The 144,179-nt window shown below is 42.6% G+C and overlaps 5 protein-coding genes across 5 annotated transcripts in view; 3 read left to right on the top strand and 2 right to left on the bottom strand.

Moving 5' to 3' along the window:
• LOC139156333 (vomeronasal type-2 receptor 26-like) overlaps window positions 1-8,871 on the bottom strand; it is a 9,646-nt gene extending 775 nt beyond the window's left edge. Inside the window, exons 1-4 of the mRNA XM_070731858.1 lie at window positions 8,629-8,871; window positions 7,930-8,040; window positions 2,223-2,352; window positions 1-130 (exon numbers count right to left, since the gene is read on the bottom strand). The exon at window positions 1-130 is cut by the window's left edge and continues 775 nt beyond it. Coding sequence (XP_070587959.1) covers window positions 1-130; window positions 2,223-2,352; window positions 7,930-8,040; window positions 8,629-8,871 — 614 coding nt within the window. The remainder of the gene's footprint in view (window positions 131-2,222; window positions 2,353-7,929; window positions 8,041-8,628) is intronic.
• A 10,858-nt stretch (window positions 8,872-19,729) lies between these two features.
• LOC139156271 (vomeronasal type-2 receptor 26-like) lies at window positions 19,730-34,440 on the bottom strand. Its single transcript, XM_070731731.1, has 4 exons — window positions 34,198-34,440; window positions 33,649-33,759; window positions 26,717-26,846; window positions 19,730-20,634 (listed from the first exon to the last, which is right to left on the bottom strand). Exons 1-4 carry the CDS (start codon window positions 34,438-34,440, stop codon window positions 19,730-19,732), a joined length of 1,389 nt encoding a protein of 462 aa, XP_070587832.1.
• A 16,862-nt stretch (window positions 34,441-51,302) lies between these two features.
• Window positions 51,303-58,575, top strand: LOC139155718 (vomeronasal type-2 receptor 116-like). Its single transcript, XM_070731358.1, has 4 exons — window positions 51,303-51,335; window positions 51,627-51,845; window positions 52,774-52,816; window positions 57,671-58,575. The coding sequence occupies exons 1-4, from the start codon at window positions 51,303-51,305 to the stop codon at window positions 58,573-58,575; spliced, it is 1,200 nt and encodes a 399-aa protein (XP_070587459.1).
• Window positions 58,576-59,041: 466 nt separating this feature from the next.
• LOC139154873 (vomeronasal type-2 receptor 116-like) lies at window positions 59,042-80,258 on the top strand. Its single transcript, XM_070730244.1, has 5 exons — window positions 59,042-59,067; window positions 67,607-67,898; window positions 70,105-70,323; window positions 72,077-72,203; window positions 79,354-80,258. The coding sequence occupies exons 1-5, from the start codon at window positions 59,042-59,044 to the stop codon at window positions 80,256-80,258; spliced, it is 1,569 nt and encodes a 522-aa protein (XP_070586345.1).
• A 13,475-nt stretch (window positions 80,259-93,733) lies between these two features.
• Window positions 93,734-117,713, top strand: LOC139154216 (vomeronasal type-2 receptor 26-like). Its single transcript, XM_070729064.1, has 12 exons — window positions 93,734-93,853; window positions 96,540-96,675; window positions 101,255-101,361; window positions 101,840-102,085; window positions 102,429-102,647; window positions 103,340-103,356; window positions 108,168-108,459; window positions 109,022-109,130; window positions 109,509-109,726; window positions 112,859-113,077; window positions 113,672-113,801; window positions 116,809-117,713. Exons 1-12 carry the CDS (start codon window positions 93,734-93,736, stop codon window positions 117,711-117,713), a joined length of 2,718 nt encoding a protein of 905 aa, XP_070585165.1.
• The last annotated feature ends 26,466 nt before the right edge of the window (window positions 117,714-144,179 follow it).

Here is a 144,179-nt window from a genome sequence, read left to right as displayed (position 1 = left end):
AGAGCTAAAGAGGATAAAGCATATCCCAGAGGTTCTTGATAGGGAAGGAAGTGGATCTTTTTGGCAATGCAGTGGACCTTAGCCTTGTTGGGGTATTGGTCTTGCAGGCAAGAATCACATTCAGCTGCATCTGAAATCAACAGTTTCAATGTAAGAAATTAAGAGTCCTCTGACATGAGCATCATGTCACCCTTAGGGTCCCCTTCATGCTATGGCCAGCCCTCAATGTAAATAAGCCCTACATGCATGGACGAGATTACTTGTGGGACTGCCTCTTGCCACATGAGTCCAAGAGACCAGTTAGGTCCCACAGAGTCTCCCTTTCCAGGTCCTGTCAACTAGACAATGTTGCTGGCGGGGCCTAGGGGAAGAGCCTTTTGTGTGGGGGCTCCAGTCCTCTGGAATCAGATTCCCCCAGAAATTTGTTCTGCCCCCACCATCCTTGCCTTCCATAAGAACCTAAAAACTCATCTATGCCCCATGCTTGGGGTCACTAGACTCTAGTTTCTGTCCGATGAGTGTGATGCATGCTTGTTTGAATGTGAATGAATGAGTTTTAATGTCCAAAGGTTTTTAAAATACTTAATTATATTAATTGGATCTTAGATATTTATATTGTATACTGTTTTTTGATAAGTTATGAGCAGCCCCGAGGCTTCAAAGAGGGGTTGCATACAAATGCAATAAATAAATAAATAAATAAATAAATAAATAAATAAGTAAGTAAGTAAGTAAGTAAGTAATAATAATAATAATAATAATAATAATAATAATAATAATAATAATAATAATAATTTATTATATTTGTATGCCGCCCCTCTACGCAGACTCAGGGTGGCTCACAACAACAATAATAACAATGTGCAATGTAACAAATCTAATATATAAAAGAAAGTATCTAAATATCCGACATTTAAAAACCATACAGCAGAAGAATACCATACATAAAACTATATAAGTCTGGGGGAGATGTCTCAATTCCCCCATGCCTGGCAATATAGGTGGATCTTAAGCAATTTACGAAAGAAAATGAGGGTGGGGGCAGTTCTGATCTTTGGGGGGAGTTCATTCCAGAGGGCCGGGGCCGCCACAGAGAAGGCTCTTCCCCTGGGGCCCGCCAGATGACATTGTTTACTCGACGGAACCTGGAGAAGACCAACTCTGTGGTACTTTATCGGCCTCTGGGATTCGTGTGGCAGAAATCAGTCCCAGAGGTATTCTGGTCCGATGCCATGTAGTAAGTAAGTAAGTAAGTTAGTGATGGAATGACCCATTGTGCATTTCATGGTAGATCAAAAAAGGGGCCAATCCTCCATCTTTGTTAATGATCCTAGGTTAGTTTAGTCAGAGACATGGATCTATTCATCTCTAGCTGGTCTGGACAGTTTTCTGTGGAATAAAGGCCCTGACTATTCACTGGATCCCTTCATGACTATTGTAAGCCATTTCATACTGGAATTAGAACAAGACTGATATATCTATCAGACAGAAATCTTGCTCTTTTGTGTGTTTTTTGTCATGTGTGCTGAGACTGTCCACAATGCAACAGAGGAAGACATTAAAATATCTGCGGAGAGGGGCGGCATACAAATCTAAATAATAAATAAATAAAATAATAAATCATAGGAGGGAATTGTCTGTTATCCATCCGAAGTGATTTATAAAGAATAAGTTACAAGGAGAAGGATACAGAATTGTGCACCAGGTATTCTGGAAAGGGAAAGGATTGATTTACAAGGGAAATCCCTGTACCCCAAAACTTTGAAGCCTATCGATACTATGAACTCTGATAAAAATAAATCAATATTGGGATTCGTGGAATGGTTCTCTTATTCTGAAAGGTCTATATCTGTGATGGTTAACCTATGGCACACATGCAACCTGTGACACACAGCGCCCTCTCTGTTGGCACCCAAATCTTCACCTTAGTTCAGCTCCAGCACGTGCACCCCACACTGGCCAGCTGGTTTTCAGGCCTCTGCCATGCATGGGTGGCGGGGCATAACTGCAAGGAGCAGGATGCATGCTGGGGGTATGCACACATACTGGGGCTGCATGCAGGTGAGCACATGTGTGCATAGGGGACGTGTGTATGTGGGTGATGCATGCGGGGGCCCATACACATGGGCTGTGCACATGTTGCATTTTGGGGGTTCAGACACACACAAGCTTTGGGCACTCATTCCAGGAAAGGCGAGCCATCACTGGTCTATATGCTCTACCTGTCTGATCAGAAATGCTCCCATCTGAACAAGAGGTACATAGGTAGCAGCAAACTTGTTCACCCTCTGGGACACTTTTCCTTTCTCCTGCCTGGCACCTTTTCATGCCACACCTGGCAAATGGCACCTTCTAAAAGAGAAAAGGGAAATGCCTGAGATGACCAAACCCATAGGTAAGCTTCATGTATCCACTTCCACATTCTCTGCCCATCTTCAGATATGGTTCACCAGGATTGATCAGAAGTCTGGAACAGCTCCTGGGGGATTCAATTCAGTGACTCTACAGATCCATCTGTTAATGCTGGAGATTGGAACTGAGATGCGGGACTTACTTTCATATATGGTCTACTTGCTCCCAAATCAAAATTTTGGAATAAAATACAATATTGGTTAAAGGAATTGACAAAACTGGAAATTAATTAAAAAAAAACCCAGAAGCATTTTTGTTAGGCATCATTGACCAAAAGATGGGGGGGGGGGAACCCAGTATTATTTAACATTGCACATATTAATGGCAGCCAGAATTACAATTGCACAATATTGGAAACAAAGAGAATTACCAGATGATTATATATTAATAAATAAAATTATGGACTGTGCAGAAGCAGATATGTTAACATTTAAAATAAACAATAAAGAAGACTCAGAGTATTATAAAATTTGGAACACTTTTTATGAGTGGTTAAAAACAAGAAAAGAACAAAACTGATATGTAGATATGAATTAAATACAAAACAAAAAGGATGAATTTATTTAACTTATAACATTTTAAAGATAAATTATGAATAATTTGATTTGTATTAAATGAGATATTGTAATATTGATGGATCTAAGGTGGTTGAAAGGAAAACAAGTATACATATAAATTAGATAACCGGAATTCTTTCTTTAAATATCATCGTCAGTAATAGCCATAAAAATAACCAAATAGATGTTGTGTTTAATGGATATGTACAACTTAATTGAATTTATTCTTTTTCTTTTTTTTCTTTATGTGTGTATGCACAATTGTTTGTCCTAATTGTTTATATGTTTGTTTTTAATGTATATATTTCAATTAAAAAATGTTTAGTGGACCCGAGATTTTGGCCTCTAACTGAACAGTATGAAGAAAAGAAATTATTTGAGGAATCGGTATTTGCTAGTAAAACAGAAAGAAAGGAAATTTGTGGAAATTGAGGCAACAAGAACAAAAAATTATAAATTCTATGACATGGTTTAAATTAAATCATTGGTTAGAATACCGCTAAAATTAAAATAAGGAGGCTGTCAAGTGAACCAGCCTCAGGAGGGGTGAGGAGACATACTACATTCGCGTCTTTTAATTTTTTGTCTGTATTGTACTCAATGTACTGTAAGTTGTTATTGTTTATATGTTTAATTGTTTATATGTAAATAAAATCATTTTTGGGAGGCAACCCTGAGGAACCTGATACAATATCAATGTATCTGTTTCCATGTAACTGGTTTTTTAAATTGATACAATTTTTTTTTTTTGAGGTTAGTAACAGTAAAGGGGTTTGGGATTAATTTGAGCTTTACCAATTTTGAATATCTATGAATTACATCTTCTATTGCCTGTCCACAGCTAGGAATGTATCATTTACTCCATCTGTCTTTGAATGTTTATATATGAGTGCACCGTATTGCTTTCTGAAAGAAATTCCTCCAGTCCATATTATTAAATAATTTTAAAAAAATCATTGCAATGAGCCCCGATCATTGGTTTGGGGCCTGTGATGGATACTACAATGGATCCAACTCTAAAGACCAACTGGGTTACAAGAGGTTCTTCCTAATTGTGAGACAAATCAGATCTCAAATGTCCATGCAAAACACTTTTTTCACCCAATGTCATGCTGTCATGTTTCCTGATTCAATAGTTCTGTTTTCCGGTTGGGATGTTCTGCATACCCAGAAGAGAGTGAATCTTTCAGCTCACCTTTCTAGGCCAGATAATTGCATCAGAATGAATGGTGACATCCTGGCCTGGAGGAGCCCCTGGATTTATTTGCCCAACTTTCTGAAGGACAATTGATCGATTACTGAAGCGAACCCAGTTGAGAAGATCATAACGAGCAGATCCCAGACCTTTTTCTGAGAAAGAGACTTCTTCTCCAGCACTGTTATTGAACTGGACATTCCTCAAATAAGGAAGAAGCTGAAACAAAATAGATCTTCAGACATTGGAGTAATTGATTGAAAACCACAGATTAGGCTTTGATCATAGCTTCTATTGCTTTATGGCTTCTTGGACACAAAACTGATTATGTAGAAACCATGCACAGTGTCAGTTAAAAAGAGCTGAAATGCCTATACACCAATATATAGTGTATTACGAATAAAAATTGTGAGTTAGAATTCCAAGTACATGAGGGCAGATATGAGATTGTTGCCGTTACAGAAACTTAATGGAATGAAATCCTTGAATGAAATATTTCATTGAGAGGGATTTAAATTGCTTTAAACAAACAGACCTAATAACTGAGCAAGTGGAGGTGTGTTATATAGAAGAAACAACTACATCTCTACAGAAATAGAGCAGAACAATAATGAAAACAATTGTCAATACATTTGTGTCATTATAAAAGGGGGGAGGGGAGAACAACATTGCATCGATGTATACTGCAGGCCATCCAACTAGATGAACATTTTACTAGTCAAATGTAAGAAATACTGTAAAGTGCAGATTAGGAATGTATTAGAAAATGGTATTAATAAGACAATACAATATATGTAATAGTTATTGATTATTATTAATAAAGCAATATACTATAGTCAACTACTCCTAAGTAGATATTTGCATATAAGACATTCTTCTTTTCTAAATTAATTACATAGAATAATTAATAATCTTGTAAATTTTATTAAGTAACTATAAAGTATTTTTATTTATTTATTTTTTATTTATTAGATTTGTATGCCACCCCTCTCCGAAGACTTGGGGCATTGTTAAATGTAATAGATATTTCAGTAGACATTTGAAATATAGATTGCGTATAATTTAAAGATATTTGTAAGTATTTTCTGAGGATATAAAGTTCAAGAGTTGCATGATTCTTTGGAAAAATATAAGAAGCTCATTCAATATGATGAGCAAGATGACAAACAGTAAGCATTGACCCTGTCATTACCAACCCAGGACTCTCCAACACAACAAAGAATTATAGAAGCCATGCTAGTAAAAGAGAAATCAAGATCACGGCCAAGTCTTCAAACAATTCAAGAGACCCTGATGATGATGCAAGAATCTATGCTAAGAATGCAGACATCAATAGACAACAATAGAGAAAAAACTAAACAACAGCTTGAAGAAATAAAGGCAGAAATGGAAGAAGTAAAGGAAAAGATGAAAGTAATTCATACGAAAATTGTAAGTATACAACAAACGCTACAAGAAAGGGAGCAGAGAATTAAAACAATCAAAGAAAAAGTAGAAAAAGTGGACAAAAGATGGAAGGTATGGAGGAACGAAATGATATGACCATCAGAAATTTGGAAGAGGCTATGGCTCATCTGGAAATGGAGTGTGCTTCTTATAGTTTAAGATTCCAAAATAGAAGAAAAGAATGAAAATTTTGGCCTGAAAATGACGGAGATTTTAACAGAAATCCTCCAGATGGACCCCACAGAAGATGGTAAGGGAAATTGATGAAATGTACAGAGTCCAAACTAACTTTGTACGTAGACATAATTTGCTGAGGGAGCAGGTAAAAATTTGGGTAGCCCTTCATTGTGAGGGCAGTACATATAAAGTTCGCTACAAGAGTCATAACAGAGGATATCTATAAGCAGTGATGGGCTACCAAAATTTTTACTACCACACTGTGGGCGTGGCTTATGCATTTTGTTTCAACATCTTTCAGTGCAAATTGGGTGTTCTGCAGTGGAATTCCATTTTCACTACCGCACTGCATTCCCCTCCATCTGGGCACTAGCCCACCCCTGATTATCTACTATATAAAGTCTATGTACACACAAATACACGCATGCATACATAGGCCTTCTAAAATTATACACATACAACCTCATTTACTGTGATAGGAAAAACCTACCCAGAGCCCAAAAGGGAACAAAAAAAAATCAAATTTTTGCTACCAGTACTGTGTACCTGACTGCACCCATAAGAACCCACCACTGTCTAGAAGTGGGTCAAGGAATCAAACTCTAGCTTAAAAAGGTAAAGAAATAAAAATATTGAAGCAGGTTCCAAAAAGAGTACAAGAAAAGAGAAAGGAATATCGTTTTTTGACAAGAAGATTGATAAAAGAAAGATGTTCCGCTGGTTTGTACTGGAATGTTTAATAGTGATGTGGCAAAAGAAGAAAATAAAAATGGACACTATAGACCAAGCAAGGAATTTTTACAAAGAAAGTGGATTAAAACTGAGCTATTCCCCCAACACTACAAAGTTCTCCTTTATGATTAGGCATTTGTCAGCTGCAATATATGGCTTTGCCTGACTCCTGCAAGTCCCTTGGACTGTAAGGCAATCAAACTGGTCAGTCCTAGAGGAGATCTACCCTGACTGCTCTTTAGAAGGCCAGATCACAAGATGAAACTGAAATACTTTGTCCACCTAAAAAGAAGGAAGGACTCACTGCAGAAGAGCCTAATGCTGGGAAAGATTGAGGGCAAAAGAAGATTCCAAATGCCTCCTTGAAGCGAATTGCACCAATTCACCCAGATTGTCTTCTGGTTCTAGAATGATAATAATTCCTCCATGAACCTTAGGCAAACTTTCAGGATGTTATATGAAGATATTTCCTCTGTGGATCTTAGAGAAAACTGATTTACAATTCTTCTCTCCCCCCACTACCTATTTTTCACCAATTATACCAAATTCAGATTTTCTTTCATTTATTGTTGTAATTTGTTGTGAAGTACACTGTTGCTGTTGGTAGTTGTGAAGTAATGTCTGACCCACCACAATCCCATGAACAACATTCCTCCAGGTCTTCCTGTCCTCTACCATCATCTGTAGTCCATTAATCCATCATACTGATATAGTAGCATACATATATTTCATGAATATTTCAGATAATACAAATGAGAAGTTTCCACTCTAAGATCTACGGACTGAATAAAGAGGGACAGAGATTACCTGCCAGGATTGAACATTTGAGATCCTCTCTCCAAGTCTCATCAGTGATGGCTGTGATCCAGATCCATAGATTGCATGCAATGTGTGTGCCAGAGCATAAACAGCATTGTAAATATTGTAACTTTCACCTGTCATCTTTGTTTGAAACATGTAGCTTGGCAGATTCCGTAACTTCTCTTTTCCTGTACAGTATTTTTTCCATTTTATAAAAGAGTGACCTGGTTTGTGGAACTCGCAGTCAAAGACCTTTTCCCACCATAATGGGAGGATCATATCTCCTTGAGGGTTCAAAGGGTCTAATGAGAGGAGAAAACTGCTGAATTTTGAGATACTTCTGCTGTGGTCCCTAAAATGCAGAGACCCATGCAAGTACTTTAAAGCTCCCCATCCATCATGAAGATGGCTTGCATATGGCTTCCTATATGAAGTAAGGATCCAAACTTTTGGATGTGGTCTTTGACCAAATGACCTATACTTCAGAGTCAAAAGAAACATTTCAAAAGTGTCCGGTTCTGCAAAGGAAAGAATAACTTCAACATTAGCCCACATTTTCGAATGTGAAGTGAATTTCATTGCTTCTCGAAGTGAAAAATCATGTTTCACCATTTGAATGAAGGCTGGGCAGATCTCCTTCTCCATGAGCATGGGCCTCAGAGTTGAGAGGAAACGTTCTCCATTGTCATTTTCACAGACAATAAGCCCAATCCAGTTCCACTGGAAATAGAGGAGCATCCGGACTAAACCCACAAATTGAGGAAATTCCTTGGGGTTAATCCGGAATGAGGAAGGATAAACTCTTTGGTCTCCCTGAATGTACTCAAAGCCAATACTGAGCTGGAAAAAGTGAGAATCTTTTTTAAAATATAATAGTAAAGATTCCTGTGGTTTTAGAAATCTCCATAGTGTATTTTATCAACCTCAAGATGAGTTATTTTGAGAGATAAGAGGTTTTTTTCCCTTTCTTAGAAAAAGCCACCAAGTAATATGTTTTCCCTAAAATTGTGACATGTCAGAATCCAAGGAAATAAACCGTAAATCTGGTACAGGGAATAAACAGCAGTGAAAGAGCAGCTACATTTCTATTGATAATATCAGGAAGGAATTCATCTTGAAATATTACATTGTGTATCTCTTAGGGGCTTTATAGAATATCTTGACACTTAAAATATAAAATGTATGCAACTGTAGCACCAATCCTGTAATATGGTATTCATATCCCCATTCCTTTTGGTGTCCTCTTGGACTTCTGTATTTGCTTCTGTAGTTTGTCTCCTCCATAACTGTATCTAAAGGATCCCTTACCTGTGGGATCTTGAGGATGTTGAAGATGGAGGCCATCGGCATTGAGAATTTGGGGTTGTCACCTCCAATGACAGAGAAGAGAGTGTCTCCTTGGTCACATTTATAACCTGGAACCATTTGGTCACGTATGGAGAGCAAAAAGAAGCTGATAAAAACAACTCTCTTGTTCCAATCGGCATTGTCATACATGTTGAAGCCAAGTGTGATGTTGGAGAGGAGAACCAGATCCTTGTTGATCTCCATCACTGCAAACACCAAGGCCATGAATAGATGGTAGTTTTTGGGTGTGGGTCTATAGTGAGACAAATGTTGTGAAACATTATCTCAATATATGTGTGTCCTGATGAAGTTTGTCAATAGAATAGGATAGAATAGAATAGAATAGAATAATTCTTTATTGGCCAAATGTGATTGGACACACAAGGAATTTGTCTTTGGTGCATATACTAGTGTACATAAAATAAAAGATACATTTGTCAAGAATCTTGGGTACAACATAAATAGTTGCGGGAAATGACTGGTAAAACAATTGAATACACACTGGAATTTTTTTTGCTAGGAATTGTCGAGAAACAATACCCCCAAAATATTAAGTATGTATGTATGTATGTATGTATGTATGTATGTATGTATGTATGTATTTAATTGGATTTAATTGGATTTAATTGGATTTATATGACGCCCCTCTCTGAAGACTCGGGTGGCTTACAATACATAAAAAAGAAGAGCAATATAATATAATAGTCTAAATCCAATTAATTTAAAAACTAAATGTACTAGTCTATAACACCCAGTATTATTTTAAAAATCCCTTAACATTACATATAGGGACAGCGTTGTTTTGAGGGTAGGAGTCAAAACAATTTATGTGCAGGATGCACGGGGTCAGTAAATATTTTCATGGCCCTATTTTTGACTTGTGCAGTATACAAATCCTAAATTGAAAGTAATTGAGCAGTAATTGTTTTTTCTGCAGTTCTGATTATTCTCTGAAGTTGGTGTCGGTCTTGTTGGGTTGGAGAACCAAACCAGACAGCTATAGAGGTGCAGATGAGGAACTCAATAATTCCTCTGTAGACACAACCTAAGTATAGCCCATAAAATCATCTGTTATAATGTACATCCTGTCAACAACTACTTTAGCTTCTACCACAACAACACAAGAAGACAAAACAGATGCAAACTTAATGTAAACCACTCCAAACCCGACTGAAGGAAATATGACTTTAATAAACGAATAGTTAATGTATGGAATTCATTACCTGACTGTAGTATCATCATCTAACCCCCAAAACCTTACCCTTAGACTATCCACTGTTGACCTCTCCTGATTCCTAAGAGGTCAGTAAGGGGCATGCATAAGTGCACCAGCCTTCCGTCCCCTGTCCTAATGCTTCTCTCTTATAAGTATCATGTATATAAACATTGTTATATCTTTATATACTACCAATGTGTACTTGACTAAATGTATGTATGTATGTATGTATGTATGTATGTATGTATGTATGCATGCATGCATGTATGTATGTACAAGCAACTCCTTGAGCTTCCTGAGTTGGCATAGAAAAAAATTTTTTGTTGTGCTTTTTTGATGACATTTTTGATGTTAAGTGACCATTTTAGGTCTAGAGATATGATAGAACCTACTATTGATATTGTGTCTTGTCTTCTTTGTGGAATTTTCTTTGGAGCAGGAAGTCCCAAATATCAATTTTTTTATTACTTTATCCAAGTATATTTTTTTTAAATGTGAAAAATTAAGAAAAGGGGACAGGAAAAAAAGAGATATAGGCAGTGAAAGGCTACCAAAACTTTTACTACCACACTGTGGGTGTGGCTTATGCCCTGCATTTTCCTTCAAAATCTTTGAGTGCCCATTGGCTGCTCTGGGGGGGGGAGCTCCATTTTCGCTGTCCCACTGCGTTCCCACCCGTCTGGGCAACAGCCCACCCCTGGATATAGGGTAAAGGCAGACTTTCAATTATGTTTACCACAACATTGCAATGACAACAATGAATGCCATTATTTATAAGCACTGTTGATTCCAAAACTCTTTTTTTTGGCAGTATCCCACACTGGGAAAGTGTTGTTCTTTTCCTTAAGTCTTCCATCACTACTTTCTGTCCCAAGTAACATTATAAGTCAACTTCTTCACTAGGCTAATAAAATTTCTAAGGAGTTCTCTCTCCTCATTCATCATTGTCTTGATAAAGAGTTTTGGAAAGAAAAATTAGCTTACTTAATCAGTCTTCAATCAGTTTTATTGAGAAAAGCACAAATATTTAAACTCCACCAGGACATTGAAATATCATAAGAAGAAATATTTCTGAGTAAACAGAACAAATAATCACTCAGATATTTGTCTTCCAGGTAAAACTTACAAATATGGTTGAGAAAACAGATGTGGTGGGTCTTTGTTAAAGTGTAAGTAACTTTCCCAATAGAGTCCCAAGTGCAAATTCCCACCAATAACAAAGTCACCAAGCCTGTAGTAGTGTTCCTCAATCTTGTAAGGATTTGGCAACACACAAAGGGTTTGCATCTCCTTAGCAATCATTGGAGGCAGGATCCAGAATAGCAACACTGGAAGGAGAGGCAGCCCAGTCATTCTGCTCACCTTCCCTCCTAGATCAGAAATCAAGATTGTACAGAAGTTGAATTGCAAGCATCACTTTAAATTTCACCAGAGCATTAACAGGAAAAACGCAGGATATGCCTCCTGCATGGCTTCAGGGCAAATATATCAAAGATGTTTCCTCTTACCAGTGTTTGGGCTATGACCAAAGAGTTAACTCTTTGCAAGGCAAGCTGGTTTGCCCACAGCTGAGGAATTCCGAGAATATTTTTTAAAGCAGATTTTCTCTTGGAAGATGTTTGTATCTTAAAGTCCACTGGGGATACATCAACAACTACTATCCTTATGATAATTGCAAGGAAAAGCCATAGTCACACCCACTTATCACTCCATTTTGTTTCTGCACCAGAAAGGGAAAAACACTTTTGCGTCTCTTGTTGTTAATCCACAGAGCAGGCGGACTTGAGAGTCAAATGAAATTTGGCCTTTGACCTCCCTGAAAATAAACACCTGCACACAAGGTGGAGTTTGGCCTGTTCCATAGTGTATTCAGATAGGATGAGTGCTAATGGGTCCTGGTGCCACAGGAATACAGTCAGGTGTACTCTTGCAAGTGTGAGTAATCAAACCAATAGTTGGGTGGAAAAGCTGTCTTATTTATCCCTACATGGCAGGAGATAAATCTTAGATTCCGACTTCTCACATAGTTCTTGGCAAGAGACAGTAGGATTTTTCTAAATGTCAGGCTCCCTTAAACTCTACAGCAATGTTGCCTAAACCTGGTTACAGCCAGAAAAGTTTGTCTGCTGTGTTTTTCTTGTGAAGTGGGCTTTCTTCATTGTTGACTATTGTGGGAAGGTTACCATCACTCATCATAAACCTCTGGACTAGATGGGGTAACAAGAATGTATGCATGCTGTGGAATCAAACAGAAGGCCCAAAACAAATAATAACCAGTATGTGCTGGCAGGACTCCCTTCAAATAGGGAGAGAGATCCCACCCAACTAAAGGTTACACTCATACATCTAAGAACCTCAGGGAAAACTAATACATAAGCAACAGAGGATGTAAGGATACATATTCATAGACAGGGATTTCAAATCACTATAAGTAATGGAGCTCAACTTATTTCCTGCACCAGTTTTCCTTCAGAAACCCAGTGTGTGGAATAAAGAATAAAGCAATAAAATAATAGGGCAGGGGAAAATCATCTTCATAAAACAATAAGGGTAAGCTGAATGCCTGACATCATTTTTTTTTAATGCATTGCAAACCTATAGAGTTGTTGTGCTAAGATAATCATCTGGGAAATTAAGTCTATATAATTTAATTAAGTATTCCAAATGTGGTCTCACCAGCACTGTATACAGCGGGATCACAATCTCTCTCGTCCTGCTTGTTATACCTCTAGCTATGCAGCCAAGCATTCTCCTTGCTTTCCCTACCACCTGACCGCACTATTCACCCATTCAGACTGTCAGAAATCACTACCCCTAAGTCTTTCTACTCTGAAGTTTTTGCTAACACAGAACTGCCAATACAATACTCAGATTGAGGATTCATTTTCCGCAAGTGCATTTGGAAACATTAAACTGCAGTTTCCATTGCTTTGACCACTTAGCTAGTAAAGCTGAATCATTTGCCATATTACAGATGCCTCCAGGAATATCAACCCTATTGCACACTTTAGAGTCATAGGCAAATAGGCAAACCTTCCCTACCAAACCTTCCCTTATGCCACTCACAAACATATTAAAAAGAATAGGACCCAGAACAGACCCTTGTGGCACACCACTTGTAACCAGGCTCTGCTCAGAATACTCGCCATTAACAACAACACTCTGATATCTACGTTTCAGCCAGCTGCAAATCCACTGAACTATCCAGGGATTAAGTCCAATCTTCACTAATTTATCTATCAGCTCTTTATGTGGAACCGTGTCAAAGGATTTGCTAAAGTCCAGATAGACAATATCCACAGCACCACCTTCATCCAACACCTTTGTGACATAGCCAAAGAAATCAGTGAGAATAGCCTGACATGATTTGCCCTCAGTAAAGCCATGTTGGCTTGGTTTCAATAGGTTATTGTTTTTTAGGTGCTGATTTATCCCCTTTTTGAGTAGAGTCTCCATCATTTTAACTATAACTGATGTCAAACTAACTAGCCTGTAGAGACTTTGGAAAGGACCAACATACAAGTATAAAAATGTAAGAACATAAGAAGAGCTATGCTGAATCAGGCCAAAGCCCATCAAGTCCAGCATTCTGTGACACAAATTGTCCCACCAATTGTACATTGGGATCTTGAGCAGAAAGAGAAGGCAAAATCTCCCTTTCCCTTAACCCCCAACCATTCACTTCCAGAAGAAGTCATGACAGCTATCAGCCTGGATAACTTTGAGGCAGGATTAGTCATATTCATGAATGCCAAGTGTATCGGTGGTTATTGAAATTGATATCCAAGTGCCACCTCTATGTTGGTTGAGGCAGGTAGGATTCCCTTGAGTACCATTTATTAGGGGTCAAGGGAAAGGGAGGGTTTTGCCTTCTCTTTTTGCTCAAGATCCCCATGTACAATTGGTGGGCCACTGTGTTACACAGAATGCTGGACTTGATGGGCTTGGGCCTGAATCAGCATGGCTCTTCTTATGTTCAGAGTGGGGTGATGACATGACCCCCATTTGCCGGACAGAGAACAGAGAGAGGAGGCCTGGGAATGTCGGCTGGTGGCAACGGCCAACAACAAGGAACTGGAAGAAGGGTAGTTGGCATCAAGAGGAGACTTTTTCTGCCAAGCCAAATCCCCTGGGATTTTTTGAACACCCTAATTAATTTTAAATAATCCAGAACTTAATAATCTAAGATCTCAACATTGTTGTGCCATTGACCAATTTCCTATATTCCATTCTATATTTATATATATTATCTTAAATTATTGGATTTTATACTCCCCAATTTGTGTTTTAATAATTAACTTATTTTTTAACTAAATTATTGGGGAGTTTCTTAATTAATTAGTATTTTAATTACTGTGAATTAATTCATTTTTTAATTAATTGGTGTGTTTTTTTTAAACTAATGGATAACTGGGGTGAGTGCAATAATATATATGGGATAAATGATTGGTATGAGTGGGATGGATGGGATGAGTGGAGTTATGGCATGGATGAGATGATTGGAAATAGTATGAATGATATATTTGGCCCACCTGACGCTGGAAAGGCAGGAGGAGAGGGGGCATCGATCTCTGGGGTGGCGGAGGGTCGGAATATCTCGGTGTTGCTGGGGAGAGGCAGATATGGCGGGAGCCGCGGAGTTAGCCGTTCAAGGAGAACAAGAGATCGCTGTTTAATAACGATTCCTTGTTCTGGCTCCATGAGCTCAACCCTGGACACTGGTGATGAGTGTAACTCTGGTCCTGGGCTCAGGTTGCTGCTGCTCAATGCCAGGTCAGTGGTAAATAAAGCTCTCCTCATCCGGGATTTAATCCCGGATGAGGAGGCCGACCTGGCATGTGTAACTGAAACCTGGCTGGGCCCGGAGGGAGGAGTCCCTCTCTCTGAAATCTGCCCAGCCGGGTTTCAGATATGGCATCAACCCCGACCCCAGGGAAGGGGGGGAGGAGTGGCTATTATAGCCAGGGAGAGCCTTTGCCTGCGCAGACCCGTTGCTCCGGAGATTGTGGGTTGTGAGTCCCTCCTGGTGAAGTTGGACTTAGGGGTTCAGGTGGGCTTGCTTCTCACGTACCTGCCTCCCAGCTGCGTGGCACAAGCCCTGCCTGTGCTACTCGAGGAGGTGGCCGGGCTGGCGATGGGGTTCCCTAGACTTATTGTCTTGGGGGACCTTAACCTGCCATCACTCGGTGGGTCCTCTGGACTGGCACAGGAGTTCATGGCCACCATGGCAGCCATGGAGTTGACCCAAGTAGTACAGGGTCCGACTCATGAGGGGGGGCACGCACCCGACATGGTATTCCTCTCTGAGCAACTGAGTAATGGTCTGAGATTAAGGGGCTTAGAAGTGTTACCTTTGTCATGGTCAGACCATTTTCTGCTGTGGCTTGACTTCCTGGCTCCAATCCTCCCTCACAGGGAGGCGGAACCGATTAAGTTGTTCCGCCCCAGGCGCCTGATGGATCCAGAAGGCTTTCAGAAGGCACTTGGGGCTCTTCCAGATGCACTCGTCCACAGTTCGGCAGAGTCTCTGGCTGAGGCCTGGAACAAGGCTGCAGCAGAGGCCCTTGACCGAATTGCGCCGCTGCAACCTCTCCGCGGCACTAGACCCCGCAGAGCTCCATGGTTCAACGAGGAGCTCCGGGAGTTGAAACGCCAGAAGAGACGTCTAGAGAAGCGATGGAGGAAGAGTAAGTCCGAATCCGATCGAACACTTGTAAGAGCTCATATTATGACTTACAAAGTGGCGCTCAAGGCGGCAAGATGCGCGTATCATGCCACCTTGATTGCATCAGCGGAATCCCACCCGGCTGCTCTGTTTAGGGTAACCCGCTCCCTTCTTAACCAGGGGGTAGTTGGGGAGCCCTTGCAGAGTAGTGCTGAGGATTTTAACACGTTTTTCGCTGATAAAATTGCTCAGATTCGAGCGGACCTCGACTCCAATTGTAAAACAGAGTCGACTGACAATGAGTCAGTCGAGGTGACTGGGGCTAAACATCTTTGTCCATCTGTCTGGGAGGAGTTTGACTTGGTGACACCTAAGGAAGTGGACAGGGCCATTGGAACTGTGTGTTCTGCCACCTGTCTACTGGATCCATGTCCCTCTTGGTTGGTTTCGGCCAGTCGAGGGGTGACGCGGAGCTGGGTCCAGGAGATTGTCAACGCTTCCTTGGGGAGTGGGTCCTTTCCGGCCCCTTATAAGGAGGCACTTGTGCGCCCCTCCTCAAGAAGCCTTCCCTGGACCCAGCTGTACTCAATAACTACTGTCCAGTCTCCAACCTTCCCTTTATGTGGAAGGTTGTCGAGAAGGTGGTGGCATTTCAGCTCCAGCGGTCCTTGGAAGAAGCTGATTATCTAGGTCCTCAACAGTCTGGATTCAGGCCCGGCTACAGCATGGAAACTGCTTTGGTCGCGTTGATGGATGATCTCTGGCGGGCCCAAGACAGGGGCTTGTCCTCTGTCCTGGTGCTTCTTGACCTCTCAGCGGCTTTCGATACCATCGACCATGATATCCTTCTGCACCGGCTGGAGGGGTTGGGAGTGGGAGGCACTGTTCTTCAGTGGTTCTCCTCATACCTTTCCGGTCGGTCGCAGTCGGTGTTAGTGGGGGGTCAGAGGTCGACCTCTAGGTCTCTCCCTTGTGGGGTGCCTCAGGGGTCAGTCCTCTCCCCCCTATTATTTAATATCTACATGAAACCACTGGGTGAGATCATCCAAGGGCATGGGGTGAGGTATCATCAATACGCCGATGATACCAGTGTTCCCTCTAATTTTTTTGGGGGGTGGGTGGAAAAGTATAGTGTCTGAGCGGCAGTCCCTTCAGGACTGGGTGGCACAGAAATAATAAATAAATAAATAAACAAGCAAACAAACAAACAAATAAAAAACCCACCCTGTTTTGCCTCAGAGAATTTCAAAATAAAATACTGTACTGTGTGTCTATAACAGTGAGCTCATAATAGGGCAGCTCTATCAATATCAAAATGCCACTTAAATAGTTGAGCTAGTTTCAAATTAGATTTTGATTTTTTTCTCTCTTCCTTACTCCCATTCTTTTTCTTTCTCTTTTCCTTCCTCTCTTTTTTCTATCTGTTTCTCTCTCTTCCTCTCTCTCTCCTTCCCTCTCACTCTTTCCCTCTCGGCTTCTGGGCAGGTTTGGAAAACTCTGAGTTGATGATGATTTTTAAGTGAGCGATTGCTCACTGCTCAGCTTAGAGGGAATTATGGATGATACCCAGTTATACATCTCCACCCCATGTCCAGCCAACGAAGCAGTGGAAGTGATGTGCCGGTGCCTGGAGGATGTTTGGGCCTGGATGAGTGTCAACAAACTTAAGCTCAACCCAGACAAGATGGAGTGGCTGTGGGTCTTACCTCCCAAGGACAATTCCATCTGTCTGTCCATTACCCTAGGGGGAGAATCACTGGCCCCCTCAGAGAAGGTTCGCAACTTGGGTGTCCTCCTCGACCCACAGCTCACATTAGAGAAACATCTTTCAGCTGTGGCGAGGGGGGTGTTTGCCCAGGTTCGCCTTGTGCACCAGTTACGACCCTACTTGGACCCGGAGTCACTGCTCACAGTCACTCATGCCCTCATCACCTCGAAACTCGACTACTGTAATGCTCTCTACATGGGGCTACCTTTGAAAAATGTTCGGAAACTTCAGATCGTGCAGAATGCAGCTGCGAGAGCAATCATGGTCTTTCCCAAATATGCCCATGTTACACCAACACTCAGCAGTCTGCATTGGTTGCCGATCAGTTTCCAATCACAATTCAAAGTGTTGGTTATGACCTATAAAGCCCTTCATGGCACCGGACCAGATTATCTCAGGGACCGCCTTCTGCTACACGAATCCCAGCGACCAGTTAGGTCCTACAGAGTGGATCTTCTCCGGGTCCCGTCAACTAAAGAATGTAGCTTGGCGGGACCCAGGGGAAGAGCCTTCTCTGTGGCGGCCCCGACCCTCTGGAACCAACTCCCCCCCGGAGATTAGAATTGCCCCCACCCTCCTTGCCTTTCGTAAGCTGCTTAAAACCCACCTCTGCCGTCAGGCATGGGGGAATTGAGACCCTCTTCCCCCTAGGCCTTTACAATTCTATGCATGGTATGTATGTATGTATGTTTGGTTTTTTATATTAATGGGTTTTTAATTGTTTCTAACATCAGACTACTATTGTACACTGCTTTATTGTTACTGTTAGCCACCCTGAGTCTCCAGAGAGAGGCGGCATACAAATCCAATAAATAAATAAATAAATAAATAAATTTGGGCCGCACTTTCTCTGTCCAGATACTCCTGGCCTCCTATGGCTCCAAAGAGAGACAGATCCTGTGAGGGAGTAATCTCCTAAGCAAGGCGGTTTGCCTACTGCCCATACTTTCAAGCCTTGCTGATCCCTCCAGTATGGGGGTTGAGAATTCCAAGACATTCCACAGTAGGATTTTCAGTTAACCCCTTCTTTTCCATTTCTCTTGAGTTTTCTCTCAGTGAATGGCTGGAAGCGGAGCATGGGATGTCATGTACTGTATGTTTTCCTGATAGGGAAAAAAATTAAGGAGTATTGGGACAATGTCATTGCTACAAATAACATCTGAGATGATGGTGATGTCTTCGGCCTGATACCAGTAGCAAAACGCTGGTGACATCATGGAGCTGGCTTTGTCAGTACCAATCTGTGGACACAGCTATCTTTTTTTTAAAAAAATGGTGGCGGAGGATTTGAAAATTTTGCTCATTTTTTTTCTTGTGCACATGCACAGAAGTCAAGTTTCCAGCACTGTGCATGTGCCACCATCTTTCTTTTGGCTTTTTGTGGAGAATTATGTTTGAATTTCTGGCACTGCGCATGTGTGCACATTTAAAGTGCCTGAGCACCCATGAGGTATGGCCATGGGTAAACCAGCGGAGAGGTAAGTTGGAACCCACCCCTGCTTCAGTTCTTGAAACAGAAAGTCTTGTTATGTAATTTAAGAAATGAATAAATACACCTTATTTTTGTTTTTAAGACAGGATACGTTTATTTTCTATTTCCAAATTTTACAATGTGGAACATTGTCTTTGATCCATACTTCAGAGCAGTTTGCCATGTAACAAGTTTGCATTTTGGTGATAGGTTCATTTTGGTACAGATGACATTTCTTTAGTTTTACTTGTCTTCAACTAGGACATCTTGGAAAACCCCTTTTCTTCTTTTTAGAAAATCATCTGATTGTGCAGTAGAAATTTATTTATTTTATTTATTTATTTATTTATTTATTTTGTCCAATACACAATGAAGGTTTTAGTGGGTATATATCTATATACACATAGTAAAATACACGATGAAGGTTATAGAGGAGATACTCATAGTAAAATATATCTAAGAAATAATAGAAAAGAAGGTATAGTAAAAGTACATATCAATGAACGAATAGAAGAAGATATATAGGAATAGAAGAAAGGTATAAGAGATATAGGAGAGCAATAGGACAGGGGACGAAATGCTTCATCAGTTTTCCTATACTGTTTACTTGTCAAGGAATTGGGTTGCAACTGTCCAAATGAAGTTGGAGACACTATCACAAGTTTGTAGTTTTCTATAAATGAATATATTTAACAGCTACATTCGCAGCAGACAAGATAGTCAGGAACAAAGGAAAACCATAAGGTAAATCAAGAACCACAGTGACGTTAGTGTAACATCGACATGTCAATTTCAATGCATTGCCATCCAACTTTCCAATATTATGCAACAATAGTTCCAATTATTTAATGGACAATATTTTCTTGCATTTCACGATTTATTTTGGAAAACAGATCAAATATAAAAATATCCCCAAATCACCGTGCCCAATGTCCACATAAATCAGCAATTCCTCTGCCTCATTATATTCTCTTTACAATTCAGATTGGGCCTCAGAAGGATAATGAAGCATTTAGGAAAAAAGATGCAAGCCAAGAGACTAGTCCCAGAGGCCAAGATGGAGAAGATCTCCACGGCCACCATGGACTTCCCTTTGGTGCTCAGGTAGGTGGGAAGGAAGGTGATCCAAACACTGCAGAAGACCAGCATGCTAAAAGTAATGAACTTGGCTTCATTAAAGCTGTCAGGCAATTTCCTGGCCATAAAGGCCACTGTGAAACTCATAAGAGCCAGGAAACCAAGGTAGGCAAGGATAGCATAAAACATTAAAATTGACCCTTCCTTACATTCTATGATGGTCTGTCTGACCAAGGAGTGGAAATCCATGTTGAGAAATGGGGGAGAGGTTCCCAGCCAGGTGACACAAAGAACTGCTTGGACTAGTGGACAGCCTAAGACAATGGAAATGGTCAGTGGTTTTCCTAAGAGTTTTCTTGTCCTGTTCCCTGGCTTGGTAGCCATGAAGGCCAGAACCACCATAACAGTTTTTGCCAAGACAGAGGAAACTGCAAGGGAAAAGAGAATGGCAAAGGCAGATTGTTGGAAGAGACAGGTGATCTTCCGAGGTCGACCAATGAAGAGGAAGGAGCAGAGGAAGCAGAGTAGGAGGGAGACCAGGAGGATGTAGCTGAGATTTCTGTTGTTGGCTTTGACAATTGGTGTGTCATGATGTTTACAGAAAATCACCAGAACAGCAATTGTGATCAGAGAAAAGAAAAGAACTAAAGAGGATAAAGCATATCCCAGAGGTTCTTGATAGGCAAGGAAGTGGATCTTTTTGGCAATGCAGTGGACCTTATCCTTGTTGGGGTATTGGTCTTGTGGGCAAGAATCACATTCAGCTGCATCTGAAATCAAGAGTTTTAATGTAAGAAATTAAAAGTCCTCTGACATGAGCATCATGTCACCCCTAATGGTCCTCTTCATGCTATGGTCAGCCCTCAATGTAACTAAGCCATACATGGCATGGACGAGATTACTTGTGGGACTGCCTCCTGCCACATGAGTCCAAGCGACTGGTTAGGTCCCACAGAGTCGGCCTTTTCCAGGTCCTTTCAACTACACAATGTTGCTTGGTGGGCCTAGGGAAAGAGCCTCCTCTCTGGGCGGCCCAGCCCTTTGGAATCAGATTCCCCCCAGAGATTTGTACTGCCCCCACCCTCTTCACCTTCTGTAAGAACCTGAAAAGAACCTGAAAACTCATCTATGTCACCACGCTTGTGGTCACTAGACTCTAGCTTCTGGATGACGAGTGTGATATATGCTTGTTTGAATATGAATGAATGAGTTTTAATGTCCCAGGGTTTTTAGAATAGTTAATTATATTAATTGGATCTTAGATATTTATATTGTATACTGTTTTTTGATATGTTATGAGCGGCCCCGAGGCGTCGGAGAGGGGTGGCATACAAATGCAATGAATGAATGAAGGAAGGAAGGAAGGAAGGAAGGAAGGAACAAACGAACAAACGAACGAATGAACGAACGAACGAACGAGCAAGCAAGCAAGCAAGCAAGCAAAAAAACAAACAAATAAATGGTTTAATGACCAACTGTGCATTTCATGGTAGATCAAAAAAAGGCCAATCTTCCATCTTTATTAATGATCCTAGGTTAGTTTAGTCAGAGACATGGATCTATTCATCTCTAGCTGGCCTGGACAGTTTTCTGTGGAATAAAGGCCCTGACTATTCACTGGATGCCTACATGACTATTGTAAGCCATTTCATACTGGAATTCCGGTTCCGGTGGGAGGAGGAGGGTGGAATATAGCTCCACCGGACTATGGCTAAATATCAAAGAAAAATATAGGACCCCCCCCCCCCCCCGGTTGAGTCAGCAACTGCTGAAGTTCTGGGGAGGCGAAGTGTCCCCGTTTCCAGAAATCCTAGATTCAGCGGTGTTCGTGGCGGTGGCGAGCTGTTTGGCCACGAACACGCCTGGAGTCGGGTTGGCGGAGACACGGAGGAATGGCGGCTGCTATTTACAGCTGAGCCGCGCTGCCGAGAGTGAGTCGGGTGAGTCGGAGAAGGGAAGAGTGGAGGACTGTGACGGCCAGGGAGAGGGAGAGGGAGCAAACCAAGAAACAACTGGCTTGGACGACCCAGACTCCGGGGGAAGCCTTTTTTGGAGGAGGTCTCCTGAAGCTGATGGTCCCCTGGAGGGGTCTCGAGTGTGCAAGGAAGGACAGCTGACGGGAGGAGAGAGCGTGCACCGAGAGGAAAGGAGAGAGGGGAGAAAGAGGGGCGACGTCTGAAATTGCCCTCCCCCCACTGCATAGACCCGAGACGCCGAGGGACTATGGAGGAATGAACTAGTGGGAGGAAGGAGAGGAAAGAAAGAGGAAAGAAAGAGGAAGGAGGAAAGAGGAACTGAGACTGAGGCAGTGCCTGAAGCTCGCCCCACTGAGCCCACATGGAGTTTCTATTAAGACCTCATAAGACTGCAGAGGGTCTGGAGACCTGGAAGCATTGTAAGAGCAGAGGAGAGGAAGTGACTGAGAACCCAGAGAAAGACCTGAGAGTGCCAGCCAGTGGCAGTGGCTGGCACCAAAAACTTAACAACAATATGCCAAGATTTCTCCCTCAACAACATTTTTCCCCTGATCAATTCTTTTTTCCCCCAGAACTCACCTTTAAGAACTGGTGTCAGTATTGCTGGCTTGATGGATAGTTGATTTTTAATTATTTCCTATATTTTTAGCACTTTAGAACTTTGCACTTTACCAACTTTAATTAATAGCTAAGCTCTGATTTTATATTATTAACTATTAATCTATGAACTTTTTATTCCTATTTTATATTGCGATATATATTATTAGTATTTTAATTATTATTAATTTAATTCATTCTAATATCACTAGGGGGTTTTGTAATTAATGGATGATTGGGGTAAATATGGGACGAATGATTGGTATGAATGCAATGGTTGTGGCGGGTGGGATTATGGTATGAATGTGATAAATGGAAGCAGTATGAATGATAGACTTTGCCCACCTGACGCCGGAGAGGCGGGAGGGGAGGGGGCACTAATCTCTGGGGTGACAGAGGGTCAGAATATTCCTGTGTTGCTGGGGAGAGGCAGATATGGCGGGGGCCGCGGAGTTAGCCGTTCCAGGGGAACGAGGGACCGTTGCTTAATAACGGTCCCTTGTTCTGGCTCCGTGAGCCCAATCTTGGGTACTGGTGATGAGTGTAACTCTGGCCCTGGGCTCAGGTTGCTGCTACTCAATGCCAGGTCGGTGGTAAATAAAGCTCTCCTCATCCGGGATTTGATCCTGGATGAGGAGGCCGACCTGGCATGTGTTACTGAAACCTGGCTGGGCCCAGAGGGAGGTGTTCCTCTCTCTGAAATCTGCCCAGCTGGGTTTCAGATATGGCATCAACCTCGACCCCAGGGAAGGGGGGGAGGAGTGGCTATTGTAGCCAGGGAGAGCCTTTGCCTACGTGGACTCATTGCTCCGGAAATTGCGGGTTGCGAGTCACTCTTGATGAAGTTGGACTTAGGGGTTCAGGTGGGCTTATTTCTCACGTACCTGCCTCCCAGCTGCGTGTCAAAAGCCCTGCCTGTGCTACTCGAGGAGGTAGCCGGGTTGGCGGTGGAGTTCCCCAGACTTATTGTCTTGGGGGACTTCAACCTGCCGTCACTCGGCGAAACCTCTGGGTTGGCACAGGAGTTCATGGCCACCATGACAGCCATGGACCTGACTCAAGTAGTACAGGGTCCGACTCATGAGGGGGGGCACGCACCCGACATGGTATTCCTTTCCGAGCAATTGAGTAATGGTCTGAGACTAAGGGGCTTAGAAGCAGTGCCTTTGTCATGGTCAGACCATTTTCTACTACGGCTTGACTTCCTGGCTCCAATCCTTCCCCGCAGGGAGGCGGAACCAATTAAGATGTTCCGCCCCAGACGCCTGATGGACCCAGAGGGCTTTCAGACGGCGCTTGGGGTTATTCCAGAGGCACTTGTCCACAGTTCGGCAGAGTCTCTTGCGAAAGCCTGGAACGAGGCTGCAGCAGAGGCTCTTGACCGGATTGCGCCTTTGCGACCTCTCCGTGGCGCTAGACCCCGTAGAGCTGCATGGTTCAACGAGGAGCTCCGGGAGTTGAAACGCCAGAAGAGACGTCTAGAGAAGCGATGGAGGAAGAGTAAGTCTGAATCTGATCGAACACTTGTAAGAGCTTTTATTAAGACTTACAAAGTGGCGCTCAAGGCGGCAAGATGCGCGTACCATGCCGCCTTGATTGCATCAGCGGAATCCCGCCCGGCCGCTCTGTTTAGGGTGACCCGCTCCCTTCTTAATCAGGGGGGAGTTGGGGAGCCCTTGCAGAGTAGTGCCGAGGACTTTAACACGTTTTTCGCTGATAAAGTTGCTCGGATTCGGGCCGACCTCGACTCCAATTGTAAAACAGAGTCGACTGACAACGAGTCAGTCGAGGTGACTGGGGCACGTACTTGTCCACCTGTCTGGGAAGAGTTTGATCTGGTGACACCTGATGAAGTGGACAAGGCCATTGGAGCTGTGAGTTCCGCCACCTGTTTACTGGATCCGTGTCCCTCCTGGTTGGTTTCGGCCAGCAGGGAGGTGACACGGAGCTGGGCCCAGGAGATTACCAACGCTTCCTTGGGGAGGGGAGTTTTTCCATCACTCTATAAAGAAGCGCTTGTGCGCCCCCTCCTCAAGAATCCCTCCCTGGACCCAGCTGTGCTTAATAACTACCATCCAGTCTCCAACCTTCCCTTTATGGGGAAGGTTGTTGAGAAGGTGGTGGCACTCCAGCTCCAGCGGTCCTTGGAAGAAGCCGATTATCTAGGTCCCCAGCAGTCGGGTTTCAGGCCCGGTTACAGCACGGAAACCGCTTTGGTCGCGTTGATGGATGATCTCTGGCGGGCCCGGGACAGGGGTTTATCCTCTGTCCTGGTGCTCCTCGACCTCTCAGCGGCTTTCGATACCATCGACCATGGTATCCTTCTGCACCGGCTGGAGGGGTTGGGAGTGGGAGGCACTGTTCTCCAGTGGTTCTCCTCCTACCTCTCTGGCCGGTCGCAGTCGGTGTTAGTGGGGGGACAGAGGTCGACTCCTAGGTCTCTCCCTTGTGGGGTGCCTCAGGGGTTGGTGCTCTCCCCCCTGCTATTTAACATCTACATGAAACCGCTGGGCGAGATCATCCAAGGACATGGGGTGAGGTATCATCAATATGCGGATGATACCCAGGTTTACATCTCCACCCCATGCCCAGTCAACGAAGCGGTGGAAGTGATGTTGACTCAAACTCAACCCGGATAAGACGGAGTGGCTGTGGGTTTTGCCTCCCAAGGACAACTCCATCTGTCCGTCCATTACCCTGGGGGGGGAATTATTGACCCCCTCAGAGAGGGTCCGCAACTTGGGCGTCCTCCTCGATCCACAGCTCACATTAGAGAAACATCTCTCAGCTGTGGCGAGGGGGGCGTTTGCCCAGGTTCGCCTGGTGCACCAGTTGCGGCCCTATCTGGACCGGGACTCATTGCTCACAGTCACTCATGCCCTCATCACCTCGAGGTTCGACTACTGTAATGCTCTCTACATGGGGCTACCTTTGAAAAGTGTTCGGAAACTTCAGATCGTGCAGAATGCAGCTGCGAGAGCAGTCATGGGCTTACCCAGGTATGCCATGTTTCTCCATCACTCCGCAGTCTGCATTGGCTGCCGATCAGTTTCCGGTCACAATTCAAAGTGTTGGTTATGACCTTTAAAGCCCTTCATGGCACTGGACCAGAATATCTCCGAGACCGCCTCCTGCCGGACGAATCCCAGCGACCAATTAGGTCCCACAGAGTGGGCCTTCTCCGGGTCCCGTCAACTAAGCAATGTCGGTTGGCGGGCCCCAGGGGAAGAGCCTTCTCTGTGGCGGCACCGGCCCTCTGGAACCAACTCCCCCCGGAGATTAGAACTGCCCCTACTCTTCCTGCCTTCCGTAAACTTCTTAAAACCCACCTTTGCCGTCAGGCATGGGGGAATTGAAACATCTCCCCCTGGGCACGTTTAATTCATATATGGTATGCTTGTGTGTGTGTCTGTTAGTATATGGGGTTTTTAAATCTTTAAAATTTTAAATTGTTTGATTACTTATGATTTGTTTCTACATGTTGTGAGCCGCCCCGAGTCTTCGGAGAGGGGCGGCATACAAATCCAAGTAATAAATAAATAAATAAATAAATAAAATTACAAGAAGACTGATATATCTATCAGACAGAAATCTTGCTCTTTTGTGTGTTTTTTGTCATGTGTGCTGAGACTGTCCACAATGCAACAGAGGAAGACATAAAAAGGTGCACTGAATATCATGGATGGGAATTGTCTCTTATTCATCCGAAGTGATTTATAAAGAAATTAATTACAAAGAGAAGGATATAGAATTGTGCACCAAGTATTCTAGAAAGGGAAAGGATTGATTTACAGGGGAAATCCCTGTACCCTGAAACTTTGAAGCCTATCAATACTATGAACTATGATAACAATAAATCAATATTGGGATTCGTGGAATGGTTCTCTGATTCTGAAAGGTCTATATCTGTGATGGTTAACCTATGGCACGCATGCAACCTGTGGCAAACAGCGCCCTCTCTGTTGGCACCCAAACCTTCACCTTAGTTCAGCTCCAGCACGTGCACCCCACACTGGCCAGCTGGTTGTCAGGCCTCTGCCATGCATGGGTGGCGGGGCATAACTGCAAGGAGCAGGATGCATGCTGGGGGTAGGCACACATACTGGGGCTGCATGCAGGTGAGCACATGTGTGCATAGGGGACATGTGTATGTGGGTGATGCATGCGGGGGCCCATACACATGGGCTGTGCACATGTTGCATTTTGGGGGTTCAGACACACACAAGCTTTGGGCACTCATTCCAGGAAAGGCGAGCCATCACTGGTCTATATGCTCTACCTGTCTGATCAGATATGCTCCCATCTGAACAAGAGGTACATAGGTAGCAGCAAACTTGTTCACCCTCTGGGACACTTTTCCTTTCTCCTGCCTGGCACCTTTTCATGCCACACCTGGCAAATGGCACCTTCTAAAAGAGAAAAGGGAAATGCCTGAGATGACCAAACCCATAGGTAAGCTTCATGTATCCACTTCCACATTCTCTGCCCATCTTCAGATATGGTTCACCAGGATTGATCAGAAGTCTGGAACAGCTCCTGGGGGATTCAATTCAGTGACTCTACAGATCCACCTGTTAATGCTGGAGATTGGAACTGAGATGCGGGACTTACTTTCATATATGGTCTACTTGCTCACACATCAAAATTTTGGAATAAAATACAATATTGGTTAAAGGAATTGACAAAACTGGAAATTAATTAAAAAAAAAAACAGAAGCATTTTTGTTAGGCATCATTGACCAAAAGATGGGGAAAAAACCAGTATTATTTAACATTGCACATATTAATGGCAGCCAGAATCACAATTGCACAATATTGGAAACAAAGAGAATTACCAGATGATTATATATTAATAAATAAAATTATGGACTGTGCAGAAGCAGATATGTTAACATTTAAAATAAACAATAAAGAAGACTGAGTATTATAAAATTTGGAACACTTTTTATGAGTGGTTAAAAACAAGAAAAGAACAAAACTGATATGTAGATATGAATTAAATACAAAACAAAAAGGATGAATTTATTTAACTTATAACATTTTAAAGATAAATTATGAATAATTTGATTTGTATTAAATGAGATATTGTAATATTGATGGATCTAAGGTGGTTGAAAGGAAAACAAGTATACATATAAATTAGATAACCAGAATTCTTTCTTTAAATATCATCGTCAGTAATAGCCATAAAAATAACCAAATAGACGTTGTGTTTAATGGATATGTACAACTTAATTGAATTGATTATTTTTCTTTTTTTTTCTTTATGTGTGTATGCACAATTGTTTGTCCTAATTGTTTATATGTTTTGTTTTTAATGTATATATTTCAATTTAAAAATGTTTAGTGGACCCGAGATTTTGGTCTCTAACTGAACAGTATGAAGAAAAGAAATTATTTGAGGAATCGGTATTTGCTAGTAAAACAGAAAGAAAGGAAATTTGTGGAAATTGAGGCAATAAGAACAAAAAATTAGAAATTATATGACATGGATTAAATTAAATCATTGGTTAGAATACCGCTAAAATTAAAATAAGGAGGCTGTCAAGTGAACCAGCCTCAGGAGGAGTGAGGAGACATACTACATTTGCGTCTTTTAATTTTTTGTCTGTATTGTACTCAATGAACTGTAAGTTGTTATTGTTTATATGTTTAATTGTTTATATGTAAATAAAAATCATTTTTGGGAGGCAACCCTGAGGAACTTGATACAGTATCAATGTATCTGTTTCCACGTAACTGATTTTTTAAATTAATACAATATATATTTTTGAGGTTAGTAACAGTAAAGGGGTTTGGAATTAATTTGAGCTTTACCGATTTTGAATATCTATGAATTATTATTTTTTTTTAATTTCTTTTGTCCAATACAAATTATATGATAAAAAGGATAAGGAAAGACAATTGGACAGGGGACAATAGGCACATCAGTGCACTTATGTACGCCCCTTACTGGCCTCTTAGGAATCCGGAGAGGTCAATCGTGGACAGTCTAAGGGAGAAATGTAGGGGATTGGGGGTTGACACTATTGAGTCCGGTAATGAGTTCCACGCTTCAACAACTTGATTGTTAAAGTCATATTTTTTACAGTCAAGTTTGGAGCGATTAATATTAAGTTTGAATCTGTTGCGTGCCCTTGTGTTGTTGCTGTTGAAGCTGAAGTAGTCATTGACCGGAAGGACGTTGCAGCGTATGATCTTGTGGGCAATACTTAAATCGTGTTTTAGGCGCATCAATTACATCTTCTATTGCCTATCCACAGCTAGGAATGTATCATTTACTCAATCTGTCTTGGAATGTTTATATATGAGTGCACATTATTGCTTTCTGAAGGAAATTCCTCCAGTGCATATTATTAAATATTTTTTTAAAAAATCATTTCAATAAGCCCCGATCATTGGTTTGGGGCCTCTGTTCGATCCTACAATGGATCCAACTCTAAAGGCCAACTGGGTTGCAAGAGGTTCTTCCTAATTGTAACACAAATCATACCTCAAATGTCCATGCAAAACACTTTTTTCACCCAATGTCATGCTATCATGTTTCCTGATTCAATAGTTCTGTTTTCCAGTTGGGACGTTCTGCATACCCAGAAGAGAGTGAATCTTCCAGCTCACCTTTCTGGGCCAGATAATTGCATCAGAATGAATGGTGACATCCTGGCCTGCAGGAGCCCCTGGATTTATTTGCCCAACTTTCCGAAGGACAATTGATCGATTGTGGAAGCGAACCCAGTTGAGAAGATCATAACGAGCAGATCCCAGACCTTTTTCTGAGAAGGAGACTTCTTCTCCTGCACTGTTATTGAACTGGACATTCCTCAAATAAGGAAGAAGCTGAAACAAAATAGATATTCAGGCATTGGAGTAATTGATTGAAAACCACAGATTAGGCTTTGATCATAGCTTGTATCACTTTATGGCTTCTCGGACACAAAACTGATTATGTAAAAACCATGCACAGTGTCAATTAAAAAGCTGATATATATATATAGTGTATGAGGAGTAAAAATGGTGAGTTAGAATTCCAAGTACATGAGGGCAGATATGAGAAAAAACTAAACATCAGCATGAAGAAATAAGGGCAGAAATGGGAGAAGTAATGGAAAAGATGAAAGGAATTGATACAAAAATTGTAGGTATACAACAAATGCTACAAAAAAGCGAGCAGATAATTAAAACAATCAAAGAAAAAGTAGAAAAAGTGGGCAAAAAATGGAAGGTATGGAGGAACCAAATGATATGACCATCAGAAATTTGGAAGAGGCTATGGCTCATCTGGAAATGAAGTTTAAGATTCCAAAATATCATAGAGGATAAGGATGAAAATTTTGGCCTGAAAGTGACGGAGATTTGAACAGAAATCCTCCAGATGGACCCACAGAAGATGGTAAGGGAAATTGAAGAAATGTACAGAGTCCAAACTAACTTTGTACGTAGACATAATTTGCTGAGGGAGCAGATAAAAATTTTGGTAGCCATTCATTGTGAGGGCAGTACATATAAAGTTCACTAGAAGAGTCATAAGGGATGATATCTATAAGCAGTGATGGGCTACCAAAATTTTTACTACCACACTGTGGGCGTGGCTTATGCATTTTGTTTCAACATCTTCCAGTGCAAATTGGGTGTTCTGCAGTGGAATTCCATTTTCACTACCGCACTGCATTCCCCTCCATCTGGGCACTAGCCCACCCCTGATTATCTACTATATAAAATCTATGTACACACACATACATGCATGCATACATAGGCCTTCTAAAATTATACACATACAACCTCATTTACTGTGATAGGAAAAACCTACCCAGAGCCCAAAATGGAACAAAAAAAATAAGAAGAAAATAAAAATGGACACTATAGACCAAGCAAGGAATTTTTATAAAGAAAGTGGATTAAATCTGAGCTATTTCCCCAACAATAGAAAGTTCTCCTTATGATTAGGCATTTGTCTCATGGCTTTGAAAGTTGGACCATAAGAAAGGCTAAATGCTGAACAATTGAGGCTTTTGTACTATGGTGCTGGAGAAGACTCCTGCAAGTCCCTTGGACTGCAAGGCAATCAAACTGGTCAGTCCTAGAGGAGATCAACCTTGACTGCTCTTTAGAAGGCCAGATCTCAAGATAAAACTGAAATACTTCGACCACCTAAATAGAAGGAAGGACTTACTGCAGAAGAGCCTAATGCTTGGAAAGATTGAGGGCAAAAGAAGATTCCAATTGCCTCTTTGAAGCAAATTGCACCAATTCGCCCAAATTGTCATCTGGTTCTAGAATGATAATAATTCCTCCATGAACCTTAGGCAAACTTTCAGGATGTTATATGAAGATATTTCCTCTGTGAATCTTAGAGAAAACTGGTTTACAATTCTTCTCTCCCCCCACTACCTATTCTCCATCAATTATACTAAATTCAGATTTTCTTTCATTTACTGTTGTAATTGGTTGTGAAGTACACTGTTGCTGTTGGTAAATGTGAAGTAATGTCTGACCTCCCACAATCCCATGAACAACATTTCTCCAGGCCTTCCTGTCCTCTACCATCCTCTGCAGTCCATTAATCCATCAAAATGATATAGTAGCATACATATATTTCATGAAACATAGAAACATAGAAGACTGACGGCAGAAAAAGACCTCATGGTCCATCTAGTCTTCCCTTATACTATTTCCTGTGTTTTATCTTAGGATGGATATATGTTCATCCCAGGCATGTTTAAATTAAATTACTGTGGATTTACCAACCACGTCTGCTGGAAATTTGTTCCAAGGATCTACTACTCTTTCAGTGAAATAATATTTCCTCACGTTGCTTTTGATCTTTCCCCCAACTAACTTCACATTGTGTCCTCTTGTTCTTGTGTTCACTTTCCTATTAATAACACTTCCCTCCTGAACCTTATTTAACCCTTTAACATATTTAAATGTTTCAATCATGTCCCCCCTTTTCCTGCTGTCCTCCAGACTATACAGATTGAGTTCATTAAGTCTTTCCTGATAAGTTTTATGCTTAAGACCTTACACCATTCTTGTAGCCCGTCTTTGGACCCGTTCAATTTTGTCAATATCTTTTTGTAGGTGAGGTCTCCAGAACTGAACACAGTATTCCAAATGTGGTCTCACCAGCGCTCTATATAAGGGGATCACAATCTCCCTCTTCCTGCTTGTTATACCTCTAGCTATGCAGCCAAGCATCCTACTTGCTTTTCCTACTGCCCGACCACACTGCTCACCCATTTTGAGACTGTCAGAAATCATTACCCCTAAATCCTTCTCTTCTGAAGTTTTTGCTAACACAGAACTGCCAATGCAATACTCAGATTGAAGATTCCTTTTCCCCAAGTGCATTATGCAGTTTCCATTGCTTTGACCACTTAGCTAGTAAAGCTAAATCATTTACCATATTACAGACCCCTCCAGGAATATCAACCCTATTGCACACTTTAGAGTCATCCGCAAATAGGCAAACCTTCCCTACCAAACCTTCCCCTATGTCACTCAGAAACATAAAAAGAATAGGACCCAGAACAGACCCTTGTGGCACACCGCTTGTATCCTGTCTCTGCTCAGAATACTCGCCATTAACAATAACTCTCTGATGTCTACGCTTCAGCCAGCTTGAAATCCACTGAACTATCCAGGTATTAAGTCCAATCTTCACTAATTTATCTATCAGCTCTTTATGTGGAACCGTATCAAAGGCTTTGCTGAAGTCCAGATAGGCAATATCCATGGCACCACTTTGATCCAACACCTTTGTGACATAGTCAAAGAAATCAATGAGATTACTCTGACATGATTTGCCTTCAGTAAAGCCATGCTGATTTGGGTCCAATGTTATTGTTTTTTTAGGTACTGATTTATCCTCTTTTTGAGTAGAGTCTCCATCATTTGAACTATAACTGATGTCAAGCTAACTGGCCTGTAATTACCAGCTTCTTCTCTACTGCCCTTCTTGTGGATAGGCACAACACTGGCCATTCTCCAATCCTCAGGAACATCTCCTGTTAACAGGGATTGGTTAAACAAATCAGTCAGGGGGGGGTTAGCAATGATAGATCTTGAGTTCTTTAAGAACTCTGGGGTGGATGCCATCTGGACCCATTGCCTTATTTATCTTTAATCGTTCAAGTTCTTCTAAGACATCAGCTTCTAAGATCACTGGAGCTGAATCCGTACAGCTGGAAGCAATGCTATATCCCTCTATAGTATTATTTTGTAAGGTGTCTTTTGAGAAAACTGAACAGAAGTAGCTATTGAAATGGTCAGTGATCTCCTTATTCCCATCAATGCATGTATTATTCCTGGTACTAAGCTTCGTGATGCTGCAGTTTTTCTTCTTCCTATCACTAATATATCTGAAGAAGGTTTTATCCCCCTTTTTACAGATTTTGCAATTTCTTCCTCTTTTGAGGCTTTAGCAGCATGTATTATCTGTTTCGCCTCCTTCTGTCTCATTTTATACACCTCTCTATCAGCTATACTTCCAGACTCTTTATACCTCCTATAGGCAGCCTTTTTTTGACTATAGCCCTTACATCATTCCCATACAAATGGGAAGTTTCCACTCTGAGATCTACGGACTGAATAAAGAGGGACAGAGATTACCTGCCAGGATTGACCATTTGAGATCCTCTTTCCAAGTTTCATCAGTGTTTTCTGTGACCCAGATCCATAGATTGCATGCAATGTGTGTGCCAGAGCATAAACAGCATTGTAAACATTGTAACTTTCGCCTGTCATCTTTGTTTGAAACATGTAGCTTGGCAGATTCCGTACCTTCTCTTTTCCTGTACAGTATTTTATCCTTTTTATAAAAGAGTGACCTGGTTTGTGGAACTTGCAGTCAAAGACCTTTTCCCACCATAATGGGAGGATCATATCTCCTTGAAGGTTCAAAGGGTCTAACGAGAGGAGAAAATTGCTGAATTTTGAGATATTTCTGCTGTGGTCCCTGAAATGCAGAGACCCATGCAAGTACTTTAAAGCTCGCCATCTATCATGAAGATGGCTTGCATATGGCTTCCAATATGAAGTAAGGATCCAAACTTTTGGACGTGGTCTTTGACCAAATGACCTATACTTCAGAGTCAAAAGAAACATTTCAAAAGTGTCCGGTTCTGCAAAGGAAAAAATAACTTCAACATTAGCCCACATTTTCGAATGTGAAGTGAATTCCTTTGCTTCTTCAAGAGAAAAATCATGTTTCACCATTTGAATGAAGGCTGGGCAGATCTCCTTCTCCATGAGCATGGGCCTCAGAGTTGAGAGGAAACGTTCTCCATTGTCATTTTCACAGACAATAAGCCCAATCCAGTTCCACTGGAAATAGAGGAGCATCCGGACTAAACCCACAAATTGAGGAAATTCCTTGGGGTTAATCCGGAAAGAGGAAGGATAAACTCTTCGGTCTCCCTGAATGTACTCAAAGCCAATACTGAGCTGGAAAAAGTGAGAATCTTCTTTAAAATATAAAAGTAAAGATTGCTGTGATTTTAGAAGTCTCCATAGTGTATTTTATCAACCTCAAGACGAGTTATTTTGAGAGATAAGGTTTTTTTTTACTTTCTTAGAAAATATCTTGACACTTAAAACATAAAATGCATGCAACTGTAGCACCAATTCTGTAAGTCATATGTTATTCATATCCCCATTCCTTTTGGTGTCCTCTTGGACTTCTCTATTTGATTATGTAGTTTGTCTCCTCCATAACTATATCTAAAGAATACAGTTTATAACTGTATCTAAAGGATACCTTACCTGTGGGATCTTGAGGATGTTGAAGATGGAGGCCATCGGCATTGAGAATTTGGGGTTGTCACCTCCAATGACAGAGAAGAGATTGTCTTGCTGGTCACATTTATAACCTGGAACCATTTGGTCACGTATGGAGAGCAAAAAGAAGCTGATAAAAACAACTCTCTTGTTCCAATCGGCATTGTCATACATGTTGAAGCCAAGTGTGATGTTGGAGAGGAGAACCAGATCCTTGTTGATCTCCATCACTGCAAACACCAAGGCCATGAATAGATGGTAGTTGTTGGGTGTGGGTCTATAGTGAGACAAATGTTGTGAAACATTACCTCAATGCATGTGTTTCTTAATGAAGTTTATCTAGAATAGGATAGAATAGGATAGGATAGGATAGGATAGGGTAGGGTAGGAAAGGACAGGACAGGACAAGACAGAACAGAACAGAACAGAGCAGAATAGAATAGAATAATTTTTATTGGGCAAGTGTGATTGGACACACAAGGAATTTGTCTTTGGTGCATATACTAGTGTACATAAAAGAAAAGATACATTTGTCAAGAATCATGGGGTACAACATAAATAGTTGCAGGAAATGACTGGTAAAACAACTGAATACACACCGGAATTTTTTTTTGCTAGGAATTGTCAAGAAACAATACTCCAAAATATTAAGTATTTACTTACTTACTTACTTACTTACTTACTTACTTACTTACTTACTTACTTACTTATTTACTCACGCATTCACTCACCCATTAATTAATTAATTTATTGATTGATTGATTGATTGATTAATTAATTAATTAATTAATTAATTCACGTATTTACTTATTTAATTGGATTTATATGCCATCTCCCTCTGAAGATTCGGGGCGGTTTACAACACATTTTTAAAAAGAACAATCCAATCCAATTAATTTAAAACCTAAATGCATTGGTCTGTAAAACCCAGTATTATTTAAAAAAAACTCTTATATAGGGACAGCGGCAAGAATCACCTATGCACAATGATGGAAAGATTCTCAGATACCCTTGGAGATGGAATTCATTTAAAAAAAATCTGATTGTGCAGAAATGGATAGATTAACAATGGAGTTAAATGGACCAAAACACTTAGAATATCACAATATATGGACTAAATGGTACAAATGGACAAAAAAAAAGAGAGAGAAAATCAATAGGAGATGGATGTGGAAGAAAAGATAACAAAGGAAAATAATGTACAAGTGTAAAACCTACATAATGTATTACCACTAATGTCTATACAGAGATGTTGATCTGCTAGAAAATGTTAAGATGCAAAAATAAAAAAAAATCAATAAAAGTTATTGCAAAAAGGGAGAATATAATATAATAAGTTTTTATTGGCCAAGTATGATTGTACACACAAGGAATTTGTCTTTGCTGCATATACTCCCAGTGTACATAAAAGGAAAGATACATTTGTCAAGAAATTTGCGGTACATCCCTTAATGATTGTCATAGGGCATAAATAAGAAATAAGGGAAACAATCAATAATAATATAAATAGTAACGATACAAGCAACAAGTTATAGTCATACAGTCATAAATGGGAGCATATGGGTGATAGGAATGATGAGAACATTAATAGTAAATAGTTTGTGAATAGTTTCATAGTGGTGAGGGAATTATTTGTTTAGCATAGTCATGGCATATGGGGAAAACTGTTCTTGTGTCTAGTTGTCTTGGTGTGCAATGCTCCCTAGCATCATTTTTAGGGTAAGAGTCAAAACAATTTATGTCCAGGATGCAAAGGGTCAGTAAATATTTTCATGGCCCTCTTTTTGACCTGTGCAGTATACAGATCCTCAATGGAAAACATTGTTTTTTCTGCAGTTCTGATTATTCTGTGAAGTCTGTGTCTGTCTTATTGGGTTAAAGAACTGAAACAGACCGTTATAGAGGTGCAGATGAGAAACTCAATAATTCCTCTGTAGAACTGTACAAGCAGCTCCTTGGGCAGTTTGAGCTTCCCGAGTTGGTGCAGAAAGAACATTCTTTGTTGTGCTTTTTTGATGACATTTTTGACGTTAGGTGACCATTTTAGGTCTTGAGATATGATAGAACCTAGAAATTTGAAGATCTCTACTGTTGATACTGTGTCTTGTCTTCTTTGTGGAATTTGCTTTGGAGCAGGAAGTCCCTAATATCAATGGGCTTTGTTTTTTGAAGATGTTTATTGATTAAATTTGATAGCCTTGTAGGAAAGGAGAAAAGCCTGTCTATTCATATCATGGACTGTTTTATATCCCTCTATCATCACCTACTTCTTCACTTTGCTTCAGTGGTTGCAATCCTGCCCTGTTCTAGTTCTAGTAAGCTAATCAATTTTGTTTCCTATGCAGCAGTTTGTTCAGGCCTGGCAACCACCTCTGATCACAAGACTCAGCGGGAAACAGCAAATATTGACTAAAGTCCATTACTCCAATTTAATTTTTTTATTAGTTCATCCAAGTATAATTTTATTTAATGTGAAAAACTAAGAAAAGGGGAAAGGAAAAAAAGAGATATAGGGTAAAGGAAGACTTTCAATTATGTTTAGCACAATGGAAAGGAACTATATCAGAATCACAACTTTTTGTTTTTACACAAAAGTGATGGTTATTATTTATAAGCGCTGCTGATTCCCAAATTTGTGGTTTTGGTAGTACCTCACACTGGGAAATTGTTGTTCTTTCCCTTAAGTCTCCCATCATCACTTTCTCTCCCAAGTGACATTGTAAGTCAACTTCTTCACTAGGATAATAAAATTTCTAAGGTGTTGTCCCTCCTCACTCATCATTGTCTGGATAAAGAGTTTTGGAAAGAAAAATTAGCCTACTTAAATGAGCCTTCAATCAATTTTATTGAGAAAAGCAAAATATTTGAACTCCACCAGAACATGGAATGATTGGGTTTTTTATGGGGTTGGGGGGGGGGGGTGTTCTAGATTTTTTATTAGTTAACTGGATTACATTATGTATTGCATATTTTATATGTTGTGAGCCGCCCCGAGTCCTTGGAGACGGGTGGCATAGAAATCCAATAAATAAATAAACATGGAAATATTATAAGAAACAATTCTGAGCAAATAATCACCCAGATATTTGCCCTCCAGATAAAACTTACAAATATGAGAGAGAAAGTAGATGTGGTGGGTCTTTGTTAAAGTGTAAGTAATGTTCCCAATAGAGTCCCAAGTGCAAATTCCCACCAATGATGAGGTCACCAGGCCGGTAATAGTGTTCCTCAATTTTGTAAGGATGTGGCAGCACACAAAGGGTTTGCATCCCCTTAGCAATCATTGGAGGCAGGAGCCAGAAGAACAGCACTGGCAAGAGAGGCAGCCCAGTCATTCTTCTCACCTTCCCTCCTAGATCAGAAATCAAGATTGTAAGAACTGAATTGCAGGCATCACTTTAAATTCCACCAGAGCATTAACAGGGTAAACACAGGGCATGCCTCCTGTATGGCTTCAGGGCAAATATATCAAAGATGTTTCCTCTTACCAATGTTTGGGCTATGGCCAAAGAGTTAACTCTTTGCAAGGCAAGATGAAGTGGCCTGGTTTGTCCACAGCTGAGGAATTCTGAGAATATTTTTTAAAGCAGATTTTCTCTTGGAAGATGTTTGTATCTTAAAGTCCACTGGGGATACAACAACAACTACTATCCTTATGATAATTGCAAGGAAAAGCCATAATCCCTTCCACTTATCACTCCATTTTGTTTCTGCACCAGGAAGGGAAAAACACTTTTGTGTCTCTTGTTGCTAATCCACAGAGCAGGTGGACTTGAGAGTCAAAGTGAACTTTGGCCTTTGACCTCCCTGGAAATGAACACCTGCACACAAGGTGGCGTTTGGCCTGTTCCATAGTGTATTCAGATAGGATGAGTGCTAATGGGTCCTGATGCCACAAGAGTACAGTCAGGTGTACTCTTGCAAGTGTGAATAATCAAACCAATAGTTGGATGGAAAAGCTAGTTTGCTTACCTCCACATGGCATGGGATAAAAACGTAGGTTCCAACTTCTCACATAGTTCTTGACAAGAGGCAGGAGAATTTCTCAAGATGTCAGGTTCCCTTAAACTCTACAGCAATGTTGCCTAAACCTAGAGTGATCAGATTTTAACATTTATAAAGAGGTACACCACTGGGGGTGGGGGTGGGGGGGTGCTAATAAATTTAGCAAAACAAATTAGCAACATCTTTTGTCTCTTTCTTTCTTTCTGCCTCTCTCTCTCTCTTCCTTCCTCCCTTTCTTTCTTCTCTCTCCTTCCCTCCCACCCCCTCTCACTCTCTTTCTCTCTTTTCCTCCCTTTCTCTCTTTCTCTTTCTCTTTCTCTCTCTCTCCCCTACTTTCTTTTTCTCTCTTTCTCTTTCTCTCTCTGCCTTTCTTCCTTTCTCATTTTTCTCTCTTCCTCCCTTTCTCTCTTTCTCTTTCTCTCTCTCTCCTACTTTCTTTTTCTCTCTTTCTCTTTCTCTCTATGGCTTTCTTCCTTTCTCTTTTTTCTCTCTCTTTCTTCCTCCCTTTCTCTTGTTCTCTTTCTCTCTCTTTCTCCTACTTTCTTTTTCTCTCTTTCTCTTTCTCTCCCTCCCTTTCTCTCTTTCTCTTTCTCTCCCTGCCTCTTTCTCTCTCTTTCTTACTCTCTATTCCTTCCTTTCTATCTTTTCTCTCTCTCACTTCCTTCCTCCCTCTTTCTTTTTCTGTTTCTCACTTCCTTCCTCTCTTTTCTCTCTTTTTCTCTCACCTTCTATTTTTCTTTTTCTCTCTCCCTCCTTCCATCCTGCTTGCTCTCTTTCTCTCTCTCTTCCACTCTCTCTGTCTCTCATTCTCTCTCTCTTTCACGATGCTCGGACCTGGTAGGTGCACTCCTCCATGCAGCCGGCAGAGGGGAACATCAACAAAGCGCCTGGCATGCCACCTATCAACCCCTGAGCAGCAGGAGGACTAGACAAAGAAGAAGGCTGGGATGGCGAATCTGCTACTTCGGCTTCTATGGGAAGCCGCACAGGACTCAGCAGCCGCCCCACCCATCCTGCCTCTCTCTCTCTCTCCTTGCGAAGGGCGTGGCATCGGCTGCTCAGGCAGGCTGAGGAGTAGTGGCGTCGGCACCTCTTTAGCAGCGTCGACGTCCCCTGCGCCCATCCCAGCCACCCAGGGTGGAAGCTGAGCTGCTTGCCAGCCAATCCCTTCAAGCCACCCGATCGCACGGCAAGCAGTCCAATGCAATCTCCAGATGGCGTTCAAACCACTGGCTGGTATGTCAAAAAAGCGGGACTTTTAAAAAACCCATCGGGACACGGGACAAATGGGCAAAAAGAGGGACTGTCCCATGGAAATCGGGACGTCTGGTCACCTTACCTAAACCTGATTAGAGCCAGAAACGTTTGTCTGCTGTGTTTTTCTTGTGAAGTTGGCTTTCTTCATTGTTACCTGTTGTGGGAAAGAGACCATCACTCATCATAAACCTCTGGACCAGATGGAGTAACAAGACTATATGCATGCTGTGGAATGAAACAAAGGCCACAAAGCAAATATTCTAGGCTTTTGAATAACCAACATGTGCTGGCAGGACTCCCTCTAAATATGGAGAGAGATCTTGCCCAACTATACAGCTTGAATACAGCTCATCTGTCTGGAACCCATACCACATCTTGGACATCAACACCCTTGACAATGTCCAAAGATATTTCACCAGAAGAGCCCTTCACTCCTCCATTTGAAACAGAATACCCTACGAAAATAGACTAACAATCCTGGGTCTAGAAAGCTTAGAACTACGGCGCCTAAAACACGATTTAAGTATTGCCCACAAGATCATATGCTGCAATGTCCTACCAGTCAATGACTACTTCAGCTTCAACCGCAACAACATAAGAGCACACAACAGATTCAAACTTCATATTAACCGCTCCAAACTTGACTATAAAAAATATGACTTTAACAATTGAGTTGTCGAAGCGCGGAACTCATTACCGGACTCAATAGTGTCAACCCCTAACCCCCAACATTTCTCCCTTAGACTATCCACAATTGACCTCTCCATGTTCCTAAGAGGTCAGTAAGGGGCGTACATAAGTGCACTAGTGTGCCTTTCGTCCCCTGTCCAATTGTATTTCCTTTATCTCATAAATCATATATATCTTCTTCCTTTCATATATCTTCTCCTCTATTTTTACATATTATCTTTATATATATTACTTCATGTCTATTCTCTTCCAAATGTATTGTGTATTGGACAAATGAATAAATAAATAATAACTAAAAAATACACTCATACATCTAAGAACCACTGGGGAGGCTAACACATATGCAACAGAGGATGTAAGGATACATATTCATAGACAGGGATTTTAAGTGACTATAAGTAATGGAGCTTAACTTATTTCCTGCACAAGTTTTCCTTCAGAAACCCACAATGTGGAATAAAGAATAAAGCAATAAAACAATAGGGCAGGGAAGAAATCATCTCCATAAAACAATAGGAGGAAGCTGAATGCCAGGCACCATTTTTTAAATGGTGCTACCAGTTCGCTTTCTCCTGTACTGCGTGAAAAAAAAGCCGAAAAATAGATGGCAGCTGCATGCATAGTTTTTTTATGTATTTATTTGTCAAACAAGTATAGTATTATAGTATATATTAACATAACATAAGTAGAATGTAGTAATAGAAAGAATAATAAGACCATAGGACAGGGACATTAGGCACAAAGGTGCACTTATGCAGGCCCCTTACAGACCTCTTAGAAAAGGGAAGAGGTCAATTGTAGATAATGTAAGGTTGAAGATTTTGGGGTTGGGGGAAGCAACAACAGAGTCAGGTAATGAGTTCCAGGCGGTGACTACTCTATTGCTGAAATCATATTTTCTGCAGTCAAGTTTGGAGCGATTTACATTCAGTTTGTATCTATTACGTGCTCTTGTGTTGTTGTTGTTGTTAAAGGTGAAGTAGTCACTGACAGGGAGTACATTATGATGTATGATTTTGTGAACAACAGTTAAATCAGTTCAGAGACGACGTAGTTGTAAATTTTCTAGATTTAGTATTTGAAGTCTGGAGGAGTAGGGTAATTTGTTATGTGAGGAGGAGTGAAGGACTCTTTTTGCGAAGTATTTCTGGACTCCTTCGATTATATTCATATCTGATATGCAGTGTGGATTCCACACAGGTGAGCTATATTCTAGAATAGGTCTTACAAATGTTTTTTATGCTTTGGTTAATAGTGCCAGAATTCAGCTTAAAAAAAATGGCAGCGCCCATTGACCGGCACCAACTGAACTGGGCCTTTGACATCATCACAACATCACCAGTGGGTCACTACCAGTTCTATAGAACCAGTCCAAACCAGGATGAATCCACCCCTGCCTGAGCTGATATTACAGTTTGAAGAGGGACCCAGTCTTTCACCCAGTTCAAATAACAAGCATCATGTCAGCACCCCAAACAGCCTCTGAGAAATAAATCAGATTCCATTCCAAATCTCTCATCCAAGGTTCGATTTATTAATAGAACCATGTTTGTCATGCCATTGCCAATCCTGATACTAACTTCTTTCCAGTCCCCTACCCAGGTTAAGGTTCATCCCCCATCTCCACACCCACAAGTTCATCACGAGGACCCATCCGGTTGCAGGAATTCCATCAACCTCCTCCTTACATCTGCTGGTGCAGAAAAAAGGATGGCCTTGGACTTCATGAAAGGAATTTGTTGTGGCTAGTAACTTTCCTTCTCATGCAACTACCCTTCCCAATGACCATGATACTATTCTACTGCGGCAGGCCAAAGTCCATAACTCCAAATGATGGCCCAACACATCAAAATATGATTTTAAACCTTGCTAATCAAACCATCCTGTATCTTTAGCATCTTGCAAACAGAGGTGGGTTCTAATTTTTTTTTTACTCCTGGTCCTGTGGGCATGGTTTATTTTGTGGGAGTGGCTTGATAATCAGGTGACAGTGAGTGTAGCTTCATGAGCATGTGACCGGGTGGGCATGGCTTTGTGGTCATGGGATTGGGTGGGCATAGCTGGGCAGTCATGTGACTGGGAGGTCATGGCCAACCTGACATCACTCATGTCAAGGGCATAGTTCCCGCTAAGCTGAGCAGTGAGCAATCGCTCACTTAAAAATCATCATCAACTCAGAGTTTTCCAAACCTGCCCAGAAGCTGAGAGGGAAAGAGTGAGAGGGAAGGAGAGAGAGAGGAAGAGAGGAAGAGAGAGAAACAGATAGAAAAAAGAGAGGAAGGAAAAGAGAAAGAAAAAGAATGGGAGTAAGGAAGAGAGAAAGAAAATCAAAATCTAGTTTGATTTGTTTGTTTATCTATCTATCTATCTATCTATCTATCTATCTATCTATCTATTATTTCTGTGCCACCCAGTCCCGAAGGGACTGCCGCTCAGACACTATACTTTTCCGCCCACCCCCCCAAAAAATTAGAGGGAACACTGGTCAAGGGTTAGGATTAGGATTAGGGTGCCTGGCCTCTCCTGACCTCGAAAGCCTCAATGAGATACAATTTCCCTGTCTATTTATTATGTACTACTGAACATCCAAAATATACTATTTAATCCTATGTTCTTTCTTTCTCTCTTTTCTTTCCTCATTTTTCTTTTTTCTTTCTTTTTCTCTCTCTCTCCTTTCTTATTTCTTCCTTTCTCTTTCTTTCTCCCTTTCTATGTCTCTTTATCTTTCTTTCTTTCTTTCTCTCTTCCTTTCTTTTTTCTTTCTTTCTTACTACTCTCTCTTTTCAATACCTTATATGAGCCCTATGCTCCACCCATCAGAAATGGATGGCTTCAGATTTTAAAACAGTTTAAAAAAAAATACATTAACCTGGTCAGTATCTTCATTTTGACAAATTTTTCCTTACCAGGGAAATCTAAGCATTAATCAGTTTCAAATTAATCCTATTTTAAAAAATAGGAGATGAAATGATAACACTGATAGAATAAATTTCTGCAGGTGAAAAATTGTCAGTTTCAAATTGTAATAATGGATGGAGTTTACAAAGTGTGGTGCTACATATCCCTATGTAAATTTCACTCACATTTATTGAAAGGGACACTCTTTTTCTCATTTAAGTTTATGGAAAGTAACTGAAGGGCTCGACAGAAGGCACAGCCTAGCAACAGCACTTAGACTTATATACTGCTTTAAGTTTGTTTGTTTATTTATTTATTTATTCATTCCAATACAAAATGAAGGTTGAAGAGAATAAACATGTAGTAATATATATCAAGGAAAGGATAGAAGAAGAAATATGAGAATAAAATACGTAGATGAAGAAAAGAGGGAGAGATAAATGAATGGAAGAAAAGTTATTTAAGATATATGAGAGACAATTGGACAGGGGACGGAAGGCACATTAGTGCACTTATGCACGTCCCTTACCGACTTCTTAGGAACATGGAGAGGTCAATCATGGATAATCTAAGGGTTTTTTAGATATATATTTTTTAAATATTAGATTTGTTTATTATATACTGTTTTATTGTTGTGAGCCGCCCCGAGGCTGCGGAGAGGGGCAGCATACAAATCGAATCGAATCGAATCAAATCAAATCAAATAAAAACACAAACAAATAAATATGTTGGGGGTTGACACCACAGAGTCTGGTAATGAGTTCCACACTTCGTATTTTTTACAGTCAAGTTTGGGCAATACTTAGGTCATGTTTAAGGCGTCGTAGTTCTAAGCTTTCTAGACCCAGGATTTCAAGTCTAGTTTTGTAGGGTATTCTGTTCCGAGTGGAGGAGATTCAGTTCCATGTAGGTCAAATATCCAACTTCCCATTGATTCTCAAATATATCTGCACTAGGGATTCACAACAAGGGAGACAAACTTGTTTTTCTCATTCTGGTGTGTAAATAAAATATATTGCTGAGTGGATAGGAGGATTCTTTCCCTTTACAATTATCATAAGAGTAATTCATAATGTATCCCTCTGGATTTCTGCCCCACAAATTATTTCAGGATAAAACCTGCCTGGAAAACATAACATTGACTTCTGTTGAAAATAGTGTTTCCTGGATTTGTTGAGACTCAGCTGTCCTTACTTTTTGCTTTCTTCATGCATGTAATTCAGCTTCTGCATGAATCTTGGTTTATAATTTAGAAGGTATAAGAATGACTGGGCTGCCTCTCCTGCTGCTGCTCTTCTGCCTCTTTCCTCCAACAACTGCTAAGAGGAGGCAAACCGTTTGTGTGTTGAGGAATTTGTTCAAGCCTAAAGGAAGACAGCACTATTACAGACCTGGGGATCTCATTATTGGTGGGAATTTAGCTCTGAGGACTTCAGGGTCACTAATTTTCAGGAGGAACCATTCAGGCTTCCTTATAATACTTTGTAAGTTTCACCTGGCAGGAAAAAAATGCATTAATCATTTGCTGTGTCAAGGATTTATTTATTCATTTATTTTATTAGATTTTTAGGCCACCCTTCTTGCAGACTCAGAATTCAGGGCCTTCTTTCAAAAATCCTTGGTCCATTAATGTCCTAATGTAGTTCTTGCCTTTGATCATAAAGAAGGCTCAAATGCTAAATCATTCTAGAATTCTATACCAGGAAGATGACAGACTCCATAAAAAGTGAGTAACAACAAAATTGAAGTTGTGCTGGCTTTAAAAAAAGTTGACAATATTCATTTGGATAGAAAGTCATAGTAGAAAAATCATAGAAAAGCTTAATCATTTTTCATTGTCAGGCATTCTAATACGATCAGTTTTGTATTGTGATGACCAGTTCTGATCATTACAGTAGAAAAAAAATGATACACTATAAATTATGCATATAAGAGCAAAAAAGAAGATTAGGTGGCTGGAGGCCAAAACTTACAAAGAATGTTTAACAGGAATTGGGTTATGTCTAGTCTAAGGAATAGAAACATAGAAGGAGTGGGGTTATGATTTGGGGCTTCTACAAAGACAAAGGGATCGAACTATTTTCCAAAGGACCTAGATAAGAAACAAACTTTGAAGCCAATAAACAGAGAAGCAATTTAAAACTAAGGAAAACAAAGTAATTAACCAATCGTATAGCTTGCCTTTCTCCTGTGTCACTAAGCCATGCAATTTTAATTAAAGAGCATCAATGAAAAAAAAAAAACCTCAATAAAATATGGGATTATGGCTAGGACACACACTTTTTTCTCAGTAATGTTCCCAATGGTTTCTTTACTACAGACCCACACTCAAGAAGTATCAGCAGTTCCTGGCTTTAGTGTTTGCTGTCACAGAGATCAACAAAGATTTGATTCTCCTCCCCAACATCACACTGGGCTTTCAGATTTGTGAGAATGATCAGATAGAAAGGAGGATATCTTTAATCAGCCTCTCCTTGCTCTCCACATGGGACCAGATGGTTCCAGGTTATAAATGTGACAGGCAGGACCTTCTGCTCTCTGTCATTGGAGGTGACCACCCCACATCCTCAAGGCAGATGGCCTCCACCTTCAGCATCTACAAGATCCCACAGATAAGGGGGATCCATTGGATGTAATATGGTGTGGACAAAGAACAGAAAAACAAGGTTGAAAATGATGTTATTGAAGGGGATAACCTATAGCTGAATTCATTTTTACAATTTATGTTTCAATATCTATAATCTCAACAAACTAATAATGAAATAATTCTGAAATGCTGTACTTGCCAAGAAGAATTAATATATTATTGGATTATTAGCTGCACCTTTTTCTTCCCTAAAAGAGGCTGATAATTTGGGTGCATCTTATATTTGAATGTAGCTTCCCCCCCCCCCAGACCTAACTAGCTGCTAACGATTGTCCCAGCTCTTACCTTGCAGGCTCTTTCACTGTTTCTCTGTCTGAATAATGTTTTCCAAGCCCTAAGTCTTTGCAGGGTTTTTTTCATTGCTCTAACTTGCTCTGGATAGGTTTCTTTCAAGCCCTTACCAGAACGTTTCCAGCTCTTACAGGCTTGCAAACTCTTTCATTGTTACTCTCTGCTAAGAATGTTTTCCTAGTCCTATGTCTTTGCAGGGTTCCCCCCCCCCAATTGGTCTAGCCTGCTCCAAATGTTTCTTTCCAGCCCTAACCAGGTGCTAACAATGTTTCCAGCTCTTAATTGCTTGCAAGCTCCTTCATTGTTACTCTCTGCAAAGAATGTTTTCCAAGCTCTAAGTTTTTGCATATTTTTTTCATTGCTCTACTTGCTCTGAATGTTACTCTCTCCGATTAGGTTTTTTTAAATAAACAAACAAACAAACAAACAAACAAACAAACAAACAAACAAACAAACAAATAAATAAATAGCATCTTATACCCAGTGTGTCTCATACTCTGAAAAATATGGAAATTTCAGACATTCATAAAAGTTTAGCCAGAATTTAATTGCAATTGATTACATCTATCAGGTTAATAATTTATTTTCTTCTGACATGGCACAATCAGACAGAATATGTCACTAGCAGCTCTTCCTAGGAAGAGAAGAAGCTTAAGCTTGTTAATTGAAAGAACGCTGCCTGACTAGTAAATTTTTAAAAAAGCATGTGAAGTCAGAAAAATACTTTACTTTGTCTTTGAAAGTGGAATCTCTTTTTTTCCAGCTCGGTGTGGGCTTTGAGTTCCCTCAGGAATACAGACCACTTTATCCCTCCTTCTTCCGGATTAATCCCAGTGACTTTCCACAGTGTGTGGGTTTAGTTCAGCTGCTCCTATATTTCCAGTGGAACTGGGTTGGGCTTGGGACCTCTGAAGATGACAGTGGAGAACATTTCCTCTCAACTCTGATGCCAATGTTGAAGGAGAAGGAGATCTGCCTGGCCTTTATAGAAAGTTTGAATGCTATAAAAGGAATAATTGGATTTACGAAATTCCGTTTGGAAATTGTAATGAAAGCTAAAGTCATTATTGTGTTTGGAGAATCCACTGATACTGTAAGGTTTTTATCATATATGAAAATTTCTGTAATATATTTGAAGTTACCACTTCAAAATGTTTGGATCCTAACTTCTCACTGGAAATTTACTATGCAGGGAAACATTGCTGAAAGTGCAAAGTCTTTGCATGGGGTTTTGCAGTTTAAGGAAAACACTGGGGATGTTTCAGAATTCAGCCACTTCCTCCTGTCTTTATATCATTTGATCAAAGAAGAGGACACCATTCTCCTGTATTGGTGGGAAACAGTCTTTAGCTGCCGTATCCCCAAACCAGGCAAGGTCCTTCCAAAAGGAAAAAAAAAATGTTCAGGAAAAGAGAATTTACGGGAAGTTCCAGATTTTCTTTTTGAAATGAGCATGACAGGTGAAAGTTACAGTATCGATAATGCCATTTATGCAGTGGCACATGCATTACATTCAATTTACAACTCAGGAGCACAACCAGCTATGCTGAAGCTTGGAAAAAAGATCTCAAATGTGGAGCCATGGCAGGTAATCTCTGCGATATTTTATCCCGTCCACAGATCAATAGAGAATAAGTTTCTCATATGCATTTCTTGAAATCAGATCAAGGGATATCATATCATGGCATCTCTGAACAGATTAAACCAGCAATTACTTAAAAAACAATAATATTCATTAAATGTTTTGTTGAAAGAGGGGGCAAAAGAAAAATAACCTATATGGTACATGGTCCTGAAACTTCAACATTTCCCTGGGTATCATGAGGTGAGCAAGGAGGGGGTGTAATTTCAGATCAATATGATAATCTGGTTGCATTTTATTGTTGTAAGACACCCAGAGTCGTTCGGGTGTGGGCAACATTCAAATGCAAACAAACAAACGAACAAAAATTGACAGGCAGACAGACAGGCAGAACGACAGACAGACAGACAGACAAACAAGAAGGATGGTTCAACAGGACAGTTGAAATCCTAAAGCGTATATAATAATAATAATAATAATAATAATAATAATAATAATAATAATAATAATAATAATTTATTAGATTTGTATGCCGCCCCTCTCCGAAGGTTCAGCAGAACCTTCTCCGATTACCTCCTCATGTAACCTGAACAAATAAAAAGATGTTCAGCTCCATTCCTTTCAATCCTCTTTTATGTTTCTATGAACTAGCATCCTGTGTGACTCCAACTTATATGTTTACTTCTGTATTTCTTCTAACATGCTTAACACAATAGAAAAGAATAGGAAATAGAATAGAATAGAATTGATTAGAATAGGGTAGGATAGAATAGAACAGAATAGAATAGAATACTTTATTGGTCTCTGATTGGACACAAAAGAAATTTGTCTTTGGTGCATATGCTCTCAGTATAGGAGAGGGTGCGCAACTTGGGCGTCCTCCTCGACCCACAGCTGACATTGGAACATCATCTTTCAGCTGTGGCGAGGAGGGCGTTTGCCCAGGTTTGCCTGGTGCACCAGTTGCGGCCCTATTTGGACAGGGAGTCATTGCTCACAGTCACTCATGCCCTTATCACCTCGAGGTTCGATTACTGCAACGCTCTCTACATGGGGCTACCTCTGAAAAGTGTTCGGAAACTTCAGATCGTGCAGAACGCAGCCGCGAGAGCCATCGTGGGGCTTCCCAGATTCGCCCACGTTTCTACAACACTCGGTGGCCTGCATTGGCTGCCGATCAGTTTCCGGTCACAATTCAAAGTGTTGGTCATGACCTTTAAAGCCCTACATGGCATTGGACCAGAATACCTCCGGAACCGCCTACTACCGCACGAATCCCAGCGGCCGATAAGGTCCCACAGAGTTGGCCTTCTCCGGGTCCCGTCGACTAAACAATGTCGTCTGGCGGGCCCCAGGGGAAGAGCCTTCTCTGTGGCGGCCCCGGCCCTCTGGAATCAACTCCCCCCGGAGATTAGAACTGCTCCCACCCTCCTTGCCTTCCGTAAACTACTTAAGACCCATCTATACCGCCAGGCATGGGGGATTTGAGACACCTTTCCCCCAGGCTTATTATAATTTATGTTTGGTATGTATGTGCTGTTTGGTTTTTTAAATTGATAGGGTTTTTAGGTTTTTTTTCTTAATATTAGATTTGTGCCTGTACAATATTGTTTTATCGCTTGTTGTGAGCCGCCCCGAGTCTTCGGAGAGGGGCGGCATACAAATCTAATAAATTATTATTATTATTATTATACATAAAAGAAAAGATACCTTTGTCAAGAATCATGAGGTACAACGGTTAAAGATTGTCGTAGGGGTCAAAAAAGCAATCAGGAAACAATATTAATAAAAATATTAAGAATAAAAGCAACAAGTTTTGGTCATACAGTCATAAGTAGGAGGAGATGGGTGATAGGAATGATGAGAAAAAAAACTAGTAGTAATAGAAAGGCAGACTTAGTAAATAGTTTGACAGTGTTGTGGGAATTATTTATTTAGCAGAGTGATGGCGTTTGGGAAAAAACTGTTCTTGTGTCTAGTTCTCTTGGTGTGTGGTGCTTTGTAGTGATGTTTTGAGAGTAGGAGTTGAAACAGTTCATGTCCAGGGCACAAGGGGTCAGTAAATATTTTAACAGCCCTCATTTTGACTCATGCAATATACAGGTCCTCAATGAAAGACAGATTGGCAGCATTTTTTTTTCTGCAATTCTGATTATCCTCTGAAGTCTGTGTTGGTCTTGTTGGGTTGCAGAACCGAACCAGACAGTTATAGAGGTGCAGATGACAGACTCAATGATTCCTCTGTAGAACTGGATCAGCAGCTCCTTGAGCTTCCTGGGTTGGTGCAGAAAAGAACATTCTTTGTTGTACTTTTTGATGATGTTTTTGATGTTAAATGACATTTTTATGTATTAAGATATGATAGAACCTAGAAATTGGAAGGTCTCTACTGTTGGTACTGTGTTGTCTAGTATTGTAACAGGTGGTAGGATGGGAGAGTTTCTCCTAATGTCTACCACCATTTCTATGGTTTTCAGGTGTTCAATTCCAGATTGTTCTGGTCTCACCACAAGGTGCAACTGGTCTGTAGCCATTCAGTTCTTTGATGGAATCTTCTTTAGCAATGGGTTGGTAGTAAAACATTTGAAATAAGAAGGAACATAGCACATCTCTAGTGAATAAGGGAATTGAACAGGACCTTGGAAGTCTTCTAGTCCAAACCACTATTCAAGCAGAAAAGTTTATACCATTTCAGACAAAAGTTTTCCAACTTCTACTTTAAAATCTCCAGTGATAACGTCTGGGGGCAAGTCATTCTTTTAAAACCGCCATTTGTTTAAAACTGGCGATGGGGAAGCCAAAATACATATACCCAGTGGTAAACGGAATATTTTGCATTGTTGACAATTGAGTCAATATTTCTTCAAGTTCCTTGTATTTCAACCAACTGTAGCTTTTCAGTGTAGATGTACACTTGAGACAAAAATTATAAAAGTCATGATGTCTTACCACTGTAAACTATTCACAGCTGCATTACTATTACTATTAGTCTTCTCATCATTCCTAGCATCCATCTCATTCCACTCATGACTGTGTGTCCGTAACTTGCTGCTTGCATCCCTTTGATTTATATTAATATTGATTACTTCTGGATTGCTTATTTGTATTAAATGACAATTATTAAGTGTTGTACCTCATACTTCTTGACATATTTTCTTTTATGTACATTGCGAGCATATAAGCCGATGTGACACAGCAGGTAGAGTGCTGTACTGCAGGCCATTAAACTGACTGTAGATCCGCAGGTCTGCAGTTCAAATCTCATTACTGACTCAAGGTTGACTCAGTCTTCCATCCTTCTGATGTTGGTAAAATGAGGACCCGGATTGTGAGGGCAATAAGCTGGCTCTGTTAAAAAGTGGTATTGCTAACATGTTGTAAGCCGCCCTGAATCTAAGGAGAATGTCCCAAAAAATTGAATGAATGAATGAATGAATGAATGAATGATGAATAAATGAATAAATGAATAAATAAATGAATAAATGAATAAATGAATAAATGAATAAATGAATAAATGAATAAATGAATAAATGAATAAATGAATAAATGAATAAATGAATGAATGAATGAATGAATGAATAAATAAATAAATAAATAGATAAATAGGTAAACAAACAAACAAACAAATAAATAAATATCCACCCAAGATGAATATCTTGTGTGTCCAATTGGGGGATGGGACCATCCCAAAATGGGGGGAACTCCACTCATGTAGCGGAAATGGAGCTGAGGGCACAGCTCCATTACTGCCGGGTGGGATTCCGATAAAAAAATTTACCTGTAAAAAAACCGGAAGCAAAAAACATTGGAAATCTCTCCCACACAAATCGTTGTGCAAGATTCAGCTTCTGCACTTGCACCAAAGCCAAATCCAGTGCTGGGAACATGCACGCTCCCCCCGTTTGGGTAGCATTGGGAAGGTAGCCTGCCACTGGTCCAATCACACTTGGCCAATAAAGAATTCTATTCTATTCTGTTCTGTTCTATTCTAATTTCTGCCATCCAGCTAATTACTCCAATTTATGAAGATCTCTTTTCTTTCAGATTCTTGCCAATTTGAGAAATGTCCACTTCAACAACACTGCTGGAGATGAAATTTCCTTCTCACAAATTGGACTGAGAACTGCTTGTTATGATATCGTCAACTGGGTTGTCCATCCCAATAAATCTTTAGTCCCTGTGAAAGTTGGGCAAAAGGATCCCAGGGCTGCCCCAGGCCAGGATTTCACCATTAACTCTGATGCAATCATCTGGGCCTCAAAGGTGAGCCAGAAAGAAATGTTTTAAATTCTGGAAAACAGTCACTCTCTCCTAGAGATGCTGAGCATCCTTCTAAGGCAAAGGTCCTCAAACATGGCAACTTTAAGACCTGTGGACATCAAAAACCCAGAATTCTCCAGCCAGCATAGCTAGAACACCTGTTCTAAGGTGAAAACGGGTATATAGATGCAGAAACTTGGAATTTGAAATTGGGTGATTTACTTACATTTGAGGTAATAATAATAATAATAATAATAATAATAATAATAATAATAATAAAAAATAATAATTTGTGAAACCTTTAACAATGAGTGGGAATGAAAAGAGCTTCTGCTCGAAACCAGGATGCTATTAGATCAGGCAGAGATTTCCATGGACCATACCTGTTGGATGGTCAGTTGGATCTTATATGTTTTTTAAATTTATTAGATTTGTCATGAATTGTTTAATTGTATGCTGTGAGCCGCCCCGATTCTACGGAGAGGGGCGGCATACAAAATAAATAAATAGATAGATAGATAGATAGATAGATAGATAGATAGATAGATAGATAGATAGACAGACAGACAGACAGACAGACAGACAGACAGACAACCCAACCTTCATCATTCTTTGTTTTAGCAAAGTTGTAACTCAATCTAGCAAAACTTCCTTTGTGCTTGAAGTTTCAATATTCCTCAATTGGTGAGTCACTAGTGCCAGGAGCTTTTCATGATTTCTGTTAGACCTTTGTGAACTATTTGTAATGATAACATTCTCAACAAGAAAAGAGCAATACAGAAATGAATAAATGTAGGATCTTCATTGCACAGGCCACCTCTAACACTTCTCTTTTCTCCTTTAGAAGGTGCCCTTTGCCAGGTGTGGCAAGAAGAGGTGCCATGCAGGAGAGAGGAGACAGGTTCCAGAGGGCCAGCCCATTTGGTGCTAGGAATGTGCCCCTTGTCCAGAAGGAACCATCTCAAATCAGACAGGTAGAGCACTTTTCATATGCAGATCTTCCAGGATCTAGGACGGGGGTTGGCAACCTTAAAATATCAAAGAGCCATTTGACCCCATTTTCCAGAGAAAACAAAACACTCAGAGTCACAATACCTGGGTGGGCATAGCCAACTTCACATCACTCCAAACAAGATACATCCCCCCAGCTATACCCACCTAGGTTTTGTGGGTCTGATCTCAATTTGAAAAAGTTGTCTCTTTCTCTTTCTCTCTCTCCATCTCTTCTTCTCCCTCTCAGCTTTCTTTCTCTCTTTCCCTCTCTTCTCTCTCTCCCTTTCTCTCCACACACCACTCTCTCCCTCCTTCATGTCTTTCTTTCTCCCATCTCTCTCTTTCATCCCATCTTCCTCTTATCTTTGTGCATGCTGAGTAAACATAACCAGCCCTGGTTTCTCTTCGGGTGACTCTCCATCCCCTCTCCCTGGCTAGCTGTGGCATGTCCAGGGGGACCCTCGTCAAGGTGCAAAGGCAAACACAGAGGGTGAGCGACTGCTCATATAAGAAGAGGTTTTAGACATGGCTTCTCTCCTGCCCTAAGGATCCAGCCATTGCCTTGCCATGTCCCATTCCATCCTGTCCCCTTCCACCTCTTCTGCTTAGCAGGGAGGGTGTGACCACTAGGAAGCAAATATTGCCTTACGCACAAAGTGACATGAAGGCAGCTACATTGCCTTGCTACGAGAGGAGAAGTAGTGGGAGGTGGGTTACCAGAGCAAAGGCACCGTTAGCTGCCTTGAGTCCTTCGGGATTGGGTGGCATAGAAGTTGAATAAATAAATAAAACTTTGCTTCCTCCCACTTTGGGCTGGAGCTTATGCCCACCCTGCTTGGGCTGAAGAGCTGTGGGTTGGGGGGACAGGATGGGACATGTCAAGGTAATGGCCAGATCTTTAGAGCAGGAGAGAAGTTGCATCCTTAAGCAAGCAGCAGCCCACTGCCTGCCCTCCACAGGCAATTTTGAGGCACTTGGTAGTCACTTTAGGGTCTCCCCATGGATATGCAGACTCCTGGCCCCACCATAACTACCCATGGAGTCACAAAAGGGACAGGAGAGTCACCCAAAGGGAAGCCTTTCTCGGGGATGACAATGTTCCTCAACCAGTGTCAGAGAATCAACCATGACCACATCTCCATTCACACCATTGCCCTTAATTTATGAGGACCCAGATTGTGGGGGCAATAGCCTTGCTCTGTTAAAAAAGTGCTATTGCTAACATGTTGTAAGCCGCCCTGAGTCTAAGGAGAAGGGCGGCATAAAAATCGAATGAATAAATAAATAAATAAAGGTGAGGGAGAAGAGGGTGAGGCCAGCCAATGATGGGACAGGGAGCAACAGCAGGGGGGCCAAAGATCAGCATGTCACTCTGAAGCTACGGGTTGGTGACTCCTGGGGTAGGAAATCATTGAGTAAATAATTGATTTTGTCATTTTTGTTGGGAATGCACAATATCAGCTTATTTATACTTTATGGATCTGCATTGTCCTGCTCCAACAAACCATTTCTCTGCTCCTCAATAATTTAAGTCATCTTCAGGCTGTTGATTTGGTCCTTGTGCAAAGGTAAACACAATGAGACCTGAGCTGCCTTCCCTCTATAAATACTGGTGGGTGAGCGTGGAGTGCTGGCTCAGCAGTTGCAGGCTGTGTTGAAACTTCCTGGTGAGTCAGTGGGGTAATGCTTGGGGTCATTGATATAATTGTTGTATGCTGATTAGCATATATATATATATATATATGTTTTCGTAGATTTTCACGGGTACAGGTATGACGGTCTTGGTATATTCGGGTTTCTGGTGACATTTCGACGAGGTCCCACTCGTCATCTTCAGGCTGGTGTTTCTGTCCTTGTTGTCAGGCGAACACTGTGAGAACTGAGCTGCCTTCCTTCTATAAATACTGGTGGCTGGGTGTGATTTGATGGCTCAGCAATTGCCTGCTGTGTAGAAGCTTCCTGGTGAGTCAGTGGGGTAACAATTGGGGTCGTTGATGTAGCTGAGGTATGCTGATTAGTTAATGGTTGTAGATTAGGCGTGATATCCTGAGTAGTTGGAACTTGCAGGCTACTTGATTGCTTTACAATGTGTGTTCTGAGTCTGGTTTCTATGGTTGGGATATGTTTGAGGGCTGGTTTCCAGATGTCTGGTAAGCGAGAGGTATCATCCCGCTTGTTCATATTTTGGGGATGTTTTTCTATCTCGATGGCTTCCATGATTATTCTTTTGCTGTAGTGTTCTGTTTGGAAATTAATTTGGTACTGTCAAAATCAATTTCATGTCCTGTAGTTTTGAAGAGTTGGAAAAGGGAGGTTTTTTCTTTTTTCTTTAATGCATTCTTATGTTCTGCAACACGTGCATTTACTCTCCTGTTCGTTTGTCCAATATATGTGGCTGGGTAGATTTTACACGGTATTTGATAAACTCCCTGGTTTTCTAGTTGGATATTGTCTTTTGGGTTTCTTACGATGTTGGCTATTTTTTTATCTGTACCTAAGGCTGTCTTGATGTTGTGTTTGTGGAGAATTTTACTGATTTTATCTGTGGTGCCTTTGATGTAAGGGAGGAGGGCGATGCCATTGTCCTGTTCTGTGTCTTGGTTCTTGGGGGTGTCTCTTTTTGGATTAAGTTGTTGATTGCCTCTCTTTGGAATCCATTGGAAATTAATACCACCAAATCCAAAATAAAAGCTTCTCCCATCAGTGAAGAAATCCAGCAAAGAATCATCCCCAGAGAAAAATCATCAAGATGCCCCAAGCTCTATGGCCTCCCCAAGATACACAAAGAAGGAACACCACTCAGACCCATAGTCAGCTCCATAGGCTCACCCCTACAGAATCTTGCCAAATTTCTCGCCAAACAACTCCAGCCCTATGCAGAATCCATCATGTCTTATGTACAAAACTCATTCCACTTCATAGAAATCATAAAGGAACAAAACCTACAACCCAGTGACCTTCTCGTAAGCTTCGATGTCATATCTTTCTTCACCCAAGTGCCTATCAAAGAAGCCCTGACAGCCATCCAAAACAAATACAACCCCCCGAAGCACATCTTAGATCTGACCAACCACTGCCTGATGAATACATACTTCATCCACAATGGACAAAGATACAAACAGATAGAAGGAGCCCCCATGGGATCACCCCTGTCACCCATCATCGCAAACTTATACATGGAATATTTTGAAACCAATGCCTTGGACAAATCTGAATACAAACCCAAACTCTGGCTTAGATATGTAGATGACACCTTCGTAATTTGGCCACATGGGAAAGAAAAACTGGACAGCTTTCTCACACATCTCAACAGCCTACACCCCAAAATACAATTCACCATTGAAATAGAAACCAACAACAAACTTCCCTTCCTGGATGTCCTAATCTACAAAAAACCCGATGGCTCCCTAGGACACACCATCTACCAGAAGAAGACACACACCAACCGCTACTTGAACGCAAAATCCCACCACCACCCCGCACAGATCAATTCCGTAGCCAAGACCCTCATTTCCAGAACCAAATGCCTAGCCGACAAAGACCACCTGGAACCTGAATTACACAGTCTCACAAATGTATTAATTTCCAATGGATTCCAAAGAGAGGCAATCAACAACTTAATCCAAAAAGAGACACCCCCCAAGAACCAAGACACAGAACAGGAGAATGGCATCGCCCTCCTCCCTTACATCAAAGGCACCACAGATAAAATCAGTAAAATTCTCCGCAAACACAACATCAAGACAGCCTTTGGTACAGATAAAAAAATAGCCAACATCCTAAGAAACCCGAAAGACAATATCCAACTAGAAAACCAGGGAGTTTATCAAATACCGTGTAAAATCTGCCCAGCCACATATATTGGACAAACGAACAGGAGAGTAAATGCACATGTTGCAGAACATAAGAATGCATGAAAGAAAAAAGAAAATACCTCCTCCCTTTTCCAACACTTCAAAACTACAGGACATGAAATTGATTTTGACAGTACCAAATTAATTTCCAAAACAGAACACTACAGCAAAAGAATAATCATGGAAGCCATCGAGATAGAAAAACATCCCCAAAATATGAACAAGCGGGATGATACCTCTCGCTTACCAGACATCTGGAAACCAGCCCTCAAACGTATCCCAGCCATAGAAACCAGACTCAGAACACACATTGTAAAGCAATCAAGTAGCCTGCAAGTTCCAACTACTCAGGATATCACGCCTAATCTACAACCATTAACTAATCAGCATACCTCAGCTACATCAACGACCCCAATTGTTACCCCACTGACTCACCAGGAAGCTTCTACACAGCAGGCAATTGCTGAGCCATCAAACCACACCCAGCCACCAGTATTTATAGAAGGAAGGCAGCTCAGGTCTCGCAGTGTTCGCCTGAGAACAAGGACAGAAACACCAGCCTGAAGATGATGAGTGAGACCTCATCAAAACGTCGCCAGAAATTTCAAAATCCTACACGGGAAGAAACCCGAATATACCAAGACCGTCGTATGTATGTATGTATGTATGTATGTATGTATGTATCTGTCCTATCAGCATTTTCCATCTTCATAACCCTAACCCTATCAAGCATGAAGAAATCAGGAAATTCAGGCAGTTCAAATGAATATAAAGGACTATTTTAATATTAAGATCCATTCAATAATCTGAAATACTAATGATTGAAGTGAATTGGCAGTGGATAAAAGTCAATGGAATTTGTATGTATTTAGTTGGTGGGTTGGCCAGAGCAAAAAGGGGACAGTCGTGTCAATCCTTGGAAAGGGATAATGATCAGAATAGATGACACTGAAATCCTTACACAAAAATTCTTAATTTCAGATGCAGCCCAGTGTGACCCCTGCCCAGAAGACAAGTATCCCAACAAGGAGAAGGACCAATGCATTGCCAAGAAGATCCACTTACTCAGCTGTCACGAGACCCTCGGATACACTTTGGCTTCTCTAGCTCTTTTCCTTTCTCTAATCACATCTGCAGTACTGGTGGTTTTCCGTAAACATCATGAAACACCAATAGTCAAGGCCAACAACCGAGATCTCACCTATATCCTCCTGGTCTCCCTCCTGCTCTGCTTCCTCTGCTCCTTCCTCTTCATTGTTCAACCCAGGAAGCTCACTTGTCTATTCCGACAAACTGCCTTTGCCATTTTCTTTTCTCTAGCGGTTTCCTGTCTGCTGGCAAAAACAGTCATGGTGGTTCTGGCCTTCATGGCTACCAAACCAGGAAACAGGGCAAGGAAATTCTTAGGAAAACCACTAACCAATTCCGTTATCTTAGCCTGTCCCCTGGTCCAAGCAGTTCTTTGTGCCATCTGGCTGATAACCTCTCCCCCATTTCTCAACATGGACTTCCACTCCTTGGAAGGAGAGACCATCTTGGAATGTCAAGAAGGCTCAGTTTCAATGTTTTATACAGTCCTAGCCTACCTGGGTTTTCTGGCCTTTGGGACTTTTATTTTAGCCTTTCTAGCTAGGAAATTGCCTGATAGCTTTAATGAAGCCAAGTTCATTACTTTTAGCATGTTGGTCTTTTGCAGTGTTTGGATGACTTTCCTCCCCACCTACCTGAGCACCAAAGGGAAGTCCATGGTGGCCGTGGAGATCTTCTCCATCTTGGCCTCTGGGGCCGGTCTCTTGGTTTGCATATTTTTCCCCAAATGCTACATTATCCTACTGAGGCCCCAATTGAATTGCCGAGATAATATAATGGGGCACAAAAACCTCTGATTAATGTCTTGGGTTTCTGTGGGGACAGGGAAATTTATTTTCACTTTGGAATATTTTTATATTCGGTATTATTTCTAATGATAATGTATCTGTTAATCAGCAATGATCACACTCCCTTTCATTTTACTCAAATACCAATTGTCACAAAGAGGTCCAGTGATCAGCTTATATATATTAAAGAAATGCATATTAGTTTTCAGCTTCATTTACTTTAGACATGAGAGTTTTTCAAATGTTTCTAACATGATTGTTTGCCTATATCCCTCCTGATTTTCTGAGTTTCCTACTCAGTTTTTCATTTAATTGTTCATTAGAGCATTCTAAATTTAAATGAGCTACATTTTTTACTCTCTATTAACAAACTACAGAAATGTAATTTATGTATAAAGTAGATGATGTGAAATTGATATCAACTGATATTTTCTTAGCTTTGGAATGTTTAATCTTTTTATCCATTGCAACTATCATGAAGAAGAAAGATTGGGTGGGAAAGTGAGGAAGAAGGTATAAGAATAAATAGAGTAAATCATGACTTGTTCATTATTAAATAGGGGGGAAGACACAATTATAGGTTGCTGTATTGTTTTTTTTTAAAGATGTAATAGGCAAAATTACAGAAAATGCTTAGACATTTGTAATTTATAAAGGCCTATGTCTGTATATAAAGGTAATGTTTTCTAAGGACTCAAGTTATTTCCACCAATGTTCAATATATTTCATAAATACATATTTGTGTTATGTATTTATAATACATAATTTAATATATGTAATAATATATGTAATATATAATATAGTATTCTGAGCAGAGACAGGTTACAAGTGGTGTGCCACAAGGGTCTGTTCTGGGTCCTATTCTTTTTAATATGTTTGTGAGTGACATAGGGGAAGGTTTGGTAGGGAAGGTTTGCCTATTTGCCGATGACTCTAAAGTGTGCAATAGAGTTGATATTCCTGGAGGCGTCTGTAATATGGTAAATGATTTAGCTTTACTAGATAAATGGACAAAGCAATGGAAACTGCAGTTTAATATTTCCAAATGTAAAATAATGCACTTGGGAAAAAGGAATCCTCAATCTGAGTATTGTATTGGCAGTTCTATGTTAGCAAAATCTTCAGAAGAAAAGGATTTAGGGGTAGTGATTTCTGACAGTCTCAAAATGGGTGAACAGTGCAGTCAGGCAGTAGGGAAAGCAAGTAGGATGCTTGGCTACAGGAATGGTGGAAGGTCTTAAGCATAAAACCTATCAGGAAAGACTTAATAAACTCAATCTGTATAGTCTGGAGGACAGAAGGAAAAGGGGGGACATGATCAAAACATTTAAATATGTTAAAGGGTTAAATAAGGTTCAGGAGGGAAGTGTTTTTAATAGGAAAGTGAACACTAGAACAACGGGACACAATCTGAAGTTAGTTGGGGGAAAGATCAAAAGCAACATGAGAAAATATTATTTTACTGAAAGAGTAATAATTCCTTGGAACAAACTTCCAGCAGACATTGTAGAAAAATCCACAGTAACTGAATTTAAACATGCCTGGGATAAAAATATATCCATCCTAAGATAAAATACAGAAAATAGTATAAGGGCAGACTAGATGGACCATGAGGTCTTTTTCTGCCATCAGACTTCTATGTTTCTATATATGCAATATACTATATATAATATATGTGTGTCTCTATCTGTATTTAAATATATATGCACATACATACATACATACATACATACATACATACATACATACATAATAAATATATACCAAACATTAAGATAATCATATCTGGCAGAGAAATGGAGTGCCCAATAAAAGGGAATATTTGTAGCTCTGGGTTGAAATTAGGGGTCCTTGGAGCTCTCAGAGTTTGGATGATTTAATGGAGGCAATTCTTTACCCAAAATAGATATCTCCATTAATGCTAGAGTTGATGAGCTAGCACTGATGATGTTATCTGATTCAGGCAATGAAATGCCTCCAAGAAAATAACCAAACTCAGATAGTACCAAGGACCCCTTCAATGGAATGAGCCATTAAAAAGACTCCTTTGTCAGAGAGAGCTGCAGAAGAGCTATACCCAAAGTCTGCCTATAAAAGTTCAGTCTAAGAGTAGGTGTATGAATTTGTGTATCATGATAGTGGCAAGCCGAAGATTGGGGTTCCTGTTTTAAAACGTCGCCGCCGGCATGGGCGGCTTGCCAGCACCCCCCAGACCCCCAACCCGGGTTTGGGGGGCTGCTAGGAAGCCGCCCATGCCGGCGGCGACGTTTTAAAACAGCCGCGCGGCTTTCCAATGAGTCCCGAAGACAAACGTCAAACTTCCGCGTTTGTCTTCAGGACTCATTGGAAAGCCGCGCGGCTGTTTTAAAACGTCGCCGGCGGCATGGGCGGCTTGCCAGCACCCCCCCGAACCCGGGTGGCCGGGCGAGCAGCGAGCGAACGGCGGGTGGCCGGGCGACGGGTGGGCAAGCGGCGAAGGGCGGGCGAGCGGGTGCTGGGGAGGGCTTCTCGCCCTCCCGCCAGCAAGAGGGGGAGCGAACGGCGTGGGCAGGCTGCGGACAAGCCGTTTGCTCGGGCCGCTTCCCAGCTGAGTACTCAGCTGGGAAGCGGCCCGAGCGAACGGCGTGGGGGGGAGAAGGGCGCGCGAGCCACGGGCGTGCGGGCAGGCAGGCTGCGGACAAGCCGTTTGCTCGGGCCGCTTCCCAGCTGAGTACTCATCTGGGAAGCGGCCCGAGCAAACGGCGTGGGCGGGAGAAGGGCGCGCGAGCCGCGGGCGCGCGGGCAGGCAGGCTGCGGACAAGCCGTTTGCTCGGGCCGCTTCCCAGCTGAGTACGCAGCTGGGAAGCGGCCCGAGCGAACGGCGTGGGCGGCTGGGAAGCGGCCCGAGCGAACGGTGTGGGCGGCTGGGAAGCGGCCCGAGCGAACGGCGTGGGCGGCTGGGAAGCGGCCCGAGCGAACGGCGTGGGCGGGAGAAGGGCGCGCGAGCTGCGGGCGCGCGGGTAGGCAGGCTGCGGACAAGCCGTTCGCTCGGGCCGCTTCCCAGCTGAGTACTCAGCTGGGAAGCGGCCCGAGCGAACGGCGTGGGTGGGAGAAGGGCGCGCGAGCCGCGGGCGCGCGGTCAGGCAGGCTGCGGACAAGCCATTTGCTCGGGCCGCTTCCCAGCTGAGTACTCAGCTGGGAAGCGGCCCGAGCGAACGGCGTGGGCGGCTGGGAAGCGGCCCGAGCGAACGCCGTGGGCGGGAGAAGGGCGCGCGAGCCGCGGGCGCACGGGCAGGCAGGCTGCGGACAAGCCGTTCGCTCGGGCCGCTTCCCAGCTGAGTACTCATCTGGGAAGCGGCCCGAGCGAACGGCGTGGGCGGGAGAAGGGCGCGCGAGCCGCGGGCGCGCGGGCAGGCAGGCTGCGGACAAGCCGTTTGCTCGGGCCGCTTCCCAGATGAGTACTCAGCTGGGAAGCGGCCCGAGCGAACGGCGTGGGCGGCTGGGAAGCGGCCCGAGCGAACGGCGTGGGCGGGAGAAGGGCGCGCGAGCCGCGGGCGCACGGGCAGGCAGGCTGCGGACAAGCCGTTCGCTCGGGCCGCTTCCCAGCTGAGTACTCATCTGGGAAGCGGCCCGAGCGAACGGCGTGGGCGGGAGAAGGGCGCGCGAGCCGCGGGCGCGCGGGCAGGCTGCGGACAAGCCGTTTGCTCGGGCCGCTTCCAAGCTGAGTACTCAGCTGGGAAGCGGCCCGAGCGAACGGCGTGGGTGGCTGGGAAGCGGCCCGAGCGAACGGCGTGGGCGGGAGAAGGGCGCGCGAGCCGCAGGCGCGCGGGCAGGCAGGCTGCGGACAAGCCATTCGCTCGGGCCGCTTCCCAGCTGAGTACTCAGCTGGGAAGCGGCCCGAGCGAAGCAGCAGCAGCGAGGAGTTTGCGTGGGCGGTGGGGAAACTCCTCGCTGATGCCCGCCAAGAGGGGGAAGACCTAGGGAAGCCGCCCAGCAGCTGATCTGCCCGGCGCCATCTACGCATGCGTGCCCATAGAAAAAAAGGGCGCGCATGCGCAGATGGTGTTTTTACTTCCGGGTTCAAAAATCGCAAATTAGCCGTTTCGCAATCATCGGGAGCGCAATACCCGGGGGATCACTGTACAGTGATAACTCGTCTTACGAACCCCTCATCATACGAACTTTTCGAGATATGAACCCAGATACTGAGAAAGTCATTCTTCGAGGAAGTTATTGACTTTCCCCCAAAAGAACATGAACAAAGGAAAAACAATTATTTTGAGGATGTTTAATTTTTTGGTCCTTATTATGGTCTAATAGAAGGAAATGCATGGAGAGTTAAACTGAATGGGGATGTGGAAAGTAGTTTTTATCTAGGCTTCCCTTTGTTCATTTGCAATTCAACACAGCCTTCAGTAAAGTAGAAGAACAATTATGGTACCAATAAAATTGGGACCAAATACATTTCAGAGAAATTCTTCTGAAAATAGCTTGGGGAACATCACTGAACTTGATATTTTACAGTACATGGCCTGCATAAGAAAAGCAGGACCTGTGTACTTTCACACTCTACAATTGTGGCCAAAATGGACTGCTGCTGCTTAATGTCTGACTTGTCTCAGTTTGAGTGTTCAGGAAAGAAAGACACTGAACTACATTTGTAACAAAATACAGTGATACCTCATCTTACAAACTTAATTGGTTCTGGGAGGAGGTTCGTAAGGTGAATAGTTCATAAGACGAATCAATGGAAAACCGATTAATGCATGCAAGCCCAAAATTCACCCCTTTTTCGAGCCAAAATGCCCGTTTTTGTGCTGGTGGGAGTCCCATGAGCCTCCCCTACATGGGAAACCCCACTTCCAGACTTCCATATTTTTGTGATGCTGCAGGGGAATCCCAGAAGGGGAATCCAAGCATTACAAAAATGAGTGCTTCGTTGGCAATGGAAGTCCTCGAAACCCCACCTCTGGACTTTGGTGTTTTTGTGATGCTGCGGTTTCGCTGAGGCTTCCCTCACTGGAAAACCCTACCTCCGGAGTTCTGTTGCCAATGAAGTGCCCATTTTTGCAATGCTTTGATTCCCCTGCTGGGATTCCCCTGCAGCATCGCAAAAACACGGAAGTCCGGAGATGGGTTTCCCATGGAGGGGAGCCACAGGGGAATCCCAGGAGTGCAAAAACGGACGCATCGCTTGCAATGGAAGTCTGGAGGCGGGGCATCCCAGCTGCGGTGCGGGTTCATAAAGTGAAAATAGTTCGTAAGAAGAGACAAAAAAAATCTTAAACCCCAGGTTCGTATCTCGAAAAGTTTGTATGATGAGGGGTTCATAAGACCCTGAACTCCATTTGTAGCGACAGATATGCTTTTACTGAAACCTAGCAGTTACAGCATAGCAAAGAGAGGTCTGAGGGTTTCCATCTTAGTCCTATTAATTTTCCCTTCACTCAAGTCCTCACCTCCACCACCCACCCACCCCCTCCCTCCTTGTGATGACCAATAAGTTTCAGATTAGGTATTTTGATAACAGTTCCCTAATGCATTTTGGCATTTCTTTGCATGGCTGTTCCACATTCCATCCCCAGGCTTGAGTTCTTGGATCTTTCTCTGGATGGCACATTTGGTTCCTGTCACACACCCCTCCCTATCCTCCCATTCCCCCTCACCAGACTTTATGGCAGGTTGACATCAATGCAAGGAGAAACAGGACTGAAATTGTTTCATGGCAGATCTGACAGTTGGGCTTTCATGGTTTATTTAAACGAGCCCTCCATGGATTTGGTCCCAGCATTTCTCTTTTATTCCAAGTCCACCAGAGATGCTAAAAAATATATTCTTCAGATTTATATTTCCCACATAAATCTAAAACTCTGATATGTCCATGTCTCATCAACACTCTACATTTTATTTTATTTTTATTTATTTCTTTATTTATTTTATTTATTGTTAGAGTTGGAAGGGACCATGTGGGTCATCAAGTCGAACCCCCCAACACTCAGCCAAATGGCAGACCAATTTCCTCTTAAAAATGTCCAGAGTATCGGAGTTCACAATGTCGGCTGGTAGGTAGGCATGCTGCATTGGCTATCCATTGGTCTCTGAATTAAATTCGAAGGGTTGGTTATGACCTATAAAGCCCTACATGGCTTAGGACCAGATTACTTACAGGACCACTGTCTGCCTCAAGTATCCCAAAGGTCAGTTAGTTTCCACAGAGTTGGCCTTTCCCAGGTCCCATCTGCCAGACAATGCCGCCTGGTGGGCCTACTGGAAGAGCCTTCTCTGTAGCAGCCCCGGCCCTTTGGAATCAACTCCTGCCGGGGATTCATACTGCCTCCACCCTCCTGGCCTTCTGCAAGGCCTTAAAAATAATCTCTGCCGGCTGGCCTGGGGCAGTTGAGTGTTATCTCCGGCCAATGTATATAGAATGAATGTGGATGACTACTTTTAAAGTATTGGGTTCTAGAATTGTTTTAAATTAGATTCCTTCCATATATTTTTTTGTATCCATTTACTCTGAGCCGCCCTGAGAAATATAGAAATAATAGAAATAAAAGAAATAGAAATAAATAAATTAAGTTGAAGGTCAGTTGATTTTAAATGTGATGTTTTCACCAAAATTTCATAATCTTGAGCAGTCATAATTTACAGCAACATTTTTTTTCTGTGTATTTATTTGAAAACTCTCTAAGTCCCAATATTGGAAAGCCAAGCATCCATGGTTGATTTGGTCTTTGCTAGGGTTACATATGAGAGTTTCTTTATATTCAAAACCCTTCATGCAGTAGGACAAAACATTGTTTGATCAATAAAATATAGCAGAACACTGGGTCCAAATACTGGGTCCAAACAGTTTAAATTAGTATAACATCTTGAGAGATTTTCCTATATATATATTGAACTTCCATGGGAGAAATTAATTTCTAAATTCATCCCCTACCAAGTTATTTCATATAAATTTGGGAATGATTGTTCAAACTTACTAGAATACAATTTATTGTCCTGTGCCACTATGCCCCATTAACACTCAATACTATCCAAAAAAAACCTATGGCTCAGGTCAAACTCCATCTTCTTTTCCAGCTGTTCAGTTTCATGTATGTCAAATACCTAACTTCCCCTTGATTCTCAAATCTATCTGCACTAGGGATTAACAACAAGAGAGACAAATTGTTTTTCTCATTCTGGAGTGTAAATAAAATATATTGCTGAGTGTATAGGAGGATTCTTTCCCTTTGCAATTATCATAAGAGTCATTCTTAATGTATCCCTCTGGATTTCTGTCCCACAAATTATTTCAGGATAAAACCTGCCTGGAAAACATGTTCCAATGTTCTCCACTAGGGGCAGGATCTGTGAAATTACTTTGACTTGTGTTGAAAAGAGTGTTTCCTGGATTGGTTGAGACTCAGCTGTCCTTACTTTTTGCTTTGTTCATGCATGTAATTCAGCTTCTGCATGAACCTTGGTTTATAATTTAGAAGGGATAAGAATGATCGGGCTGCCTCTCCTGCTGCTGCTCTTCTGCCTCTTTCCTCCAACTACTGCTAAGAGGAGGCAAACCGTTTGTGTGTTGAGGAATTTGTTCCAGCCTAAAGGAAGACACCACTATTACAGACTTGGTGATCTCATTATTGGTGGGAATTTACCTTTGAGGACTCTAATGCAATCAAGTGTGGCTAATTTTCAGGAGGAACCATTCGGGCTTCCTTATACTACTTTGTAAGTTTCACCTGGCAGGAAAAATGCATTAATTATTTGCTGTGTCAAGGATTTATTTATTCATTTATTTTATTAGATTTATAGACTGCTCTTCTTGTGGACCCAGAATTCAGGGCCTCCTTTCAGAAATCCCTGGTCCACTAATGCCCTAATGTACTTCTTGCCTTTAATCATACAGCAGGCTCAAATGCTAAATCATTTCAATATTCTATATCAGGATGATCACAGACCCCATAAAAAGTGAGGAACAACTAATCTGAAGTTGTGCTGGCTTTAAAAAAAAGTTGACAATGTTCATTGCGATAGAAAGTCATAGTAGAAAATTCATAGAAAAGCTTAATTGTTTTTCATTGTCTTGTATTGTAATAGGTGCTGCATTATGGTGACCAGTTCCGTTCATCACAATAGATGAAAAAAAATGAGACACTATAAAGTATGCAGATAAGAGCGGTTAGTACAGGGTACATGATTGTTAGGGATTGCCATTGTAAACTGCATATTGTAAACTGTACCAGACTTGTACTTAAAGGGTTAATGTGCATTCAAAGAGTTAACTTGTACTTAAAGAGTTAATATTCAAGGCTATTTCATCACTTCCTCATTGAAGCTATAAAAGCTCATTATTTTGCTTCGTCATTTCCTTTACTTTACTTTTGCCTGAGAGAAAGGGGGAGTTGTGTCTAAGCTTCATGCTTGTATAAGCTTTGTGCTTTTATCTATATTGTATTTTAGCTTCGTGCTTATTATCTATTGTATTTTGTGTTGTGCTAATCTTGTAATTGCTCAGTGCATATTATTCTATATTTGCTTCGTGTTTATTCTGGATTGTTTATATATTGTTTATATGTAAATAATACTTATTTAACTAAGTCTGTGTCTTGGCTTTATCACACAGCCACGCCCTGTTAACATTCTCTGCTCGGTATTGTCGAAGGTTTCATAGCCTAACCGAGACAAGCCAACAAGAGCAATAAAAATGATTAAGTGGCTGGAGCCCAAAACATACAAGGAATTGGGTTATGTTTCATCTAGCAAAAAGAAGGAGGGTGGTTAGGATTTGGGGCTTCTACAAAGACAAAGGGGTCAAACTATTTTCCAGAGGGCCAAGGTAAGAAACAATCTTTGGAACCTAACAAAGAGAAAAGCAACATAAAACTAAGGAAATCATTTTGTAATGGTGAGAGCAATTAACCAGTGGTAGAGCTTGCATTTTTCTTGTGTCACTAAGACATACAATTTTAATAAAATATGGGATTTGCTATTTAAAAACAACATCAAAAATATGGCTAGGACACATAGTTTTTCCTCTGTAATGTTCCCAATGGTTTCCTTACTACAGACCCACAGTCAAGAAGTACCAGCACTTCCTGGCTTTAGTGTTTGCTGTCACAGAGATCAACAAAGATTTGGTTCTCCTCCCCAACGTCACACTGGGCTTTCAGATTTGTAACAATGATCAGAGGAAAAGGAGGATATCTTTAATCAGCCTCTCCTTGCTCTCTACATGGGGCCAAATGGTTCCGGGTTATAAATGTGACAGGCAGGACCCCCTGCTCTCTGTCATTGGAGGTGACCACCCCACATCCTCAAGGCAGATGGCCTCCACCTTCAGCATCTACAAGGTCCCACAGGTAAGGGGGGTCCATTGGATAAGGGATGGTGTAGACAAAAAACAGAAACACAGACAGTCAAGGATGAAAATGATGTTGTTAAAGGGGATATCCTAGAGTTGAATTCATTTTTATTTTTTATGTGTCAGGATATATAACCCCAACAGACTGATAATGAAATGATTCTGAAAGGCTGTCCTTGCCAAGAAGAATAATTTTCTGACTTTCATAAATGTTTAGCCAGCATTTCAGTGCAATTTATTACTTCTATCAGGTTATCTATTTCTTATTTTCTGACATATCAAAACCAGACAAAATATGTCACTAGCAGCTCTTCCTAGGAAGAGAAGAAACTTCAGCTTGTTAATTGAACTAGGTCTGCCTGAATGGTAAGTTTAAAAAACAAACAAACAGGTAAAGTTAGCACAAAACTTTATTTTGTCTTTGAAAGAGGAATCTCCCTTTCTCCAGCTCGGTGTTGGCTTTGAGATTCCTCAGGAATACAGACCACTTTATCCCTCCTTCTTCCGGATTAATCCCAGTGACTCTCCTCAATGTGTGGGTTTAGTTCAGTTGCTCCTATATTTCCAGTGGAACTGGGTTGGGCTTGGGACCTCCAAAGATGACAGTGGAGGACATTTCATTTCAACTCTGATGCCAATGCTGAAGGAGAAGGAGATCTGCCTCGCCTTTATCGAAAGTTTGAATGCTAAAGAAGGAATAATTGCATTTACGAAATTCCTTTTGGAAATTGTACTGAAAGCTAAAGTCATTATTGTGTTTGGAGAATCCACTGATACTGTAATGTTTTTGTCATATCTGAAACTTTCTGTAATATATTTGAAGTTACCACTTCAAAATGTTTGGATCCTAACTTCTCATTGGAAATTTACTATGCAGGGAAACATTGTTGAAAGTGTAAAGTCTTTGCATGGGGCTTTGCAGTTTAGGGAAAACACTGGGGATATTTCAGAATTCAGGCATTTCCTCCTGTCTTTACACCATTTAATCAAAGAAGGGGACAGCATTCTCCTGTATGGGTGGGAAACACTCTTTGACTGCCACATCCCCAAACCAGGCAAAGTCCTTCCAAAAGGAGAAGAAAAATGTACAGGAAAAGAGAATTTACAAGATATTCCAGATTTTATTTTTGAAATAAGCATGACAGGTGAAAGTTACAATATCTATAATGCCATTTATGCAGTGGCACACGCATTGCATGCAATTTATGGATCAGGAGCACAACCAGCTATGCTGAAGCTTGGAAAAAGGATCTCAAATGTGGAGCCATGGCAGGTAATCTCTGCAACATTTTATCCAGTCCACAGATCAATAGAGAAGAAGCTTCTCATATGCATTTCTTGAAATTATTTCAAGGGATATTTCTTTATTTATTAGATTTGTATGCCGCCCATACAAACAACAGCAATAAAAAACAGTATAACAATGGAACAAATCTAATAATAATATATATAAAAACCCCAACAATTAAAAACCATACAGCACATTCACACCAAACGTGCAATATAATAAGCCTGGGGGAGATGTCTTAGTTTATTTATTTATTTATTTATTTATTTATTTATTCAATTTTTATGCCGCCCTTCTCCTTAGACTCAGGGTGGCTCACAACATGTTAGCAATAGCACTTTTTAACAGAGCCAGTATATTGCTTAAGGAACTTGCGAAAGACAAGGAGGGTGGGAGCAGTTCTAATATCTGGGGGAAGTGGATTCCAGAAGCCGGGGCTGCCACAGAGAAGGCTCTTCCCCTGGGGCCCGCCAAATGACATTGTTTAGTCAATGGGACCCAGAGAAGGCCAACTCTGTGGGACCTTATTGGTCGCTGGGATTCGTGCGGTAGCAGGCGGTTCCGGAGATATGTACAAAACATTCAATAAGATTAACCATTGTTATTTATATAAATTATGTAAGAAGTTTTAAATATGAGAGACACATTTTGTGAGACTATAAAGGAAACATATAGTGAGAATGCAGCATATATAAGAGTGAATGGACAAAGAAGACATAGTTTTAAAATTCAAAATGGGACTAAGCAGGGCTGCCCACTATCTCCAACGTTATTTGTAATGCTAATAGAGATGCTAGCCAACATAATAAGACAGGATAATAATTGGGAAGGATATAATATAGGAAAGTTAGAAATAAAATTCTATGTCTGCTTTTCAGCTAACTGCTCCAATTTATGAAGAGCTCTTTTCTTTCAGATTCTTGCCAATTTGAAAAATGTCCACTTCAACAACAGTGCTGGAGATGAAATTTCCTTCTCACAAAGTGTACAGAGAACTGCTCGTTATGATATCATCAACTGGGTTTTCCACCCCAATAAGTCTTTTGTGTCTATGAAAGTTGGGCAAAGGGATCCCAGGGCTGCCCAAGGCCAGGATTTCACCATTAACTCTGATGCCATCATCTGGGCCTCAAAGGTGAGCTGGAAGGAAATGTTGTAAATTCAGGAAAAGCATCACTTTCTCCTGAGGATGCTGAACACCCTTCTAAGGCAAAGGTCCTCAAACATGGCAACATTAAGACTTGTGGACTTCAAACACGCAGATTTCTACAACACCTATTCTAAGGTGAAAATAGATGCTGAGAATAGTTTTGGAATTGGGTGAATTACTTGCATTTGAGTTTAACAAATTTAGGTCTATTTTGTGAAACCTTTAACAATGTGTGGGAATGAGAAGAAGGATGAAAGGATGAAGGATGAAGATCATCCAAGGGCATGGGGTGAGGTATCATCAATACGCCGATGATACCCAGTTATACATCTCCACCCCACGTCCAGCCAACGAAGCAGTGGAAGTGATGTGCCGGTGCCTGGAGGATGTTAGGGCCTGGATGAGTGTCAACAAACTCAAACTCAACCCAGACAAGACGGAGTGGCTGTGGGTCTTACCTCCCAAGGGCAATTCCATCTGTCCGTCCATTATCCTGGGGGGAGAACCACTGACCCCCTCAGAGAAGGTTCGCAACTTCGGCGTCCTCCTCGATCCACCGCTCACATTAGAGAAACATCTTTCAGCTGTGGCTAGGGGGGCGTTCGCCCAGGTTCGCCTTGTGCACCAGTTGCGACCCTAGTTGGACCGGGAGTCACTACTCACCATCACTCATGCCCTCATCACCTCGAGGTCGACTATTGTAACGCTCTCTACATGGGGCTACCTTTGAAAAATGTTCAGAAACTTCAGATCGTGCAGAATGCAGTTGCGAGAGCAATCATGGGCTTTCCCAAATATGCCCATGTTACACCAACACTTCGCAGTCTGCATTGGTTGCCGATCAGTTTCCAGTCACAATTCAATGTGTTGGTTATGAACTATAAAGCCCTTCATGGCACTGGACCAGATTATCTCAGTGACCGCCTTCTGCTGCATGAATCCCAGCGACCAGTTAGGTCCCACAGAGTGGATCTTCTCCGGGTCCCGTCAACTAAACAATGTTGCTTGGCGGGACCCAGGGGAAGAGCCTTCTCTGTGGTGGCCCCGGCCTCTGCAACCAACTCCCCCCAGAGATTAGAATTCCCCCCACCCTCCTTGCCTTTTGTAAGCTACTTAAAACCCACCTCTGCCATCAGGCATGGGGGAATTGAGATACTCTTTCCCCCTAGGCCTTTACAATTCTATGCATGGTATGTATGTATGTATGTATGTATGTATGTATGTATGTATGTATGTATGTGTGTGTGTATGTATGTATGTTTGGTTTTTATATTAATGGGTTTTTAATCGTTTTTAGTATCAGATTATTATTGTACACTGTTTTATTGTTGCTGTTAGCCACCCCGAGTCTCCAGAGAGGGGCGGCATACAAATCCAATGAATAAATAAATAAATAAATGAAACCAGGATGCTATTAGATCAGGCAGAGATTTCAATGGACCATACCTTTTCATTTGGATCTTCATCATTCTTTGTTTTAGCAAAGTTGTAACTCAATGTAGCAATGTAACTCAATGTAGTTCCTTTTTATTCTGAGGTTCAAGATTCGAATGTTAGCATCCATTGGTGAATCACTTGCCTGATTCTCTCAGGAGCTTTTCATGGTTCCTGTTAGAACTTTGTGAACTATTTGTAATGATAACATTCTCAACAGGAAAAGAGGAATATGGAAATGAATATATGAAGGATCTTCATTGCACAGGCCACCTCTAACACTTCTCTTTTCTCTGTTTGGAAGGCGCCTTTTGCCAGGTGTGGCAAGAAGAGGTGCCACGCAGGAGAGAGGAGACAAGTTCCAGAGGGCCAGCCCATTTGCTGCTACGAATGTGCCCCTTGTCCAGAAGGAACCATCTCAAATCAGACAGGTAGAGCACTTGTCATTACGCAGATCTTCCAGGATCTAGGACAGGGGTTGGCAACCTCAAAAAGTCAAAAGATCCATTTGGACCCATTTCCCAGAAAAAACAAAACACTCAGAATCACAAAACCTGGGTGGGCATGGCCAACTTGATGTCACTCCCACCAAGTTACACCCCCTTGCCCCAGCTATGTCTCACGAGGTTTTGTGGGTTTGTTTTCAATGAGAAAAAGTTATCTCTCTCTCTTTCCATTTCTTTTTCTCCCTCTCATCTTTCTTTCCCTCTTCCCATCTCTCTCTCTATTTCTCTCTCTCCCTTCCTCCCTCATCTCTCTCTTTCTCCATCTCCCCCTCCCCTTCTCTTTGTATATTCTAAGGAACAATCGCCATCCCTGGCTTCTCTTTGGGTGACTCTCTATCCCCTTTTGCGACTCCCTGGCTGGTTGTGGCATGCACGGGGACTCACAAAGAGGGAGGGTGGCTGCTTATTTAAGGAGGGTATTTGGACATAGCTTCTCTCCTGCCCTAAGGATCCAGCCATTGCCTTGCCATGTCCCATTCTGTCCTGTCTCCTTCCAGCTCTTTGGCTGAGCGGGGAGGCTGTTACCACTAGGAAGTAAATACTGCCTTTCGCAGAAATGTAGCATAAAGGCAGCTTCAGGGCCATTTCTCTGTTGCCCTAAGGATTTGGCCATTGCCTTGCCATGCCCCACCACTCCACATGGGAGAAGAAGGCGGGGGACAAGGGTCACCAGAGCAAAGGCAACTTTTTCTTCCTGCTGCTTTGGGTTGGGGCTTACACTCATTCTGTTCATCTGAAGAGCTGCAGTGTGGGGGGAGAGGCAATCTCCAGATCCTTAGAGCAGGAGAGAAGTCACATCCTCAAGCAAGCGGCAGCCGACTGCCTGCCCTCCACAGGCAACTTTGCTGCACGTGGTGCTCACTTGAGGGTCACCCCATGGATGTGCAGAATCTTGGCCCCACCACTGCCAGCCAGGGAGTCACAAAGGGGAGAGGAGGGTCACCAAAGTGAAGCCTTTCCCGGGGATGACAATGTTCGTCATCCAGTGCCAGAGAATTAATCATGACCACTTCTCCATTCACACTGTTGCCATTACGTTCTCAGGCCAGGTGAGGGAGGAGAGAGTGAGGCCAGCCAGTGATGGGACAGGGAGAAACCACAGAGGGCCCAAAAGAGGAGCAAGTGGCTCTGAAGCTACGGGTTGTTGACCCCTGGTCAAGAAAGTAATTGAATAAATCATTAATTTTGTCCTTTTTGTTGGGAATACCCAATATCAGATTATTTATACTTTATAAACTGTCAATTTATGGATCTGTGCTGATCTGCCCAACAAAACATTTTTCTGCTCCTCAATAATTTAAGTCTTCAGAGGGGGGCGGCACACTAAGTAAGTAAGTAAGTAAGTAAGTAAGTAAGTAAGTAAGTAAGTAAGTAAGTAAGTAAGTAAGTAAGTAAGTAAGTAAGTAAATAAATAAATAAACAAACAAATAAACAAATAAACAAATAAACAAACAAACAAACAAACAACTATCCTTACCTATTGTTACAACAGAAAAACCCTCTGTCAGATCTCTGAAAGAGTGACATATGAGAGTCAAGCTTTAGCTCATTTATTTAACCCTGCTATTCTGGTCGGGTCGTATGTTACCTGAAACAAAGTTTGAGACCGTGTAAAAAAATTTCTTTGCATATCTGAAATATTATGACATTGAGTCATTTGAGGGGTTCTTTCTATGAATATTTCTTTTTGGTTGCTTGGTTTTTACTAGGTGAAAAAACTTACACTTGTTCTGTTCCCAGGTCTTTTTGACCCAGACTAAAAAGGTGGACTTTAGCTACTTTTTTTAAAAAAAAACTTTTTGCATTGGTTTACTAATTTGAAGTTTCCTGATCACAACCAAATGAAAAATGACATGAAAAAAATATTGTTTGTTTGTTTGTTTATTTTGCTCAGAAAGGCCCCCTCCACCAGAGATAATCCATCAACGTGACCAAAGCTGTTTCCGTGCTGTAGCTGGTCCTGAAACTTGACTGCTGAGGGCCTAGATAATTGGCTTACTCCAAAGACCGCTGGAGGTGGAGCACCACCACCTTCTCAAAAACCTTCCCCATAAAGGGAAGATTGGAGACTGGATGATAGCAGTTGAGAATGGCTGGATCCAGGGAAGGCTTCTTGAGGAGGGGGTGCACAAGTGCCTCCTTTTAAGGAGCCAGAAAGGACTCCCTCCCCAAGGAAGCATTGACAATCTCCTGGACCCAGCTCCATGTCACCTCCCTGTTGGCAGAAACCAGCCAGGAGGGACACGGATCCAGCAAACAGGTGGTGGAACTCACAGCTCCAATGGTCTTGTCCACTTCATCAGGTGTCACCATATCAAACTCTTCCCAGACAGATGGACAAGGACGGGACCCAGTCACCTCAATGAGTCAGTCGACTCTGTTATCCAATGCGAGTTGAGGTATGCCCGGATCCGAGCAACTTTATCAGAGAAAAATGAGTTAAAATCCTTGGCACTACTCTGCAAGGGCTCCCCAACTCCCCCCTGGTTAAGAAGGGAGTGGGTCACCATAAACACAGCAGCCGGGTGAGATTCTGCTGATGCAATCAAGGTGGAATGATAGGCACATCTTGCCGCCTTGAGTGCCACTTTGTAAGTCTTAATATGAGCTCTTACATGTGTTCGGTCGGATTCAGGCTTACTTTTCCTCCATCGCTTCTCTAGACATTTCTTCTGGCATTTCAACTCCTGGAGCTCCTCGGTAAACCAAGGGGCTCTCTGGGGTCCAGTGCCACAGAGAGCTCACAACGGCGCAATCCAGTCAACAGCCTCCGTCGCAGCCTTATTGCAGGCCATGGCAACAGACTCTGCCAAACTGTGGATGAGTGCATTTGGTATAACCCCAAGCACCCTTTGAAAGCCCTCTGGATCCATCAGACGTCTGGGGCGGAACCACCTAGCTGGTTTCGCCTCCCTGCGGGGGAGGATTGGAGCCAGGAATTCAAGCCGCAGTAGAAAATGATCTGACCATGACAAAGGCAACACTTCTAAGCCCTTAGTCTCAGACCATTACTCAATTGCTCAGAGAGGAATACCATGTCGGATGCATGTCCTCCCTCGTGAGTCGGACCCTGTACTATTTGAATCAGATCCATGGCTATCATGGTGGCTATGAACTCCTGCACTAGCGCAAAGGTTTCACTGAGTGATGGTAGGTTAAAGTCCCCCAAGACAATACGCCTGGGGAACCCCACCGCCAGCCCGGATACCTCCTCAAGCAGCACAGGCAGGGCTGTTGACACGCAGCTGGGAGGCAGGTACATGAGCAACAAGCCCACCTGAACCCCTAAGTCCAACTTCACCAGGAGAGACTCACAACCTGCAACCTCTGGAGCAACAAGTCTATGCAGTCAAAGGCTCACCCTGGCTATAATAGCCACTCCTCCCCTCCCCTCCTCCTTGAGGCTGATGCCATACCTGAAACCTGGCTGCACAAATTTCAGAGAGAGGAACTCCTTCCTCCGGGCCCAGCCCCTGGGTTGAGCTCACGGAGCTGGAACAAGGGATTGCTATTAAGCAGTGATCTCTCCTTCCCCTGGAACAACTAACTACGTGGCTCCCGCCCTATCTGCCTCTCCCCAGCAGCACTGGGATATTCTGACCCTCTACCACCCCAGAGATCGGTGCCCACCTAATAAATAATAATAGTAATAATAGTAATAATAGTAATTATTATTATAATTATTATAATTATAATTATTATAATTATAATTATAATTATTATAATTATTATAATTATAATAATAATAATAATAATAATAATTATTATTATTATTACTATTATTACTATTATTATTTATTAGGTGGGCACCGATCTCTGGGGTGGCAGAGGGTCAGAATATTTATTATTATTATTATTATTATTATTATTATTATTATTATTATTATTATTATTAGATTTGTATGCAACCCCTCTCTGAAGACTCGGGGCACCTCACAACAGCAATAAAAAGGCAATAGAACAACAGAACAATTCTAATAATAAAAAAGATATATAAAACCCCAACAATTACAAAACCATACAGCACATACATACCAAATATAAAATATAAAAGCCTGGGGGAGATGTCTTAGTTCCCCCATGCCTGGCGATAAAGGTGGGTCTTGAGTAATTTGTGAAAGACAAGGAGGGTGGGGGCCATTCTAATCTCTGGGAGGAGTTGATTCCAGAGCGCCGGGGCCGGCACAGAGAAGGCTCTTCCCCTGGGGCCCGCCAAGCAACATTGTTTGGTCGACGGGACCTGGAGAAGGCCAACTCTGTGGAACCTTCTCGGCCGTTGGGATTCGTGCGGTAGAAGGCGGTTCCAGTGGTATTCTGGTCCAATGCCATGTAGGGCTTTAAAGGTCATGACGAACACTTTGAATTGTGACCAGAAACTGATCAGCAGCCAGTGCAGGCCACGGAGTGTTGTAAAAACGTGGGCGAATCTGGGAAGCCCCATGATAGCTCTCGCGGCCGCATTCTGCACGATCTGAAGTTTCCGAACACTTTTCAAAGTTAGCCCCATGTAGAGAGCATTGCAGTTATCGAACCTCGAGGTGATAAGGGCATGAGCGACTTTGAGCAATGACTCCCTGTCCAGGTAGGGCCACAACTGGTGCACCAGGCAAACCTGGGCAAACGCCCTCCTCGCCACAGCTGAAAGATGGTATTCCAATGTTAGCTGTGGATCGAGGAGGACGCCCAAGTTGTGAACCCTCTCTGAGGGGGTCAATAATCCCCCCCCAGGGTAATGGATGGACAGATGGAATTGTCCTTGGGAGGCAAAACCCATAGCCACTCTGTCTTCTCTGGATTGAGTTTGAGCTTGTTGACACACATCCAGACCCCAACAGCCTCCAGGCACCGGCACATCACTTTCACTGCTTCATTGACTAGACATGGGGTGGAGATGTATAACTGGGTATCATCAGCATATTAATGATACCTCAACCCATGCCCATGGATGATCTCAACCAGCGGTTTCATGTAGATATTAAATAGCAGGGGAGTGAGGACTGACCCCTGAGGCACCCACAAGGGAGAGACCTAGAGGTCAACCTCTGACTCCCCACTAACACCAATTGCAACCAACCAGAGAGGTAGGAGGAGAACCACTGAATAACAGTGCCTTCCACTCCCAACCCCTTCAGAAGGATACCATGGTCGATTGTATTGAAAGCCACTGAGAGGTCAAGAAGCACCAGGACAGAGGACAAGCCCATGTCCCGGGCCCACCAGAGATCATCCATGAATGCGACCAAAGCAGTTTCTGTTCTGTAGCCGGGCCTAAAACCAGACAGCTGAGGGCCTAGATAATCGGCTTGTTCCAAGGACCGCTGGAGTTGGAGCACCACCACTTTCTCAACAACCTTCTCCATAAAGGGAAGGTTGGAGACTGGAAGGTAGTTATTAAGCACGGCTGGATCCAGGGAAGGCTTCTTGAGGAGGGGGCACACAAGTGCCTCCTTATAAGGAGCTGAAATGGACCCCCTCCCCAAGGAGGTGTTGACAATCTCCTGCACCCAGCTCCGTGTCACCTCTCAGCTGGCCAAAACCAACCAAGAGGGACACGGATCCAGTAAACAAGTGGCGGAACTCACAGCTCCAATGACCTTGTCCATTTCATCAGGTGACACCAAGTCAAACTCCTCCCAGACAGATGGACAAAGACATTTAGCCCCAGTCACCTTGACTGACTCGTTGTCAGCCGTTACTGTTATACAATTGGAGTTGAGGTCCGCCCGGATCCAAGCAACTTTATCAGTGAAAAACGAGTTAAATTCCTCGGCATTGAAAAACGAGTTAAATTCCTCGGCACTGTTAAATTCCTTGGCACCTCGGCATTATGTTCATTTATATATTTATTACCTGCAAGTTCCAAATTTTTTGAATAGCTTTTGCATTGCTTTACTAATTTGAACATTCCTGATCATAAACAAATGAAAAATGAAAAAAAATATTGTTTAGTTTATTTGTTAATTGGATTTGTATGCTGCCCCTCTCCAAGGACTAGTTGTTTATTTTGCTCAGAAAAGCCCGCCCCCTGCTGTGTGCAATTATGTTTGCTTTATATACAGACCAGGCTACAAGTTCCAACTTATATCCTTGTTTTTTGGTAAAATGGATTTCTTGCATAAAATTAGTTGTCAGGGTATCATTTACTTAATATTCTGTGTACTTCATCCAGTGGTGGGCTGCTGGTGTCAACCCCTTACCCCCAACACTTCTCCCTTAGACTCTCCACGATTGATCTCTCCAGGTTCCTAAGAGGCCAGTAAGGGGCGTACATAAGTGCACGGGTGTGCCTTTCATCCCCTGTCCAATTGTCTCTCCTTTATTTCACCTATTTTATATATTCTCTTCCTTTCATATATCCTCTCCTCTAAGTTTACTCTCACCCTCTTTTATATTATCACATGTCTATTTTTCTTCCTATGTATCTGTGTTTTGGATGAATGAATGAATGAATGAATGAATAAATAAATAAATAAATACATAAATAAACAAGTATGCAGTACCAGTAGCATACCTTGCAGCCTAATCTATACATAAATGAACAAAATTGCACGCAGACGAGGGAGGGGGACATTTCTGAGCAAAATAAACAAATAAAATTATTTTTTTAATTTCATTTTTCATTTGATTGTGATCAGGAATGTGCAAATTAGTAAACCAATGCAAAAAAGTTTTCAAAAAAAAAATTAGGTAGCTAAAATCAACCTTTTTTAATATGGGTCAAATTGACCCTGGATCAGAAAAAGTGTATACTCTTTGTAAACAGAACAACAGGGTTAGGTTGTCCTTCTGTCAGCACTTAACATCTTCCTAACACTAACCCGGTGAAGGATGAACCAGGAAATTCAGGGAGTTCAAATCAACATAAAGGACTATTTTAATATTAAGTACTATTCAAGAATCTGAAGTACTAATGATCGAAGTGAGTTGGCAGTAGATAAAAGTCAATGGAATTTGTATATTTCTTGTATTTAGTTTATGGGTTGGCCAGAACGAAAATGGGGCAGTCATGTCAATCTTTGGAAAGGGATAATGACAGATGACACTGAAATCCTTACACAAAAATTATTCATTTCAGATGCAGCCCAGTGTGACCCCTGTCCACAAGACAAGTATCCCAACAAGGAGAAGGACCAATGCATTGCCAAGAAGATCCACTTCCTCAGCTATCAAGAGACCCTCGGATACACTTTGGCTTCTCTAGCTCTTTTCCTTTATCTGATCACATCTGCAGTACTGGTGGTTTTCCGTAAACATCATGAAACACCAATAGTCAAGGCCAACAACCGAGATCTCACCTATATCCTCCTGGTCTCCCTCCTGCTCTGCTTCCTCTGTTCCTTCCTCTTCATTGGTCAACCCAGGAAGCTCACGTGTCTATTCCAACAAACTGCCTTTGCCATTTTCTTTTCTCTTGCGGTTTCCTCTGTGCTGGCAAAAACAGTCATGGTGGTTCTGGCCTTCATGGCTACCAAACCAGGAAACAGGGCAAGGAAATTCTTAGGAAAACCACTGACCAACTCCATTATCTTAGCCTGTCCCCTGGTCCAGGCAGTTCTTTGTGCCATCTGGCTGATAACCTGTCCCCCATTTCCCAACTTGGACTTCCACTCCTTGGAAGGAGAGACCATCTTGGAATGTCAGGAAGGCTCAGTTTCAATGTTTTACACAGTCCTAGCCTACCTGGCTTTTCTGGCTTTTGTGAGTTTCATTATAGCCTTTCTGGCTAGGAAATTGCCTGATAGCTTTAACGAAGCCAAATTCATTACTTTTAGCATGCTGGTCTTTTGCAGTGTTTGGATCACATTCCTCCCCACCTACTTGAGCACTAAAGGGAAGTCCATGGTGGCCGTAGAGATTTTCTCCATCTTGGCCTCTGGGGCTGGTCTCTTGGTTTGCATATTTTTCCCCAAATGCTACATTATCCTACTGAGGCCCCAATTGAATTGCCGAGATAATATAATGGGGCACAAAAAACTTTGATTTATGTCTCAAATTTCTGTGCATCTCCTGCTTGAGAAGGCGGTTGGACTAGATGGCCTCCAAGTTCCCATCCATCTCTTTGATTCTGTTTCAGTTTCCTGCTTTAACAGGGGTTCATAGTAGATGGCCTCTGACATCCCCTCCAACTCTATCACTCTGTATCTGTCTGATGCTTGAGCAGGGGGTCAGACTAGATGGCCCCTGAGGTCCCCTTCAACTCTATGATTCTGTATCAGTCTTTCAGTGTATCAGTGTTTGGGGAGCGGTTCAGACTATAACTGGTGTGTATGTGAGTGAGTGAAAGAGCTTCCAAAGCCCCCTCCTCACCCCACCTCTAGGGACCATTAAGATGAATGAAGGAGGGAATTAAAAGAGGGATCATCTAAATGCCTGGACCATGTCTAGACCTCTCTCTCTGGGAATGGGGCAGGATCATTAGATCTCCTCCACTTTCTCCCCCAAAGCCCCCGCCCCACCCAACTTCTGGGGACCCTCAAGATGAACTGGTGTGTGTGTGGGTGAGTTTCTCCATGTTGAAAGAGGCTCATCTAGATGCCCCAGAGGGTCTCCGGATCTCTCTTGGAATCGGACCTCCTCCTTTTTAAGGATTTAGCATCTCTCAGGGGGAGGGGAACTGTCCCATTCTTTCCTTCCCAAAGTAGCTTTTTGTGAGCACTGCTATGATTGGCTGGTGGCAAAGTGTCCCGTGTGGCCTGGGGTGAATGTGATTTCTTGTGACAGAAAGGCTGGGCTGAACAACTAGGGGCCTTTCTGTGAGCAAAAAAAGACAGCTTCCAATCGTCAGAAATGAAAGGCTGTAGAATAAAGAGCTGCACCCAACTGGCGGAGGTGAAATGTCCCATCCCCCTGTCACACACACCCTTCCCTATCCTCCCATTCCCTCTCACCAAACTTTATGGCAGGTTGACATAGACGCAAAGAGAAACAGGACTGAAGTGGTTTGATGGCACATCGGACAGTTGGGTTTTCATGATTTAAACCAGAACTCCATGGATCTGGTCCCAGCAATTCTCTTTTATTCCAAATCTAAAACACTTATACAGTGGTACCTCTACTTAAGAACACCTTTACTTAAGAACTTTTCTGGATAAGAACCAGGTGTTCATTATTTATTTGCCTTTTCTACTTAAGAACCCGAGTCCGGAAAAATTTCCCAGGAAATTTGAAAGTGGCACGAAGGCCCGGCCAGTTTCCTGCCATTCCCCGTTTAATCCTGACCATCTCGAGCTTTTCTGGGCTGCCAGTGGAGCCTTTCAGTGGCGCTTAAGGAAGCTTTTGCTGTCCAGAGCAAACAAAGCACTTTCCTTTCTCTGGGCATTTGGAGAGGGAATAAACCTCTGCCAGTGTCCAGAGAAAAGAAATGCTCCCTTCACTCTGGGCAGCGACTGTCCTCCTCCTCTTCTTCCTCCTACTCCTTCCACCCAAATTCTGAGCTTTTATTCCTTTCCTAATGGGTTTGCATGCATTACTTGCTTTTACGTTGATTCCTATGGGGAAAAAATTGCTTCTACTTTTCTCCTTAAGAATCTGGTCATGGAACGAATTAAGTTCTTAAGTAGAGGTACCACTGCATATATCTTTCATAGTTTATCATGTGTTATATACAACAGTGCATCACTTTATGAATATTTTTAATCAAATTATAATCAATAAAAATATTAAACCATTCATCTGCCTATTTTCCCATTTCTTGACCATTATTATATTCAGAGATCCTTGCCCAATAAACCATACATTGTTTAACGTAATTGGTTTCCAGGTTGAGTTTCAACAGTATTTTACAGACTTTGGCAATAACATGCTCATTATTACCAGTTTCAAATTATTCTTTTTACAGACTCAAATACAAATTTCTTGCCTAAATTAAATCATTTCTTATTTTGTGAGGAAACACATTCTTTTTATTCCAATTCTTGTTTTGTCCTGAGTTTCGGTTTATTTATTTATTTATTTGACTTCTAATAAGCTTGGTTAAGTTTGTTTAAAATATATTATCTGCTTATATTAACATTAGTTTGGTATCACCATTATTTCTATTCTATATAACGTTTCTTGAGCTCAGGGATAGATTCCAAAACTTTTTTGCTACCACTCTGTGGGCGGAGCTTTCTTTTGTGGGCATGGCTTACTTTTGTAGGAGTGGCTTGATGGTCATGTGACTGGGTAGGAGTGGCCTGGTAGTCAGCCTCATTCTTAATCGGGGAGCACTTAGCCTCAATTTAAAACTTAGGAAGAGGGATAGGGGAGCATGGCAGATGTGATCGCATTTTTCATTTAAAAAAACTTAAAATTTACAGTGCTGCTTTATTCCTTGAGCTGAGGGAGAGATTCAAATTTTTTTTGCTACCACTCTGTTAGCATGGCTTGCTTTTGTGGGCATGATATCCTTCTGCACCGGCTGTAGGGGTTGGGAGTGGGAGGCACTGTTCTTCAGTGGTTCTCCTCCTACCTCTCTGGTCGGTTGCAGTCGGTGTTAGTGGGGGGTCAGAGGTCGACCTCTAGGTTGCTCCCTTATGGGGTACTCAGGGGTCGGTCCTCTCCCCCCTGCTATTTAATATCTACATGAAACCGCTGGGTGAGATCATCCAAGGGCATGGGGTGATGTATCATCAATATGCAGATGATACCCAGCTTTACATCTCCATCCCTTGTCCAGTCAGTGAAGCAGTGGAAGTGATGTGCCGGTGTCTGGAGACTGTTGGGGTCTGGATGGGTGTCAACAGACTCAAACTCAACCCTGAAAAGATGGAGTGGCTGTGGGTTTTGCCTCCCAAGGACAATTCCATCTGTCCATCCATTACCCGGGCGGGGAATTACTAACCCCCTCATAGAGGGTCCGCAACTTGGGCGTCCTCCTTGATCCACAGCTCACATTAAAGAAACATCTTTTAGCTGTGGCGAGAGGGGCGTTTGCCCAGATTCACCTGGTGCACCAGTTGCGGCCCTATTGGATCGGGAGTCACTGCTCACAGTCACTCATGCCCTCATCACCTCGAGGCTCGACTACTGCAACACTCTCTACATGGGGCTACCTTTGAAAAGTGTTCCGAAACTTCAGATCCTGCAGAATGGAGCTGCGAAAGCAATCATGGGCTTCCCTAAATATGCCCATGCCACACCAACACTCTGCAGTCTGCATTGGTTGCCTATCAGTTTCCGGTCACAATTCAAAGTGTTGGTTATGACCTATAAAGCCCTTCATGGCACCGGGCCAGGTTATCTCTGGGACCGCCTTCTGCTGTACGAATCCCAGCATCCAATTAGGTGCCACAGAGTGGGCATTCTCTGGGTCCCGTCAACTAAACAATGTCGTTTGCCGGGCCCCAGGGGAAGAGCCTTCTCTGTGGCGGCCCCGGCCCTCTGGAACCAACTCACCCCCAGAGAGTAGAATAGCCCCCACCCTTCTTGCCTTTCATAAACTTCTTAAAACCCACCTCTGTTGTCAGGCATGGGAGAACTGAGACATTCTTTCCCCCTAGGCGTCTAAAATTTATGTATGGTATGTTTGTATGTATGATTGGTTTTAAAATAAGGGTTTTTAGCTGTTTTAGTATTGGATTGTCACATATTGTTTTTACCATTGTTGTTAGCCGCCCCGACTCTACGGAGGGGGGCGGCATACAAATCAAATAAATAAATAAATAAGTAAAATAAATAAATCTTGAGATATTTTCCTATATATATATTTAACTTCTATGGGAGAAATTAATTTCTAATTTCATCCCCTACCAAGTTATTTCATATAAATTTGGGAATGATTGTTCAAACTTACTAGAATAAAATTTATTGTCCTGTGCCACTATGCCCCATTAACACTCAATACTATCCAAAGAAAACTATGGCTCAGGTCAAACTCCATCTTCTTTTCCAGCACTTCAGTTTCATGTAGGTCAAATACCCAACTTCCCCTTGATTCTCAAATCTATCCGCACTAGGGATTAACAACAAGGGAGACAAACTTGTTTTTCTCATTCTGGTGTGTAAATGAAATATATTGCTAAGTGGATAGGATGATTCTTTCCCTTTGCAATTATCATCAGAGTAATTCATAATGTATCCCTCTGGATTTCTGTCCCACAAATTATTTCAGGATAAAACCTGCTTTGAAAATATGTTCCAATGTTCTCCACTAGGTGGCAGGATCTGTGAAATTACCTTGATTTGTGTTGAAAAGAGTGTTTCCTGGATTTGTTGATACTCAGCTGTCCTTAATTTCTGCTTTGTTCATGCATGTAATTCAGCTTCTGCATGAACCTTGGTTTATAATTTAGAAGGGATAAGAATGACTGGGCTGCCTCTCCTACTGCTGCTCTTCTGCCTCTTTCCTCCAGGTACTGCTGAGAGGAGGCAAACTGTATGTGTGTTGAGGAATTTGTTCAAGCCTAAAGGAAGAGAGCACTATTACAGACCTAGTGATGTCATTATGGGTGGGAATTTACCTCTAACGACTCTAATGGACTCCACTCTTGCTAATTTTCACAAGGAGCCATTCGGGCTTCCTTATACTACTTTATAAGTTTCACTGGGTAGGGAAAAATGCATTAATTATTTGCTGTGTCAAGGATTTATTTATTCATTTATTTTATTAGATTTATAGACCGCTCTTCTTGCAGACTCAGAATTCAGGGCCTCTTTTCAGAAATCCCTGGTCCACTAATGTCCTAATGTACTTCTTGCCTTTAATCATAAAGCAGGCTCAAATGCTCGATCATTTCAATATTCTATATCAGGATGATCATAGACCCCATAAAACGTGAGGAACAACAAATCTGAAGTTGTGCTGGCTTAAAAAAAAAGTTTACAATGTTCATTTGGATAGAAAATCATAGTATAAAATTCATAGAAAAGCTGAATAGTTTTTCATTGTCTGGCCTTGTAGTAAGTTTTGTATTATGGTGACCAGTTCTGGTTATCACAATAGGGGGGGGGGGGATGAGACACTATGAAGTATGCATATATGAGACCACATTTGGAATACTGTGTTCAGTTCTGGAGACCTCACCTACAAAAAGATATTGACAAAATTGAACGGGTCCAAAAACGGGCTACAAAAACAGTGGAAGGTCTTAAGCATAAAACGTATCAGGAAAGACTTCATGAACTCAATCTGTAGAGTCTGGAGGACAGAAGGAAAAGGGGGGACATGATCAAAACATTTACATATGTTAAAGGGTTAAATAAGGTTCAGGGGGGAAGTGTTTTTAATAGGAAAATGAACACAAGAACAAGGGGACACAATCTGAAGTTAGTTGGGGGAAAGATCAAAAGCAACATGAGAAAATATTATTTTACTGAAAGAGTAGTAGATCCTTGGAACAAACTTCCAGCAGACGTGGTAGATAAATCCACAGTAACTGAATTTAAACATGCCTGGGATAAACATATATCCATCCTAAGATAAAATACAGAAAATAGTATAAGGGCAGACTAGATGGACCAGGAGGTCTTTTTCTGCCGTCAGACTTCTATGTTTCTATGTTTCTATGTTTCTATGTTTCTATGCAGATAAGAGCAACTAAGATGATTAGGTGGCTGGAGGCTAAAACTTACAAGGAATTGGGTCATGTTCCATCTAATGAAAAGAAGGAGGGGGATTAGGGTTTGGGGCTTCTACAAAGACAAAAGGGTCAAACTATTTTCCAAAGGGCCAAGGTAAGAAACAATCTTTGGAACCTAACAAAGAGAAAAGCAACATAAAACTAGGGAAATCATTTCGTAATGGTGAGAGCAATTAACCAATGGTACAGCTTGCCTTTCTCCTGTGTCAGTAAGCCATACAATTTTAATAAAATATGGGATTTGCTATACAACATCAAAAATATGGCTAGAACACACACTTTCTTCTCTGTTATTTTCCCAATGGTTTCCTTACTACAGACCCACAGACAAGAAGTACCAGCACTTCCTGGCTTTAGTGTTTGCTGTCACGGAGATCAACAAAGATTTGGTTCTCCTCCCCAACGTCACACTTGGCTTTCAGATTTGCAACAATGATCAGAGGAAAAGGATGATATCTTTAATCAGCCTCTCCTTGCCCTCCACATGGGGCTAAATGGTTCCAGGTTATAAATGTGACAGGCAGGACCTTCTGCTCTCTGTCATTGGAGGTGACCACCCCACATCCTCAAGGCAGATGGCCTCCACCTTCAGCATCTACAAGGTCCCACAGGTAAGGGGGATCCATTGGATATAGAATGGTGTAGAAAAAGAACAGAAACACAAACAGTCAAGGATGAAAATGATGTTGTTAAAGGGGATATCCTATAGTTGAATTCATTTTTATATTTTATACATCAAGATATATAACCCCAACAGACTGATAATGAAGTAATTCTGAGCTGGTCTACTTGCCAAGATGAATGAATTTTTGACTTTCATAAATGTTTAGCCAGCATTTCAGTGCAATTTATTACCTCTATCAGGTTAGCTATTTATTCTCTTTGACATGTCACAACCAGACAAAATATGTCAGTATTCTTCCTAGGAGGAGAAAGAACTTAAGCTTGTTAATTGAACCAGGTCTGCCTGAATGGTAAGTTTAAAAAAACAACAACACGAGAAGTCAGCACAATACTTTACTTTGTTTTGAAAGAGAAATCTCCCTTTCTCTAGCTCGGTGTTGGTTTTGAGTTTCCTCCGGAATACAGACCAGTTTATCCTTCCTTCTTCCGGATTAATCCCACTGACTATTCAGAGTGTGTGGGTTTAGTTCAGCTGCTCCTATATTTCCAGTGGAACTGGGTTGGGCTTGGGACCTCTGAAGATGACGGTGCAGAACATTTCATTTCATCTCTGATGCCAATGCTGAAGGAGAAGGAGATCTGCCTGGCCTTCATCGAAGGTTTGAACACTAAGGACGCAAATATTGCAATAAAGAAATTCATTTTGAAAATTGTATTAAAAGCTGAAGTCATTATTCTATTTGGTGATTCCACTGATACTGTTAAATTTTTGACACTTCTAAAAGTTTTTGTAATATATGTAAAAATACCACTTCAAAATGTTTGGATCCTGACTTCTCACTGGAAATTCACTATGCAGGGAGACCCTTCTGAAAGTGTAAAGCCTTTGCATGCTGCTTTGCAGTTTAGGGAAAACACTGGGGATGTTTCAGAATTCAGCCATTTCCTCCTGTCTTTATATCATTTGATCAAAGAAGAGGACACCATTCTCCTGGAATTTTGGGAAGTAATCTTTGGCTGCCGTATCCTCAAACCAGGCGAGGTTCTTCGAAAAGAGGTGAAAAAAATGTACAGGAAAAGAGAATTTACGAGATATTTCAGATTTTATTTTTGAAATGAGCATGACAGGTGAAAGTTACAGTATCTACAATGCCATTTATGCAGTGGCACACGCATTGCATGCAATTTATGGATCAGGAGCACAACCAGCTATGCTGAAGCTTGGAAAAAGGATCTCAAATGTGGAGCCATGGCAGGTAAGCTCTGCGACATTTTATCCAGTCCACCAATCAGTAGAGAAGAAGCTTCTCATATGCATTTCTTGAAATCATATCAACCAGGGTGGGTAGGTAGGTAGATAGGTAGATAGGTAGATAGGTAGATAGGTAGATAGGTAGGTAGGTAGGTAGGTAGGTAGGTAGGTAGGTAGATAGATAGATAGATGGATGGATGGATGGATGGATGGATGGATGGATGGATGGATGGATGGATGGGTAGGTAGGTAGATAGGTGGGTAGATAGGTGGGTGGGTAGGTAGGTAGGTAGGTGGGTAGATAGGTGGGTGGGTAGGTAGGTAGGTTGGTAGGTAGATAGGTGGGTGGGGGGTTGGGCGGGTAGGTAGGTAGGTAGGTAGGTAGGTAGGTAGGTAGACAGACAGACAGACAGACAGATAGACAGATAGACAGATAGACAGATAGACAGATAGACAGATAGACAGATAGACAGATAGACAGATAGACAGATAGACAGATAGACAGATAGACAGATAGACAGATAGACAGATAGATGGCAGAGGACCTGAATGTGTTCTACTGCAGGTTTGAAAAGAAACCACAACCACTTATCTGCACAAGCTCCATCCCAGAGACACCAACAGCCAAATCCTCTACAACTGAACCCATCCCTTTGGGTTTACAACCACTAGTGATCACAGAAAAGGAAGTGAAAAATCTATTTCACAGACAGAAGCCTGGAAAAGCACCAGGCCCAGACAAGTTAACTCATGTTTGCTTAAAAGTCTGTGCTGACTAATTGGCCCCCATCTTCACCCAAATCTTCAACAAATCACTAGAGTTGCGCTATGTTCCTTCCTGCTTCAAGCGAGTCAAAAAGAGGGTGGGGAAATTATTTACTGACCCCTCGTATCCTGGACACAAACTGTTTCAACTTCTACCCTCAAAATGTCGCTACAGAGCACTGCCCACCAAGAGAACTAGACACAAGAACAGTTTTTTCCCGAACGCCATCACTCTACTAAACAAATAATTCCCTCAACTCTGTCAGACCTTTTACTAAATCTGCACTTCTATTTCTACTAGTTTTTCTCATCTTTCCTATCATCCTTTTCCTCCCACATAGGACTGTATGACTTTAACTTGTTGCTTGTATCCTAAGATTTTTATTATATTGATTGTTTCGTCATTGCTTATGTGACCCCATGACAATCATTAAGTGTAGTACCACATGCTTCTTGACAAATGTATCTTTTTATTTTATGTACACTGAGAGCATATGCACCAAGACAAATTGTTTGTGTGTCCAATCACGCTTGGCCAATAAATAATTCTATTCTATTCTATTCTATTCTGTTCTGTTCTGTTCCGTTCTATTCTGCTATGCCATGCCATACCATGCCATGCTAACATATCCTATTCTAGTCTATTTCTGCCATTCAGCTAATTGCTCCAATTTCTCAAGATCTCTTTTATTTCAGATTCTTGCCAATTTCAGGAATGTCCGATTCAACAACAGTGCTGGAGATGAAATCTCCTTGTCACAAAATGGACTGAGAACTGCTCGTTATGATATCGTCAACTGGGTTGTCCACCCCAATAAATATTTTGTGGCTGAGAAAATTGGGCAATGGAATCCCAGGGCTGCCCCAGGCCAGGAATTCACCATTACCTCTGATGGGATCATCTGGGCCTCAAAGGTGAGCTGGAAGGAAATGTAAATTCAGGAAAAGCATCACTCTCTCCTGAGGATGCTGAACATCTTTCTAAGGCAGACATGGCAACTTTAAGACTTGTGGACTTCAAACGGCCAGAGGTATCCAGCCAGGATAGCTACAACATCTGTTCTAAGGTGAAAACAGGTATATAGATGCTGAAAAGACTTTTTGAATTGGGTGAATTACTTGCATTTGAGGTTAACAAATTTGAGGTCTAACATTTAGAATGAGAATAACTTCTGCTCGAAACCAGGATGCTATTAGATCAGGCAGAGATTTCCACAGATCATACCTGTTCAGTTGGATCTTCATCATTCTTTGTTTTAGCAAAGTTGTAACTTAATAGAGCAAAACTTCCTTTGTACTTGAAGTTTCAAGATTCCAATGTTAGCATCCATTGGTGAGTCACTAGTGCCACTTGCCTGAATCTCCCAGGAGCTTTTCATGGATCCTTTAGACCTTCATGAACTATTTGTATTGACAACATTCATAACAGAAAAAGAGGAATATGGAAATGAATAAATGTAGGATCTTCATTGCACAGGCCACCTCTAACACTTCTCTTTTCTCCTTTAGAAGGTGCCCTTTGCCAGGTGTGGCAAGAGGAGATGCCACGCAGGAGAGAGGAGAAGCGTTCCAAAGGGAAAGCCCATTTGCTGCTACGAATGTTCCCCTTGTCCATCTCAAGGGGAAGGAACCATCTCAAATCAGACAGGTAGAACTCTTTTCATATGCAGATCTTCCAGGATCTGGGACATAGGTTGGCAACCTTAAAAAGTCAAAGGACCATTTGGACCCATTTCTCAGAGAAAACAAAACACCCAGACTCACAAAACCTGGGTGGACTTGGCCAACTTGACATCACCCCCACCAAATTACATAACCCACCCAGCAAGCTATGGCTACCTAGGTTTTGTGGGTCTGTTTTCAATTTCAATCTGTCTCTTTCTCTCTCTCCATCACTTTTTCTCCCTCTCAACTTTCTTTCTCTCTTTCCCTCTTCCTGTCCTTCTCTATTTCTCTCTCTCCCTGCCTCCCCACACACCACTCCCTCCCTCCCTCATCTCTCTCTTTCTCCCATCTCTCTCTTTTTCCTGCCACCTCTACCTTTCTCTTTGTGTGTGCTGAGGAACAATCATCACCCCTGGCTTGTCTTCTGGTGACTCTCCCTCCCCTTTCATGATGCCCTGGCTGGTTGTGGCATGTGTGGGGAGACTCTCCTCACGGTGCAAAGGCATACACAGAGGGTGGGTGGCTGCCCATATAAGAAAAGTGTTTAGACATGGCTTCTCTTCTGCCCTAAGTATCCGGCCATTGCGTTGCCATGACCATTCTGTTCCATCCCCCTCCTGCTCTTCGGCTGAGCGGGGAGGCTTTTACCACTAGGAGGACAAAAAGGCCAGAGGTGACATGATCAAAACATTTAAATATGTTGAAGGGTTGAATAAGATTCAGGAGGGAATTGTTTTTAATAGGAGAGTGAACACAAGAACAAGGGGGCACAATCTGAGTTTAGTTGGGGGAAAGATCAGACGTAATGTGAGAAAATATTATTTTACTAGGAGTAGATGCTTGGAACAAACTTCCATCAGATGTGGTTGGTAAATCCACAGTAACCGAACTCAAACATGCCTGCGATAAACATATATCCAACCTAAGATAAAGTACAGGAAATAGTATAAGGGCAGACTAGATGGACCATGAGGTCTTTTTTTGCTGTCAATCTTCTATGTTTGCAGCAGAGGCGGAGTAACGACAGACACAAAGAGCTGGATTTAAAATGGGTCATTTTATTAATTACATTTGCATAATTTATTCATTAAATTAGCATAAATTTAACTATAACCCTAACAAGGACCCACAGGGTCAAACAATTGCTTCTGGTGCGGAAAATGACGTCAGAAAAACTTCTGGGGCAACTTATGGGCGTAGCTCCATGCTGATCCAGGTGAAGGGCCCCGCCCTTACATGGATCTCTGCCATGCACCTGCATGTGGGAGGTCTTGCCGTCTAACCCCTACAAGGGGAAAGAAATGGGTGGGACCCAAAGACAGGTTCCCCCCAATTGCTCAGGCCGTTAGCACCATGAGCCTTTGGAGAGAACCTGTCAATCATCCCCAAAGATGCCCAACGGAGAACACGCAGTTGCTAAACACCACACAGTTTTCCGCCCCTAACCTGCCACGGAGTGGGGGTCAGATCTCTATCTTGGCCCCCCGACTCCCCCCTCTAACTGCACCAGCTCGCACAGTGACTGCTGCAGGTTCTGTAAGAAGATGGTGTTCCCCCGTTCTGACAGGTGAACACCGTCAGCCTGGTAAAGACATGGCTGATCTATGGTGATGTGGGGATGGGCAACCACTACCCCACCCAACTCTCTGACCAGCCTACCCATAGCCTTATTCAGTTTTCTCCTGACTTTGTGAATGGCCCTAGGGGAAATGCCGTCCCTCCAAACGATCCTCAGGAGGATCTCAGACCAGACCACTTGCGTGGTTGGCCAAGCAGTGCGAAGAATATGCAAGTCTTCGCGAGCCTGGCAAATCAGAGCCAGACCCCCAAGCATACACAGGTCATTGCCACCGAGGTGCAAGACCAACCACCTGGGTGCGGCCACCCCGTGCCGCCCTTCCAGGAGCAGTGGAAAAAGACCCTCCCACCGCAGGCCTCTTCTCCCCATCCAGACGATGTTGACCCATCGGCCCAAGGACAGCTGGGTCCCCACGGCGGTTCTTGCTGCAGAGTGGCCAGCCCAAAAGACCATACTGTGGCCGCACAGCAACTCCGTCAGTCTCGCTCTGGCGGGACTATCTAGAAGAGGGCAGAGAAAGGTTACCTAGCATGAAATCTTGCCCTACTACCTCAGCTGGCCGTACATAACCCAAATAGGCTGCTGACCGCCAGCGGCCAATCTCCCGGATCCTATGACCCAGGAAACCAGACACTGCTGCACTAGTGGCAGTGCCGATATGGAACGAATGCGTTCCATAGCCGGCGGGGTCAATACCAATCTTGACTAGAGCCCTAGTCACTAAAGCCCAAAATTGATAGTGGGTCAGCGGGTACCATGCTGGTGTTTAAAAAGGTATCCTTGTTCCATCCCCCTGAGACTGCAAAAATTAGAAAGAGCTGCCACCGGGCACACAGACTGATTGGTGGCTGCCGTCAACTTTATCCTGACACCCCTACGTAACTGGTCAGTTTTAGATTGTCTCACCAAAAGGGAGACGCCCCCTTCACTAAAATGCAGGTCAGAAAACTGAAAAGCGCGGAGAGACCCGTCACCCTGAGAGGAGGCTAAAGCCTCGCTGACACAAAGGGCCCCAAAAAACATGACACTGGCCGCCGCCTGAAAAAGGCGGGCCTCGTACAGAGAGGCGCACAGGCTGTTCCAAGCTTGATTAATAAGGGACAGCTGCTGTACAGTTAATGCCTGTCTACTGTCCGCTGGGGGCGCAGGCCACTCCCTAACCCAACCTTCCAGCATCTTCCGAATGCGGAAGTCGCAAGAAAAATCCAAAAAGGCACTGGCCTGTCGAAGCAGCATGCAGAGCTCCATTTGGTGATCTATTGGGAAGGGCCAAATGTGAGGGTAACCCCTGGCTTGCCTGAAGTCCCAAAACTCCTTACCTGAGTTCTGATATGCCCTCAAGGTGCTTGGTGCCACTGAGAGGGCCATGGCCCTGCCTGCTTCCATCCTCCACTGCTCAGGAGCCCGCCCAGGCTCCACAGGTGGTCGGGGAAGACTTCCGGCAACGCACGAGCCCACGGAGCCAGGGTCCAAAACCTGGACAACTGACCACGGGAAAAAGCGTCAGCGATCCCGTTATCTAGCCCGGGGACATGCCGAGCCAGAAACAGGGTATTTAGAGACAACGACCTGTGCACAAAATGGCAGACAAGCCGCATGACCCTGTTGCTCTTAGATGACAGGGCATTCACAACGTGGACCACTGCCAAGTTGTCACACCAGAAGTGCATGGTTTTGTCTCTAAATTGCTCTCCCCACAGCTCTAAAGCTACTATCAGTGGGAAGAGCTCCAGGAGGGATTTGTGCATGCGTCGAGAGAGATAGACACCTCTACAGAGAACTCCCTAATGTGAATTAGAAAAAGTGAAAGTTAACCCCTGACAACCCTCTCTGGCTTGGTGAAAAGCGGATTGAGAGGAAGAGAACTAAACGGAGTTTTTGAAAATGTTACAAAAGAGAAGCAAGCTGCTGTTTTAAACGTGAGTAGGGGAAAATAGAGAACAAAGGAAAAATGGCGACTACTCCGGATTTGGGGGGGAAAATGGACTCACTGTTAATGACATTTGCAAATATGGGGCAGCAACTCAAAGAGATGCAAAAGGCGATAGCTGCCGTCAGTGCTGGTGTAACAGATTTAAAAGAGCAGTCGAAAGCACAAGATCTGAGAAATGTGAAACTGGAGGAGGGGAAAGTTTGCCATGAGTCACACATAAATAACTTAGAAGACAGACAAAGGAGATCTAATCTGCATTTGAGGGGCTTCAAGCAAGATTTTGTTGAGGGTAAACGTCTTATCCAAGTGATCCATCAATGGCTTGGTGAAAATAACATTAAATGTGACCTAGGTGAATATGAAAGAGCACACTGGGTATTTGGCCCTCGGAGTCAAGGAAATCAAAAGGGCATTATCGTAAGATTCATTTCGGAAACGAGGGCAGAAGAAATTTACAGAGAATTAAAGCAAACTCCAAATTTACATTATAAAGGCACTTCAATACGCATTTTAAAAGACTTGTCTGCAGAGACGCTCCAGGCCAGAAATCAAATGAGACCTATCACGAGTCAATTATTTCTGCGGAGTCTGCAGAGAGGGGCGGCATACAAATCCAATTAATAATAATAATAATAATAATAATAATAATAATAATAATAATAATAATAATTCAAAACGGAGTCCGTTTTACCTGGAAATTTCGGGCGATAATAATTGTTTTTAATGATTCCAAAGTTCTCCAGGCAAGATCCTTGGAGGAGGTGAAGAAACTGCTCCAACAGCTGGGGATTGATTTGGATGTAAATCTCCAGGCATCGGCAGAGGAGGAGAAACCAGCAGCAGAAGAAGGAAGAGGAAAAGATGACCTGTTTACAGCTCAGCCAATTCGTACAGCAGATCAAGAAAAAGATGAAAAATTTGCAGCCTTACAAAAGGAGCTGGCATTACTCCAGGAAAGAGAAAAAAAGAAGAATCTAGAATTACGCGTCAAAAGAAGAAATAATGAACTGAACTGAACTGTTAATATGATATTATTCTCAACTAACTAGCTTCTTTGTGTATCTTACGCTAACTAACAAGGGATAAAGAGGGAAGGAGGGGGGATTTCTTTTATTGCTTTTAAAGGGGAAAGGTGGGGGGAGTTCTCCAGTGGAATGCAAATCCAGGAGTGCCTCTTGGATAAACGAAAATTCTTTTTGTTGCCTCCCTTTGGGGGGGGTGCAGGGGATGGGGGCACTAGGGTGGGGGTTCAAGACAATTAACAAATACTTTTCCAATAGGCTCTGTTTTGCAGGAGGGGGAAACACATTCAAAAGTATGTAAAATGGGTGAAAGGGTTTTTACTGTCATTAAATGTGAATGGAATGTCATAGCAGAAAAAACGTTATAGAATTATGAAGTTGGCCAGGGGATAGTAGAGCTGATTTTTTGTTTTTATCAGAAACTCATAAAGGGAGGAAAACATCAGACAAATTAGTTAACAATAGTGACTGGGAACGGATCTATGAATCCAGAGGGACCACAAAAAGTAGGGGGTGTGGCAATTCTGATAAATCAAAGAGTATCATTTCAATTAATTAATATTAAAAGAGATAAAGGTGGTAGAATGTTATTCATTAAGGGGAAAAATAAATAATAAGGTAGTAACCTTAGCAGTAATCTATGCTCCTAATGCAAATACAAAGCAATTCATAATAAATGTAAAGTTTAAGTTAGATAATTTCGCAGAAGGCATAGTGATCCTAGCAGGTGATTTTAATTTGGAATTAACAGCAGGGAGGGGAGAAAAGAAAAAGTTACACTTAAATAAAATTAATATGTTGGACCTCCATGCAAATACAGCAAACAGGGATACATTTTTATTCAGCAAGACATAATAAATTTAGCTGTATTGACTCTATAATTAATGAATAAAACGGGGGAGGTACACCTCAAGAGAGCAGAAATTAAAAGTATTTGGTTATCAGATCACGCTCCATTGTTTGCATTGATTGAAATGGATGCTAATAGACAACAAAGGATCTGGAGATACAACCCTGTGGTTTCGGCTAGTGAAAAAAATAGACTCAAATTACAAAAGGGAATTGTCGTGAATTTTTTAGTATTAACGAAACAGGAGAAATTAAGCAAACAATAGTTTGGGATACACACAAGGCTTTTATGAGAGGTAATTGTATTAGCACTGAAGCTTTTATTATGAAATCTTGGGAAGTTGAAAGAGAAAGATTATTAAAAGAGATAGACCTAATCCAAGAGAGTCTGAAAATCACAAGAAATAGAGCCTGGAATATATTACTATTACTTAAGAAAAAGAAACTACAATCTCTTGAGGAAGAGAGATGGAATAAAATGAAGATGATTGTAAAACAGAGAATTATGGGATGGGGGGAACAAATCAATGAAACAAATGGTACATTATCTGAAAAAAAGAAAAGGAGAAATCCCATATCACTGCTTTAAAGGATAAGGAAGTGCAATAAAACGTAGTAAATATTGAAATGGAAAAAATAATGAGAGACTTTTATGGGAATTTATATAAACAAAGAACAAATCACAATGAAAACTATAGAAGTTAATGAGAAATTAACGGAAGAAGATAGACAAATCTTAAATGCAAAAATAACAAATGATGAGATATCTACAGTTATTAAAGGGTTAAAAACCTTCTAAAGCCCTAGGCCCAGATGGTTTTACTGGTGAATATTATAAGACTTATAAGAATGAATTATTACCGCATTTGGAGAAATTGTTTAATAATGTTTTTCAGATCTTGGGAAGAGCTCCAGGAAGGTCAAATCTTTGACCAGGGGAAGAGGCCCCTCCATTCCGGAGGCCACATGGAATTGGCACCCACTGGTCGCCTAAGATAATCCCGAACCTACAGGTCCCCGCGGCGTCCGAACATAATTGCAACTCAGCTTCCATAAGAAGCTCGTGCCTCCAGAAGGAACGACCATTGAAGTGGGCCAAAAAAGACCCATCATACGCACAGGTCATCCTTGACCCCAGCGCTCAGGCAGGTACGATGATGGGGCAAACATAGCCCCTTCATTGCGGTATATACCCTCCGGGAAAAAGCCCTACCGGGACCCACCACCGGCAGACAAAGTTAAGGAGCCCGGCGAGTTCCTGAAGCTGATGAAGGGTCACCTTCCGGCTATTTAACACTATGTCCAGCTTGCTCTGAATCTTGAGCAGCTTGTCCAGGGACAATCTACAAGATTTGCTCCTCTGAGTCCAATTCAATACCCAGAAAAGTAATCCTGGTGGCGGGGGCCCTCGGTCTTCTCAGGGGCCAAAGGGACCCCCCAATTGAGCACAAAGAGGGCTTCAAAGGGCCAGCATCAGGGCAGAACATTGCTTTGAATGTGCAGGCCCCCCCAACAGGAAGTCATCGAGGTAATGAATGACCGACCCCAGACCAGGAGCGCCTCCTGAGCACCCACTCCAAGAAACATAGAACATAGAAACATAGAAGACTGACGGCAGAAAAAGACCTCATGGTCCATCTAGTCTGCCCTAATACTATTTCCTGTATTTTATCTTACAATGGATATATGTTTATCCCAGGCATGTTTAAATTCTCGGTTACTGTGGATTTACCAACCACGTCTGCTGGAAGTTTGTTCCAAGGATCTACTACTCTTTCAGTAAAATAATATTTTCTCATGTTGCCTTTGATCTTTCCCCCAACTAACTTCAGATTGTGTCCCCTTGTTTCTTGTGTTCACTTTCCTATTAAAAACACTTCCCTCCTGAAACCCTATTTAACCCTTTAACATATTTAAATGTTTCGATCATGTCCCCCCTTTTCCCTTCTGTCTTCCAGACTATACAGATTGAGTTCATTTACTCTTGCCTGATACGTTTTATACTTAAGACCTTCCACCATTCTTGTAGCCCGTCTTTGGACCCTTTCAATTTTGTCAATATCTCTTTATGTCAGCTCTTTATGTGGAACTGTATCAAAGGCTTTGCTGAAGTCCAGATAGGCAATATCCACGGCACCACCTTCATCCAACACCTTTGTGACATAGTCAAAGAACTCAATGAGATTAGTCTGACACGATTTGCCCTTCAGTAAAGCCATGCTGATTTGGGTCCAATAAGTTATTGTTTTTTAGATGCTGATTTATCCTCTTTTTGTGAGTAGAGTCTCCATCATTTTAACTACAACTGATGTCAAGCTTAACTGGCTTGTAGTTACCAGGCTTCTTCTCTACTGCTCTTCTTGTGGATAGGCACAACACTGGCCATTCTCCAATCCTCAGGGACATCTCCTGTTAACAGAGATTGGTTAAAGAAATCAGTCATCACTTCATTTTAAATGTGATATTTTCACCAAAATTTCATAATCTTGAGCAGGTCCTATTTTTAAACAACAGTTTTTTCTGTTTATTTATTTGAAAACTCTCTAAGTCCCAATACTGCAAATGCCAAGCATGCATAGTTGATTTGGTTTTTTGCTAGATTTATATATGATAGTTTCTGTATATACAAAGCCCTTCACACAGTAGGACAAAACTAATAACACTCTATAAAGCCTGGTCAGACCACACCTGGAGTATTGCATCCAGTTCTGGTCACCACACTTCAAAAGAGATATATAGAGACTCTGGAAAGGGGTGCAGAAAAGAGCAACTAAAATGATAATATAATTAGAGACCAGGCCATACGAGGAAAGGTTGCTGGAACTGGGGCTGGACTGGGCATGGATAGTCTAGTAAAAAGAGAGGGCTAGGGGGGACATGAATAGCTGTATGCAGGTACTTAAGGGTTGCCACGGAGAGGAGGGGGGACACACTGTTTTCCAGGGCACCAGAGGGGCTGGACGAGGAACAACAGTTGGAAGCTGACCAAGGGAAAGATTCAACCTGGAGATAAGGAAGAGATTTCCTGATAGTGAGAGCGATCAACCAGTGGGAACGGCCTGCCAGTGGAGGTTGTGAACTCCCCAACTTTGTACACTTTCAAGAGGAGATTGGACTGCCATTTGGCCGGGGGGCTGTAAGGATTTCTTGCTCAAGCAGGGAGTTGAACTTGATGACCTGTAAGGTCACCTTTCAACTCTAATAATAAATATAATAAAACTGTGGGATCATTGCTTGATCAACAAAATATAGCAGAACACTGGGTCCAAATACTGGGTCCATACAGTTTAAATTAGTATAACATCTTGAGAGGTTTTCCTGTCTATTTTCAACTTCTATGGAAGAAATTAATTTATAATTTCAGCCCCTACCAAGTTATTTGATTTAAATTTTGGAATGTTTGTTCAAACTTACTAGAATACAATTTATTGTCCTGTGCCACAATGGCCTAATAACACTCAATATTATCAAAAAAAACTATGGCTCAGATAAAACTCTGTCTTCATCTCCAGTGATTTAGTTTCATGTAGGGTCAAATACCCAACTTCCCCTTGATTCTGAAATCTATCTGCACTAGGGATTAACAACAAGAGAGACAAATTGTTTTTCTCATTCTGGAGTATAAATAAAATATATTCCTGAGTGTATAGGAGGATTCTTTCCCTTTGCAATTATCATAAGAGTAATTCATAATGTATCCCTCTGGATTTCTGTCCTCCAAATTATTCCAGGATAAAATCTGCTTTTGAAAACATGTTCCAATGTTGTCCACAAGAGGGCAGGATCTATGACTTGTGTTAAAAAGAATGTTTCCTGGGTTTGTTGAGACTCAGCTGTCCTTACTTTTCTCTTTCTTCATGCATGTAATTCAGCTTCTGCAAAGAACCTTGGTTTTATAATTTAGAAGGGATAAGAATGACTGGGCTGTATCTCCTGCTGCTGCTCTCTTCTGCCTCTTTCCTCCAACTACTGCTAAGAGGAGGCGAGCATTATGTGTGTGGAGGACTGTGTTCATACCTAAAGGAACACAGCACTATTACAGACGCGGTGATCTCATTATTGGTGGGAAATTTACCCCTGCAAATTCATATGTTCTCCAGAGTCCCTGGTTTTCAGAAGGACCCCATTCAAGCCTCGTTATAATACTTTGTAAGTTTCACCTGGCAGGGAAAAAAAATCATTAATTATTTTCTTTGTTCAGGATTCAGGGTCTCCTTTCAGAAATCCTTGGTCCACTGTTCTAATGTCCTGGTTTAGTTCTTGCCTTTGATCTTTAAGCAGGCTCAAATTCTCAATCATCACAGAATTCTATATCAGGAAGATGATAGACTCCATAAAAAGTGAAATTGTGCTGGCTTTATAAAAAGTGACAATGTTCATTTTGGTAAAAAGTCATATTAGAAAATTCATGGAAAGAGCTTAATTATTTTTCATTGTCTGGCATTGTAATAAGGCCAGTGTTTTGTATTGTGGTAACCAGTTCTGGTTATCACAATACAACAACAAAAATCGATACTGTGTAAAGTATGCAGATAAGAGCCACAAAGATGATTAGGTGGCTGGGAGGCTAAAACTTACACGAATGGTTTACAGGAATTGGATTATGTCTAGTCTAAGGAAAAGAAAAGAGTGTGGTTAGGGTTCAGGGATCCTACAAAGACAAGGGTATCAAAGTATTTCCCAAAGCACCAAGATAAGAAAGAGTGGAAACTAACAAAGACAGAAGAAGTTTAGAACTAAGAAGAAATTTCCTAATGGTGGGAGCAATTAACCAAAAAAGCCAATGCAGTTCTAGTCTGCATAAACAGAGGGATAGAATGAAGAAGTGTTAATAGTAATAGCACTTAGACTTATATAGCACCTCAAAGAGCCTTTACAGCCCTCTCTAAGTGGTTTACAGAGTCAGCATATTGTCCCCAACAATCCGGGTAATCATTTTACCCACTTCAGATGGATGGAAGGTTGAATCAACATTGAGCTGGTGAACTTCAGATATAGCATTTTAACCACTGGACCACCTTGGCTCTCTAATACCACTTTGTAATGCCTTGGTAAGGCCAGCATTTAGAGTACTACCTCCAGGTTTGGTTGCCACTATATCAAAAAGATGTTGAGACTCTAGAAAGAGTATTAGAGAAGAGCAACAAAGATGATTAGGGGCTGGAGGCTAAAACATGTGAAGAATGGTTGCAGGAATTTGGGTAAGTTTGGTTTAATGAAAAGAAGTTCTAGGGGAGGACATGATATCAGTGTTCCAATATCTCAGGGGATGCCAAAAAGAATTGGGAGTCAAGCTATTCTCCAAAGCACTTGAAGGTAGAAAAAGAAATGAATGGTAACTTATCAAGGACAGAAGCAAAATTTCTAGGTTTCCTGTCTAAACAGGGGTGTTGGACTAGATGACCTAGAAGGTCCCCTTCCAACTGTAATAATAATCTAATCCAATCTGAATTTGCAAAGTCCCTTCCAATTCTGTTATTCTATTCTAAATCACATACATATTTTCCCTGTAATGCTCCCAGTGTTTTCTTTACAACAGACCCATACTCAAGAAATACCAAGAGTTCCTAGCCTTAGAGTTTGCAGTCACAGAGATAAACAAAGATTTGGTTCTCCTCCCCAACCTCACATTTGGCTTCCACATTTGTGTGACAATGTTCGGATTGATGAGGACCATTTCTTTAATCAGCTTCTCCTTGCTCTCCACCTGGGGGCCAAATGATTCCAGGTTATAAATGTGACAGACAGGACATTCTGCTCTCTATCATTGGAGGTGACCACCCCAAATCCTCAAGGCAGATGGCTTCCATCTTCAGCATCTACAAGGTCCCACAGGTAAGGGGGATTCATTGTATATAGTATGGTGTGGACAAAAAACAGAAAACAAATGCGGAAGTCAAGGGTGAAAATGATGTTGGTGAAGGGGATATCCTATAGTTGAATTCATTTTTAGATTTTATGTGTGAAGATACATATCCCCAACAGACCAATAATGAAATAATTCTGAAATCCTGTACTTGCCAAGAATAATAAATTTCTGGTTTTCATAAAAGTTTAGCCAGCATGTCATTCAATTTATTGCCTCAATCACGTTAATTATTTCTTTTCTGCCTCAATCACGTTAATTATTTCTTTTCTTTTGACATATCAAAACCAGACAAAATGTGTCACAAGCAGCTCTTCCTAGGAAGAGAAGATGCTTAAGCTTGTTAATTGAAGTAAGTCTGCCTGATTGTTAAGTTTTTAAAAAATGCAGGTGAAATCAGCACAATACTTTACTTTGTCTTTGAAAGAGGAATCTCCCTTTCTCCAGCTCGGTGTTGGCTTTGAGATCCCTCGGGAATATAGACCAGTTTATCCTTCCTTCTTCCGGATTAATCCCAGTGACATTTCAGAGTATGTGGGTTTAGTTCAGCTGCTTCTATATTTCCAGTGGAACTGGGTTGGGCTTGGGACCTCTGAAGATGACAGTGCAGAACATTTCATTTCAACTCTGAAGCCAATGTTGAAGGAGAAGGACATCTGCCTGGCCTTTACTGAAAGTTTGAATACTGGGGACGTAATTGTTGCATTACAGAAATTCCTTTTCAAAATTGTATTTTTATGAATTAGCATCATGTGTGACTCCAACATATATGTTTACTTCTGTGTTTCTTTTAATGTGCTTAACAGAATTGAAAAGAATAGGAAATAGAATAGGAAATAGAATAGAATAGGAAATAGAATAAAATAGAATAGAATAGAATAGGTGTACACTTGTGACAAAAATTATAAAAGTCTATTCTATTCTATTTGACTCTGCCCTACCCTACCCTACCTTACCCTACCCTACCCTACCCTATCTACTCTGTTTCTGCCATTCAACTAATTGCTCCAATTTATGAAGATCTCTTTTCTTTCAGATTCTTGCCAATTTGAGAAATGTCCACTTCAACAACAGTGCTGGAGATGAAATCTCCTTCTCACAAATTGGAATGAGAACTGCTCGTTATGATATCGTCAACTGGGTTGTCCATCCCAATAAATGTTTAGTCCCTGTGAGAGTTGGGCAAAAGAATCCAAGGGCTGCCCCAGGCCAGGATTTCACCATTAACACTGATGGGATCATCTGGACCTCAAAGGTGAGCTGCAAGGAAATGTTGTAAATTCAGGAAAACAATCACTCTCTCCTGGAGATGCTGAACATCCTTCTAAGGTAGAGGTCCTCAAATGTGCCAGCTTTAAGATCTGTGGACATCAAACACCCAGAATTTTCCAGCCAGCATAGCTAGAAACACCTGTTCTAAGGTGAAAACAGATATATAGATGCAGAAATTTGAAATTTGATGAATTACTTGCATTTGAGGTTAACAAATTTGAGATCTAATTTGTGAAACCTTTAGCAATGAGTGAGAATGAAAAGAACCAGGATGTTATTAGATCAGGTAGAGATTTGCACGGACCATAGCCATTCTTTTGGATCTTCATCATTCTTTGTTGTAGCAAAGTTGTAACTCAATGTAGTAAAACTTCCTTTGTATTCTGAGGTTCAAGAGTCAAATGTTAGCATCCATTGGTGAGTCACTAGTGCCATTTGCCTGAATATCCTAGGAGATTTTCATGGTTCCTGTTGGACCTTCATAAACTATTTGGAATTGATAATATTCTCAACAGAAAAAAATATCCTAGGAGATTTTCATGGTTCCTGTTGGACCTTCATAAACTATTTGGAATTGATAACATTCTTAACAGAAAAAGAGGAATATGGAAATGAATAAATGTAGGATCTTCATTGCACAGGCCACTTCTAACACTTCTTTTTTTTTTCCTTTAGAAGGTGCTCTTTGCCAGGTGTGGCAAGAAGAGGTGCCATGCAGGAGAGAGGAGACAGGTTCCAGAGGGCCAGCCCATTTGGTGCTAGGAATGTGCCCCTTGTCCAGAAGGAACCATCTCAAATCAGACAGGTAGAGCACTTGTCATACACAGATCTTCTAGGATCTAGGACGGGGGTTGGCAACCTTAAAAAGTCAAAGAACCATTTGGCCCCATTTTCTAGAGAAAACAAAACATTCAGAGTCACAAAACCTGGGTGGGCATGGCCACCTGACCTCATTCCCACCAATATACATACCAGCCCCCACAGCTATGCCTATCTAGGTTTTATGGGTCTGATCTCAATTTGAAAAAGTTATCTGTCTCTTTCTCTCTGTGTGTCTCTTTTTCTCCTTCACCCTATTTTTCACACTCAGGACACTCTTCAAAGGCAGCTCACACTTAGGTTTCAGATTTGTGACAATGATCAGATAGAGAGGAGGATATCTTTAATCAGCCTCTCCTTGCTCTCCACATGGGGCCAAATGGTTGCAGGTTATAAATGTGTCAGGCAGGACCCTTCTACTCTCTGTCATTGGAGGTGACCACCCCATATCTTCAAGGCAGATGGCCTCCACCTTCAGCATCTACAAGGTCCCACAAGTAAGGGGGATCCATTGGATACAGTATGGTGTAGAAAAAGAACAGAAACATGACAGTCAAGGGTGAAAATGATGTTGTTGAAGGGGATATCCTACAGTTGAATTAATTTTTATATTTTATGTGTCAAGATATATAACCCCAACCGACCGATAATGAAATAATTCTAAAATGGTGTAGTTGCCAAGAAGAATAATTTTTTGACTTTCATAAAAGTTTAGCCAGCATTTCATTGCAATTTATTACCTCTATCAGGTTAGCTATTTCTTGTCTTATTACATATCAAAGCTAGACAAAATATGTCACTAGTATGTCTTCCTAGGAAGGAAGTTTGTTAATTGAAGTAAGTCTGTTAAGTTACGAGACTGCCTCCTCCCTCATAACTCATTGCGACCAGTAAGGGCCCACAGAGTTGGCCTTCTCCACGTCCCATCCACAAAACAATGTTTGTTGGCTTGTTCCTTCTCTGTGGCAGCTCCGACCCTATGGAATCAGCTGCCCCCAGAGATAGATACACACTAAATGTAAATTGCTCCAAGCTAGACTGCAGAAAATACAATATCAGTAATAGAGTGGTCAACGCCTGGAATTCACTACCAGACTTTGTTGTTTCTTTCCCCAATCCCAAAATCTTCAACCTTACATTATCTACAATATACCTCTCCCTTTTTCTAAGAGGTCTGTAAAGGGTGTTCATGCCTACCGTTGCTGTCCTAATGCCTTTTTGTCTTTTTTATCTCTACTTTATAGCTTATATTATGTTAAACATCCTACAATACAATACTATATTTGTATGACAAACAAACAAACAAATAAATAAGAGTTAAACTGAATGATGCTGTGGAAAGTAGTTTTTATCTGGGCTTCCTTTGTTCATTTGCAATTCAACACAGTCTGAAGTTAACTAGAAGAACAATTATGGTACCCATAAAATTGGGACCAAATACACTTCAGAGAAATTCTTCTGCAAATATCTTGAGGAACATCAGAAAACTCAATTTTTTACAGTCCAGGCCTCCATGAGAAAAGCAGGACCTGTGTACTTTCACACTCTACAATTGTGGCCAAAATGGACTGCTATTGCTTAATGTCTGACTTGTCCCAGCTTGAGTGTTCAGGAAAGAAAGACCCTGAACTCCATTTGTAGTGAAAGATATGCTTTTACTGAAACCTAGTGGTTACAGCAGAGCAAAGAGAGTTCTGAGGGTTTCCCTCTTAGTCCTGTTAATTTTCCCTTCACTCAAGTCCTCACCTCCACCCACCCACCCCTCCATCCTTGTGATGACCCATAAATTTCAGATTAGGTATTCTGAGAACAGTTCCCAAATGCATTTTGGCATTTCTTTGCATGGCTGTTCCACATTCCATCCCCAGGCTTGGGTCCTTGGATCTTTCTCTGGATGTCACATTTGGTTCCTGTCACACACCCCTCCCTATCCTCCCATTCCCCCTCACCAGACTTTATGGCAGGTTGACATCAATGCAAGGAGAAACAGGACTGAAGTGGTTTGATGGCAGATCTGACAGTTGGGAAAAAGAAGATTAAAGGATTAACGAACCCTCCATGGAGTTGGTCCCAGCATTTCTCTTTTATTCCGAGTCCACCAGAGATTCTAAAAAATCCCTTCTTCAGATTTATATTTCCCACATAAATCTAAAACTCTTATATGTCCATAACTCTCAACACTCTGCATGCTGCATTGGCTACCCATTGGTCTCTGGATGAAATTCAAAGGGTTGGTTATGACCTATAAAGCCCTGCATGGCTTAGGACCAGATTGCTTACAGGCCCACCATCTGCCTCAAGTATCCCAAAGGCCAGTTAGTTTCCACAGAGTTGGCCTTTCCCAGGTCCCATCTGCCAGACAATGCCGCCTGGTGGGCCTATGAGAAGAGCCTTCTCTGTAGCGGCCCCGGCCCTTTGGAATCATCTCCCGCCAGGGATTCATACTGCCTCCACTCTCCTGGCTATCTGCAAATAATCTCTGCCAGCAGGCTTTGGGCAGTTGAGTGTTAGCTCCGGCCAATGTATATGGAATGAATGTGGATGATTATTTTTAATGTATTGGGTTTTAGAATTGTTTTAAATTAGATTTCTTCCATATTGTATTTTGTGTCCATTTGCTCTGAGCCACCCTGAGTCTGCAGAGAAGGGCAGCATAGAAATTGAAATAGAAATAGAAATATAGAAATAGAAATAATAGAAATAAAAGAAATAGAAATAAATAATTTAAGTTGAAGGTCACTTCATTTTAAATGTGATGTTTTCACCGAAATTTCATGATCTTGAGCAGTCATATTTTTAAGCAACATTTTTTTCTGTGTATTTATTTGAAAACTCTCTAAGTCCCAATATTGGAAAGCCAAGCATCCATGGTTGATTTGGTTTTTGCTAGGTTTACATATGAGAGTTTCTTTATATTCAAAACCCTTCATGCAGTAGGACAAAACATTGCTTGATCAACAAAATATAGCAGAACACTGGGTCCAAATACTGGGTCCAAACAGTTTAAATTGGTATAACATCTTGAGAGATTTTCCTATATATATATTTAGGTTCCATGGGAGAAATTAATTTCTAAATTCATCCCCTACCAAGTTATTACATTTACGTTTGGGAATGCTTGTTCAAACTTATTAGAATACAATTTATTGTCCTGTGCCACTATGCCCCATTAACATTCAATACTATCAAAAAAATACTATGGCTCAGCTCAAACTCCATCTCCTTTTCCAGAGGTTCAGTTTCATGTAGGTCAAATACCCAACTTCCCCTTGATTCTCAAATCAATATGCACTAGGGATTAACAATAAGGGAGACAAACTTGTTTTTCTCATTCTGGTGTGTAAATAAAATATATTGCTGAGTGGATAGGAGGATTCTTTCCCTTTGCAATTATCATAAGAGTAATTCATAATGTATCCCTCTGGATTTCTGTCCCACAAATTATTTCAGGATAAAACCTGCTTTGAAAACATGTTCCAATGTTCTCCACTAGGTGGTAGGATCTGTGAAATTACCTTGATTTGTGTTGAAAAGAGTGTTTCCTGGATTTGTTGAGACTCAGCTGTCCTTACTTTCTGCTTTGTTCATGCGTGTAATTCAGCTTCTGCATGAACCTTGGTTTATAATTTAGAAGGGATAAGAATGATTGGGCTGCCTCTCCTGCTGCTGCTCTTCTGCCTCTTTCCTCCAAGTACTGCTGAGAGGAGGCAAACTGTATGTGTGTTGAGGAATTTGTTCAAGCCTAAAGGAAGAGAGCACTATTACAGACCTGGTGATCTCATTATTGGTGGGAATTTACCTCTAACGACTCTAATGGACTCCACCCTTGCTAATTTTCAGAAGGAACCATTCGGGCTTCCTTATACTACTTTGTAAGTTTCACCTGGCAGGGAAAAATACATTAATTATTTGCTGTGTCAAGGATTTATTTATTCATTTATTTTATTAGATTTACAGACCGCTCTTCTTGCAGACTCAGAATTCAGGGCCTCTTTTCAGAAATCCCTGGTCCACTAATGTCCTAATGTACTTCTTGCCTTTAATCATAAAGCAGGCTCAAATGCTAAATCATTTCAATATTCTATATCAGGATGATCATCGACCCCATAAAAAGTGAGGAACAACAAATCTGAAGTTGTGCTGGCTTAAAAAAAAGGTTTACAATGTTCATTTGGATAGAAAGTCATAGTATAAAATTCATAGAAAAGCTTAATAGTATTTCAATGTCTGTCCTTGTAGTAAGTTTTGTATTATGGTGACCAGTTCTGGTTATCACAATAGGGGGGAAAATGAGACACTATAAAGTATGCAGATAAGAGCAACAAAGATGTTTAAGTGGCTGGAGGCTAAAACTTACAAGGAATTGGGTCATGTTTCATCTAATGAAAAGAAGGAGGGGGATTAGGGTTTGGGGCTTCTACAAAGACAAAAGAGTTAAACTATTTTCCAAAGGGCCAAGGGAAGAAACAATCTTTGGAACCTAACAAAGAGAAAAGCAACATAAAACTAGGGAAATCATTTCGTAATGGTGAGAGCAATTAACCAATGGTACAGTTTGCCTTTCTCCTGTGTCACTAAGCCATACAATTTTAATAAAATATGGGATTTGCTATACAACATCAAAAATATGGCTAGACTACACACTTCCTTCTCTGTTATTTTCCCAATGGTTTCCTTACTACAGACCCACAGACAAGAAGTACCAGCACTTCCTGGCTTTAGTGTTTGCTGTCACAGAGATCAACAAAGATTTGGTTCTCCTCCCCAACGTCACACTTGGCTTTCAGATTTGCAACAATGATCAGAGGAAAAGGATGATATCTTTAATCAGCCTCTCCTTGCTCTCTACATGGGGCCAAATGGTTCCGGGTTATAAATGTGACAGGCAGGACCTTCTGCTCTCTGTCATTGGAGGTGACCACCCCACATCCTCAAGGCAGATGGCCTCCACCTTCAGCATCTACAAGGTCCCACAGGTAAGGGGGATCCATTGGATAGAGTATGGGGTAGAAAAAGAACAGAAACACAGACAGTCCAGGATGAAAATGATGCTGTTAAAAGGGATATCCTATAGTTGAATTCATTTTTATATTTTATATGTCAAGATATATAACCCCAACAGACTGATAATGAAGTAATTCTGAACTGGTCTACTTGCCAAGATGAATGAATTTTTGACTTTCATAAATGTTTAGCCAGCATTTCAGTGCAATTTATTACCTCTATCAGGTTAGCTATTTATTCTCTTTGACATGTCACAACCAGACAAAATATGTCAGTATTCTTCCTAGGAAGAGAAAGAACTTAAGCTTGTTAATTGAACCATGTCTGCCTGAATGGTAAGTTTTTTTAAAAAAAGTATGCGAAGTCAGCACAATACTTTACTTTGTTTTGAAAGAGAAATCTCTCTTTCTCCAGCTGGGTGTTGGCTTTGAGTTTCCTCCGGAATACAGACCAGTTTATCCTTCCTTCTTCCGGATTAATCCCACTGACTATTCAGAGTGTGTGGGTTTAGTTCAGCTGCTCCTATATTTCCAGTGGAACTGGGTTGGGCTTGGGACCTCTGAAGATGACAGTGCAGAACATTTCATTTCAACTCTGATGCCAATGCTGAAGGAGAAGGAGATCTGCCTGGCCTTCATCGAAGGTTTGAACACTAAGGACGCAAATATTGCAATAAAGAAATTCATTTTGAAAATTGTATTGAAAGCTGAAGTCATTATTCTATTTGGAGATTCCACTGATACTGTTACATTTTTGACACTTCTAAAAGTTTGTGTAATATATGTAAAAATACCACTTCAAAATGTTTGGATCCTAACTTCTCACTGGAAATTCACTATGCAGGGAGACCCTTCTGAAAGTGTAAAGCCTTTGCATGGGGCTTTGCAGTTTAGGGAAAACACTGGGGATGTTTCAGAATTCAGCCATTTCCTCCTGTCTTTATACCATTTAATCAAAGAAGAGGACACCATTCTGCTGGAATTTTGGGAAGTAATCTTTGGCTGCCGTATCCTCAAACCAGGCGATGTTCTTCGAAAAGGGGAAGAAAAATGTACAGGAAAAGAGGATTTACGAGATATTTCAGATTTTATTTTTGAAATGAGCATGACAGGTGAAAGTTACAGTATCTACAATGCCATTTATGCAGTGGCACACGCATTGCATGCAATTTATGGATCAGGAGCACAACCAGCTATGCTGAAGCTTGGAAAAAGGATCTCAAATGTGGAGCCATGGCAGGTAATCTCTGCGACATTTTATCCAGTCCACCGATCAGTAGAGAAGAAGCTTCTCATATGCTTTTCTTGAAATCATATCAACCAGGGTGGGTAGGTAGATAGGTAGATAGGTAGATAGGTAGATAGGTAGATAGGTAGATAGGTAGATAGGTAGATAGGTAGATAGGTAGATAGGTAGATAGGTAGATAGGTAGATAGGTAGATAGGTAGATAGGTAGATAGGTAGATAGGTAGATAGGTAGATAGGTAGATAGGTAGATAGGTAGATAGGTAGATAGGTAGATAGGTAGATAGGTAGATAGGTAGATAGGTAGATAGGTAGATAGGTAGATAGGTAGATAGGTAGATAGGTAGATGGGTGGGTGGGTGGGTGGGTGGGTAGGTAGGTGGGTAGATAGGTGGGTTGGTGGGTAGGTTGGTAGGTAGATAGGGGTGGGGGGTAGGTAGGTAGGTGGGTAGATAGGTGGGTGGGTGGGTAGATAGGTGGGTGGGTGGGGGGTGGGTAGGTAGGTAGGTAGAGATAGATAGATAGATAGATAGATAGATAGATAGATAGATAGATAGATAGATAGATAGATAGATAGATAGATAGATAGATAGATAGATAGATGGCAGATGACCTGAATGTGTTCTACTGCAGGTTTGAAAAGAAACCACAACCACTTATCTGCACAAGCTCCATCCCAGACACAGCAACAGCCAAATCCTCTACAACTGAACCCATCCCATTGGGTTTACAACCCCTAGTGATCACAGAAAAGGAAGTGAAAGATCTATTTCACAGACAGAAGCCTGGAAAAGCACCAGGCCCAGACAAGTTAACTCATGTTTGCTTAAAGGTCTGTGCTGACTAATTGGCCCCCATCTTCACCCAAGTCTTCAACAAATCACTAGAGTTGCGCTATGTTCCTTCCTGCTTCAAACGAGTCAAAAAGAGGGTGGGGAAATTATTTACTGACCCCTCGTATCCTGGACACAAACTGTTTCAACTGCTACCCTCAAAATGTCGCTACAGAGCACTGCCCACCAAGACAACTAGACACAAGAACAGTTTTTTCCTGAACGCCATCACTCTACTACAGTGTTTTTCAACCGGTGTGCTGTGGCACACTAGTGTGCCGCGAGATATGGTCAGGTGTGCCGCGAGGCGGCTCCTGCAAGTGGGAGCTCCAGGACTGAGGCTTCCACTTGTGGCTGTCTCCACCCGCCCGATCTCTTCGGCTTTCTTGGGGCGCAGCTCCTCCCACAGCGGTGGCTGCAGTGGCACTGGTGATCCGGCCGCTAGCCGCTCCAAGCGCTGTGGGAACGCCCACCCCTCTCACAGTCCGGTCCCGGGCTGACAGTAAAGGGGCTGCTTCCCATCCTCCTTCTCAGAAGGTTTCCTTCTGAGCAAGCTGGCAGGAGGATGGGAAGCAGCCCCTTTACATTAGCGGTGGCTGCAGCGGGACCGGACTGTGAGAGGGGTGGGCATTCCCACAGCACTCGGAGCGGCTAGTGGCCGGATCGCCAGCGCCGCTGCAGCCACTAATGTAAAGGGGCTGCTTCCCATCCTCCTGCCAGCTTGCTCAGAAGGAAACCTTCTGAGAAGGAGGATGGGAAGCAGCCCCTTTACTGTCAGCCCGGGATCGGACTGTGAGAGGGGTGGGCGTTCCCACAGTGCTCGGAGCGGGTAGCGGCCGGATTGCCAGCGCCACTGCAGCCACCGCTGTGGGAGGAGCCTCAGAAAGAAAATAAGAGAGAGAGAGAGAACAAGAGAGAGGGAGAGAAAGAAAATAAGAGAGAACGAGAGCAACAGAGAGAGAGAGAAAGAACAAGAGAGAAAGCATGAGAGAGAGAAAGAAAATAAGAGAGAGAATGAGAGAGAGAGAAGGAAAGCAAGAGAGAAAAAGAGATAGCAAGAGAGAGAGAAAGCAAGAGAGACAGGAGAGAGAGAGAAATGAGAACAAAAAGGGGAGAAAAAAGGAGAAATGAGAAAATGATTGAGGCAGAGAATGAGAGGAGAAACGAAAGAGAGAGAGAGAGAGAGAGGTGATTCTTGAAGCATATGGTAAAAAGCACCCAAATAATAAGAAACCCCCCCCCCAGCCGACACCTGTTTTTGAAAAGAATAAAAGAGAAAAAAAACCCAGCCCTCAACTGGTTTTGGAAATGGTTCGAGTGTGTATACACGTGCACACACACACACACACACACACACACACACACGTAAGGGGGGGAGAGAGGCAGGAATGGAAAAAGAGGAGAAGTGAGAGGGAGAGGAATGAGGGAAAAAGGGAGGAAGAGAGAGAAATGAGAAACATGTGAGAGAAAAGGAGGAAAGACAGGAGAAGTACCCAGAAATGAGCCAGTGGTATAAATTTGAGGAGGGATGATTGATGATTAACTGTATTTATATAGGGGATGTTACATGGGATTGTATATAGCATATGAGTGTATATATGAGGGGGTTATTTATGTGTGTGTGTATGTATGTATGTATGTATGTATGTATGTATGTATGTATTTATTTATTTATGTATTTATTTATTTATTTATTTATTTATTTATTTATTTATTTATTTATTTATTTATTTATTTATTTATTTATTAGATTTGTGTCCTTTTGGTTGGTGGTGTGCCCCAGGATTTTGTAAATGTAAAAAATGTTCCGCGGCTCAAAAAAGGTTGAAAATCACTGCTCTACTAAACAAATAATTCCCTCAACTCTGTCAGACCTTTTACTAAATCTGCACTTGTATTTCTACTAGTTTTTCTCATCTTTCCTATCATCCTTTTCCTCCCACTGTATGACTTTAACTTGTTGCTTGTATCCTAAGAATTTTATTATATTGATTGTTTCGTCATTGCTTGTGTGACCCCATGAAAATCATTGTGCAGTACCACATGATTCTTGACAAATGTATCTTTTTCTTTTATGTACACTGAGAGCATCTGCACCAAGACAAATTGTTTGTGTGTCCAATCACGCTTGGCCAATAAATAATTCTATTCTATTCCATTCTATTCCATTCCATTCCATTCTATTCTATTCTGCTATGCCATGCCATGCCATGCCATCCTAACATATCCTATTCTAGTCTATTTCTGCCATTCAGCTAATTGCTCCAATTTCTCAAGATCTCTTTTATTTCAGATTCTTGCCAATTTCAGGAATGTCCGATTCAACAATAGTGCTGGAGATGAAATCTTCTTGTCACCAAATGGACTGAGAACTGCTCGTTATGATATCGTCAACTGGGTTGTCCACCCCAATACATATTTTGTGGCTGAGAAAATTGGGCAATGGGATCCCAGGGCTGCCCCAGGCCAGGAATTTACCATTACCTCTGATGGGATCATCTGGGCCTCAAAGGTGAGCTGGAAGGAAATGTAAATTCAGGAAAAGCATCACTCTCTCCTGAGGATGCTGAACATCTTTCTAAGGCAGACATGGCAACTTTAAGACTTGTGGACTTCAAACGGCCAGAGGTATCCAGCCAGCATAGCTACAACATCTGTTCTAAGGTGAAAACAGGTATATAGATGCTGAAAAGTCTTTTTGAATTGGGTGAATTACTTGCATTTGAGGTTAACCAATTTGAGGTCTAACCTTTAGAATGAGAAGAAATTCTGCTCGAAACCAAGATGCTATTAGATCAGGCAGAGATTTCCACAGATCATACCTGTTCAGTTGTATCTTCATCATTCTTTGTTTTAGCAAAGTTGTAACTTAATAGAGCAAAACTTCCTTTGTACTTGAAGTTTCAAGATTCAAATGTTAGCATCCATTGGTGAGTCACTAGTGCCACTTGCCTGAATCTCCCAGGAGCTTTTCATGGATCCTTTAGAACTTCATGAGCTATTTGTAATGACAACATTCATAACAGAAAAAGAGGAATATGGAAATGAATAAATGTAGGATCTTTATTGCACAGGCCACCTCTAACAATTCTCTTTTCTCCTTTAGAAGGTGCCCTTTGCCAGGTGTGGCAAGAAGAGGTGCCATGCAGGAGAGAGGAGACGAGTTCCAGAGGGCCAGCCCACTTGCTGCTACCAATGTGCCCCTTGTCCAGAAGGAACCATCTCAAATCAGACAGGTAGAGCTCTTTTCATATGCAAATCTTCCAGGATCTGGAACATAGTTTGGGCAACCTTAAAAAGTCAAAGAACCATTTGGACCCATTTCTCAGAGAAAACAAAACACAAAAACTGGGTGGGCATGGCCAACTTGACATCCCCCCCACCAAATTGCATAACCTACCCAGCAAGCTATGGCTACCTAGGTTTTGTGGGTCTGTTTTAGAAACATAGAAACATAGAAGACTGACGGCAGAAAAAGACCTCATGGTCCATCTAGTCTGCCCTTATACTATTTCCTGTATTTTATCTTACAATGGATATATGTTTATCCCAGGCATGTTTAAATTCAGTTACTGTGGATTTACCAACCACGTCTGCTGGAAGTTTGTTCCAAGGATCTACTACTCTTTCAGTAAAATAATATTTTCTCATGTTGCCTTTGATCATTCCCCCAACTAATTTCAGATTGTGTCCACTTGTTCGTGTGTTCACTTTCCTATTAAAAACACTTCCCTCCTGAACCTTATTTAACCCTTTCACATATTTAAAAGTTTCGATCATGTCCCCCCTTTTCCTTCTGTCTTCCAGACTATACAGATTGAGTTCATTAAATCTTTCCTGATACGTTTTATACTTAAGACCTTCCACCATTCTTGTAGCCCGTCTTTGGACCCGTTCAATTTTGTCAATATCTATTTGTAGGTGAGGTCTCCAGAACTGAACACAGTACTCCAAATGTGGTCTCACCAGCGCTCTATATAAGGGGATCACAATCTCCCTCTTCCTGCTTGTTATACCTCTAGCTATGCAGCCAAGCATCCTGCTTTCTTTTCCTACTGCCCGACCACACTGCTCCCCAATTTTGAGACTGTCAGAAATCACTACCCCTAAATCCTTCTCTTCTGAAGTTTTTGCTAACACAGAACTGCCAATGGAATACTCAGATTGAGGATTCCTTTTCCCCAAGTGCACTATTTTACATTTGGAAACATTAAACTGCAGTTTTCATTGCTTTTACCATTTATCTAGTAAAGCTAAATCATTTACCATATTACAGACCCCTCCAGGAATATCAACCCTATTGCACACTTTAGAGTCATCGGCAAATAGGCAAACCTTCCCTACCAAACCTTCCCCTATGTCACTCACAAACATATTAAGAAGAATAGGGTCAAGAACAGACCCTTGTGGCACACGGCTTGTAACCTGTCTCTGCTCAGAATACTCGCCATTAACAATATCTCTCTGATGTCTATGCTTCAGCCAGCTTGAAATCCACTGAACTATCCAGGGATTAAGTCCAATCTTCACTAATTTATCTATCAGCTCTTTATGTGGAACCGTATCAAAGGCTTTGCTGAAGTCCAGATAGGCAATATCCACGGCAGCACCTTGATCCAACACCTTTGTGACATAGTCAAAGAAATCAATGAAATTAGTCTGTAACCAATGGGGGGGGTCCAGCAAGCTCTCCGCCCCCCCCCCCTGCGACTCCAAACCAGGCCTCATTTGTAGGTTGCGGCCTCCTAAGATGGCCAACGCCACGAGGCTGCTTCAAAATGGCCGCAGGGCAAGGAGCAAACCCCAGCCGGGTGTTCGCTCTGTCGTCGTCGGGGCGAAAAGGAGGCCCCAAGCCTGCACCGCCCTTTTTATAGGGCTGGCAAGCTCCACCCCCGACGATGTCATCGGCTATGGCCGATGCTTCTGGAAATGGCCAAGATCTCGCGAAATCTTGCGAGATCTCAGCCCCCAAGATGGCGGCTACACTGGAGGGCCGTGTCTCCCTGGCCCTGCAGCAAATCCAGGCCGGGGAGTGAAGCACCGGCCAGGCGTTCCCTGAAGTGAATACTGCCTTATGCACAAATGTGTCATGAAGGCAGTTACATTGTCTTGCCATGCCCCCACCCACCCCACATGAGAACAGAAGCAAGGGGAGAAGGGTTTATTCATTCATTCATTCATTCATTCATTCATTCATCCATCCATCCATCTATCTATCTATCTATTTATTTATTTATCTATTTATCTATATATCTATCTATCTATCTAATTATCTATCCATCCATCCATCCATCCATTTATTTATCTATTTATCTATTTATCTATTTATCTATTTATCTATTTATCTATTTATCTATTTATCTATTTATCTATTTATCTATTTATCTATTTATCTATTTATCTATTTATCTATTTATCTATTTATCTATTTATCTATTTATCTATTTATCTATTTATCTATTTATCTATTTATCCGTTTATCCATTTATTTGTTTATCTATCTATCTATCTATCTATCTATCTATCTATCTATCTATCTACCTATCTAGGTATCTATTTATCTATCTATCTATCTAGGTATCTATTTATCTATCTATCTATCTATCTATCTATCTATCTATCTATCTATCTATCTATCTATCTATTTATTTATTGTTAGAGTTGGAAGGGACCATGCGGGTCATCAAGTCCAACCCCCTGCTTCCTCCCACTTTGGACTGGAGCTGCGGGGTGGGGGGACAGGATGTGACACAGCAAGGTAATGGCCAGATCCTTAGAGCACGAGAAAAAATCACATCCATTATATATATATAATGCAGGCTAGTTTTAGGGCATACTGTATGGGTCTGCTACTAGCCCTATCTATTATCACAACAGAAAAAACACCTGTCAAATCTCTGAAAGAGTGGCATATGAGAGTCAAGCTTTAGCACACTTTATTGAAGCTGTCCTGTCAGCATTTTCCATCTTTCTACCCAAAACCCTGTCAAGCTTGAAGAAATCATGAAATTCAGGCAGTTCATATGAATATAAAGGACTATTTTAATATTAAGTTCCATTCAAGAATCTGAAGTACTAATGATCGAAGTGAATTTCCAATGAATAAAAGTCAATGGAATTTGTATATTTCTTGTATTTAGTTCGTGGGTTGGCCAGAGCAAAAAGAGGGCAGCCATGTCAATCTTTGGAAAGGGATAATGACAGATGATTCTGAAATCCTTACACAAAAATTCTTCATTTCAGATGCAGCCCAATGTGACCCCTGCCCAGAAGACAAGTATCCCAACAAGGAGAAGGACCAATGCATTGCCAAGAGGATCCACTTCCTCAGCTATCAAGAGACCCTCGGATACAATTTGGCTTCTCTAGCTCTTTTCCTTTCTCTGATCACATCTGCAGTCCTGGTGGTTTTCCGTAAACATCATGAAACACCAATAGTCAAGGCCAACAACCGAGATTTCACCTATATCCTCCTGGTCTCCCTCCTGCTCTGCTTCTTCTGCTCCTTCCTCTTTATTGGTCAACCCAGGAAGCTCACGTGTCTATTCCGACAAACTGCTTTTGCCATTTTCTTTTCTCTTGCGGTTTCCTCTGTGCTGGCAAAAACAATCATGGTGGTTCTGGCCTTCATGGCTACCAAACCAGGAAACAGGGCAAGGAAATTCTTAGGAAAACCACTGACCAATTCCATTATCTTAGCCTGTCCCCTGGTCCAAGCAGTTCTTTGTGCCATCTGGCTGATAACCTCTCCCCCATTTCCCAACTTCGACTTCCACTCCTTGGAAGGAGAGACCATCTTGGAATGTCAGGAAGGCTCAGTTTCAATGTTTTACACAGTCCTAGCCTACCTGGCTTTTCTGGCTTTTGTGAGTTTCATTATAGCCTTTCTGGCTAGGAAATTGCCTGATAGCTTTAACGAAGCCAAATTCATTACTTTTAGCATGCTGGTCTTTTGCAGTGTTTGGATCACATTCCTCCCCACCTACTTGAGCACTAAAGGGAAGTCCATGGTGGCCGTAGAGATCTTCTCCATCTTGGCCTCTGGGGCTGGTCTCTTGGTTTGCATATTTTTCCCCAAATGCTACATTATCCTACTGAAGCCCCAATTGAATTGCCGAGATAATATAATGGGGCACAAAAAACTTTGATTTATGTCTTAAGTTTCTGTGGGTCTCCTGCTTGAGTAGGCGGTTGGACTAGATGTCCTCCAAGTTCCCATCCATCTCTTTGATTCTGTTTCAGTTTCCTGCTTTAACAGGGGTTCATACTGGATGGCCTCTGACATCACCTCCAACTCTATCACTCTGTATCTGTCTCATGCTTGAGCAGGGGGTCAGACTAGATGGCCTCTGAGGTCCCCTCCAACACTATGATTCTGTATCAGTCTTTATCACTGTATGTGTTTGAGGAGCGGTTCAGACTATAACTGGTGTGTATGTGAGTGAGTGAGTGAAAGAGCTCCCAAAGCCCCCTCCCCACCCCACTTCTGGGGACCCTCAAGATGAATGAAGGAGGGGATTAAAAGAGGCATGGGATCATCTAGATGCCTGGACCGTGTTCAGACCTCTCTCTCTCTGGGAATGGGGCAGGATCATTAGACCTCCTCCACTTTCTCCCCCAAAGCCCACTCCCCACTCAACTTCTGGGGACCCTCAAGATGAACTGGTGTGTGGGTGTGTGAGTTTCTCCATGTTGAAAGAGGCTCATCTAGATGCCCCAGAGGTTCTCTGGATCTCTCTTGGAATCGGACCTCCTCCGTTCCCAAATTAGCTTTTTAAGGATTTAGCAACTCTCAGGGGGAGGCGAACTGTCCCATTCTTTCCTTCCCAAAGTAGCTTTTTGTGAGGACTGCTCTGATTGGCTGGTGTCATAGTGTCCCGTGTGGCCAAAAGGCCTGGGGTGAATGTGATTTCTTGTGACAGAAAGGCTGGGCTGAACAACTAGGGGCCTTTTGGTGAGCGAGAAAAGACAGCTTCCAATCGTCAGAAATGAAAGGCTGTAGAATAAAGAGCTGCACCCAAGTGGCAGAGGTGAAATGTCCCATCCCCCTGTCACACACACCCTTCCCTATCCTCCCATTCCCCCTCACCTAACTTTATGGCAGGTTGACATAGACGCAAAGAGAAACAGGACTGAAGTGGTTTGATGGCAGGTCTGACAGTTGGGTTTTCCTGATTTAAATCAGAACTTCATAGATCTGGTCCCAGCATTTCTCTTTTATTCCAAATCTAAAACACTTATACAGTGGTACCTCTACTTAAGAGCACCTCTACTTAAGAACTTTTCTAGATAAGAACCAGGTGTTCAAGATTTTTTTGCCTTTTCTACTTAAGAACCTGAGCCCTGAAAAATTTCCCAGGAAATTTGAAAGCGGCACGAAGGCCCGGTCAGTTTCCTGCCATTCCCCTTTTAATCCCGGCCATCTCGGGCTTTTCTGGGCTGCCAGAGGAGCCTTTCGGTGGCTCTTAAGGAAGTTTTTGCTGCCCAGAGCAAACAAAGCACTTTCCTTTCTCTGGGCAGTTCGAGAGGGAATAAACCTCTGCCAGTGTCCAGAGAAAAGAAATGCTCCCTTCGCTCTGGGCAGCGACTGTCCTCCTCCTCTTCTTCCTCCTCCTCCTGCCACCCAAATTCAGAGCTTTTATTCCTTTCCTAATTGTTTTGCACACATTACTTGCTTTTACATTGATTCCTATGGGAAAATATTGCTTCTACTTTTCTAGTTAAGAACCTGGTCATGGAACGAATTAAGTTCTTAACTAGAGGTACCACTGTATATATCTTTGATAGTTTATCATGTGTTATATACCAACAGTACATCACTTTATTAATATTTTCTAATCAAATTATAATCAATAAAAATATTAAACCATTCATCTGCCTATTTTCCCATTTCTTGACCATTGTTATATTCAAAGTTCCTTGCCCAATAAACCATACATTGTTTTCCAGATTGAGTTTCAACAGTATTTTATAGACTTTGGCCATAACATGCTCATTATTAGCAGTTTCAAATTATTCTTTTTACAGACTCAAATACAACTTTCCTGCCTAAATTAATTCATTTCTTATATTGTGAGGAAACACATTCTTTTTATTCCAATTCTTGTTTTGTCCTGAGTTTCGGTTTATTTATTTATTTATTTGACTTCTAATAAGTTTGGTTAAGTTTGTTTAAAATATATTATCTGCCTATATTAACATTAGTTTGGTATCATTTTAAAAAACTTAAAATTTACAATGCTGCTTTATTCAGAATGCTGTGGCAAAACCCTTTTCTTGAGCAGGGAAGAGGAAACCTCCTGCTTCCACTGTCATCATGCAAGACCATCCACAGCAGAGAGAAGACCCTGGGAGTCTTCTGATGCTGCTGTCTCCCACGTTGTTTCCTTCCCTCTCCTGACCTGAACAGAGACTCAAAGTTTGGGAGGGTCACACAGGAAGAGAAAAGGCAGGAAAGCCCTCTGGAACGGCAGTGCAAAGCACATATGGCTGCAAAAGGAAATTAGGCGTGGTGATATCCGAGGCTTTCCAGCTCCCTTTGTCAAAGAAGCGTCAACCCCTCACTCTCCGCTCTTTGCTAGCAGCCCCCCTATTTTTCACACTCAGGACACTCTTCAAAGGCAGCCCCATGTAGAGAGCATTGCAGTAATCGAACCTTGAGGTGATAAGTTGCCCTCTTCTGTACTTTTCCCAGAGTTTCAATGCCTTTTTTGTAGTATGGAGGCCAAAATTGAATGCAGTACTCTAGGTGAGTTTTGGCAAAGGCATTACTACCTCTTTAGTCTTAGATTGTATCCCTCTGTTGATGCAGCTCAAAATTGTGTTAGCTTTTTCAGCTGTCATTGCACATTGCTGGCTCATATTTAGTTGGCTGTCCACCAAGACTCCCAGATCTCTCTCACAGTCACTTGTGGTGAGTGTGGTTTCACCCAGTTTGCATGAAAATTTGTAGGAAAGGAATGGTAATGGTAAACAAAATAATTTATTAACATTATGGAACTACAGGTTTAGGCTTGATTTTCTGCTAAAAGTAATTAATGGATTTTTCATGAACACCAAGAAAATAGTGGCATGTACTGAACACTAATGCAATATTACTGGCAGCCTACTGAAAAAGAAAGAGCAATATATCCATAAATATCACTGCCTGTCATTTTTCTCATTTATCAAATACATTTAACCTTTTTCAATTCATGCTTAGAACTTGAATAATTGTGTTGCTTACTTTGAATGAAGAGAACAAAAAAATAGACAACAGTTCCTCAATTTGCTTCCTCCAATCATTCCATTTCTTAACTATTATCTATCTTCAAATTGTGAATACGCAAAGAGATGATGTTACCCTTCTTCCACTGACAGATGATTTGAAATGAATAATCAGCTCTTCCTTGTTACACATCAGGTGTCTCCAAACACGGCAACTTTAAAACCTGTGGACTTCGCCTCCTCCCCTGCCGTCGCGCTGGGGGCTGCCCCCTGCCGCCGGGTCCCCTCGCTGCTGAATTCGATGTTGCTGCCAGGGGGGTGACGGGCAATGTTACCTGAAGTGGCGCAAAGCCATGCCATCCCAGATCGCTCACTCGCTCGCTCACCTGCCGCTAAGATCTGCCGAAGAGGAAGAAGATCCAGATTGAGCGTGAGGGGGGAAATGATGGAGTTTAGAGGGGGTGGGGATCCCAGTTTAGGGATGACGCACGCAGGGAGTGTTGTGTGGGTTTAAAAGGCTGCTTGGTTAAAAAGTTGGGCTTCACCCACCCCACCCCATGTGGCTGAGGGTTTTAGTGGTTATATATCTATATACACATAGTAAAATACATGATGAAGGTTATAGAGGAGATACTCATAGTAAAATATATCTAAGAAATAATAGAAAAGAAGGTATAGTAATAGAACATATCAATGAAAGAATAGAAGAAGCGATATAGGAATAGAAGAAAGGTATATAGGAGATATATGAGAGCAATAGGACAGGGGACGGAAGGCACTCTAGTGCACTTGTACTTGCCCCTTACTGACCTCTTAGGAATCTGGATAGGTCAACCATAGATAATCTAAGGGTAAAGTGTTGGGGATTTGGGGATTACACTATGGAGTCCGGTAATGAGTTCCACGCTTCGACAACTCGTTTACTGAAGTCATATATTTTACAGTCAAGTTTGGAGTGGTTAATATTAAGTTTAAATCTGTTGTGTGCTCTTGTGTTGTTGTGGTTGAAGCTGAAGTAGTCGCCGACAGGCAGGACGTTGCAGCATATGATCTTGTGGGCAATACTTAGATCTTGTTTAAGGCGTCTTAGTTCTAAACTTTCTAGGCCCAGGATTGAAAGTCTACTCTCATAGGGTATTCTATTTTGAGTGGAGGAGTGAAGGGCTCTTCTGGTGAAGTATCTTTGGACATTTTCAAGGGTGTTAATGTCTGAGATGCGATATGGGTTCCAAACAGATAAGCTGTATTCGAGGATGGGTCTGGCAAAAGTTTTGTAAGCTCTGGTAAGTAGTGTGAGATTGCCAGAGCAGAAGCTATGTAGGATTAGGTTCACAACTCTTGAAGCCTTCTTGGCTATGTTGTTGCAGTGTGCTTTGGCACTTAAATCTTTTGTTATTAGTATACCAAGGTCTTTAACCAAGTGGAGATTATCTGTGATAATTTGATTATTCAGTTCGTATTTGGAGTTCAGATTCTTCTTCCCAATGTGTAGGACAGAGCATTTGCTAGTTGAGATTTGGAGTTGCCATTTGTTAGACCACTCAGAAACAGCGTCAAGGTCTTTTTGGAGAGTAGTTGTGTTATCAGTGGTGTTGAAGAGTTTTACATCATTGGCGAAGAGGACACAGTTGCTTGTGATGTAATCGCAAAGGTCATTGATGTAGATAATGAAGAGCGTTGGTCCGAGTACACTACCTTGGGGAACACCGCTTTTAACTGGGACGGGGGTGGATATGGTGCTTCCTATTTTGACCACTTGTTGTCTGTTTGACAGGAATGCTGTAATCCAGCTATGGAGGGATCCTGAGATGCCATAGGATTTGAGTTTTAGGAGTAGTTTGTCATGGACCATTGAATCAAAGGCTTTGCAGAAGTCAATATAAATTGCATCTGTAGATTTACCTTGATCTAGATGAGTTTTACAGATATTTTACAGAAGCAAAAGACTTTTTTCTGGCCGGGCTCCGCCCCTGCGGGACTCCCAAGATGTGCCAAGGGGATGCTGACTGGAACCCCAAGTGCCTTGGACTCCCTTTGCAAGCCAGCCCTCAGCAAAGCCCAGGCTGCGCGGAGGTAGAGGGGGCAGGGGAGGGGAGCTCATCCCTGGCCAGGCGACAGCAAGGTCCTCCCGCTGCTCGCCCGCCACCCAGGCCCCACCACCGGCTCGCCACGCTCCTCCCGCTGCTTGCCTGCCACCCAGGCCCCACTGTTGGCTCACCACGTTCCTCCTGCTGCTCACCCATCACCCAGCCCCTTGCCGCCTCTCCCCCTCCCTCCGCCTCTGCCATAGGGAGAGAGAGAGAGAGAAAAGGACAGGGAGAGAAAAAGAGAGGGGGTGAGATAGAAAGGAAAGAGAGAGAAAGAGGGAGGGAGAGAGAGAAAGAGAGAGAAGAGAGAAAGAGAAATAGAGGGGGAGAGATAGAAAGAAAAGAAAAGAAAAGAAAGAGGGAGAGAGAAAAAGGAAAGAGAGAGAAAGAGGATGGGACAGAGAGAAAGAGAGAGGGACAGAGAGAAATAGAAATAAAGGGAGAGATAGAAAGGGAGAGGGAGAGAAAGAGGGAGGGAGAGAAGGGAGAGAGAAAGGAAAGAAAGAAAAAGAGAGGACATGGAGAAAGAGAGGGAAAGAGAGATAGAAAGGAGAGAGAGGGAAAGAGGGAGGGAGGGAGAGAGAGAGAGAGACAGAGAGAAAGATTTATTTATTTATTTACTTACTTACTTACTTATTTACTTATTTATTTATTTATTTATTTATTTATTTAATTTAGATTTCTATGCCACCCAGTCCTGAAGGGACTGCCGCTCAGACACTATAACTTTCCGCCCACACAGAAAAAAAATTAGACGGAACATTGAAGTTTGTTCAAACCTACTAGAATACAATTTATTGTCCTGTGCCACTATGACCTAATAACACTGAATACTATCAAAAAAAACCTATGGCTCAGGTCAAACTCTGCCTTTATTTCCAGTTATTCAGTTTCATGTAGGTCAAATACCCAACTTCCCCTTGATTCTGAAATCTATATGCACTAGGGATTAACAACAAGAGAGACAAATTGTTTTTCTCATTCTGGAGTGTAAATAAAATATATTGCTGAGTGTATAGGAGGATTCTTTTCCTTTGCAATTATCAGAACTGTAATTCTTAATATATCCCTCTGGATTTCTGTCCCACAAATTATTCCAGGATAAAACCTGCTTTGAAAACATGTTCCAAAGTTGTCCACTAGGGGCAGGATCTGTGAAATTATCTTTAGGTGTTAAAAAGAATGTTTCCTGGGTTTGTTGAGACTCAGCTGTCCTTACTTTTCTCTTTCTTCATGCATGTAATTCAGCTTCTGCAAGAACCTTGGTTTATAATTTAGAAGGGATAAGAATGACTGGGCTGTATCTCCTGCTGCTGCTCTTCTGCCTCTTTCCTCCAACTACTGCTAAGAGGAGGCAAGCATTATGTGTGTGGAGGAATTTCTTCAAGCCTAAAGGAAGAGAGCACTATTACAGACCTGGAGATCTCATTATTGGTGGGAATTTATATGTTCTCCAGAGTCCCTGATTTTCAGAAGGAGCCATTCAGTCGTCCTTATAGGTGTTGTGATTCCGTCTGAGGCCCCTCAGGGAATGGCTGATCCTCTGCCGGCTTCCTGCTTAGAGGGGGAGGATGAGGAAAAGGAGGTTCAGGCAGACGGGGAGGAGGAATCTCAGGCTGAGGGAGAGGGAGGACAGCCAGAGTCCCCCGAGGGGGAGCTCTCCCCAGCAAGCAGCCTGGATTCCTTACTTGAAAATGCACAAGCAATTATCGATCTCTGGCAGAGAAGAGCAACACAACGAAGGGGACAATTAGCCAAGTACTTTCAGCACTAAAGAGGCAACAGCTGGGTTTGGGTGTGGTGCTCTCTGGAAAGGCTGAAAAGGCAGACCCACCCTTCCTGGCTTGTGGAGTATTATCTTTGGGAGTCCTGGGACCTGGCTGTGATCTTTGGCATCTTGGAATTCTGGTTTGTGACTTTGAATACTGAAACCTTGGGGGGAAAAGGTGTGGGTCTTATTCTCTACAGTGGTGGGTGTGCCAGCAAGAAGTCTGCTGTATTGTCTGGCCATCAGGACTCTGCTGTGAAGTCTCATAGCCTGCCTGTTGGGAAGAACAGGTTTTTCTCTGTGTTTATTTTTCAAACTATAAAGTGCTTTTGCTTTTACCAGCGTGTCTGGCTGCTTTTTCCAGTTGGTGTTGAAGTCTGGGGGCACCCAGACAGAACAGTATAATACTCCACCAATCACCAGACACCTGGTTCTCATTTTGGAGGGGTGGTTTGGTTGTTTATTTTTCTTGCTCTCTGCTGCTGGTTCCTTGTTGGGCATTTTTTGCTTTTTGGCTTCCTGTTTTTGCCTGCCACCATGGACGTTTCTGCAACTGACATGCAGGCTGTCTTTGCAGAGTTGCGAGGGGACATTGCCCAGTTGACCCAGACGGTCCTGATGTTACAACGCCAGGTGGAGGTTTTGTCCCAGCCGGCCCCACCCTAGGCGGCCCCTGTGGTACCTCTTCTAGCACCTTTGCCCAGAAGGAAATGTTTTGTGGCGATGCCGGAAAAGTTCTGGGGGGACCGGCGGCTGTTTTCTGCATTCCAGAGCCAGGTGCAGCTCTTTATCAATGCCCAGATGATGCACTTCCCAGGGGATGACCACAAGGTGGCATTTCTGGGTAGCCTGTTGGCTGGCCCTGCAGCGTCGTGGGTGGCTCCTTACCTGGCTCGGGATGACCCGCTACTTCAGAACTATGCTGCTTTCTGTGACCTGCTGCGGCACCAATTTGCGGACCCGGTGCAGGAGCAGACGGCCACGCGGGCGCTGAAGCAACTGCGCCAGGGTTCGCGTCCCCTGGCGGAGTACATGGCTGACTTTCGGTCTCTGGCCGGGCAAGTCCAGTGGAATGAGGCTGCCCTGATCGAGGCCTTTCAGGACGGACTATCGGACACTATGTTAGATGAACTAGTGCATGAGGTGCTGCCCGGCACTTTGGACGCTTTGGAGCGGCATTGCTTGGCCATAGAGGCCAGGCTGTTGGCCAGGGAAGTCCATCGAGCGGGACGGTCCAACCCCCGTGCGTCAGGCGTCCCGCCGACACCTGTTCCGCGGCGGGGGTTGTCAACCGTAGGCACCCCGGCTCCGGTCCCTGCGCCCCGACGTTTTTCACCAGCGCTGCCTCCACGCCTGATGGATCGTGTTGCCGCCGGGGAGCCGATGGACGTGAGTTACGCACGACCCCGACAGACCCCGGAGGAACGAGGGCGTCGGCGGGCGGCAGGGTTGTGTTTTTATTTCGGGGGCCCGGGACATTTTGCTGTCGTTTGTCCCCACAAGAGGCGGAGCACAGTGGCTGCCGTCGTTCCCATACCCTCCAGCTCTCCCGTGCTTCCCATGGCGTCCCCCGTGCAGTTACAGGAGACAACCCCTTGTGTCCCCGTCCCTGTCATGAACTCTCTGATGGCGGGGCCTTCGTCTGGACGTCCTCCGTCGCCGGAACGATCGGGAAACGAGGGAGGCCCGGCTTGGTGGCAACACTAGGTCGGGCGGGGATCCCACTTTCTCCTGACTCCACGGCTACCGACTCCGGACCGTTTCGACACCTGACGCTTGCGGTGACTCTGCATATTGCGCAATGGACTCGGACTTATCCAGCGTTGGCCCTCGTGGATTCGGGGGCGACGACGAATTTCTTGGACGAAGCCTTTGCCCAACGCCATTCCTTGCCCCTTTGTTCTGTCATCCCGCCGTTAACTGTGGAGACCATCGATGGGCGGGTATTGCTGGCTGGTCCCATCCGTTTCCAGACCCTGCTGGTGCAGATGTGCATCGGAACTCATGAGAAGGCCCTGCAGTTTTATGTTACCAAGGGGCTTCATTTTCCCCTCGTGCTGGGGTTGTCGTGGCTGCGCGCGCATGACCCGCATGTGGTGTGGTCCCAGAACCTGGTCACATTCTCCAGTTTGCAGTGCGTGGACCACCACCGACATGTGTGCGCAGCCCATGGCCCAGTAGTTCCCGCGATCTAGTTACCCCGTTGCCTCGAGGAGTTCGCCGATGTGTTTAACGAGAAGGAGGCAGATCGGCTACCACCGCATCGGACGTACGACTGTGCCATAGACCTGCTCCCTGACGCCAAACTCCCGGCTGGTCATTTGTACTCCATGTCAGAGCCGGAGCTTGTGGCTCTCAAGGAGTTTGTTGAGAAGAATTTGGCCAAGGGATTTATTCAGCCATCCAAGTCCCCTTTGTCTGCCCCTGTTTTGTTTGTGAAAAAGAAAACGGGCGATCTTCGCCTCTGCTGTGACTATCGGCGCCTTAACGCCATCACTGTGCGGAATAGGTACCCCTTGCCCTTGATCCCTGAACTCATGGACCGGTTGCGGACGGCAACGGTGTTCACCAAAATCGATTTGCGCAGTGCATACAATTTGGTCCGGATGCGGGCTGGGGATGAGTGGAAGACAGCGTTTGGCACGCGTTACGGCCACTTTGAATACACCGTGATGCCATTTGGCCTCACCAACGCCCCGGCCATGTTTCAACATCTGATGAATGACGTGTTCCGGGACATGTTGGACCATTTCGTGGTGATTTACCTTGATGACATTTTAGTGTATTCCCCGAACCATGCCTTGCATTTGGACCATTTGCGCCGGGTCCTGCTCCGGTTGCGGGAGCAGCATTTGTATGCCAAGCTGGAGAAGTGCCAATTCTTCCAGACTACCGTAGAATTCCTTGGGCACATTTTGTCTCCCGGTGGCATTTCCATTGACCTGGGCAAAGTGGCCGCACTTCAGTCTTGGCAACCTCCACGACGGGTGAAAGACGTACAACGTCTTTTGGGGTTTGCGAACTACTATCGGGCTTTTGTTCCGGGGTATGCCATGTTAACCACACCCTTGACTCGGTTGTTACAAAAACAAGTCCCGTTTGGTTAGGGGGAGGCGGAACAGCGGGCTTTTGAGGCCCTAAAAGCGGCGTTCATGGCGGAACCGCTTCTGCGTCATCCTGATCCCGCTCGGCCGTTTGTGTTGGAAACAGACGCCTCGAATGTAGCGGTTGGCGCAGTGCTCCTCCAAGCCCATCGTCCTGGTGACATGCTGTTTCCGTGTGCCTATTTCTCCCGCAAATTGTCTCCCTCGGAAAGAAATTATACTATTTGGGAGAAGGAACTCTTAGCGGTGAAGGCCGCCTTTGAGCATTGGCGGCATTACCTGGAGGGGGCCCGTCACCAGATTGAGGTACGGACGGACCACCGGAACCTCGAGTATTTGCAGATGGCTTGGAAATTGAACCAGAGACAGATCCGCTGGTCCTTCTTTTTCGCACGGTTCAATTTCCGCATCAGGTACACTCCCAGCGCCCAGAACCCTCGAGCGGATGCCTTGTCACGCAAGCCGGAGTACACGCACACGAAGGAGCCGGCTCCTCTGCAGACAGTTCTACCCCCTGCTGCTTTGGCTGGGACCCAGGACCCAGTGGACTTGCGTCGCCGTTTACGGGAGGCGCAGCGGGAGGATGGGTTTGTAGCGCAGAGGATGTGGGAGTTAACACCCAATTCCCCCCAGACATTTCAAGACGGTCTGCTTTCTGTACCGGGGGCAGCTGTATGTTCCCGCTGGCCCAGTGAGAGGGTTGATTATGACCCAGTGTCATGACTGTCCAGTGGCGGGGCATTTTGGCCTGTTCAAAACATTGGAGCTGGTCTCTCGGACATTCTGGTGGCCACGCATCCAAGATCATGTGCATTCCTATGTGGCCACCTGTGTCCGGTGTCGTACGGCCAAGGGGGTGACTGGAGCCCCACCAGGATTACTGCAACCTTTGCCCATGCCTGAGAGACCCTGGGGTGCTGTGTCCATTGACTTTGTAACTCATTTGCCTTCCTCTGCTTGCTTCACGGTAGTCATGGTGGTGATGGACATGCTCACCAAGATGGTCCATTTTGTACCTTGCACTAGGGTGCTCACTGCCCAACTCATGGCCCAAATGTTTATCAGCCACGTGTTTAGGTTACATGGGCTTCCGGATCGGGTGGTCTCTGACAGGGGAACACAATTCACAGCCCGGTTTTTGCGGGAATTGATGTCAGCCCTGAATGTGTCCGTGTGCCTCGCATCGATGCAGCACCCCCAGACCGATGGAGGCACAGAAAAGGTCATAGGGATACTGGAGCAATACCTGAGGTGTGTAGTGGTGGATCGCCAGACTGATTGGTCCAGGTTCCTCCCTGTAGCGGAGTTTGCTTTCAACAACTCCCGCCACTCATCGACCCGGCTCACGCCCTTTTTCGCCAATTATGGCTTCCATCCTCGCTTCTTTCCCTTGACCCTCCTAGATTCCCGGGTGCCTGCTGCTGAGGACTTTCTCTCGGAGCTGCAGGCGGTCCACGAGATGGTGAAGAGGTACCTGAATAAAGCCAAGGAGGACTATAAGAGGGTGGCTGACCGCTCCAGACGGGATGTGCCCCCCTTGGTGGTGGGGGATCAGGTGTGGCTGTCCACGAAATACGTAGCTTCCGAATTACCCAGACACAAATTAGATCCCCGGTTCCTGGGTCCTTTTCCCGTTGAACAGGTGATCAATCCGGTGGCCTACCGGCTCACCCTGCCGGCCAACTTGCGGGTTCACCCTGTGTTTCACCGTTCGCTGTTAGTCCCTGTCCCTCCCGATTGTCCGCTCCGTCCTAACGTTCCCGTGTTTCCTGCTCCATGTGTTCGTGACCACCTCCCTGAAGCTATGGTACATGACATTTTGGATTCCCGTTGGGTGGACGGTTGCTTCCAGTACAAGGTGCAATGGGTGGAGGGGACCCTGATGATTGCTCCTGGGTGGAAGCGGCGTTGTTGGACGCTCCCGACCTTATTCGGGATTTTCACGCCCAGTTCCCTCAGAAACCACGTCCTCTCCGCTGGCAGATGGGGAGGGGCCTTCTGCGGGGGGATGGTGTTGTGATTCCATCTGAGGCCCCTCAGGGAATGGCTGATCCTCTGCCGGCTTCCTGCTCAGAGGGGGAGGATGAGGAACAGGAGGTTCAGGCAGACATGGAGGAGGAATCTCAGGCTGAGGGAGAGGGAGGACAGCCAGAGTCCCCCGAGGGGGAGCTCTCCCCAGCAAGCAGCCTGGATTCCTTACTTGAAAATGCACAAGCAATTATCGATCTCCGGCAGAGAAGAGCAACAGAACAAAGGGGACAATTAGCCAGGTACTTTCAGCACTAAAGAGGCAACAGCTGGGTTTGGGTGTGGTGCTCTCTGGAAAGGCTGAAAAGGCAGACCCACCCTTCCTGGCTTGTGGAGTATTATCTTTGGGAGTCCTGGGACCTGGCTGTGATCTTTGGCATCTTGGAATTCTGGTTTGTGACTTTGAATACTGAAACCTTGGGGGAAAAAGGTGTGGGTCTTATTCTCTACAGTGGTGGGTGTGCCAGCAAGAAGTCTGCTGTATTGTCTGGCCATCAGGACTCTGCTGTGAAGTCTCATAGCCTGCCTGTTGGGAAGAACAGGTTTTTCTCTGTGTTTATTTTTCAAACTATAAAGTGCTTTTGCTTTTACCAGCGTGTCTGGCTGCTTTTTCCAGTTGGTGTTGAAGTCTGGGGGCACCCAGACAGAACAATAGGGCTTTGTAAGTTTCACCTGGCAGGGGGGAAAATTCATTAATTCTTTTCTTTGTTCAGGATTCAGAGTCTCCTTTCAGAAATCCTTGGTCTACTGTTCTAATGTCCTGGTTTAGTTCTTGCCTTCGATCTTAAAGCAGGCTCAAATTCTCAATCATTCCAGAATTCTATACCAGGAAGATGATAGACTCCATAAAAAGTGAGGAACAACAAAACTGAAATTGTGCTGACTTTAAAAAATGGTGACAATGCTCATTATGGTAGAAAGTCATAATAAAAAATTCATGGAAAAGCTTCATTATTTTTCATTGTCTGGCATTGTAATAAGGCCAGTTTTGTATTGTGGTGACCAGTTCTGGTTATCACAATACAACAACAAAAATTGATACTCTATAAAGTATGCAGATAAGAGCCACAAAGATGATTAGGTGGGTGGAGGCTAAAACTTACATGAATGGTTACAGGAATTTGATTATGTCTAATCTAAACAAAAGAAAGAGTGTGGTTAGGGTTCAGGGATCCTACAAAGATAAGGGGATCAAACTATTTCCCAAAGCACCAAGATAAGAAAGAGTGGAAACAAACAAAGACATAATAAGTTTAGAACTAAGATGAAATTTCCTAATGGTGGGAGCAATTATTATTATTGTATATTGTCTATGATTGCTGTTAGCTGCTCCGAGTTTTCGGAGAAGGGCGGCATATAAATCCATTAAAACTTGAAACTTGAACTTGAATTAACCAAAAAAGCCAATAAAGTTCTAGTCTGCATAAAGAGGGATAGAATAAAGAAGTGTCAATAGAAATAGTACTTAGACTTATATACCACTTCAAACTTTTACAGCCCTCTCTAAGTGGTTTACAGAGTCAGCATTATGTCCCCAACAATCCGGGTAATGATTTTACCCACTTCAGAAGGATGGAAGGCGGAGTCAACCTTGAGCTGGTGAGATTTAAACTGCCGAACTTCAGCTAGCATTTTAACCACTGGACCATCTTGGCTCTCTAATACCACTTTATAATGCCTTGGTAAGGCCACACTTAGAGTACTGCATCCAGGTTTGGTTGCCACTATATTAAAAATATGTCGAGACTCTAGAAAGAGTTTAGAGAAGAGCAACAAGAGTAGTAGATCCTTGGAACAAACTTCCAGCAGATGTGGTTGGTAAATCCACAGTAACTGAATTTAAACATGCCTGGGATAAACATATCCATCCTAAGATAAAATACAGAAAATAGTATAAGGGCAGACTAGATGGATCATGAGGTCTTTTTCTGCCATCAGTCTTCTATGTTTCTAACAAAGATGATTAGGAGCTGGAGGCTAAAACATGTGAAGAATGGTTGCAGGAATTGGGTAAGTTTGATTTAATGAAAAGAAGGTCTAGGGGAGACATGATATCAGTGTTCCCATATCTCAGGGGGTGCTAAAAAGCATTGGAAGTCAAGCTATTCTCCAAAGCACTTGAAGGTAGAACAAGAAAAGAATGGAAACTACTCAAGGACAGAAGCAACCTAGAAATAAGGAGACATTTCCTGACAGAATAATTAACCAGTGGAACATCATGCCTAGGGATATTTTAAATGCTCCAACATTTTAAGAAGATGGTGATGGATAACCATTTGTCTCAATGGTTATCCATCATCTTAGGTAGGGTTTCCTGTCTAAACAGGGTGTTGGACTAGATGACCTACAAGGTCCCTTCCAACTGTAATATTAATCTAATCCAATCTGAACCTCCAAAGTCCCTTCCAATTCTGTTATTCTATTCTAAATCACATACATATTTTCCCTGTAATGCTCCCAGTGTTTTCTTTACCGCAGACCCATATTCAAGAAATACCAAGAGTTCCTAGCCTTAGATGTTGCAGTCACAGAGATCAACAAAGATTTGGTTCTCCTCCCCAACCTCACACTTGGCTTCCACATTTGTGACAATGTTCGGATTGAGAAGATCATTTCTTTAATTAGCCTCTCCTTGCTGTCCACCTGGGGCCAAATGATTCCGGGTTATAAATGTGACAGGCAGGACATTCTGCTCTCTATCATTGGAGGTGACCACCCCAAATCCTGAAGGCAGATGGCTTCCACTTTCAGCATGTACAAGGTCCCACAGGTAAGGGGGCTTCTCTGGATACAGTATGGAAGCTCACACAGAAGTCGAGGATGAAAACAATGTCATTGAGGGGGATATCTTAGAGTTGAATCAACTTTTATATTTTACGTGTCAAGATATATAACCCCAACAGACCGATAATGAAATAATTCTGAAATGCTTTACTTGCCAAGAAGAATTAATTTCTGACTTTCATAAAAGTTTAGCCAGCATTTCACTGCAATTTATTACCTCTATCAGGTTAACTATTTCTTTTCTTCTGACATGTCACAACCAGACAAAATATATAGCAGCTCTTCCTAGGAAGAGAAGAGGATTAAGCTTGTTAATTGTCTTCGGAGAGGGGCGGCATACAAATCCAAGTAATAAATAATTGAAGTACCATATCTTTCGGAGTACAAGACGCACCCTTTTCGTCCCTAAAAGAGGCTGATAATTTGGATACATCTTATACTCTGAATGTAGCTTTTCCCCCAGCCCTAACTAGCTGCTAACTATCTTCCCAGCTCTTACCTTGCAAGCTCTTTCATTGTTTCTCTCTGTTGAGAAATGTTTTACAAGCCCTAGGTCTTTGCAGTTTCCCCCTCCCATTGGTCTAAGTTGCTCCAAATGTCTTTCCAGCCCTAACCAGGCACTAACGATGATTCTAGCACTTACTAGCTTAATAATAATAATAATAATAATAATAATAATAATAATAATATTATTATTATTATTATTATTATTATTATTATTATTATTATTATTATTTTTAATTGGATTTGTATGCCGCCCCTCTCCGCAGACTCGGGGCGGCTAACAACAATAATAAGCACAACATGTACAATCCAATAATAAAAAACAACTAAAAAACCCTATTATAAAACCAAACATACACACAAACATACCATGCATAACTTGTAATGGCCTAGGGGGAAGAACTATCTCAACTCCCCCATGCCTGGCGGTATAAATGAGTCTTGAGTAGTTTACGAAAGACAGGGAGGGTGGGGGCAGTTCTAACCTCTGGGGGGGGAGTTGGTTCCAGAGGGCCGGGGCCGCCACAGAGAAGGCTCTTCCCCTGGGGCCCGCCAAATGACATTGTTTAGTCGACGGGACCCGGAGAAGGCCAACTCTGTGGGACCTTATCGGTCGCTGGGATTCGTGCGGTAGCAGGCGGTTCCAGAGGTAATCTGGTCCATTGCCATGTAGGGCTTTAAAGGTCATAACCAACACTTTGAATTGTGACCGGAAACTGATCGGCAGCCAAAGCAAGCCACGGAGTGTTGAAGAAACGTGGGCGAATCTTGGAAGCCCCATGATGGCTCTCGCGGCTGCGGTCTGCACGATCTGAAGTTTCCGAACACTTTTCAGAGGTAGCCCCATGTAGAGAGCGTTGCAGTAATCGAACCTCGAGGTGATGAGGGCATGAGTGACTGTGAGCAATGACTCCCTGTCCAAATAGGGCCGCAACTGGTGCACCAGGCAAACCTGGGCAAATGCCCTCCTTGCCACAGCCGAAAGATGATGTTCCAATGTCAGCTGTGGATCGAGGAGGACGCCCAAGTTGCGAACCCTCTCTGAGGGGGTCATTGGTCCCCCCCCCAGGGTAATGGACGGACAGATGGACAAGCTCTTTCATTCTTATTCTCTGTGAATAATGTTTTCCAAGCCCTAAGTCTTTGCAAAGCTTTTTCCATTGCTCTACCCGCTCCCAAAGTTTCTTTCCAGGTGCTAATGTTGTTCCCAGCTCTTATTGGCTTGCAAAGTCTTTCATTATTACTCTCTCCGAATAAAGTTTTTTTAAAGCCCTTAACCAGGGGATAAAATAATGTGCTGACTAAGGAGGCTACCCAGATGAATACCTGGTAAGCACATTCGTTTCCCTATTTTCTTCCAAAAAATCTAAGGTGCGTATTATACTCTGGTGCATCTAAGACTCCAAAAAATACCGTACGTCTGCCTGATACGTAACATTAAAAAAAAGCATGTGAAGTGAGCACAAAACTTTACTTTGTTTTTGAAAGAGGAATCTCCCTTTCTCCAGCTTGGTGTTGGCTTTGAGTTCCCTCCGGAATACAGACCAGTTTATCCTTCCTTCTTCCGGATTAATCCCAGTGACTTTCCTCTGTGTGGGTTTAGTTCAGCTGCTCCTGCATTTCCAGTGGAACTGGATTGGGCTTGGGACCTCTGAAGATGACAGTGCAGAACATTTCATTTCAATGTTGATGCCAAAGCTGAAGGAGAAGGAGATCTGCCTAGCCTTTATTGAAAGTTTGAACACTGAGGACGTAATGATTGCACTAAATAAATTCCTTTTGAATATTGTATTGAAAGCTGAAGTCATTATTCTGTTTGGAGTTTCCACTGATACTGTTAAATTTTTGTCATTTATGAAAATTTCTCTAATATATCTAAAGATATGACTTCAAAATGTTTGGATCCTAACTTCTCACTGGAAATTTGCTGTGCAGGGAGACATTGCTGAAAGTCTAGCGCCTTTGCATGGGGCTTTACAGTTTAGGGAACAAAGTGGTGATGTCTCAGAATTCAGCCATTTCCTCCTGTCTTTACACCATTTGATCAAAGAAGGAGACATCTTTCTCCTGAATTGGTGGAAAACATTCTTTGGCTGCCATATCCTCAAACCAGGCAAGGTCCTTCCAAAAGGGAGAAAACACTGTACAGGAAAGGAGAATTTACAGAATGTTCCAGATGTTATTTTTGAAATAAGGATGACAGGTGAAAGTTACAATATCTACAATGCCATTTATGCAGTGTCACATGCATTGCATGCACTTTATGGATCAGGAGCATGACCAGCTATGCTGAAGCTTGGAAAGAGGATCTCAAATGTGAAGCCATGGCAGGTAATCTCTGTGACATTTTATTCAGTCCACCGATCATTAGAGAAGAAGCTTCTCATATGCATTTCTTGAAATCATATCAAGGCATCTCTGAACAGAGTAAAGCAGCAATTACTTTAAAAAAACAATATTCAATAAATGTTTTGTTGAAAGAGGGGGCAAAAGAAAATAACCTATACAGTATATGGTCCTGACACATATTCAAAGTTCTCAGAGTATCAGGAGGTGGCCAAGGAGGTGGTGTCATCTCATAACAAGATAATCTGGATGCATTTGTGTAACATGCAAGATGCTAGAACAGGACAGATGAAGTCCTAAAGGGTATATCTGCAGAACCTCCTCACTTTCCCTCAGCATGCAACCTGAGCATGTAAAAAGATGAAAGATGTTGAAACAAAATGCATAAGCCATGCCCACAGTGTGGTAGTAAAAATTGACAACATTTGTACATGAATTATGAGATACAACACTTAATGGTTGTCATATGATACAAATAAGAATACAAATATTTATATAAATCCAAGGGATACAAGCCAAACGTTACAGACATACAATCATGAGTGGAAGGAGATGGCTGATAGGAACAATGAGAAAATTAATAGTAATAGTAATGCAGCTGTGAATAGCTTGCAGTGGTAAGACATCATGACTTTTATAATTTTTGTCACAAGTGTACATCTGAAAAGCTACAGTTGGTTGAGATACGAGAAACCAAGAGAAATATTAAATATTTGACTCAATTTTCAACAATACAAAATATTCTGTTTATCACTGGGTATTTGGGTCAGAGCCCTCCCCGCCTCCACCTCCCGCCCACTACCCGCTTGAAGCTGCTGGCCGGAATCCTGAATAGCTGGCCAGCAGAACCTGGTACTCCACACCTCTGGCCTGGCGGGAGGCAAAGCACTGGGGGGGAGGTGTTAGGCTCCAGGTCTGGAGTTGCCCCTCCTGCCCCCCCAAGCCAAGTTGGTGGCTTGAGCCTCAGAGCCCTCCCCGCCTCCGCCTCCCATCCACTGTGGTGTTCGAGTGAACGCCGAATGAGAACACGGACATTTTTAAAAGTCCAGGTTCAGGTTCGGTATGCTGAACCCCGCAAAGTTCGGCATGGACCCGAACTATGCAAGTTCGGTTTGCCCAACACTATTTGTAAGGTGGAAATAGTTCGGAAGAAGAGGCAAAAAAATCTTAAGCACCAGGTTCGCATCACGAAAAGTTCGTATGAAGAGGTGTTCGTAAGATGAGGTATCACTGTATTGTTTCCTGATTGCTTATTTGACCCCTATGACAATAATTAAATGTTCTATCCTATCCCATCCCATCCTATTCCATTCCATTCTATTCTATTCTATTCTATTTCTGCCTTTCAGGTAATTGCTCCAATTTCTGAAGATCTCTTTTCTTTCAGGTTCTTGCCAATTTAAGAAATGTCCACTTCAACAACAGTGCTGGTGAAGAAATCTCCTTCTCACAAAATGGACTGAGAACTCCTCGTTATGATATCGTCAACTGGGTTGCCCACTCCAATAAATCTTTTGTGTCTGTGAAAGTTGGGCAAAAGTATTCCAGGGCTGCCCAAGGCCAGGATTTTACCATTAATGCTGATGGGATCATCTGGGCCTCAAAGGTGAGCTGGAAAGAAATGTTGTAAATTCAGGTAAAGAATCACTCTCTCCTGGGGATGACGAACATCTTTCTAAGGCAGAGGTCCTCAAACATGGCAACTTTACGACTTGTGGACTTCAACTCCCAGAATTCTCCAGCCAGCATAGCTAGAACACCTATTCTAAGCTAAAAACATGTACAGTGATCCCTCGAGTATCGCGAGGGTTCCGTTCCAAGACCCCTCGCGATAATCGATTTTTCACGATGTAGGGTTGCGGAAGTAAAAACACCATCTGCGCATACGCACCCTTTTTTTCATGGCCGCACATGCGCAGATGGTGGAGTTTGCGTGGGCGGCGGGCGGCACCAAGGGAAGGTTCCTTCGGCTGCCCAGCAGCTGATCTGCTCCGCAGAGCGGCAGCAGCGAGGAGCCGAAGATGGGGTTTCCCCGTTGCCCAGGCAAAGGGGAAACCCCATCTTCGGCTCCTCGCTGCTGCCGCGCTGCGGAGCAGATCAGCTGCTGGGCGGCCGAAGGAACCTTCCCTGGGTCTTCCCGCCACCCAGGCAAAGGGGAAACCACAAGATCGCTTGCCGCTTGCCCGTCACCCGCCCGCCCGGCCGCTCGCTTGCCGCTTGCCCGTTCGCCCGCCCGCACGGCTGCTCGCTTGCCGCTTGCCCGTTCACCCGCCCACCCGGCTGCTCGCTTGCCGCTTGCCCATTCGCCCGCCCGCCCGGCTGCTCGCTTGCCGCTTGCCCGTTCGCCCGCCCGCCCGGCTGCTCGCTTGCCGCTTGCCCGTTCGCCCGCCCGCCCGGCTGCTCGCTTGCCGCTTGCTGCTTGCCCGTTCACCCGCCCGCCCGGCTGCTCGCTTGCCGCTCGAGAGCAAGAGGGGGAGAGATAGAGAAAGAGAGAGAAGGAAAGAAAGAGATGAGAGAGGGAGGAAGAGAGTGTGAGAGAGGAAGAAGCAAGATAGAGAAAGAGAGAGAGAAAGAAAGTTGAGAAAGGAAAGGACTGACATCATCAGGTGGAAAAATTGTGATATAGCGTTTCGCGAAGATTGAGATCGCGAAAATCGAGGGATCACTGTATATAGATGCAGGAAAGACTTTTGGAATTTGGTGAATTACTTGCATTTCAGGTTAACAACTTTGAGGTTGAATCTGTGAAACCTTTAACAATGAGTGGAAAAGTTCTGCTTGAAACCAGGATGCTATTAGACTTTTTTTTTCTTTTTTCCCTTTCAATAGATGCCCTTTGCCAGGTGTGGCAAGAAGAGGTGCCATGCAGGAGAGAGGAGACAAGTTCCAGAGGGCCAGACCATTTGCTGCTACCAATGTGCCCCTTGTCCATAAGGAACCATCTCAAATAAGACAGGTAGAGTACTTTTCACATGCAGATATCCCAGTGTCTAGAACAGGGGTCAGCAATCTTAAAATATGTTTTAAGCTGCCCCGAGTCCTTGGAGAGGGATGGCATATAAATCCAATAAATAAATAAATAAAACAAATAATAAAAGTCAAAGAGTCATTTGGACTCTTTTCCCGGAGAAAACAAAACACCCAGAGACACAAAACCTGGTATGGCCAACTTGATGACACTCCCACTGAATCACATGACCCCCCTCTACCCCAACCCAGGTTTTGTGGGTCGGTTTTATATTAGAAAAAAGTTATCTGTCTCTTTCGCTCCCTCTCCATCTCCTTTTCTTCCTCTCACCATCTTTCTCTCCCTCCCTCCCTCTCTCCCTCCCTCATCTCTCTCTTTCTCCCATTTCTCTTTCTCCCTCTCCCTTCTTTCTGTCTGTGCTGAAGAACAATCACCACCAGTGGCTTCTCTTTGGGTGACCCTCTTCCCCTTCTCACAACTCCCTGCTGGGTTGTGGCATTTGCAGGAAGCAAGGTTTAAAGGCATATGTGGAGGACGGGTGGTATGCAGCTGATCACTTAAAGAGGCTCTTTGGGAAGAACCTCCTAGGCAACCGACTAGCCCAACTCATCAGGAGGGCTTTAAACTAGCTCTGAGAGGGGAGGGTGACCAAACTATATGACAAAACACTGAACAAAACAAGGAAGGGGAACGGGACAAGCCTACAAACAAACCTGAGAATAAAAAATTTCTACCTGCAAACAAACACAAACATCTAAAATGCCTGTACACGAACGCACAAAGCTTGGGAAACAAACAGGATGAACTGGAATTATTAATACACGAGGGCCAATACGATCTAATTGGAATCACAGAAACCTGGTGGGACGAAACACACGCCTGGAACACACAGATAATGGGTTACAACCTCTTCAAGAAGAACAGGTCAAACAAGAAAGGAGGAGGTGTTGCACTATACATCAAAGACCACTACAATGCCACAGAACTACATCCAACCAAAGATGATAACCCCCTAGAAATCATATGGGTCAACATAAAAGAAAAAAAGAGCAACACCACAATTGGAGTATACTACAGACCACCCAATCAAACAGACACAATGGACGACCTCTTCACATGCCAACTAACAGACATATGCAACAAACACAGCACGACAATAATGGGGGACTTCAACTACCCAGACATCAACTGGAAAACTAACTCAGCACCAAGCGGAAAGTCTGCCAAATTTCTTTCCAGTCTAGCTGACAACTTTCTAACCCAAAAAGTTACGAATGGGAATTGGGTTTCAGAGGTTAAGGTGGGAGAAAATTTAGGTTGCAGTGACCATGTATGTTTGTGGTTTGATGTAAAAACTGATTGTGAGCAATCCTATACTGCAACCAAAGTATTGGATTTCAGAAAAACAAATTTTAATGCAATGGGGGAATATTTAAATAATGAATTAAAAGGGAGGGATAAAATGGCAGGAGCGAGCACCCAGTGGACTGTATCAAAAAAGGCCATCTTAAAAGCCACTGGACTGTATGTAAGGCAAATAACTAAAGGTAAAAGGAAGAAGAAACCGCTATGGTTTAGCAATGATGTAAGGGCTATAGTCAATGCAAAAAAAGGCTGCTATAGGAGGTATAAAGAGTCTGCGGAGAGGGGCGGCATATAAATCCAATAAATCTAATCTAATCTAATCTAATCTAATCTGGAAGTATAGCTGATAGAGAGGTGTATAAAATGAGACAGAAGGAGGCGAAACAGATAATATATGCTGCTAAAGCCTCAAAAGAGAAAGAAATTGCAAAATTTGTAAAGAAGGGGGATAAAACCTTCTTCAAATATATTAGTGATAGGAAGAAGAAAAACTGCAGCATCACGAAGCTTAGTACCGGGAATAATACATGCATTGATGGGAATAAGGAAATCGCTGACCATTTCAATAGCTACTTCTGTTCAGTTTTCTCAAAAGATACATTACAATATAATACTATAGATGGATATAGCATTGCTTCCAGCTGTACGGATTCAGCTCCAGTGATCTTAGAAGCTGATGTCTTAGAAGAACTTCAACGATTATAGATAAATAAGGCAATGGGTCCAGATGGCATCCACCCCAGAGTTCTTAAAGAACTCAGATCTGTCATTGCTAACCCCCTGACTGATTTGTTTAACCAATCCCTGTTAACAGGAGATGTTCCTGAGGATTGGAAAATGGCCAGTGTTGTGCCTATCCACAAGAAGGACAGTAGAGAAGAAGCTGGTAACTACAGGCCAGTTAGCTTGACATCAGTTGTAGTTAAAATGATGGAGACTCTACTCAAAAAGAGGATAAATCAGCACCTAAAAAACAATAACTTATTGGATCCAAATCAGCATGGCTTTACTGAAGGCAAATCATGTCAGACTAATCTCATTGATTTCTTTGACTATGTCACAAAAGTGTTGGATCAAGGTGGTGCCGTGGCTATTGCCTATCTGGACTTCAGCAACGCCTTTGATACGGTTCCACATAAAGAGCTGATAGATAAATTAGTGAAGATTGGACTTAATCCCTGGATAGTTCAGTGGATTTCAAGCTGGCTGAAGCATAGACAACAGAGAGTTATTGTTAATGGCAAGTATTTTGAGCAGAGACAGGTTACAAGCGGTGTGCCACAAGGGTCTGTTCTGGGTCCTATTCTTTTTAATATGTTTGTGAGTGGCATAGGGAAAGGTTTGGTAGGGAAGGTTTGCCTATTTGCCGATGACTCTAAAGTGTGCAATAGGATTGATATTCCTGGAGGCATCTGTAATATGGTAAATGATTTAGCTTTACTAGATAAATGGTCAAAGCAATGGAAACTGCAGTTTAATGTTTCCAAATGTAAAATAATGCACTTGGGGAAAGGGAATAATCAATTTGAGTATTGCATTGGCAGTTCTGTGTTAGCAAAATCTTCAGAAGAGAAGGATTTAGGGGTAGTGATTTCAAAATGGGTGAGCAGTGTGGTCGGGCGGTAGGAAAAGGAAGTAAGATGCTTGGCTGCATAGCTAGAGGTATAACAAGCAGGAAGAGGGAGATTGTAATCCTGCTATATAGAACGCTGGTGAGACCACATTTGGAATACTGTGTTCAGTTCTGGAGACCTCACCTACAAAAAGATATTGGCAAAATTGAACGGGTCCAAAGATGGGCTACAAGAATGGTGGAAGGTCTTAAGCATAAAACATATCAGGAAAGACTTAATGAACTCAATCTGTATAGTCTGGAGGACAGAAGGAAAAGGGGGGACATGATCGAAACATTTAAATATGTCAAAGGGTTAAATAAGGTTCAGGAGGGAAGTGTTTTTAATAGGAAAGTGAACACAAGAACAAGGGGGCACAATCTGAAGTTAGTTGGAGGAAAGATCAAAAGCAACATGAGAAAATATTATTTTACTGAGAGAGTAGTAAATCCTTGGAACAAACTTCCAGGAGACGTGGTTGGTAAATCCACAGTAACTGAATTTAAACATGCCTGGGATAAACATAAACAGCTGTATCTACCTTGGTTTTGTGGGTCTGTTTTCAATTTGAAAAAGTTATCTGTCTCTTTCTCTGTCTGCATCTCTTTTTCTCCCTCTCCTCTTCCTTTCTCTCTTTCCCTCTTCCTGTCTCTCTCTCTATTTCTCTCTCTCCCTTCCTCTCCACACACCTCTCCCTCCCTCATCTCTCTCTTTCCCTTATCTTTGTGTGTGCTGAGTAACAATCACCAGCCCTGGTTTCTCTTCCGGTGACTCTCCATCCCCTCTCTTTGGCTGGCTGTGGCATGTCCAGGGAGACCCTCCTCAAGGTGCAAAGGCAAACACAGAGAGTGAGTAGCTGCTCATATAAAAAGAGGTTTTAGACGTGGCTTCTCTCCTGCCATAAGGATCTGGCCATTGCCTTGCCATGTCCCATTCCTTCCCATCCCTTCCAGGTCTTCGGCTAGCAGGAAGGGTGTGACCACAAGGAAGCAAATACTGCCTTATGCACATTACCTTGTATGCCCCCCAACATGCGTGAGAGGACAAGGAGGGGGAGCGGGGTCGCCAGAGCAAAGGCACCCTTAGCTGCCTTGAGTCCTTCAGGATTGGGTGGAATAGAAGTTGAATGAATGAATAAATAAATAAATAAATAAATAAATAAATAAATAAATAAATAAATAAATAAATAAATAAATAAATAAATAAATAAATAAATAAATAAATAAATAAATAAATAAATAAATAAATAAATAAATAAATAAATAAATAAATAAATAAATAAATAAATAAATAAATAAATAAATAAATAAATAAACAAATAAATAAACAAATAAACAAACAACAATAAAACATCATATACAAATCCAATGTTAAAACAGTGTTTAAAAAATCCCTATTAAAACAGTCATACAACCCAAACACACCATACATAATGTCAAAGACAGCTAAGGATATATCAATTCCTCCATGCCTGGCAACATAGATGAGTTTTCAAAAGTTTGTGAAAGGCAAGGAGGGTGGGGGCAGTCCTAATCTCCAAGGGGAGCTGATTCCTGAGGGCTGGGGCCACCACGGAGAAGGCTCTTCCCCCGGGTCCCACCAGACGGCATTGTTTTGTCAACAGGACCCGGAGAAGGCCAACTCTGTGGGACCTAATCGGTCGCTGGGATTCATGCGGCAGCAGGGGGTCCTGGAGGTATTCTGGTCCGATTCCATGTAGGGCTTTATAGGTCATAACCAGCACCAAAGCTTTGCTTCCTCCCACTTTGGGCTGGAGCTTATGCCCACCCTGCTTGGGCTAAAGAGCTGTGGGGTGGAGGGACAGGATGGGACATGGGTAGGTAATGGCCAGATCCTTAGAGCAGGAGAGAAGACACATCCTTAAGCAAGCAGCTGCCCACTGCCTGCCCTCCACAGGCAACTTTGCTGCACTTGGTACTCACTTTGGGGTCTCTCCATGGATGTGCAGACTCCTGGCCCCGCCATAGCTACCCATGGAGTCACAAAAGGGACAGGAGAGTCGACCAAAGGGAAGCCTTTACAGAGATGACAATGTTCCTCATCCAGTGCCTTTGAATCAACAATTACCACATCTCCATCCACACCATTGCCCTTACTTTCTCAGGAATTTCCCAGCCAATTATTATTATTATTATTATTATTATTATTATTATTATTATTATTATTATTATTTATTGGATTTGTATGCCACCCCTCTCCGCAGACTCGGGGCGGCTAACAACAATGATAAAAAACAACATGTAACAATCCAATTTAATAAAACAACTAAAAATCCTTATTATAAAAACCAAACATACATACAAACATACCATACATAACTTGTAATGGCTTAGGGGAAGGAATATCCTAACTCCCCCATGCCTGGCGACAGAGGTGGGTCTTGAGTAATTTGCGAAAGACAAGGAGGGTGGGGGCTGTTCTAATCTCTGGGGGGAGTTGATTCCAGAGGGCCGGGGCCGCCACAGAGAAGGCTCTTCCCCTGGGGCCCACCAAATGACATTGATTGGTCGACGGGACCCAGAGAAGGCCAACTCTGTGGGACCATATCGGCCGCTGGGATTCGTGCGGTAGAAGACGGTTCCGGATGTATTCTGGCGCAATGCCATGTAGGGCTTTAAAGGTCATTACCAACACTTTGAATTGTGACCGGAAACCGATTGGCAGCCAGTGCAGGCCGCGGAGTGTTGCAGAAACATGGGCGAATCTAGGAAGCCCCACGATGTCTCTCGTGGCTGCATTCTGCACGATCTGAAGTTTCCGAACACTTTTCAAAGATAGCCCCATGTAGAGAGCGTTGCAGTAATGGGGCAGGGAGCAACA

Source organism: Erythrolamprus reginae, chromosome 1 (genome assembly GCF_031021105.1).
Source record: "Erythrolamprus reginae isolate rEryReg1 chromosome 1, rEryReg1.hap1, whole genome shotgun sequence".
Classification (NCBI taxonomy): domain Eukaryota; kingdom Metazoa; phylum Chordata; class Lepidosauria; order Squamata; family Dipsadidae; genus Erythrolamprus; species Erythrolamprus reginae.
The sequence above is the reverse complement of the archived record's forward strand: the minus strand, read 5'-3'. Positions and strand labels throughout refer to the sequence as shown.

Coding starts and splice junctions, on each gene's coding strand:
- LOC139156271 (XM_070731731.1), bottom strand. CDS start 34,440: ATGGAGATCAACAAGGATCTGGTTCTCCTCTCCAACATCACACTTGGC. Junction 26,847..33,648: donor GCCCAGCCTTCATTCAAATG/GTGAAACATGAT, acceptor TTTCTCTTTTAG/AAGGTGCCATTTGCCAGGTG. Junction 20,635..26,716: donor GAGCATATCTGATCAGACAG/GTAGAGCATATA, acceptor TCTTGATTTCAG/ATGCAGCTGAATGTGATTCT.
- LOC139155718 (XM_070731358.1), top strand. CDS start 51,303: ATGGAGCTGAGGGCACAGCTCCATTACTGCCGG. Junction 51,846..52,773: donor CAATCATCTGGGCCTCAAAG/GTGAGCCAGAAA, acceptor ATTTGGTGCTAG/GAATGTGCCCCTTGTCCAGA. Junction 52,817..57,670: donor AACCATCTCAAATCAGACAG/GTAGAGCACTTT, acceptor TCTTAATTTCAG/ATGCAGCCCAGTGTGACCCC.
- LOC139154873 (XM_070730244.1), top strand. CDS start 59,042: ATGAAGAAGAAAGATTGGGTGGGAAA. Junction 59,068..67,606: donor AAGAAAGATTGGGTGGGAAA/GTGAGGAAGAAG, acceptor TCCTTACTACAG/ACCCACAGTCAAGAAGTACC. Junction 67,899..70,104: donor GCATCTACAAGGTCCCACAG/GTAAGGGGGGTC, acceptor CTTTTCTTTCAG/ATTCTTGCCAATTTGAAAAA.
- LOC139154216 (XM_070729064.1), top strand. CDS start 93,734: ATGGGGCAGCAACTCAAAGAGATGCAAAAGGCGATAGCTGCCGTCAGT. Junction 102,086..102,428: donor AAAGTTTGAATACTGGGGAC/GTAATTGTTGCA, acceptor CTTTTCTTTCAG/ATTCTTGCCAATTTGAGAAA. Junction 113,802..116,808: donor AACCATCTCAAATCAGACAG/GTAGAGCTCTTT, acceptor TCTTCATTTCAG/ATGCAGCCCAATGTGACCCC.